This window comes from Dendrobates tinctorius, unplaced genomic scaffold (assembly GCF_039654945.1).
Source record: "Dendrobates tinctorius isolate UK_male_01 unplaced genomic scaffold, ASM3965494v1 ptg000120l, whole genome shotgun sequence".
NCBI lineage: Eukaryota > Metazoa > Chordata > Amphibia > Anura > Dendrobatidae > Dendrobates > Dendrobates tinctorius.
The window spans coordinates 9,976,018-10,120,196 of record NW_027361788.1 but is presented as its reverse complement, the minus strand read 5'-3'; the positions used below and the strand labels follow the sequence as shown (position 1 = coordinate 10,120,196).

Below are 144,179 nucleotides of genomic sequence, written 5' to 3'. Positions count from 1 at the left end.
GGCCGCCGCTACACATGAGAGCAATCTAAGAATTGCTGCGCGCCGCCCCAGCCCCCGCTATGCCACTGACCGCCCCTGGCTCCCCTTGTGTCCGCGGACCGGCAAGGGCACTGCAGCGGCCCGGTGGTTGGGGACGCCTGGTGTAGAGGAACGTGGCAGGGTGATAGAAGTGAGTGTAGGGATGTGTTGATGAGGGCCAGGATTTGGGGATACATCGCCAGCAATGAGGAGTAGCAGACAGAGCATTAGAAGGTGGGAGCAGGATAGGACATAATGTGGCCATGTGTGTCTGGAGAAAAATGATTGTATGTGGAGGAAGAGTTGTGACAAAGAGGTGAGATGGCTAGGAAGGATGGAGGGGGAAATGACAAGTTCCTTACTGGGTGGAGGGATTGCAGGAGTTAGGGAGAAATAGAGTAGTATGGGGGTAATAGTAAAAAGAAGGCGAAACATTAATATGGTGTAGATCCACCTTTTGCGGCGTTTAGGCTGGTTTCACACTTGCGTTTTTTGCGCTGCTTTTTAGCACAAAAAACGCATGCGTTTTTCCCCTATACTTTAACATGGGTGCGCATATGTGCGCATACATATGCGCACGTACGCGTTTGTATGCGCATGCGTTTTTTTTGCAGTGTGCGCTCGGGCGCACAAAATGCATCCTGTTGCATTTTTTGTGCGTCCGACTTGCCCCCAAAAAACGCATGCGCATGCAATGCGTTTTTTTACAGCAAAACACCCATTAAAGTCTATGGGTGCGCATACGTGTGCATTGTAATGCGCACGTATGCGCAAAAAAAGCATGCGTTTTTTTAAAAAATTGCACCAAAACCCGCAAAAAAACGCACACAAACGCATGATGTGTTTTTTTCATGCGTTTGTGTGCGCAAAAAAAACGCGCAGCAAAACAACGCGCAGCAAAAAAACGCAAGTGTGAAAGTAGCCTTACAGCCTAAATTCTCTGAGGTATGGATTCATACACGGTGTGAATTGTTTCCAAAGAAATTTTAGCCCATTCTTCAGTTAAAACACCATCCAGTTCTTTAAGCGACGATGGCGGCGGAAATCGACGTCTAACTTGAATCTCTAAAATCGACCATAAATACTCAATAATGTTGAGGTCTGGGGATTGTGGGGGCCAGATGAGATGCTCAACTTCATTAGAATGTTCCTCGTGCCATGCTGTAACGATTCTAGCTGTATGAATTGGTGCATTATCATCCTGAAAGATGGCGTTCCCCTCCGGGAACAGTGCTTGAACCATAGGATGAACTTGGTCGCCCAAAATGCCTAAATAATCTCAGCTGTTAATTCTTCCATGAAGGGATATCATTGGCCCGGCGGATCTCCACGAAATAGCACCCCAGATCATCACAGAACCTCCGCCATGTTTTACGGTTGGGAGAAGGCAGTCTGGATGGAATGCTTCTTTCGGCTGTCTCCAAACGTACACTCGGCCGGAGGTCGGAAATAGGGTAAACGATGATTCGTCTGAGAATATCACGTTTCCACTGCTCGAGGGACCATTTCTGAAGGTTTCTACACCACTCTAAACGCTTGGAAACATTTGTCATTGAGAGCAGCGGTTTTCGAATTGCAGCTCTTCCGTGGAATCCAGATTTGTGCAGCTCCCGAAGAGCAGTTTTCGTGGAAACTGGGTTCTGTAGGTGTTCATTGAGCTCAGCAGTGATTTTCGGAGCCGTGGTCTTGCTATCCTCTCTCACAATTCGCTTTAGAGTCCGACAGTCTCTCTCAGTCAACTTTGACTTTCGGCCGGACCTGTGCTTTGCTGCAGACGTATTTCCTTCTCTTTCAAACGCAGTCATTACTTTGGAGACAGTACCTCTTGACACGCCAAGCATTCGGGCACTTTCTGTTACACTAGTGCCTGCCATATGAGCACCAACAATTTGGCCTCTTTGAAAATCCAAGAGGTCTGCTATTGGTATCAGGTTCTCATCAAAGTTCTTACAATTCTTACAAAACAAACAGTTAATTTGCATACACATATCACATAACACAAATAATCAACTACAAAACATTACCATATGTCACTGTTTGCATGTTTATAACATGTTCGAAGATTATGATACCAAAACGTTAGGTGTTTCCATTATTTTGTCCAACCCCTGTGTGTATGTATATATACAGTCATATGTAAAAGTTTGGGCACCCCTATTAATGTTAACCTTTTTTCTTTATAACAATTTTGGTTTTTGCAACAGGTATTTCAGTTTCATATATCTAATAACTGATGGACTCAGTTATATTTCTGGATTCAAATGAGGTTTATTGTACTAACAGAAAATGTGCAATCTGCATTTAAACAAAATTTGACTGGTGCAAAAGTATGGGTACCCTTATCATTTTCTTGATTTAAACACTCCTAACTACTTTTTACTGACTTCCTGAAGCACTAAATTGGTTTTGTAACCTCATTGAGCTTTGAACTTCATAGCCAGGTGTATCAAATCATGAGAAAAGGTATTTAAGGTGGCCACTTGCAAGTAGTTCTCCTATTTGATTCTCCTATGAAGAGTGGCATCATGGGCTCCTCAAAACATAGTAAGGAAATGGAAGAACATCGGTACAGTTCTTGTTAAGCCCAGAAGTGGCAGGCCAAGAAAAATATCATAGAGGCAGAGAAGAAGAATGGTGAGAACAGTCAAGGACAATCCACAGACCACCTCCAAAGACCTGCAGCATCATCTTGCTGCAGATGGTGTCACTGTGCATCGGTCAACAATACAGCGCACTTTGCACAAGGAGAAGCTGTGTGGGAGAGTGATGCGAAAGAAGCCGTTTCTGCAAGCACGCCACAAACAGAGTCGCCTGAGGTATGCAAAAGCACATTTGGACAAGCCAGTTACATTTTGGAAGAAGGTCCTGTGGACTGATGAAACAAAGATTGAGTTGTTTGGTCATACAAAAAGGCGTTATGCATGCGCTGTATTGTTGACCGATGCACAGTGACACCATCTGCAGCAAGATGATGCTGCAGGTCTTTGGAGGTGGTCTGTGGATTGTCCTTGACTGTTCTCACCATTCTTCTTCTCTGCCTTTCTGATAGTTTTCTTGGCCTGCCACTTCTGAGCTTAACAAGAACTGTACCTGTGTTCTTCCATTTCCTTACTATGTTCCTCACAGTGGAAACTGACAGGTTAAATCTCTGAGACAACGTTTTGTATCCTTCCCCTGAAAAGCTATGTTGAATAATCTTTGTTTTCAGATCATTTGAGGGTTGTTTTGAGGAGCCCATGATGCCACTCTTCATAGGAGAATCAAATAGGAGAACTACTTGCAAGTGGCCACTTTAAATACCTTTTCTCATGATTTGATACACCTGGCTATGAAGTTCAAAGCTCAATGAGGTTACAAAACCAATTTAGTGCTTCAGGAAGTCAGTAAAAAGTAGTTAGGAGTGTTCAAATCAAGAAAATGATAAGGGTGCCCATACTTTTGCACCGGTCAAATTTTGTTTAAATACAGATTGCACATTTTCTGTTAGTACAATAAACCTCATTTGAATCCAGAAATATAACTGAGTCCATCAGTTATTAGATATATGAAACTGAAATAGCTGTTGCAAAAACCAAAACTGTTATAAAGAAAAAAGGTTAACATTAATAGGGGTGCCCAAACTTTTACATATGACTGTATATATATATATTCTACTTCATTCATTGGTCCTCAATACGTTCTTCTCTGCAATTAAGTCTTAACCCTCTTTCTACCATGGAAACTGACACAAAGTATGAAATGAACCAACTTCTGAACTGCAAGCAAGTTGTGGGAATCTCCTACAACTGATTGTCTGGAACTATACGGTCCTGGAAAGAGTTGTTGGTCATTATCACACAGTGGGATGTGTGTGCTCCTCAGCTTTAGCACACATAAGCCATTTACTTGTTAAAAAAACATCTGTGCATGCTTGACCAGGGAGGGAGAACCCTGCTAGTGGATGAGCTATATAGCTGTGACGCAAAGTCACTTCTCACGGACAAGTTGTGAGTCGAAGTCAAGGAGTTTGAGATCAAGAGCCAAGAGGGTACATCATAAACAGAATGGAGAGACAAAGGTGTATAGTCAGATCACAATCCGGGGTTAGAATTCCAAGAAGGTACCAAATCAAGGCAAAGGGGCTAGGCAAACAGATGGTCAAAGGCAAATTGAAGGACAGCCAACAAAGATCAGAATATAAGAATTCACACACTACTTGAGCTAAGCTACAACTGGCAGTGTTTTAATCATTACCAGCCAGCGAAATAGCCAGGTAGTCACCCAGAATGGGTGACACCTGGAGGAAACTCTACAGGACCGGCCTGATTGGATAGCAGGGCTGTTATTCCCAATACTGACAGCTCAACATGCCCCTGATCCTATAAGGCATCTGTTTTGTTTTGTGATGGTTATTTTTAGTTAATGTCCTAAAGTTGTGATTTGAGAAAGTACTATCCCTGACATAAAATGGAAGCCTCAACCTTGTGACCTAATGCTATGCAAAGTACTCATACGTCCCTATTGTGTAACACATCACACTGACTATACTTCAGATTGGCTTTGCTTTTGTAATTCTCGGCAATGATTTTGCTTCCTGCTGCACAAGCACCACCTGCTGGATGCCAACTTATAGCATAGTGTAATAAGAGAAAGAAACCTCTGCTTATGATTGGCGGTTTCCGCACCACTGTCACTCTGATTGGAAAGGAAAACTATTTTTTTTTTTCCCGATAGTTGAAAGTAAACTTCTGCCACTTGATTTCATTTATCATCCCGTCAATGCTGGATTCACAGTGCATTTTGTGCATTTTATAAATCTCCACACTTTACATGGCATTTTTAAAGGGTGATTTTATTTAGCGTTTATTGGTGCAGTTCTATGTTACTATGAATTCTATAGCGTTATGGTCTGTGTACTTTTATTGAATTGTTTTTTTATGTGACATACTCCGTGTATGGCATTTTGCTTTGTGTGTGTTTTTTTTAATTCTTTAGGATTCTTTATGGGACTTGGAAAAACATTGATATAAACGCTATTAAATTTTTTTACAAGCATTTTAAAACTCTAAAAAAGAGTGTGAAGGACACCCGCAGACCCGTTCACATGACTGTACATTGTATATGGACTATTTCATTATTTTTGTATACTTACGTGACGCTTCGTGCTGCTCTGCAGACTCCATGCATGTGTCAATTCCTTAAATAAGTTTTTCAGGAATTAAAATACAGTAACTGTACACGCTTTAATTGTAAATGAACAAAAAAAAACTTTATATACACCCTTGACAAACAGTACAGAAACTAGAGTATTTAATGTTGAGGGTTTGTCCAGGTGTGGGAAACAACTCTACAGTTACTCTATGTGACTGCAAACTTGTGGCTCCTCACAGTGAGCAGTGTGCATGCTGTCGGGATTCTCCAGTGTCAATGCCGGGAGCATACTTACGATTCGACTAGACCTGTTGGGCCTCACTCAATTTGCTCGTATTAAGCGAGGTCGCGCACATCTAGTCTGCATGCAATGGTATGTATACAAATCACAAACAAAAAGTGACCGCAGACTTTGTACCACAGTCCTGGACAACCCCTATTAAGTTTAGGATTTTAGGCTTTTTTTATTTTATCCACCATGTTTTGATGTTTTTATTACTGGCTATCACTGCAAAACGCATTTGACTATGCTATTCCAAACAATGGTATCCAGTAAAAAAAAACGCTTACATTAGGCTATTGTATAATGTTTCACAACTATAAACATCATCTTGGTATTATTTTTTAAATTCCAATCAACAAAAATAATAGAGCCACCTGCTTAATATTATGTAGGTCCCTTGTGCCACCAAAACAGATCTGAATATTCGATCCATAGACTCCACAAGACCTGTAAAGATTTCCTAGGGTATCTGGCACCAAAATCGTTGGCAGCATATCTTATAAGCCCTTTAAGTGTCATGCTGTGACGGTCTTCTGAAGGGGGCCTCAAACTGTCCCTGGAACTTGAACCCTAACTATCCCTGTCCCAGGGTACGCTATTTTCTTTGGCGGATCCGTTTTTTTTTCCCATTGAGTTGCATTACCGGCGGATCTTGACAGACAGCCATCTGTTGGATCCGTTTTTTTGCGGATCCGCCAAAATTTTGCCGTCCGCCGACATGCCCGAACGGAACATGTAACGTTTTTTTCGGGCGGCAGGATCCGCACTTCACACTGCGCATGCCCGAAAGACTTCACTCAGCCTGAAATTTACCCCTAAAGTCTGTTCTGGTGCCTGAAAAAAAAAAAAATCTCTCTCTCCTACGGTTCCTTTAAAATTCTTCATTCATCGGATCCGTCAAAAAAACAGTCCGGTGGCATCTGTTAGCAACGGATCCGCTTTCCGCCATTTTGGCGGATTTTAACTGACACAAAAAAACTGAAGTGTGAAACAGGCCTAAGGCCGGTTTCACATTAGCGCTTTTTCAGCGCGCGCAATCAAACTTTTCGGATTTTGGCGCGCACGGCGCACCGTCAAAAGTGCGCAGCGCAGGTCAAAGCGCAACTAGCGCACGGCCTGCGCACGATCGGCGCACCCTATGCTAAAGATAGGGTGCGCCGATCGCAGGCGCCGCTGTCCGCTAGGAGGCGGCGCTACAAGGAAGGGGCGGGCACGCCGGGCAGAGAGCCGGCTCGGGGGCGGAGCTACCCCCGGCCGTGCGCGCGCTGAAAAAGCGCTAATGTGAAACCGGCCTAAGCTGTCCTTTTCTCCTCCCACAGGAGGCCTGGGACAGATATGTTAGTGTATATACACTTAAGACAAACGGATAGCAAAACTGATAACCTAAAGCAACTTGCATACAAAAACACTCACCATGGGTAGAGAGGAATAAAGAGAAAGGATAGAAAGGTATAAACCAAAATTTGAATAGTATAATGGAGAAACCATACACCCAAAAACAGCAGACAACACTTTTCAGCAGCAACTACGAACTCCAACTTCAGCACACCAACTCCAGCAAGCCAGAAAGCAAAACTTTCACAGGCAGGGATGAAAAGGTCTGGCCAGGTTTTATAGAGAGAGAAAACCAACAGGTCAGGAGCAGCTGTGAGATGGAGCTGCATGTCTCTAACCAGCATACAAAGAGTCGTTAACCTCTTCAACGCCAAAGGAACTGAAGTCCATTTAAAGGAAATCTGTTACCAGTTTTTTTGCCTATCAACTAAAAATATCATCTAATAGAGTGTGAGCTACTGTATACATTCCGCAACTACTTGTGAAACCCCTGAGTCCCCATGAATTCCCCATAAAAACCTTTTATGTTGCCCCCGCGCGGTATGGTAATATCTTCGGTCTGGTCCGATGGGCGTTGGTTCTGGTCCCTCTCTTCACTCCAAATTGGCACGCTGTATGCATTTCATTCTGTGAATAGCGTTGTTACCCACAGGTCCCGTTCGTGCGCATTCAAATTGCCTCCCGCGCGTACGCAGTGTGTTTTGCCCAACTGCGGGCAAAGCCGAAAAGCATTACTGCTCATACGCCGGTGAACTATGTCTCGGAAGTATTTCGCTGTGATAGTCCAAAAAACTGGTGAAAGATTCCCTTTAATATGAGGAACAAAACACACAGGCTAGATGTGAGACCCGAGATTCACAATACGTAATGATCACCTAACCCCTGATCTCCAAGGAGGACGTGACAATCTCGTGACATTAAGTTGCTCAGTGTGGCCTCCATGGTCCTGTGCCCCCAAATGAATGAGGTAGTAGTGCATGTGTGACAACTAGTGTTGAGCATTCCGATACTGCAAATATCGGGTATCGGCCGATATTCGCTGTATCGGAATTCCGATACCGAGTACCGATATTTTTTCAATATCAGATACCGGAATCAGAAGTCCCCATAATGCAATGAGCCACTGTTGTGGCTGTGATTGGCTGCTGAAATGATGTCATCATGATGCGCGGTCTGTGCGCATCATGATGCGCGGTCTGTGCCGACAGCCGGGGGTCTGTACGCGCCTGCCGGGGGCCTGTGCCGGCTGCCGGGGGTCTGTGTGGGCCTGCCGGGGGCTTGTGCCGGCTGCCGGGGCTCTGCACGGGCCTGCCGGGGGCTTGTGCCGGCTGCCGGGGGTCTGTACGGGCCTGTCGGGGGCCTGTGCCGGCTGCCGGGGGGTCTGTACGGACCTGCCGGGGGCTTGTGCCGGCTGCCAGGGGTCTGTACAGGCCTGCCGGGGGCTTGCGCCGGCTGCCGGGGGTCTGTACGGGCCTGCCGGGGGCTTGCGCCAGCTGCCGGGGGTGTGTACGTGCCTGCCGGGGGGCTTGCGCCGGCTGCCGGGGATGTGTACGTGCCTGCCGGGGGGCTTGCGCCGGCTGCCGGGGGTCTGTACGGGCCTGCCGGGGGCTTGCGCCGGCTGCCAGGGGTCTGTACGGGCCTGCCGGGGGCTTGCGCCAGCTGCCGGGGGTGTGTACGGGCCTGCCCGGGGCTTGCGTCGGCTGCCGGGGGTCTGTACGGGCCTCCTGGGGGCCTGTGCCGGCTGTCGGGGGTATGTACGGGCCTGCCGGGGGCTTGTGCCGGCTGCCGGGGGTCTGTACGGGCCTGCCGGGGGTCTCTGCGGGCCTTCTGGGGGTCTTGAGTGTGTGCAGGCATCGTCCGATGGGACTACAAGTCCCATCGGGCGATGCCTGCTACAATGACAGTGATTGACACATTAGCCAATGATGGGACAGTAGTAGTCCCATCATCCGGCTAATGTGTTGAATGTAAAAAAATATAAAAGATATATACATACTACATACATACAACATTCATACATACTACAAACATACTACATATATACAACATTCATACAACATACATACATACTACATTCATACAACATACATACATACTACATACATACATATATACTACATTCATACATACTACATACATACTACATATATACAACATTCATACAACATACATACATACATGCTACATACATACTTCATATGTGCTACATTCATACAACATACATACATACTACATATATACTACATTCATACAGCATACTACATACATACTACATACATACTACATATATACTACATTCATACAGCATACATACATACATACATACTACATACTACATACATACTACATATATACAAAATTCATACAACATACATACATACTACATACATACTTCATATATACTACATTCATACAACATACATACATACTACATATATACTACATTCATACAACATACATACATGCTACATATATACTACATTCATACAACATACATACTATATATATATTGTGATAAAACACTCCGGGATCGCCTTTGCTGGGGTCAAAGGTCACGTGCGTTCAGCATGAAACTCAGGCGCAGAGCTGGGATTCGTGTATAACTGACCCTGGGTCAGGTTTATTAACGGTGAAAGCAATACAAAAGGAAATAAAACATAAAACAAATCCTTGCCTGTCCGGCACTAACTAAACAATGGACAACCTAACTACCAACTGGCGGGCTTCTCCCGTCCAGCCAAACCACAGTTGCAGTGGGCACTGCTTCCACTCACGTGTGTCTCTCACACAGACAGGCTCTCTGTGTTCCCAGGCTGAGACACTCACACAACCACCTTGCATCCTTTTATATCCACCTCCCATTATTCATTAGCAAGCAGGTGCGATACTGACCAGACTAGGCCACATAGGAAAGGAATCTGGGCGAGATATACCTGCCCTCATCCACTATTCCCACATGATTCTCACATATCTCCCCCTTCTGCTCAGACCACTCCGGTCGAGCAATGACACCCGCCAAACAGTGCACTCGGGACAGGGCATCAGCATTTCCCATCTGTACCCCTGGGCGGTGCTCCACCGTAAAAGTGTAGGCCTGCAGGGCAAGGAACCACCGGGTCACCCGGCTATTCCGTTCCTTGTTCAAGCGCATCCACTTGAGAGGGGCATGGTCAGTGATCAGCCTGAACTTTCGGCCCACCAGGTAATATTTTAGGGCCTCTAGAGCCCACTTAATGGCGAGGCACTCTTTTTCTACGACTGCATACCTTTGCTCGTGTTTATTCAGCTTCCTGCTGAGATAGAGGACTGGGTGTTCCACTCCGTCCCTCACTTGTGAGAGTACAGCCCCGATACCGGTATCAGAGGCATCCGTTTGTACCACAAACTCACTGCGGAAGTCCGGAGTCACCAGTACGGGCTGAGAGCAAAGTGCCCGTTTTAGGCTATGGAAGGCTTCTTCAGCCGCTAAACTCCATTTAATCATGACGGAGTCTTTCCCTTTTGTAAGATCCGTCAGGGGGGTAGCGATGGCTGCAAAATTGGTTATGAACCGGCGATAATAACCGGCGATCCCCAGGAAGGCTTGCACCTGCTTCTTGTTGACAGGTTGTGGCCAGTCCTGAACCGCCTGAATCTTATCAACCTGGGGTTTAACAACACCCCTCCCAATTACATACCCCAAATACCGGGCTTCTTCTAGCCCGATGTGACATTTCTTGGGGTTCGCGGTTAGACCTGCCTCCCACAGGTCGTCAATCACAGCTTGTACTTTTTGGAGATGAGTCTCCCAGTCCAAGCTGTAAATGACAATGTTGTCCAAATAGGCCGAAGCGTACTGCCTATGTGGCCTCAGGACTCGATCCATCAGTCTCTGGAAGGTCGCCGGTGCCCCGTGCAGTCCAAACGGCATATACACATACTGAAATAGACCTTCCGGCGTAGCAAATGCCATCTTTTCTCTGGCAGCCTCCGCCAGAGGGATCTGCCAATACCCCTTTGTTAGGTCTAGGGTCGTAATATACCGGGCTTTTCCTAACCGATCTATTAACTCGTCGACCCGGGGCATGGGGTAGGCATCAAATTTTGAGACCGCATTCAGTTTCCTGAAGTCATTGCAGAACCGGATGGTGCCGTCCGGTTTAGGAATTAGCACAATCGGGCTGGACCACACACTGTGCGATTCCTCAATGACTCCTAACTCTAACATTGCCTTCACTTCTCGGGAAATGGCTTCACGGCGCGCTTCCAGGATTCGGTAGGGCTTTACGTGAACTGTGACACCAGGTTCCATTACGATGTCATGTTTCATTAGCATAGTCTGCCCGGGTTTTTCTGAGAAAAACTTTTGGTTGTGAAGTAGAAACTGCCTGACTTCCGTCTTTTGCCGCTCCGAGAGAGTCTCTGCAACCCGTACCTCCGGTACGGTATGCGAGCAGACAGGACGGGCCAGCTCCGCTGACAAGGCAGACCGATCCTTCCAGGGCTTTATCAGATTTACATGATAAATCTGTTCAGGTTTCCGTTTACCTGCCTGGTATACTTTGTAGTTTACTTTACCAACTCTTTCCTTGATCTCAAAGGGGCCCTGCCACTTTGCCAGGAACTTACTGTCCACCGTGGGGACCAGGATCAACACCCTATCTTGGGGTGCAAACGTACGGATCTTGGCGCCCCTATCATAGATTCTTTTTTGGGCTCCTTGAGCCTGCATCATGTGTTCTTTGACGATAGGCATAACAGCCGCAATACGGCCCTGCATCTGTGTGACGTGGTCTATCACCGTTTTAAACGGAGTGACCTGACCCTCCCAGGTTTCTTTTGCAATGTCTAACAGTCCGCGAGGACGTCGGGCGTACAATAACTCAAAAGGCGAGAATCCCGTGGAAGACTGGGGTACTCCCCTGATGGCAAAAAACAAATACGGAAGTAAATAGTCCCAGTTCTTCCCATCCTTGTCTATCACCTTTCTCAGCATCTGCTTCAGAGTTTTATTGAACCGTTCGACCAACCCGTCTGTTTGAGGGTGATACACGGATGTGCGTAACGGTTCGATTTGTAACAATCGGCAGAGCTCCTTCATTACCCTGGACATAAAGGGGGTCCCCTGGTCGGTATCTGTTTTGGTATACCGACCCGACTAAACACATGCACCAGTTCCTTGGCAATCGTCTTGGTGGCCGTGTTACGCAAAGGGATGGCCTCCGGGTAACGAGTGGCATAATCCAAGATGACCAGGATATGTTGGTGTCCACGTGCAGACCGTGGAAGGGGCCCAACTAAATCCATCCCAATCCTCTCAAACGGGACTTCAATAATAGGTAGGGGTACCAAAGGGCTACAGAACCGGGGCTTAGGTGCAGAGGCTTGGCAGTCAGGACAAGACTCGCAATATACACGAATATCGTGATGCATGCCTGGCCAACCAAAACAGTGTAATATCCTTTCGGTGGTTTTCTGGACTCCCAGGTGACCTCCCATCACATGTCCGTGGGCCAGGTCCAGCACCTGCCGCCGGTAGGGTTTTGGCACGACTAATAGTTGCACCGTATCTTCGCCCTTTTTCTTTATCTGATAGAGTAAATCATTCTCCAGAACCATGTAAGGATATGCCAGCCTAGAGCCAGGTTCTACGGGTACCCCATTTATCACTTTTACATTTGTCCTAGCCTGAGAAAGGGTAGGATCCTTTATTTGCTCGCTTTGGAAGTCATCTTTCTGAACTTCTAAATCCGGCAAACGGGGAGGTGGACGGCTGTCGGCCTCCTCCTCTTCCCCGGTCTCCTCATTATCACCCGCCATGACTGAAAACGGGAACTGCAGGTCATTTCCCGCAGACTCTTCCCCCGAGTCTTTCGGGGAAACCTCTTCCAGGGGTTCGGGACCCACACGCTCCCTGGGAGAAGAATCATGTACACTATTACCCGAGGGCATCAACTGATTCTCCCACAATTGCCAGAAGTGGGGAAAATCCCGGCCCAGGATAACATCATGCAATAACGCCGGGACGAGTCCCACTTTATGTTGCACAGACCCATAGGAAGTAGTAATGCATATGACCGTGGTGAGGTACGAACAGGTGTCTCCATGCACACACGTTACAGAAAATTTGTCTGATGGTCCAGTCGGGGCTGACACCAGACTGGCCTTCACCAGAGTCACCACACTTCCCGAGTCTAACAATGCCACCACATTTTTGCCATCAACAGTTAAATCACACAAGTGTTTTTCCACATCCTTTTGATCGGCATTCACACTCACTACCCGTGCAACCATAGACATGCGGTTTTTAGAGTCTGTGACGTCGCACTGCATGGGTTCAGTAGTGACCGGACAGTTCGCAGCAATATGTCCCATCTCTTGGCAGCGGAAACCCCTAACGGGCCCCTTGCTTAGACCATAGTTCGTTACTCTCGGCCTCGCAGTGCGGGCAGTCCCGTTTTCCTCCCCCACTGTCTTAGGGATTTTTCCATCTCCCCTACTCCCTGGAACAGTCTTACCGGTTCCACGTGGAGACGATGAAGAACGAGGTGGGGTAGCGTCGTCTCGGAGTCCTTCCGCCACGGAGTAACGTTCAACCAGATCCACCAGTTGATCTGCCGTCGTAGGATTTCCATGGCTTACCCACTTCCTTCAGGGCTGGAGGTAGAGCTCTCAGGTACTTGTCCATGACGACTCTCTGGATTATCCCTGGCGCTGTCAACACCTCGGGTTGTAGCCACTTCTTCTTCACGTGGATCAGGTCGAACATCTGTGACCGCGGTGGTTTATCCGGCTGATAAGTCCATTGATGCACTCTCTGTGCACGGTCAGCGGTCGTCACTCCCAGCCGGGCCAAGATCTCGGCTTTCAATTTGTCAAAGTCCTGCGCTGCTTCAGGCTCTAAGTCATAATATGCCTTTTGTGCCTCACCGGAAAGAAACGGGGCAATCAGGCCGGCCCATCGTGCCTTCAGCCATTTTTCTCGCACCGCCGTCCGTTCAAACGTGGTCAGGTATGCCTCGACGTCATCTTCGGTCGTCATTTTCTGCCAGTACCGACTCACGTGAATCACTCTCGACTCGGCTTCCAGGTTAAGCTCAGGTAAGCTTGCCAAGCGCTGCGCCACCTGCTGGAGAAGCGAACGATCGGTAACTGTCATGTCCACCAACTCCTTCAGCTGGGCCATCATCACCCGATTAGCTTCTTGCTGGACGGCGGTGGACTGTACCAGCGCTTTCACCACGTCCTCCATGCTCATGCTTGCAACGTGATGCCCGCGTTCTCCACCACAATGTGATAAAACACTCCGGGATCGCCTTTGCTGGGGTCAAAGGTCACGTGCGTTCAGCATGAAACTCAGGCGCAGAGCTGGGATTCGTGTATAACTGACCCTGGGTCAGGTTTATTAACGGTGAAAGCAATGCAAAAGGAAATAAAACAAAACAAATCCTTGCCTGTCCGGCACTAACTAAACAATGGACAAGCTAACTACCAACTGGCGGGCTTCTCCCGTCCAGCCAAACCACAGTTGCAGTGGGCACTGCTTCCACTCACGTGTGTCTCTCACACAGACAGGCTCTCTGTGTTCCCAGGCTGAGACACTCACACAACCACCTTGCATCCTTTTATATCCACCTCCCATTATTCATTAGCAAGCAGGTGAGATACTGACCAGACTAGGCCACATAGGAAAGGAATCTGGGCGAGATATACCTGCCCTCATCCACTATTCCCACATGATTCTCACAATATATACTACATTCATACAACATACATACATACTTCATACTACATACATACCCTTATTATTATTACTACCTTTATGCATTATTTGCAGTATATTTTTTACTTTTTAGTTCAGGATATTTGTGTTTTTTGCTTTTTGTTTTCTCTGGTTAATGGTCATGTGTTAATATGCACTTACATTGTGCATACACATTAACTTACTTTCTCAGTTTATATTTGTTTTTTATACATACTTCATATATACTACAGTCATACAACATACATATATACTACATATATACTACATTCATTCAACATACATACATACTACATACATATATACTACATTCATACAACATACATACATACTTCATACTACATACATACTTCATATATACTACATTCATACAACATACATACATACTACATATATACTACATTCATACAACATACATACATATATACTACATACATACTACATACATACAACATATATACATGCTACAGACATACAACATACATACTACATACATACTACATACAACATACATACTACATACAATACATTCATACAATACATACGTACTACATATATGCTACATTCATACAACATACATACATAGTACATACTACATACGTACTACATACATACAACATGCTACAGACATACAACATACATACATACTACATACAATACATTCATACATTTATACAATACATACATATAGACATACAGTACATATAACACAGAGTACATACTCACCATCACGTGTCACTTTGATCCCCGAAGCCAGTGTCATCTGTGGAAAAATATGAAAATAACAAACAACCTATATACTCCCTGATCCGCAGAAATCCACGAATGTCCCACGCCAATCTCCCGTCGAGAACAGCAGCATCAGCTGATGCGACCGCTCTCTACGGGGCTCCAGGAATACAGGTAGGTATCCTTCCGCACTGTTTTCCTCCCCCACTGTAAAAAAAGTCCCTGGTCTCACTTTATGGCAAAAGCTGCGTGGGAACTTTCTCACACAGCAATGCCAAAAGTGAGACTAGGGACTATTTTTTTTACAGTGGCGGAGGAATACAGTGCGGAAGGATACCTACCTCCCGTCATGGTATTCCTGGAGCCCCGTAGAGAGCGGTCGCATCAGCTGATGCTGCTGTTCTCCACGGGAGAGCGGCCTGGGATACTCGTGGATTTCTGCGGATCAGGGAGTATATAGGTTGTTTGTTATTTTCATATTTTTCCATAGATGACACTGGCTTCGGGGATCAAAGTGACAAGTATTTGTGAGTATGTACTCTGTTATATGTACTGTATGTCTATATGTATGTATTGTATGAATGTATTGTATCTAGTATGTATGTTGTATGTCTGTTGTATGTCTGTAGCATGTTGTATGTTGTATGTATGTAGTAAGTATGTAGTATGTATGTATGTTGTATGAATGAAGTATATATGTATGTATGTATGTATGTTGTATGAATGTAGTATATATGTAGTATGTATGTATGTTGTATGAATGTAGTATATATGAAGTATGTATGTAGTATGTATGTTGTATGAATTTTGTATATATGTAGTGTGTATGTAGCATGTAGTATGTATGTATGTATGCTGTATGAATGTATATATGTAGTATGTATGTAGTATGTATGTATGTATGCTGTATGAATGAAGTATGTATGTAGTATGTATGTATGTTGTATGAATGTTGTATATATGTAGTATATATGTAGTATGTATGTAGTATGTATGAATGTTGTATATATGTAGTATATATGTATGTAGTATGTATGTTTTTTTTTTACATTCAACACATTAGCCGGATGATAGGACTACTACTGTCCCATCATTGGCTAATGTGTCAATCACTGTCAGTATAGCAGGCATCGCGCGATGGGACTTGTAGTTCCATCGCACGATGCCTGCATACACAAGACCCCCAGCCGGCCCGCACAGACCCCCGGCAGCCGTCACAAGCCCCCGGCAGGCCCGTACAGACCCCGGCAGCCGGCACAAGCCCCCGGCAGGCCCGTACAGACCCCCGGCAGCCGGCACAAGCCCCCGGCAGGCCCATATAGACCCCCAGCAGCCGGCACAAGCCCCCGGCAGGCCCGTACAGACCTCGGGCAGCCGGCACAAGCCCCTGGCAGGCCCGTACAGACCCCCGGCAGCCAGCACAAGCCCCCGACAGGCCCGTACAGACCCCCGGCAGCCGGCACAAGCCCCCGCAGGCCCGTACAGACCCCCGGCAGGCCCGCACAGATCTCGCCCGCACACACAGACACGCACAGTGTCCGCCTACGCACCGCTCACACTCTTCCCCCCTCTCGAACTGGATGTGCAAGTAAAGAAAGGTTTTTTTTTTAATTCCCATATTTATCGGTCGTCCATGACAGCACCACCTGAGAGAGGGGATCCGCCCTTCAGGAACAGGAAACCTACAGATACAAAAGGGCGGCACCTCTCCCACGCATCAGTTGGTTTCCTGTTCCTATAGGACGGGACTTCCTACAGATGGTCCATCATGGAGTCGTCGAGGGATTCCCAGGCCGGCTGACCGACCCAGGTAGCGGGGGGGTCTCCTACCTCGGTCAAGCTCGGGTCCCTGGATGCGCCACGGTGGGGCCGGGTAGGTCTCCACGACGGTGGTTGGAGCAGGCGGAGCAGAGGGTCCGGTGGACAACCGTCTCCATAGGGCCGGCACGAGGTATGTATGACCCCTGGAACCCCTCCTGTTGCATCCACCCGGTCTCCGCTTGGTCCTCTCTCTCTCTCTCTCTCCGGGGGCTGGCGGTCGCGCCTGTGCTGCGGGCGCGGGTCGGCGCATGGGGGGCGGCGGGCATTCCGGAGCCGGGGGCGCCGTGCCGGCTCCTTTCCGCGCGCTCCCGCGCTCTTGATCGCGCTGCGGAAGTGACGCAGCGGAAGGGGCGGGGCCGGGAACGCCGAAACCGGAAGTCGGATGCCGGCCGGCTTTCCAGGTGGCGCCGCCGCTGCTCGGCGGTCTGGGGCGGCGCGCGGTACCCGGGGAGGGGGGGGGAGGAACGGAGCATGTGGGGGGGGGAGTCGCGGGGGGGGAGGACCCGGGGGGGAGGTGCCGCGCCACAGCCCTGCTAATCCGGACACTGATGGGAGGCATTAAAAGACAGGAGGTGACGCTGCTGGGGTGCTTCTGAAGGCCCAGCAATGGATTCGACAGAAGCCCCCACAGAGCAGCAGGACGAGGCGCAGGAGCGCCCAGAGAAACAGGCCACTGTGATTTCACAGGCGAGTGGCCAGCAGAAGAAGAGACGGACGGGCGAACAGAGCCACAGAAGTTCCTCCAGGCTAAAGGACCCTCCTGCCTCCCTCCGTGACCCGGTACCTGCCTCATCTGCATGGGTAAGAGATCTCCGTGAATGTACCCTGATGCAGTGTTTTATTTTTGTTCCTTCGCAGGCAAGGAAAGCTACGGGGAAGCAGAAGCACAGGGAATGTGCCCTCTGTAATTGCCCTTTGCCAGACGGCCACCCTAAAAAGTTGTGTCAGCCATGCGTGCGACAAACGGTAGGGGTTGGATAGGGGTACCCTAGGGGTAGATTGACAGGCCCTTACACTCTTCCCCGTCCATACAGGTGGCGGAAGAAACACCGGACTTCACCACAAGCCTGAGGGAGATAATCAGGACAGAAATGAAGGCCCTATCTAAAAAAGACTCCTCTAAGGGAAGAGATGTTAACCTCTCTGGTTCAGAGTCCTCGGCCGCACCTGGAATCAATATCTCCTCAGATTCCCCGGCCTCCACTTCATCATCTTCAGAGGAAGACTCGAGCCGTTTCTGCTTTCCCTTAGACCAGATGGATAAGTTAGTTAAAGCAGTAAGGTCTACTATGGGGGTAGCAGACACAAAACCGGAACTTTCAGTACAGGATGTGATGTTCGGAGGCCTAGATCCCAGAAAGCGTAGATCCTTCCCGTTGAATGATAAAGTCCAGAACCTAATAAATAGAGAATGGAAAAAGCCTGAAAAAAGAGGTTCTTTGCCACCTGCCTTCAAACGAAGGTACCCGTTTGATGACCCAGTGGTAACCAAATGGGACAAGGCCCCTAAGCTGGACGCGGCAGTGGCCAAAGCCTCCAAAAAATCCTCCATACCTTTCGATGATATGGCCTCCTTAAAAGACCCGCTAGACAAAAAAGCGGATTCTTTTCTGAAAGGAACATGGGAGACGTCAGCGGGTGCATTGAGACCAGCGGTAGCGGCCACATGTACGGCCAGATCCTTGATGGTCTGGCTGGATCAGCTGGATTCCCAGTTGAAGGATGGAACTTCAAGAGCATACATTCGAAAAGCCTTACCAGTTATCCAAAGTGCTGCTGCTTTTCTGGCTGATGCGTCAGCAGATTCTGCGAGGATGGCGGCTAGAACCGCAGGTTTATCCAACGCAGCTCGAAGGGCTCTCTGGTTAAAATGCTGGCCAGGAGACATCCAGGCCAGATCTCGACTCTGTTCCATTCCTTGTGAGGGCGAATACCTGTTTGGGCCCGTCCTGGATGAACTTTTAGAGAAGGCCGGGGACGATAAAAAGAAGTTCCCCAGTCTGCCGAACCCCTCTTTTAGACGCCCCTTTACTAGGAAAGGATATTTCCGTAGGAGGCCGTCCAGGGATCAGGGCAGATGGGACGACAAAAGAAGGAGAGGTACTGGATTCATGTTCGGAGGAGGGGGGCGCCAGGAAGGTCCAGCACGGGACACTAAAAAGCCGCCCCAATGACTAGTTGCTCCGGTAGGGGGGAGACTAGCTGCCTTCTACCCGGCCTGGGCATTAATCTCTAATAGCAACTGGATACTGGGGGTGGTAACTGCGGGCCTACGACTAGAATTCTCCCGGGTTCCCCAAGATCGTTTTAAGGTCACTCCTCTTAGGTCATCCTCATCAGAACAGTCTGCCCTGGAAGCTGAAGTTCGGGATCTTTGCCGTAAAAAGGTCCTAACTACAGTTCCAGTTGAAGAAAGGGGGAAAGGTTTCTACTCCCCTTTGTTCCTGGTCCGCAAGCCAGACAGTTCCTTTAGGACCATAATAAATCTTAAATCCCTTAATGATTTCCTGGTCACACGTCCATTTAAGATGGAAACAATTAATTCAACAATAAAATTACTGTTTCAAAACTGCTTCATGGTGGTGTTAGATTTGAAAGATGCTTACTACCATATACCCATTCATGCAGATCATCAGAGTTTTCTCAGAGTGGCAGTGCAGTTAGATGGGTCAGTTCAACATTTCCAGTATGCGGCCCTCCCCTTTGGGGTAGCAGTCGCTCCCCGTGTGTTTACGAAAGTAGTAGCGGAAGTTATGGCCCATCTACGTGAATCAGACATTTTAGTAGTCCCCTACTTAGATGACTTCTTGATTGTAGGGAAAACGGCTAACCATTGTTTGGAACAGCTACAAAGGGCAATGTCTGCCCTAGAACGGTTAGGATGGCTGCTTAACATTAAAAAATCTCGATTACAGCCGATGAGAATCCAACAATTCTTGGGCCTCATCCTAGATTCCGTAAAACAGGAATGCCGTCTGCCCCCGGAGAAGCTAGTTCGCCTACACTGTCAGGTCCTGAACGCTTCCAAAAACCCAACCATGTCCCTCAGGAAAGCCATGTCCCTTCTAGGTTCACTTTCCTCCTGTATCCCGGCGGTCCAGTGGGTCCAGTTTCATTCAAGAACTCTACAGGGCGAGGTCTTAAGGCATCAAAAAATCCTTGGGGGTTACTTAGAGGGCCAGCTAACCTTGTCCCGAAACACAAGGGAGTCCCTAGAATGGTGGCTAGATGAGAATAATTTATCCAGAGGGGTTCCCTGGGAATATGACATATCCCGCATAATCACCACGGATGCTAGCCCTTCCGGTTGGGGGGCTCATATGGGGGAATTTCTGGTCCAGGGCCTATGGGAGCATCATCAGATAGAGATGTCATCCAACTTGAAAGAATTGACAGCAGTAGAGCTGGCGGCTAAAGAACTGCTTGTGTATCTACAGGGCCATCATGTGCGAGTGTTTTCCGACAATCTGGTCACCGTAGCGTATATCAACCACCAAGGCGGGACCCGTTCCAAATCCCTGATGAATGTAGCAGAACGGCTGTTCCAGCTAGCAGAGCAGCATTTCCTATCATTAACAGCTCTACATATAAAGGGGAAAGACAACACCACGGCAGATTTCCTGAGCCGCAATCTCTTAAGGCAAGGAGAATGGTCCCTAAAAAACTCTATCTTCGACCTGATTGTTCAGAGGTGGGGACTGCCAGAGATAGATCTCTTCGCCACCAGAGAAAACAAGAAAGTAAGACAATTTTGCTCACTAAATCCCAGAGAAGACCCCCTGGCGGTAGACTCCTTGCTGATAAAGTGGGATTTCGGGCTAGCCTACGCCTTCCCTCCCCTATCGCTATTACCTCTAGTGGTGAGGAAAATCAGGAGAGACAGAGCGAAAGTTATAGTGATCGCTCCGTTTTGGCCCAGGAGGGCTTGGTTCTCATGCCTCAGGACCATGTCAGTGTCCGATCCTTGGGTCCTCCCGGAGATCCCGGATCTCCTATCCCAGGGCCCAGTCTTTCATCCTCAGGTGGCTGGCCTACATCTGACGGCGTGGAGTTTGAACGGACACTGCTGAAAGATAAAGGCTTCTCCCCAGACCTGGTTGACACTCTACTTAAAAGTAGAAAGATCACTACTACCAAGATCTATGTCAGAATTTGGAAGAGATTCCTAAAGAACTCTAGAGTAGTCGCTGGGGGTTCGGCTCCTATAAATCAAATCTTAGAATTTCTTCAGAAAGGTCTAGAAATGGGGCTCTCCACTAGTACCCTCAAAGTACAAGCTTCAGCCTTGGGGGCCCTCTTTAGCTGCAACATCGCGGGTAATTACTGGGTCAGTAGATTCATCAAAGCAGCAGGTAGATCCAGGCCAGTGGTGAAGGATAGATTCATGCCTTGGGACTTGAACCTAGTCCTTACGGCCATGACAGAAGCTCCATTCGAACCCATCTCATCAGCCTCTATAAAAAACCTGTCCCTCAAGGTAGCCTTCCTGGTAGCTCTAACCTCAGCTCGTAGAGTAAGCGACATCCAGGCATTATCTAGGCGTCCTCCTTATTTACAGTTTATGGACGATAGGGTAATACTCAGACCTGACCCGGCGTACTTACCGAAGGTAGTTTCTAGCTTTCATAGAACACAGGAAATAGTCCTTCCATCCTTCCTCCCTAATCCAGCTAATGAGAAGGAAGAAAAATTACACACCTTAGATGTTAGAGAATGCCTTAAAGAATATCTGGCGGTTACTGACCCCTGGAAAAAGGAAAATGCCCTATTTATCTCCCATCAGGGTCCCAGGAAAGGCTGTAGAGTGTCAAAAAATACTCTAGCTAGGTGGATTAGAGAGGCTATTTCAATTGCATACACCTCAAAGGGCAGACCGGCACCTGCAAACCTGAGGGCGCATTCCACCAGAGCCATGGCGTCCTCGTGGGCCGAGAGATCAGAAGTCTCCATTGACCAGATATGTAAGGCGGCTACTTGGTCCTCTCCGAGCACCTTTTATAATCATTATAGGCTAGACTTGGGTGCTTCCACAGACCTCTCTTTTGGTATAAGGGTACTGCAGGCTGTAGTCCCTCCCTAAATAGTTATTACTCTCTGTAATTCTCTCAGGTGGTGCTGTCATGGACGACCGATAAAGTCTTAGTTACTCACCGGTTAACGGTGTTTTTCGGAGTCCATGACAGCACCCGTATATTCCCTCCCTTTTTGTAGTTTAATTTTGGATATGCACTTCTTTCTCTTATATGTACACTAGTAAGGAATAGTTGTATAAAAAACACTGTGTATAAATTTTGCTATTAACCATTGTGGTCCTCTTGTGCTCTGTAATCCAACTGATGCGTGGGAGAGGTGCCGCCCTTTTGTATCTGTAGGTTTCCTGTTCCTGAAGGGCGGATCCCCTCTCTCAGGTGGTGCTGTCATGGACTCCGAAAAACACCGTTAACCGGTGAGTAACTAAGACTTTCTGTCCCATTGACTTGAATGGGACTTCCGGTATCGGAATCGGCGATACCCGATACTTTTTTAGGTATTGGGCCGATCCGATCTGATATTTTTCAATATCGGATGGTATCGCTCAACACTAGTGACAACCCATCAGCCTATGGCAATTTTAATCACAGCAGGATCCTGTACCTACCCATATAAATGTAGGCTATCAGTCCAGGAGAGGATTAACATTAGGCTAGGTTCCCAGCAAAGAGGATCACCTTGTCGTTGGCTGCCGGGTATATATGAATTGGCCAATTTATGCGGCAAGTATCTGTTTTTTTCCTATTTTCTAGATAAGTAATGAAATTCCAATTTCGTATTGTTCATGTTTGCATGTTATAGCGTTACAGAGTGCAACTTGATTTGTTAGTTACATTCGGAGATGGCTATTCTTAGTATGCACCTGTTGACATCTTTTCTCTGTTTGGAAGAGACGGTCAGTCTTTGATATTTGTGGTAGAGGTAATGCATATTTGTGACCACCGCTTCCATAGACAGTGAATTAGAGCGGTGATCACAGTTACTAACGTCGCTACATTTTTATTGAAGACTTGGGGACCCCTATTGTCATGATTTCAGTGCAGGTTTTGACCTGCACATCAGGGGTTAATATCTTGAGCTCAGTGCAGGCTTGACCTGCACGCCTGGGGTTAATTATTGTAGCCTCTCTTTGGCTCAAGGAGAGCTTCTTATAGCCCTGGGAGATACCTATCCCTGTCAGTTATACTTTTGCCTTTGGCCGAGTGTGGTGACCCCTGTGTGCCTGTGCCTTCTGATTGTCTTCTAGCTTGCTTATATGGTTCTGACCCGGTTCTGTCCCCTGTTGTGAGTTTGTCTCTTGATTCTGTACTGTTTATCTGCTTCTCTGGTTTCTGACGCATTGCCTATGTCCTGACTAGTCTCTGATTGCCCCTCTTGTACTGTACTGCTATCTCCGTGTATGACTCATTGCTTACGTTCTGACTACTCTCTGCTTGTCCCTCTGGTACCACGCTGCCTTCTCTGTGTATGACCCCCGTTTGTCTGATTTGAGGATCCCTGTAGTAGAATCCTGCATTTATCTCCAGCACCAGGACGCTAAGCCCCGCCCCCTGCAGTCACATGATCGTAGGTCCTTCACTGCTTTCTACCTTCAGTGACACAGGTCCTGAGTCTGGAGAACGCATCGTCACCACTGCTGCCCCGCTCCACAGGTATCTTTGGGCACAGGTTTGTACCCACGACATGGGCACCGTGAACTTTTTTTCTCTCACTTGTGCAGCATGGACCCAATGCATGCTTTATCTGAGCAGGTGAAATGCTTGACTCAGTCGCTGCAGAAGCTAAGTTTAGAACACCAAACTCTGACCCAGTCCCAATGGCAGGTTGCGGACTCGGTTCAGGGGATGCTTACCGCTGGGTTTCAGCAGGTGGGGACTAGAGATGTCATTTTAGTCTCACCCGAATCTCCGGTTAAGTTACCAGATACGTTTGCTGGTAACAAAAATGAATTTAGAGCTTTTAAGGAGGGTTGTAAGCACTTTTTCTCCTTGAGATCCCGCTCCTCTGGGGATGAGAAACAGAGGGTGGGGGTGATTATTTCCCTGCTTAGAGGGGCCCCGCAAGCCTGGGCATTTTCTCTTTCCTCTTCTGCCCCAGAGAGAATGACTGTGGATGCGTTTTTTGAGGCCTTAGGGCTTATTTACGATGAGCCCAATAGAGTGCGTTTGGCTGAGGGCAAGGTGATGAATGTCTGTCAGGGGAAGCACTCGGCCGAATGGTTTTGTTGTGAATTTAGACGTTGGGCAGCTGAGATTTCTTAGAGAGATGCCGCCCTTCGGGGGTTGTTCCGTAGAGGCCTGTGTGAACGTCTGAAGGATGCCCTGGCACTTCATCCCGCACCTGACTCCCTGGAGGAGGCCATGACCCAAGCAGTTCGTATTGATCGCAGACTGCGGGCAAGAGGGGTGATGCAATTCAAAATCTCTTTATTCTCCAGTGGAGGTGAGACCCGAACTCCTCCTGAGGCTATGGAGGTGAGCGCTGTCACCTGTGAGGACAAGGAAAGAAGACGCCACCGGGAGAAGCAGTTGTGCTTTTATTGTGGGGAATCTGGACATTGGAAGAAGGACTGCCCCTCCTGTCTGTCATCTTCCAAGGTGGCAGGAAAACGACTAGGTCCTGTTCAGACTACCGCCTTTGTTGACTGTGGCTCTGCTGTTAACCTGATTGATGCCCGGATTATAGCTCTTTATAAGATAGGGACAGTCAGGCTTCAGGACCCTGTTAAACTTGTGGCAATTAACTCGTCCTCTCTTACCCGGGACGGTATCTGTTTCAGGTCTGAACTTTTTCCTCTGTAAGTGGGTCCCACTCATGTGGAAAAATTAACTTGTCTTGTGTTTGATAACTTGCCTGCAGGACTGGTACTGGGGATGCCTTGGCTACAACGCCATAATCCTACCATTGATTGGGTGACAGGGGAGATCACTCAATGGGGATGCAAAGATAAATGTTGTAACCTGGGGCCTCTTGTTAACTCTGTTAAAACCGTATCTGTGTCGTCTCTCGGTCTGGAAGGTATTCCAGAGTACCTGAAGGATTTCGACGACGTATTTTACGAAAGCGAGGCTGAGGCGCTGCCACCACATAGACCCTACGATTGTGCCATTGATTTAGTACCCGGAGCCAAGTTACCTAAGGCTCGATTGTTCAATTTGTCCGGGCCTGAGCGCCAAGCCATGAAGGAGTACATAGCTGAGAGTCTCCGCAAAGGGCATATCAGGCCTTCTGTGTCACCCGTGGCAGCAGGATTCTTCTTTGTGAAGAAGAAAGATGGTGGTTTGCGGCCGTGCCTCCACTTTAGGGAACTTAACATGATAACGGTTAGGAACACTTATCCACTTCCTGGTCAATTATGGGTTTAATCCTCATTTTGGGGAGTTTTCACAGGTGGATTACAGTTGTCCAGGGGCGGAGGGATCCATTCAACGGTTAAAAAACCTCTGGGCTGAAGTTCGGCGTAATATCTCTCGGGTGTCATGATCTCAGTGCGGGTTTGACTCGCACACGTGGGGTTAATGTTTGGAACCAGTGCTGATGACTGGCATTTCTGGGGTTAAAGGTTGTGATCCCGATGCAGGCTTACCTGCACACCTGGGGCTATGATTGTGGCCTCTCCCTGGTTCTGGGGGAGGCTTCTTATAGCCTCAGGACCCTCCCATCCCTGTCAGTTATACTCTTGCCCTTGGCATTGTGTGGTGACCCCTGAGTGTGTTAGTGCTGTGTTCTGGTTGCTTGATTCTCTGTGTATGACTCGGTCTGTTCCCTGGATATCGCTTTGGATTCTGCCTGGTACCTCCTATGTCTGTTTGGTTTTGATCTCTGCTTGGCCCTGATTATCCGCTCTGTCTCCTCCCTGGTACTGTACTGATATCTTGTGTATGACCTTTTGCTTTGTCTGACCTCCCGTCTGTTTATCCCTCCTGTACCTCGCTTGTCTGTACCGTGCATGACTTCTGCTTTGCCATAATCTGAGTTCTCAGGCTTCTCTGACACTATTAGTTGAAGCACGCTTTGTCACCTCTGCTGCCCTGCTCCCCAGGTAACTCTTAGCACTGCTTCTGTACTCAGGACACGTGCACTGGCTCTATGAGCAAGTGTAGTGCGGTGTCTCTGACATTATAACTGACCCTTTCAGGGTTTTTTTTTTTCTGAAGAAAAAAAAAAAAAAGTGTGTGTTATCCTCATGGATCCCATACAAGCCTTGGCTGATCAGGTCAAGCACCTGACCCAAATGTTCCATAAGCTCAATGTGGAACAACGCACGATGGCCCAGACCTAGCAACAGTTGGTGGTTACTGTGCAGGGGGCTGTCGATGCAGGGGCTTCTGGTTCTGGGGGTAGGGATGTGTCATTAGCGTCCCCCGAATCTCCGGTCAAATTACCAGACCTTTTCTCAGGGGATAAAAAGGAGTTCCGGTCTTTCAGAGAAGGATGCAAGCTTTTTTTTTCTCTAAGGCCCCGCTCCTCCGGGGATGAGTTCCAGAGGGTGGGGGTCATTATTTCCCTACTTCAGGGGGCTCCGCAAGCATGGGCTTTCTCACTGTCTTCCTCTGCTCCTGAACGTATGTCAGTGAACGCATTCTTTGAGGCCCTCGGGCACATTTATGATGAACCTGACCGAGTGCGATTGGCAGAGGACATGGTGACGAGTGTCTGTTAGGGGAAACACTCAGCTGAGTGGTTTTGTTCTGAGTTCCGCCGCTGGGCGGCAGAGGTCTCTTGGAGCGACGCCGCACTCCAAGGACTCTTTCGCAGAGGCTTGTCCGAGCGGCTGCAGGATGCCTTGGCGTTACATCCCCCACCTAACTCTCTCGAGGACGCCATGACCCAGGCCGTCCGGATGGACCGCAGGCTGCGGGCCAGAGGGGTGATGCAGGTGGATACTCCATTATTCCCCAGTGGAAAAGAGACTGCCCCTGAGCCCATGGATGTAGGCGCCCTCTCCCTGAAGGATACGGAGAGGAAACGCCGGAAAGACAAGCAGTTATGCTTTTACTGCGGTAAAACGGGACATTGGAAAAGGGAGTGCCCGAATTGCCCGTCTTCAAACCCGGTCGGCGGGAAACGACTAGGTCTGGGTAGTCAACGGGGAGGCTACTCAGACCCTCAGGTACCATTTTCCTCGTTTTCTAAAGTAGTACTGCCTGTGGAACTGTTTGTGGATGGTAGTTCTTTTTCCTCTACAGCCTTCGTGGACTGCGGATCATCTATTAATCTTATTGACTCCCAAATGGTCACACACTGCAAGATAGGGACAGTTAGGCTCAAGGTTCCGATCAAGGTGATGGCCATTGACTCATCTCCCCTCACTAAGGAGGGAATTCGCTTTATGTCTGATGTGTTTTCGCTCAGAGTGGGCGCTACTCATGTGGAATACATAAGTTGTTTTGTGCTGGACAATCTACCTGCAGGGTTGGTGTTGGGCATGCCCTGGTTACAACACCATAACCCAGTTATTAACTGGAAAACGGGGGAGATTGTACAATGGGGGTTTAATGATTTTGAGTTATATGATAAATCCGCACTGCTGGTTGAACCTGTTAAATCTGTGTCTGTATCATCTGTCGAGCTGGAAGGTATTCCGGAATGCCTGAAGGACTTCGAAGATGTATTCTCCGAAAGCGAGGCCGAGACGTTACCGCCACATAGACCCTTTGACTGCGCTATTGAGCTGGTCCCGGGGGCTAAATTACCCAAAGCCCGTCTGTTTAATTTGTCTGGTCCTGAGCGCTTGGCTATGAAGGAGTACATTACTGAAAGTCTGCGCAAAGGACACATACGTCCTTCAGTCTCACCTGTGGCAGCAGGTTTCTTTTTTGTAAAGAAAAAAGATGGCGGGTTACGTCCCTGTCTCGACTTCCGGGAGCTTAATCAAATTACTGTACGGAATACGTACCCCCTTCCGTTGATTCCCGATTTATGTAACCAACTATCAGGGGCAAAGTGGTTTTCTAAACTGGACCTTCGGGGGGCATATAATTTGATAAGGGTCCGAGAGGGGGACCGAGGGACTATTTGAAAATTTAGTCATGCCGTTTGGTCTTACCAACGCCCCTGCCATATTTCAGAATTTCATCAACGTGGTATTCTCGGATCTCATTAGTCGTTTTGTCGTTATCTACTTAGATGATATTTTGATATATTCCCCCGACAAGTATTCTCATTTGGAACATGTACGAACTGTGCTCCAAAGGCTGAGAGAAAATCATTTGTATGCCAAATTGGAAAAATGTGTATTCTGTGTCCAAGAGTTGTCCTTTTTGGGGTTAATTGTATCCGGTGAGGGTTTTCGCATGGACCCCAAGAAGGTGCAGGCCATTGCGGATTGGGTGCAACCCCGAGATCTTAAGGGTCTTCAGCGCTTCTTGGGGTTCGCCAATTATTACCGCAAATTTACCCGGGGGTTTTCGCAAGTGGTCAAACCTCTCACGGATCTAACATGCAAAGGTGCGGATGTGAGAAATTGGTCCTCGCTCGCAAAAGAGGCCTTTGCGACGCTGAAAAAATGTTTTATGTCTGCTCCTGTGCTAGTGCAGCCAGATCCGTCCAAACCATTCGTCGTGGAAGTGGACGCCTCTGAGGTGGGGGTGGGGGCGGTGTTGTCCCAAGGGCCTGCCACTCTAACCAACCTCAGGCCATGTGCTTTCTTTTCCAAGAAGTTCTCTGCTGCGGAAAGAAATTACGACGTAGGCAATAGAGAGCTTCTTGCGGTCAAATTGGCGTTTGAAGAATGGAGGCACTTTTTGGAGGGGGCCAGTCACCCGGTTACGGTGATCACGGATCACAAAAATTTGTTGTACATTGAGTCTGCTAAAAGACTAACGCCCAGACAAGCCCGTTGGTCACTTTTTTTTTCCCGTTTTCAGTTTACAATTACATTTCGTCCAGGGTCTAAGAATGTCAAGGCTGACGCCTTATCACGCAGTTTTCAGCCGGTGTCGCCCCCTGAGCCACCGTCCTCCATTCTTCACCCTGGGGTTGTGATAGCAGAGGTCTCATCTGAATTGGAAAGGGAGATTCAGGGGGCCCAGTCGCAGGCCTCGGCGGCCAAGCCGGAGGAGAAGTTGTTTGTCCCAGAGCAACTTCGCCTGAAACTCTTGCAGGAGTTCCATGAATCCAAGCTGAGTGCTCACCCTGGTATTTCAGCCACATGTCTGGCGGTGGCTAGGATCTTTTGGTGGCCTACCCTTGGTTCGGACATAAAAAAATTCATTGCTGATTGTGGGGTCTGCGCTCGTTCTAAAAGCTCTCATAGCCGGCCGGCAGGGGAGCTGATACCCTTGGCAGTGCCCGAAAGGCCATGGACTCACTTATCCATGGATTTTGTTACCAATCTCCCTCCATCTAAGGGTAATACAGTGGTATGGGTAGTGGTGGACAGGTTTTCTAAGCAGGCTCATTTCGTACCCCTGTCCGCACTACCGTCAGCTGAGACGTTGTCCAGGTTGTTTGTGCAGCATGTGATCCGGTTGCATGGGGTACCCCTGAATGTGGTGTCTGATCGTGGTGTGCAGTTTGTGGCTAAGTTTTGGCGTGCTTTCTGCAAAAAATTAGGTATGTCTCTGTCCTTTTCGTCTGCATACCATCCTGAGAGCAATGGGCAGACGGAACGCACTAACCAGTCCCTGGAACAGATCCTCAGGTGTCTAACCTCTGCTAGACAGAGTGACTGGTGCGATGCACTGCCGTAGGCTGAATTTGCCTTCAATAGTCGGGTGAGTCAATCCACTGGTAGGTCCCCTTTCTTGATTAACTATGGGTTCAGTCCTCATTTTGGTGAGTTTTCTCGTCTGGATTCGGGGTGCCCCGGGGCTGAGGACTCTGTTCAGCGGTTAAAAGATACATGGGCAGAAGTCCAGCGGCGTATATCCAGGTCTCAAGGCAGGTATAAGTTTTTCGCGGACAGGAAACGAACACCTGGTCCCATGTTCCCGGTGGGAGAGAAAGTTTGGCTCTCCACGCGAAACATTAAGTTAAAGATTCCGTCAGCCAAGTTAGGACCCAAATTCATTGGCCCGTACAAGATTGTGGAAAAAATCAATCCAGTGGCGTATAGGCTGTGCCTTCCACCCTCTTTCAAGATCCCTAACGTCTTCCACAAATCTCTACTGAAACCTTTTGAAGCAGTCCGGGGAGACTCCGAGTCTGCTGCTTCTCCTGTTTTGGTCGAGGGGCAGGTGGAGTACGAGGTTGGTCATATCGTAGATTCCAGGTTGGTACGGCGGTCGGTACAGTACCTGGTTCATTGGAAGGGGTATGGACCGGAGGACAGGTCCTGGGTACCGGCCCGGTTGATGCATGCTGATCGCCTGGTACGGGCTTTCCATGCTAAGTACCCGGGCAAGCCTGGGGGTCCGGAGGCCCCCCGTTGAGAGGGGGGTACTGTCATGATCTCAGTGCGGGTTTGACTCGCACACGTGGGGTTAATGTTTGGAACCAGTGCTGATGACTGGCATTTCTGGGGTTAAAGGTTGTGATCCCGATGCAGGCTTACCTGCACACCTGGGGCTATGATTGTGGCCTCTCCCTGGTTCTGGGGGAGGCTTCTTATAGCCTCAGGACGCTCCCATCCCTGTCAGTTATACTCTTGCCCTTGGCATTGTGTGGTGACCCCTGAGTGTGTTAGTGCTGTGTTCTGGTTGCTTGATTCTCTGTGTATGACTCGGTCTGTTCCCTGGATATCGCTTTGGATTCTGCCTGGTACCTCCTATGTCTGTTTGGTTTTGATCTCTGCTTGGCCCTGATTATCCGCTCTGTCTCCTCCCTGGTACTGTACTGATATCTTGTGTATGACCTTTTGCTTTGTCTAACCTCCCGTCTGTTTATCCCTCCTGTACCTCGCTTGTCTGTACCGTGCATGACTTCTGCTTTGCCATAATCTGAGTTCTCTGGCTTCTCTGACACTATTAGTTGAAGCACGCTTTGTCACCTCTGCTGCCCTGCTCCCCAGGTAACTCTTAGCACTGCTTCTGTACTCAGGACACATGCACTGGCTCTATGAGTAAGTGTAGTGCGGTGTCTCTGACATTGGGCCCAGGGGAGGTATAAATATTATGCTGACAAAAAGAGAGCCCCGGGACACGTTTCAGGTGGGGGAGAAGGTTTGGCTTTCCACACGTAGCATCAACTTGAAGGTACCATCAGCTAAATTGGGACCAAAGTTCATTGGTCCGTATGAGATTGTGGAGATAGTCAACCCAGTGGCATATAGGCTGCATCTACCCGCCTCCTTAAAAATATCCAATGTGTTCCATAAATCGCTGTTGAAACCCGTGGGGTCTGTCAAGGAGGACTCCGAGCTTGTTGTTCCTCCAGTGTTGGTGGAGAGTCACTTGAGTATGAGGTCAGACATATTGTGGACTCTCGGCGGGTGCGCCGCTCCTGCAGGACCTGGTCCACTGGAAGGGATATGGACCGGAGGATCGCTCGTGGATTCCTGCTCACTCTGTACATGCAGATCGTCTGGTTCGGGCTTTCCATGCCAAATACCCGGGGAAGCCTGGGGGTCCAGAGAACCCCCGTTGTGAGGCGGGTACTGTCATGATCCCAGTGCAGGTTTTGACCTGCACGTCAGGAGTTAATGTCTTGAGCTCAGTGCAGGCTTGACCTGCACGCCTGGGGTTAATTATTGTAGCCTCTCTTTGGCTCAAGGAGAGCTTCTTATAGCTCTGGGAGACTCCTATCCCTGTCAGTTATTTTGCCTTTGGCCGAGTGTGGTGACCCCTGTGTGCCTGTGCCTTCTGATTGTCTTCTAGCTTGCTTATATGGTTCTGACCCGGTTCTGTCCCCTGTTGTGAGTTTGTCTCTTGATTATGTAGTTTATCTGCTTCTCTGGTTTCTGACTTATTGCCTTTGTCCTGACTAGTCTCTGATTGCCCCTCTTGTACTGTACAGCTATCTCCATGTATGACTCATTGCTTACGTTCTGACTACTCTGCTTGTCCCTCTGGTACCGTGCTGCCCTCTCTGTGTATGACCCCCATTTGTCTGATTTGAGGATCCCTGTAGTAGAATCCTGCATTTATCTCCAGCAGCAGGATGCCAAGCCCCGCCCCCTGCAGTCACATGATCGTAGGTCCTTCACTGCTTTCTACCTTCAGTGACACAGGTCCTGTGAGCCTGGAGAACGCATCGTCACCACTGCTGCCCGCTCCACAGGTATCTTTGGGCACAGGTTTGTACTCAGGACATGCGCACTGGCTCAGTGAGCAAGTGCAGTGCGTTGTTCCTGACACCTATTTTCTGGACTGCTGTGGAGTGGATATGTGGCAGTGGCATATCACCACTTGTGGCAAGCAATACAACCCTTACTGGTGCTGTGTAAGGTTGCACTGGATTTGGCACCAGCTATCCTCTCTACATATGTCCGGCATCCTTATTACTGTGTCCTCAGGATGAAGATACCACCAAATACAGTGGTGGAGAAGCTCACTGTTCCATTATTCAGCCCATGTGCCTGAGTCTCAGCACCGCAGGCTTTTTGACATCCCTAGATCGCGCCTGCTGCACGGAGCCACACACAGCACAGACCATGACAGCTCATTCTGGAAGTGAGGCACTACGTTTTTTTTTGTCAGTGCACTATTTTGCATGGTGAGGTATGGCACTGTACTGTATGAGGGGCATTGCACTCTGTGAGGGGCATTGTGGGTGCATCATACCGTGTGAATGGCACTGTGGGCGGCATCATACTGTGCAGAGGGGCATTGTGTAGACCTCATGCTATGTGAGGGGCACTGTGGTGACACTGTAATGTGTGGGGGCATCATACATTGTGTGGGGCATCATACTGGGTAGACTAGAGGCTACCTGTGGGGACATAAAACTGTGTGAGGGGCACTGTGGTGACATCTTACTATGTGCCGGGCACTGTGGTGACATCATACTGTGTGAGGGGTGCTGTAAGGGCATCATACGGTGTAATGGGCATTGCGGGGGAATCATACTGTGTGATGAGGCGTGCTGTGGGGGCATAATACTGTGTAGACTAGAGGGTACCTGTGGGGACATAAAACTGTGAGGGGCACTGTGGTGACATCTTACTGTATGCCGGGCACTGTGGTGACATCATACTGTGTGAGGGGTGCTGTAAGGGCATCATACGGTGTAATGGGCATTGCGGGGGAATCATACTGTGTGATGGAGCGTGCTTTGGGGGCATCATACTGCGTGAGTGGACACTGGTGACATTCGTAATGTGTGGGGGTAGCATATTGTGTGAGGGGCATTGTACTGTGTGAGGGCCATTGTGGTGACATCATACTGTCTGACGGGCGCTCTGGGAATCATACAACTGATATCTGTTCAGATAGTCAGCGTAGGGAAATGGTAATTTATTTACAGACTGCCTATTGCAAATAATCCCTAACTAAAGACTTCTATAAAAGATCAATTTTATGTAAACTCGTTAAAAGGAATTATTGTGCAAATCTAAAAACACACCTGTTAGGTAGTAACGTACTTCTGGTATATAAAAGTAGAAATATGTGGGGTACTGGCAGGCCATATTAGATTACACCATCAGAATATAATTTCCCTGCACCACATGCAGGTATTGTGTTACCGACTATAATATAATGTCTTCTGGAGTGAACTTATTATTGGAGTACAATACTCACACTCCTCAGTCCAGTCACACACACAGAACTTAATAACTCCGGTTAGCACTAATACTGTTTAATAGTCTCTTGCTCATAGTGCAGCCACAGACAAGTACCATATTTTGACACTATGTTTTTTCCCCCAAATTTGGGGGGAGGGGAAGTGGGGGTGCGTCTTATAATTCAAATGTAGCTTAACGGCTGCGGTGGAGCGGGGTCCCAGGGTCGCTGCTGCAGGAAGCTTCTGGCAGGGGCCCCAGAAGTGGGGCGATGCTGCGGGCCCCAGGATGGTAGGAGGTGGTGTTTGGCGGTGCGGGGGCTCTGCCTACATTGTATGACTGCTCGCAACCCCCACTTTTTCCATGCTTTTTAATGCAGTGGACTCAGGGAAAATGGCTGCTGGAGGCGGCTTATCACCTGAGATCTCAATTGCGCATGATGATTGCTGTGGGGACATCATACTGTGAGAGAGATGCTGTGCGGGGAGCATGCAGTGTGGGGGCATCATACAGTGTGAGGGCATCATACAGTGTGAGGGGCACTGTGTGGGAATCGTACAGTGTGAGGGGCACTGTGGGGGAATCATACAGTGTGAGGGGCACTGTGGGGGAATCATACAGTGTGAGGGGCACTGTGTGGGAATCATACAGTGTGAGGGGCACTGTGGGGGAATCGTACAGTGTGAGGGGCACTATGGGGGCATCATACTTTATGAAGGTGAATCATAGTGTGAGGGGCACTGTGGGGGCATCATACTTTGTGAAGGGGCATCATACAGTGTGAGGGGCACTGTGGGGGAATCATACAGTGTGAGGGGCACTATGGGGGCATCATACAGTGTGAGGGGCACTGTGGGGGAATCATACAGTGTGAGGGGCACTATGGGGGCATCATACAGTGTGAGGGGCACTGTGGGGGCATCATACTTTGTGAAGGGGAATCATACAGTGTGAGGGGCACTATGGGGGCATCATACAGTGTGAGGGGCATCATACTTTGTGAAGGGGCATCATACAGTGTGAGGGGCACTGTGGGGGAATCATACAGTGTGAGGGGCACTGTGGGGGCATCATACAGTGTGAGGGGCACTGTGGGGGAATCATACAGTGTGAGGGGCACTGTGGGGGCATCATACTTTGTGAAGGGGCATCATACAGTGTGAGGGGCACTGTGGGGGAATCATACAGTGTGAGGGGCACTATGGGGGCATCATACAGTGTGAGGGGCACTGTGGGGGAATCATACAGTGTGAGGGGCACTATGGGGGCATCATACAGTGTGAGGGGCACTGTGGGGGCATCATACTTTGTGATGGGGAATCATACAGTGTGAGGGGCACTATGGGGGCATCATACTTTGTGAAGGGGCATCATACAGTGTGAGGGGCACTGTGGGGGAATCATACAGTGTGAGGGGCACTGTGGGGGCATCATACAGTGTGAGGGGCACTGTGGGGGAATCATACAGTGTGAGGGGCACTGTGGGGGCATCATACAGTGTGAGGGGCACTGTGGGGGAATCATACAGTGTGAGGGGCACTGTGGGGGCATCATACAGTGTGAGGGGCACTGTGGGGGAATCATACAGTGTGAGGGGCACTGTGGGGGAATCATACAGTGTGAGGGGCACTGTGGGGGCATCATACTTTGTGAAGGGGAATCATACAGTGTGAGGGGCACTATGGGGGCATCATACAGTGTGAGGGGCATCATACTTTGTGAAGGGGCATCATACAGTGTGAGGGGCAGTGTAGGGGCCATCATACTGTCTGAGGGGCGCTGTGATGGTATCATACTGTATATTGGCCATGGTATTGGGTGATGACAGTAAGGGGCTGCAGTAGGTGCGCTATTTCTCAGCATCCGCAGCCATACATGTCAGGTTTGCTCCTGTCTGCGCCATGTCTCTTCCTGACTCCACCGATTACCTGTCATTTTGGGGGTCTTTTCATGGAGAGCTAATGCCTATTGGAAGCCCGGTAGGTGGTAGAAGTTGCCGGAGGGTTAACCCCTTCAGGTAATTCCAGTCACTGTACAGTAGGAACGAATGGGCACGGTGTGCAGAGATGACAGTCCGTTACACGGGGGTCTATGTGCCGCCCATGCACAGCTCACACCCCGGCGCCCCTCACAATTACACCCGTGTTGCGTGCACCCGCGGGCCGCAATCTGACGACATTCTGACGAAACTGACACAGACAGGGAGGTGGGGGAGAGACGACGGACTCTTCCAGAAACCAGTAGCACCCGCGACTGACAATCCCCCCAGCCAATCGCAGCCGCTCAAGCTGCCACTACGAGCCTTCTGATTGGCTGAATCACTACAGACCCAGGCGGGGCTGTTAGTCAGAGTGGAGGCGTGACGTCATCAGAACGTGTGCGAATCCGGTGCCGACAGCTTACGATGAGCAGGCCAATCAGAAAAGTCCAACGCGTGGCGCTCGAACCAATCACGGCGTTCCACGACTTTGGCCGGCCGGGAAGGTATAAAAGACGGGAAGAGGCGCATGGTACGTCAGTCTGACAGCAACCGGCAAACACAGAACGTAGAGAAAGTGACAGAACTGGGAGCGGCCTGCGATCGGTATGTCCTGGTATGGCTGCAGGGGGATTCTGGGCCTTGGCAGTGACTATAAAGCTGTTTTTCTATGGGGAGTGTGCATGCTGATGACCGCTGGTGGCAGTATGGTGGGTACTAGAGGTGACTGACTGCACATTGGCATCTCATTCGCTGGCACCATATCCGCTGGTTTTATTCGGATTCTTTGTGTTGTAGCATGGGGCGGTATACCGTCTGGCATGTGTATGGGGCATCGGTTGTGAATAATGATCGTTCTGCATCTGTCACTTGCTACTTACCTTTGTCGTATCGCTTTGATCTTTGACACATAGCTGTGCTGTTGTTTTAGGTTATTAGAGATTATTTATTGTTGTATTACATGGCGTCTAGGCTCTTCCTCTTGCCCTTTTGCTGACTGTACCTCTCTCATCCTGCCCTCTCCCATGGGATCCTCCAGTGTTTTAGTGCACTCTTCATTTTTGGGGGGTGATCTCCTAGTCAACGTGGACATGATGCTCTGGGTCTCACCCTTCCTTGTAAAGGAAGAATGGGTACCGTGCTGTCTCTCTAGAAGCTTCTCTCCCTCCTTCCTGCCGCCCATGATTCCACCAGCTTGCGTCCCCATTGGTTGGTGGAGGCGGGCTGTCGGCGCGGCACCACCCTGCTCTATCCCCGTTGTCCGGCGGAGGTTCCCTGCTGCATCTATACAGGGCTCTGTATAGGATCGATGTGCTGGAAATATTTGGCATCGCTTATGTTGTATTTGTAACGTTTCCTTCTCTCTTCAGGGCGATACTATTGTACAGAGTGGTATTTTCTCAGTTGGGTTTAGAAGACGTCATCTGATGGTCAGGATGAAGCTATTAGCAGTCGTAATGCTGGTCGTGGCCAGCGCTTATGCTGACGATGAGGACAAGAGGGAAGATGTTGGCACCGTGGTCGGAATCGATCTGGGAACGACTTACTCATGGTAAGTGACTATCTGTGATCAATGACACATGTATTGCTTGCACATACATGTGGTAATGCGCTCATCAGACAGGATCTAGGCAGCAGGAAGGCTTGTTTTACCATGGATAAGACCGCCGTGTAGAATTTGGATACATGGGGCCTGTAGATCTAGTATTCAGATCAGACCTTCCCTTTAAGGCCATGTGCACATGGTCAGTATTTGTAATCCAGGAGTGGGTGATAAATACATAAGTGGTGATGGGTTTCTATTATACTTTTTCCTCTGCTTTGTTTCTCTCGTGGCTTTGTGTTACAAATACTGACCAAATATTGATTGTGGCCTCTAACTTTTTTTTTTTTTTTTTTTTTTTTTTTTTTTTTTTTTATATTTTAGCATTATATATGGCTTCTCTCAAGGTGGAGGCACTATTGTATTGTGGTTATGATTAGCAACAGCGCCACTTAAGTTAATTGGCGGAGTTTGGTATTGCAGCTCACCTCTATTCAAGAGTGGAGTCTCTTTTGGCAGAGAATACTACTTTTCAATTCCTATTTCCATGCAAACTATATTCATTGGGGCAGGTTTTCTAATCCTGCCTAATGTTTAGATAGCAGAAACTTTCCTAGACAAATGTGCCATACAGGATTAGACAACCTACCCCATCGAATAGTTTGCATGGGAATTTAAAGACATTCTCTGCCAAGAAGAGGCCACTCTTGAATAGAGCCAAGCTGCAGTACTTACCGTAGCGGCTCATGTAAGGATGGTGTTCTGCAGATGCATTTTTGTCTTGCATTACTCCACTTATTGGGCCAGGCAGGGTCGGACATTTCATTGGTGCGGCCTCACAGGGCCTAAGATGTAAGTGGGTCTATTTATACCTCCCAAAGCAGGTGTAATTCTGCATTTGTAGGAGTTCTTGCACAGGGGCCCTTTTCTTCTGTCTGTGGACACAAGGAAGAGCAGGCCCCTGTGCAAGAACAGTAAATGGGTCATTTGCAGTCCAGTAGCTTCTCACAATGCAGCACTGTAACACATGATGCTTTGGAGGTGGAAGTGGGTCGCCTTACCTTCCGTGGGCCCTTGGGTGGCTGCACAGTTTTCACCATTGGCACATCCACTCCTGGGGATGGGCAGATTTAAGCACCAAAGGTTTAGCTCATTTTTTTTTTTTTTTTTCATATTTTCAGTTATACACCCTTTCACCACACCCCAGTTAATGTACACTTTTGAAAAGCTTCGGGCAGATTGGGGGAAACAAAAATAAAAAAGTTTGTACCTAATTCGTGGTATCAATTTTGCCACAAAAAAAGCGACCCATCTACATTCGTAAACCTGCACCCATGTATCCATTTAATATTTTGCACACTACTTTGACAATCCCTTCTCAAATCCAGTAGTGTCCCATAGAAAACCAAAAACTGATACTCTCCCTCCATGTTGGCGCTTGGTCTGCTTAAGATTGTGTGATGTTAGGCCGCGTGAGTTCTGCAACTAGAGTTGGTGTGACTCAATTCGCCATCAGCTGAGCCTGTAATCTGTGGCTGCTGGATGGGACCCATAAGAACAGTGTCCTACTTGACTGCATCTCTGGCTTCTGTTTCTTGATTTGCTGGCCTGGTGAGCACATTTGACATTGTACCAGGCTAGCTAGTCAAAGGAAGAGCTGTGGATATTGTAAGGTACAGGCATTTTTTTTTTTAGGCTCCCATTCAGTGCCCTTGGACTACTGATCAGTTCTTGAGAATAGATTTACACCAAATCTAGCGGCTGCTGATGGTCTGCAGCGGTCACATTGCATAACACTGTCACTTAAGCACCTGTGGACTAAGTGCCTACATCGCTGGAACAGCACTGATACTGGAGGTGAGAATAAGTGCCTATTTATCTTCTATGGGGCGCTATTGCGTTTAAGAAGTTGTCAAAGTAGTGGACAACCCTATATGTTCCCTAGGCCTTCTTTAACCCCACTCCCAAAATACTATGGGCAAAACTAATTTCTGTAGAACACCTTTACTTCTCTTGCAAATTTGACTACTTTTTTGATAACTTTTGTTCTTGTTTTCCAGTGTCGGAGTGTTCAAGAACGGGCGTGTAGAGATCATTGCCAACGACCAGGGTAACAGAATAACCCCATCCTATGTGGCCTTCACTCCAGAAGGTGAACGATTGATCGGCGATGCTGCCAAGAATCAGCTGACGTCCAACCCCGAGAACACTGTGTTTGATGCCAAGCGTCTTATTGGTCGCATATGGAATGATCCATCCGTTCAACAGGACATAAAATATCTGCCATTTAAAGTAAGTGTTGTAAAATATTACCCTACATATCACAAGATGGTCTAAGGCTTCTCGTACAACTAGTCACTTACTGATATTGACCTAAAGCAGGACATTCAGATCTGGGCCTTGGATACTGAAAATCATTTAAAGGGGGTTTCCTTATGGAAAGCCTTCATGGCATAATGATTGTGTATAGACCTAGAAGTGCTTGATCACTTTTCGAACCCTCTCCAATAATGAAAACATGAGTGCCTTGGTAGATAATTGGCACACCATCTTATCGTTAAAGCCTTTGGAAGAAACTGGAGTAGCACATGAGCTTCTGCCTTTTTCTTAATCTCATATAAACTATAATATTCAATATATATGTTTTTATCCCGATTAGGTTGCAGAAAAGAAGACTAAGCCCTACATTGACGTGGATGTAGGAGATCAGAGAAAGACCTTTGCCCCAGAAGAAATCTCTGCCATGGTTCTGACCAAAATGAAGGAGACAGCTGAACAATATCTTGGCAAAAAGGTACATAAACTTTAAATTTGGAGTGTGGGGTTTCTACAAGCTTGTGTGGGTGGGTTTGTCTCATTTCAACTGTCCCTAACTTTTTTTTTTTTTTTTTTTTTTTCTTCTAGGTTACTCATGCTGTTGTCACTGTGCCTGCCTATTTCAATGATGCCCAACGTCAAGCCACAAAAGACGCCGGTACCATTGCAGGGTTGAATGTAATGAGGATCATCAATGAGCCGTAAGTCTCCTTTTTACTTGTTTCTTGATGGTCTTCATGTTGGGTTAATTACTGCTGCCTCCCTACTCTTGTGTGCTAAAATGGATGTTTTGGTTTTCAGAACTGCAGCTGCCATCGCTTATGGTCTGGACAAGAAGGAAGGAGAGAAGAATATCCTTGTGTTTGATCTGGGTGGTGGTACCTTTGATGTGTCCCTGCTCACCATCGACAACGGTGTCTTTGAAGTAGTCGCTACCAACGGAGATACCCATCTGGGAGGAGAAGACTTCGACCAGCGTGTCATGGAGCATTTCATCAAGCTTTACAAGAAGAAAACTGGCAAAGATGTTCGCAAGGACAACAGGGCAGTGCAGAAGCTGCGTCGTGAAGTAGAGAAAGCGAAGAGGGCCCTTTCTTCTCAACATCAGACAAGAATTGAGATTGAATCTTTCTTTGAGGGAGAAGACTTCTCTGAAACTTTAACCCGTGCCAAGTTTGAGGAGCTCAACATGGTAAGAAAAGTTTTCAGTCAAAAAATACAACTGTATGTGGAAAGTTGTAGGACCACTCTAAATTACTACTTTCTCCTTGTAGGACCTCTTCCGTTCCACAATGAAACCAGTCCAGAAGGTTCTGGAGGATGCTGACCTAAAGAAGTCTGACATTGATGAAATCGTGTTGGTTGGAGGATCCACTCGTATTCCCAAAATCCAGCAACTGGTGAAGGAATTCTTTAATGGCAAGGAACCATCCCGTGGCATCAACCCTGATGAGGCCGTGGCTTATGGTGCTGCCGTACAAGCTGGAGTACTCTCTGGAGACCAAGACACTGGTAAGAAAATTCAAGATGCTTTTTCCTTTTTGCAGTCCAGGATAGATCACTGAACTATATAATCTGTTTTCAGGTGACTTGGTCTTGCTTGATGTGTGCCCTCTAACTCTTGGCATTGAAACCGTTGGTGGAGTCATGACTAAGCTGATCCCCAGAAATACTGTTGTACCTACAAAGAAATCCCAGATTTTCTCTACAGCATCTGATAACCAGCCTACTGTCACCATCAAGGTTTATGAAGGTAAACTATTTTGACACCTAAATGGACAATCTAATTCTCCAGCCTTCAACATAAGTTCATGCTAAATATTTACAACCAGTAATATCCATATGAAGGCTTTTGAAGGTGCTAGGTCACATGTTAAAGGTTGACTTGACTTTGGAAAACTTTTTCATAGAAACTTTGGAAAAGTTGATGTCTGGTTCCTAAGATACCTCCTCTGAAACAAAAGGGCAGAGCCACAGTGACTGTTTGCTTTGATGGTCATTTGAGTTTTCACTTTTTCAATAATGGTTGTGGATTCCAGGCCCACAAGCCTTTTTGACAGGTCAATAAAGACTGTTCTTTTGTCTTTGCAGGTGAGCGTCCACTGACAAAAGACAACCATCTCCTTGGCACATTCGACCTTACCGGCATTCCTCCAGCTCCTCGTGGTGTCCCTCAGATTGAAGTTACATTTGAAATCGATGTAAACGGTATCCTTAGAGTTACAGCGGAAGACAAAGGCACTGGCAACAAAAATAAGATCACAATTACAAATGACCAAAACCGGCTAACGCCAGAGGAAATCGAGAGGATGGTAAACGATGCTGAGAAATTCGCCGAAGATGACAAGAAATTGAAGGAACGAATCGACTCTCGGAATGAGCTCGAGAGCTATGCCTATTCCCTGAAAAACCAGATAGGTGATAAGGAGAAACTTGGTGGCAAGTTGTCTTCTGAAGATAAAGAAACCATTGAGAAAGCGGTAGAAGAAAAGATTGAATGGTTGGAAAGCCACCAAGATGCAGACATTGAAGATTTCAAAACTAAAAAGAAGGAATTAGAAGATATTGTACAACCGATTGTTGGCAAACTATATGGTGGAGCAGGAGGACCTCCTCCTGAAGGAGAGGAGACTGAGAAGGATGAGTTATAGGCATGGGAGTTATCTGGCTGCTAAAATTCTGTAAATACTGGACTCAAGAACTTTGAGAATATTGGAACACAGAAAACGCTAATGTTCTTGTGGATTCTTCACTTCCTGGTGGAGACAATAAGCCATTATGGCTGTTTACTGCTTTTCATTAGCAGTTGTTCACTTGGATCATTTATTTTTGTTCGGTTTCTTCCCCCGGGGGGTGGGCTCTGGAATTTTTTTTTTTTTTTTTTATTATTTTTTTTTTGGGAGGAGGGGAGGGTATGGTGCAGTTTAAAAGTTGCTCAGATGTTTTATTTATTTGAAGAAAACATAAAAAAAAAAAACTGGTCATGTGCATTCTATGTAGAACTTTTTTCTACCATCATTGACCACAATAAATGTTTGATAAATAACCTACTTTTCATGTATCTGATTCCTTTCAATCACTTGCTGTAGCGGATCGTGATCTTGTGAGTAATCCATATTTAACAGGTACTCTCATGTAACAAATCTCCCAAGTTTTAATTGAGGAGGTTCTGTGATCAAGGAAAAAAGAGCCAATGCTTAACATGACTAGAAAAAGATGCGCTGGTATTCCCCCAACCGGTCTTTGTTTACTCTGTTGCAGTGGTGATGTCATATCTAAACATGACATTGCAGGGTGCCTTGCTGCTGTGGTCATGTGCATATGGAATTACATCACTTGGGATTTAAAGGGAACCTGACACCACGGGCAACATGTGTCAGACATTGGCTGTGTGACTTTAGACTGCTGTGGCATTTCGGAGGAAAACATACTTTAGAAGCCCCATGGCTCAAAAAAGGATGTTCCCAGGAGTCTTCAGTGACTGCAGACTTATCGATTAAGACCAGACAATCCTTTTAAGCAGTTTCTGGTGATTTGCCCTATATAATCCAAAAGGGATTTATGCTTAAAATCCTTGACGCTACAATAGAGGCACATGTCTTCGATAAAGAATAAGGTGTGGCTGTGTTTGTGATGAGGTTTCTTGGACCGCAGCAAATTATCCTGTGAACAGCACCATCGGCCATAGAGTGTGAATGAAACTTAAGGCTAGAAATCATAATAATCGCAGACGTCTGAGTGATAATAGGAGGGAAAGGGATGTGCAAAATGCGTATTTGAGCATGCAGGTCTTTGAAATGTACCTCCATAGGAGATCTAAAGATATGGATCTATTGCTGCCTTCCTGACCAACTAGCATTTCAATGCAATTGTGGTATTAAGTGCTGTGGGCGTGGAAGAGCACTTCCTGAGCTACTGTCTCCCCACCCAGAACATCCTCTCTAGCTTTGTGAGCAAACAAGCTGGGGAAGCAGTGGCTCAGAGTACCCCGTCACACCCAGAGCATGTGACGCCTCACTTGCATTTCAATTTAAATGCTTACCCAGGAATGCAGCAGCAGCTAGAAGATACAAAGGTGTTAAGGGATTCATATTTCCGAGCCCTGCATGTCCATTTGTAAGGATGGGGGGGGGGGGGTGTTAGCATCATCTGACAATGTAATATATATTAACGCCTCCCTCTCACTCCTTATAATCCATTCACAAGCTCTGCAATGGCGGCCCAGCACTTGAAGACATTGTATGGCCAAGAATTTGGAGGAATAATTCTCCATTGTCACAGCAATCATAAGTTGGCACATCCTAATGTATTTTTTTTTTTTTTTTTTTTTTTCTTCTCACCCTTTGCAGTTCGTGGGATCATACTCTATATAGGTGAATGTGGTTGTGTGTGTGTGTATATATAAATATACACATCACGCTGCTCAAAAAAAATAAAGGGAACACTTAAACAACAGAATATAGCTCCAAGTAAATCAAACTTCTGTGAGATCAAACTGTCCACTTAGGAGGCAACAATGACTGACAATCAATTTAACATGCTGTTGTGCAAATGGAATAGACAACAGATGGAAATTATTGGCAATTATCAAGACACCCTCAATAAAGGAGTGGTTCTGCAGGTGGGGACCACAGACCACATCTCAGTACCAATGCTTTCTGGTTGATGTTTTGGATGTTGGTTGTGCTTTCACACTCGTGGTAGCGTGAGACGGACTCGACAACCCACACAAGTGGCTCAGGTAGTGCAGCTCATCTAGGATGGCACATCAATTTGAGCTGTGGCAAGAAGGTTTGCTGTGTCAGTGTAGTGTCCAGAGGCTGGAGGCGCTACCAGGAGACAAGCCAGTACATCAGGAGATGTGAAGGGGGCCGTAGGAGGGCAACAACCCAGCAGTAGGACCGTTACCTCCGCCATTGTGCAAGGAAAAACAGGAGGAAAATTGCCGGAGCCCTGCAAAATGACCTCCAGCAGGCCACAAATGTGCACGTGTCTGCCCAAACGGTTAGAAACCGACTCCATGAGGATGATCTGAATGCCCAACGTCCACAGATGTGGGTTGTGCTCACAGCCCAACACCAAGCAGGACGCTTGGCATTTGACACAGAACACCAGGATTGGCAAATTTGCCACTGGCGCCCTGTGCTCTTCACAGATGAAAGCAGGTTCACACTGAGCACATGGGACAGAGTCTGGAGATGCTGTGGAAAGCGATCTGCCTGCAACATCCTTCAGCATGATCGGTTTGGCAGTGGTTCAGTAATGGTGTGGGGTGGCATTTCTTTGGAGGGCCGCATAGCCCTCCATGTGCTTGCCAGAGGTAGCCTGACTGCCATTAGCTACCGAGATGAGATCCTCAGACCCCTTGTGAGACCATATGCTGGTGCGGTTGGCCCTGGGTTTCTCCTAATGCAGGACAATGCCAGACCTCATGTGGCTGGAATGTCAGCAGTTACTGCAAGATGAAGGCTTTGAAGCTATGGACTGGCCCACCCATTCCCCAGACCTGAATCCGATTGAGCACATCTGGGTCATCATGTCTCGCTCCATCCACCAATGTCACGTTGCACCACAGACTGTCCAGGAGTTGGTGGATGCTTTACTCCAGGTCTGGGAGGAGAGCCTTCAAGAGACCATCCGCCACCTCATCAGGAACATGCCCAGGCATTGTAGGGAGGTCATACAGGCACGTGGAGGCCACACACAATACTGAGCCTCATTTTGACTTGTTATAAAAGACATTAGATTCCACTTTAGTTTTGTGCGTGACTCCAAATCCAGGTCTCCATTGGTTAATAAATTTGGTTTCCATTGATGATTTTTGTGTGATTTTGTTGTCGGCACATTCCACTTTGCACAGAACAAAGTAATCAATGAGAATATTTCAATCATTCAGATCTAGGATGTGTTATTTGAGTGTTCCCTTTATTTTTTTTTGAGCAGTGTGTATAAATACCGTATATATATCTTTTCAAGCAAAGGAAAAATCGAACTGCACCAGTGGAATACCTATTACACCTGGAGCTGATTGATCCTTTTATTTCTGGAATACAGCGTTATAATCAACTGGCATGCGGTGCTCAGCAGGAAAAAAAATCACGTGTATTAAATGTCCAAAAAGAATATGCGGCACTCACCTTGTTGAATCTGGTTTTACAAAGTCCTTTATTTCACTATATGTGGCATGATGGACAGTGAATTGGACGTGCAGGTCAAAGAACCATGTGGAGAGAGAAGAGACGGACTATGGCCGTTTCGCATATGATCGCTTCAACAGATTATATATATTAAAATGTAATGAAAAATATATAGGTTGCCGCACTCAATAGCAAATTGCAGCGTCGCTTCTGCAAGTGAAACAATCTGTCTAAATACCCAGAAGCCAGTCAATACATGTGGAGTGCTGTGCTGTGTGTCAAATTGCAGCGTTAGCTGTGGGCAATAAGTGAACCTTCCCAAAAGTTCCTGGTGAAGGCACTTACGTTGGCAGGATGGAGACCGCAGAATAAAGTCCTTCCTAAATGATCAAACGTCGGTGGAGTTACTTAGCATGAAGTCCAGTGCAGAGTCTGCTGCTAGGGAGCATCCTCCTGTTGATGCAAAACCCCCATGGCAACGCTGAGGCACAGCAGTTAGCCTCGGCCGACGGCGCCGCTGTGGAATAGCGTGATGAGCGGGGGGCGTGGCTGAGCGGTGACGTCACCTGTCTGTGAATGACTGACGTGTGTAAGAGCCAATCCAGACGTGCTTCGAGGGAATCGTCCCTCTTCCTCAAGGTTATATTATATATATTAGAATCTGCTAAAAAAAATAACTAAAAGGGAACGCTATAGTACTACATCCTAGATATCACTGAATGAAATATTCCAGTTTCAAATTTGTATTCATTACTTAGTGGAATGTGTTTAGAACAATAAAACATAAAAGTGATCAATGCAAATCAAAATTAATATCCTATGGAGGTCTGGATTTGGAATGATGCTCAAAATCAAAGTGAAAAATAAAATTACAGACCGATCCAACTTCAGTGGAAATGCCTCAAGACATTGAAATGATGATGCTCAGTAGTATGTGTGGCCTCCATGTGCCTGTATGACCTCTCTGCAACGCCTGGGCATGGCCCTGATGAGGTGGCAGATGTTTTCCTGAGGGATCTTCTCCCAGACCTGGATTAAAGCAACAGTCAACTCCTGGACAGTCTGTGGTGCAAAGTAGAGTTGGTGGATGGAATGAGAAATGATGTCCCAGATGTGCTTAATTAGATTCAGGTCTGGGGAACTGGCAGGCCAGTCTAATCATCAATGCCTTCATCATGCAGGAACTGCTGACACACTTCCGCCACATAAGGCCTGGCATTGCCATGCATCAGAAAAATTCCAGGGCCCAGTGCTCCTGCATATTGCCTTACAATTAGTGATTGTAAGCGAGTATACTCTTTACTTGGGTTTCCCCGAGCATGCTCGGGTGTCCTCCAAGTATTTTGTAGTGCTCGGAGATTTAGTTTTCGTCGACTCAGCTACATGATTTGTGGCTGCTAGACAGGCTGAATATATGAGAGGATTGCCTAAGAAACAGGCATTCCTCACATGTATTCAGACTGTCCAACAGCCGGCGACGAAAACGAAATCTCCGAGCACGCCAAAATACTCGGAGGACACCCGAGCAAAGAGTATACTCACTCATCACTACTTACAATGGGTCTTTGGATCTCATCCCAGTACCTAATGGTAGTCAGGGTACATCTGGCTAGCACATGGAAGGCTGTGTGGCCCTCAAAATAAATGCCTCCCTACACTAATACTGGCCCACTGCTTAACCGATCATTCTGAAAGATGTTGCAGGCAGCAGAACTTTCTCTACGCCGTCTCCAGATATTGTCATGTCTGTCGTGCTCAGTGTGAACCTACTCTCAACCATGAGCACAGGTCACCAATGTCGAATTTGCAAATCTTGGTGTTCTCTGGCAAATGCCAATCGCTCTGCATGGTGTTGGGTTGTTTACACAACACCCACTTGTGGACATCGGACCCTCATGGAGTCCGTTTCTGAGAGTTTGAGCAGACACATGGATGTTAGTGGCCTACTGGAGGTCATATTGCAGGCTCTGGCACTGCTCATGGCACAAAGGAAGAGGTAGCAGTCCTGTTGCTGAGTTGTTGCCCTCCTACAGCCTTCTCCATGTCTCCTGCTGTACTGGCCTGTCTCCTGGTACCTGCTCCATGTTCTGGACACTGTGCTGAGACACACAGCTACCCTTCTAGCCACAGCTCGCATTGATGTGCCATCCTGGATGAGCTGCACTATATGAGCAACTTCTGTTGGTTGTAGACACTGCCTCATGCACTGTACCTCTAAGGGGTGAGAGCAATGACAAAATGCAAAAGTGACCAAAACAAGTCAAAAAGGATGAGAACAGAGAAATTGTCTGTGGTCACCCCCTGTAGAACCACTCCTTTTTACGGGTTGTCTTGTCTTGCTAATTGCCTATAATTACTACCTGTTGTCTATTCCATTTGCTCAACAGCAGGAGAAACTGATTCACAATCAGTGTTGCTTCATAACTGGACAGGTTGATGTTACAGAAGTGTGACTGACTTGGAGTTACATTGTGTTTTTTAGGTATTCCCTTTATTTTTTGAACCGTGTATATAAATATACAGTAGTGTTCAAGAAATAGCAGTCCAATATGACTACCCAGATTAATCACTGTTTTTGGTATAAATTACATTACCACTTGTCAAACAATTTACCAGTTGAGGCAGTAGATTCTAAGAAAACCAGCAGACTCGCATTTATGATCTGCAGGTTTTTGAGTCGGCATATTAGAATAATTAATTGAAAGGGGAAAGGGGGTGTTCAAAATAATATCAGTGTGGAGATGAGATCAATTAGTGAGGTCAATCATTCTGTGAAGAAACAGTTGTGAATCAGGTGGCCCTTATTTAAGGGTGAAGTCAGGACATGTTGTACATGCATTTCTCCTTGAAAGCATGAGACATATGGGTCGTTCGAGACATTATTCAGAACAGCATTCTTTGTTTAAAAAGTTGATTGGAGAGGGTAAAACTTATAAATAAGTGCAGACAAAGATAGACTGTTCAACTAAAATGCCCTCCAATGCTTTAACCCCTTAATGATCAGAGGTATTTTTGGGTTTTGCATTTTCATTTTTTTGCTCCCTTTCTTCCCAGAGCCATAATTTTTTTTATTTTTTGGTCAATATGGCCATGTGAGGGCTTGTCTTTTTGTGGGACAAGTTGTACTTTTGAACGACTCCATTGGGTTTAACATATAGTGTACTGGAAACCGGGAAAAAAATCCAAGTGTGGTGAAATTGAAAAAAAAGTGCAACAGAGTTTGTTAAAAAAAAAAAATGGCACCATTTTCCAATACCCATAGGGTCTCCATTTTTCGTGATCTGGAGCCGGGTGAGGGATTATTTTTTTGCGTGCCGAGCTGACGTTTTTAGTGATTCCATTTTGGTGCAGATACATTCTTTTGCTCTCCAGTTATTGAATTTTAATGCAATGTCGTAGTGACCGAAAAAAATGCAATTCTGGCATTTTGACTTTTTTCTCATTGCGCAGTTTAGCGATCAGGTTAATTCCTTTTTTTATTGATAGATTGGGCGATTCTGAACGCGGCGATCCCAAATATGTATGTTAGATTTTTTTACTGTTTTATTTTGATTGGGGCGAAAGGGTGCTGATTTGAACATTTATGTTTTTTTTAAATTTTTTTAAACCATATTTCTTTTTGACTCTTGGCATACTTCAATAGGTTCAATAGTATATATACTGTATATATATATATAGGCTGTGTGTGGGATCACAACGTAAATATGGGGCTATGTGTGGACTCACAGTTTATAGGGGGCTGTATGTGGGCTCTTACTGTATACAGGGGGCTGTATGTGGGCTCTTACTGTATACAGGGGGCTGTATGTGGGCTCTTACTGTATACAGGGGGCTGTATGTGGGCTCTTACTGTGTATAGGAGCCTGTATGTGGGCCCTTACTGTATGTGGGGGGCTGTATGTGGGCTCTTACTGTATGTGGGGGGCTGTATGTGGGCCCTTACTGTATGTGGGGGGCTATATGTGGGCTCTTACTGTGTATAGGGGGCTGTATGTGGGCCCTTACTGTATGTGGGGGGCTGTATGTGGGCTCTTACTGTATGTAGGGGGCTGTATGTGGGCTCTTACTATATACAGGGGGCTGTATGTGGGCTCTTACTGTATGTAGGGGGCTGTATGTGGGCTCTTACTGTATGTAGGGGGCTGTATGTGGGCTCTTACTGTATACAAGGGGCTGTATGTGGGCCCTTACTGTATGTAGGGGGCTGTATGTGGGCTCTTACTGTATACAGGGGGCTGTATGTGGGCTCTTACTGTATACAGGGGGCTGTATGTGGGCTCTTACTGTATACAAGGGGCTGTATGTGGGCCCTTACTGTATGTAGGGGGCTGTATGTGGGCTCTTACTGTATACAGGGGGCTGTATGTGGGCTCTTACTGTATACAGGGGGCTGTATGTGGGCTCTTACTGTATACAGGGGGCTGTATGTGGGCTCTTACTGTATACAGGGGGCTGTATGTGGGCTCTTACTGTATGTGGGGGGCTGTATGTGGGCTCTTACTGTATACAGGGGGCTGTATGTGGGCTCTTACTGTGTATAGGGGGCTGTATGTGGGCCCTTACTGTATGTGGGGGGCTGTATGTGGGCTCTTACTGTATACAGGGGGCTGTATGTGGGCTCTTACTGTATACAGGGGACTGTATGTGGGCTCTTACTGTATACAGGGGGCTGTATGTGGGCCCTTACTGTATGTAGGGGGCTGTATGTGGGCTCTTACTGTATACAGGGGGCTGTATGTGGGCCCTTACTGTATGTAGGGGGCTGTATGTGGGCCCTTACTGTATGTAGGGGGCTGTATGTGGGCCCTTACTGTATACAGGGGGCTGTATGTGGGCCCTTACTGTATACAGGGGGCTGTATGTGGGCCCTTACTGTATGTAGGGGGCTGTATGTGGGCTCTTACTGTAAACAGGGGGCTGTATGTGGGCTCTTACTGTAAACAGGGGGCTGTATGTGGGCCCTTACTGTATACAGGGGGCTGTATGTGGGCTCTTACTGTATACAGGGGGCTGTATGTGGGCCCTTACTGTATGTAGGGGGCTGTATGTGGGCCCTTACTGTATGTAGGGGGCTGTATGTGGGCTCTTACTGTATACAGGGGGCTGTATGTGGGCCCTTACTGTATGTAGGGGGCTGTATGTGGGCCCTTACTGTATACAGGGGGCTGTATGTGGGCCCTTACTGTATGTAGGGGGCTGTATGTGGGCCCTTACTGTATGTAGGGAGATGTATGTGGGCTCTTACTGTGTATAGGAGCCTGTATGTGGGCTTACTCTACATAGGAGGATTTATGTGGGATCATACTGCCACATTGTAGGGCTGTATGTGGGCCCTTACTGTATGTAGGGGCCTGTATGTGGGCCCTTACTGTATGTAGGGGCCTGTATGTGGGCCCTTACTCTATATAGGGGGATTTGTGTGGGACCATACTCCATTTAGGAGGGCTGTATGTGGGATCTTGCTGTATATAGGGGGAGCTTTGTGCGGCATCATACTGTATATAGGAGGGCTGTGAGTAGGATCATACTGTATATTAGAGCTTTCAGCATACTTAGTCCTCATCAATATTAAGTGAGACAATTAATATAAAATAATTAGAATAAGTTAATATTGATCAGAATTCATTTCAGCCTATTGGTTCAGCCCTCTGCAACAGTCCCAGTTTCTCATGTGGCCCTATCAGGAAAATTAATTGCCCACCTGTGACCTAGATATATTCCAGCTTTCCTCCTCTATCTTCATGTAGTTAATGTGACTTAGGCTACTTTTACACTTACCGCTTTTTTTGCGGCCCGTATTGCCGCAATTTTTACGGTCTACCACTGTAACGGGCTGCAAAAAAGCTTGCAAATGACCGTTTTTCATTTTTCCAATACTATGGAAGAAAAAAGGCATTACGCAAAACCAGAAGTCACGGTGCGTCGCAAAAACAAAAGCTCGATCTTAGAATCATAGAATCGTAGAGTTGGAAGGGACCTCCTGGGCCATCTGGTCCAGCCCCCTGCTCAAAGCAGGATTCGCTAAATCATCCCAGTCAGATGTATGTCCAGCCTCTGTTTGAAGACTTCCATTGAAGGAGAACTCACCACTTCTCGTGGCAGCTTGTTCCACTCATTGATCACTCTGTCAAAAAGTTTTTTCTAATATCTAATCTGTGTCTCCTCCCATTCAGTTTCATCCCATTGCTTCTAGTCTAGTTGATCCTTCTACAATGTGACAGCCCTTTAGATATTTGTAGACAGCTAATAAGTCTCCTCTCAGTCTTCTCTTTTGCAATCTAAACATTCCCAAATCCTGCAACCTTTCCTCATCTTTTATGACAGCTGCAAATACAGCCCTATGGCACAAGGCACACCGTGGAATTTTTACGGGCCGATTTTGCGGCCCCATAGAAATTTGTTGGGGCCGCAAAATCGGACCGCAAAGACATGGTAAGTGTAAAAGCAGCCTTAGGTAAATAGCTAAGCTTCCAGCTCTTGTAATTAGTGCAATTTTCTCAGATATTACAACATTTTCTAACCTGAACTACGAGTTTCACATTTATATTATTTTAAACTATGGCATTAAAACAAAATAACAAAAAAATTAATACGTCAACATCCATGTTAAATAAATTTGATTCGACATGTAAACCAACTTGGATAGCTTGTGCCTCTCATCCTACACAGAGTGGCGGCCTTCTTTGTTTTACCATTAGGGCTGTGGAGTCGGAGCCCATTTTGGTGGAGTCGGTGTCATGGAAATTGAGGAGTCGGAGTCAGAGGCTTGACTTACCAACTGCATAGCCCTGGTTACCATCACAGAGCTTCTCACTTTCTGATAATAGTTGACTGGTACATAAACAAAAATCAAGGAACTGGACATTTAGGCTGTGTACCCACGTAAGCGTTCTTTTCGTTTTTTAAGCGTTTTTACCGGCAAAAACGCTTACAAGAAGCATCCCATTCATTTTAATGAATTCCGTACTTTTTGTGCATATTGATGCATTTTTTTCCACGAAAAAACGCATTGCGGTAAAAAACGCAGCATGCTCATTAATTTCGCAGAAAAATCCGCATTTCTAACTTTATTCTATGAGCAGGAGGATGCCCCTGTAAAAAACGCATAAAAACCGCACAAAAAAAACACGTGTTTTTCCTGGGAAGGAATACGTTTTTTGCTGCATTCGTGGGTACATAGCCTTACACTGACGGAGCCATTCCCTGTAATGATGCAGACGGAGTCACACTGTGTTCTCACTGGCATCTTTTTCCAGGGTATATGCCTATTCGAGGTGGGCTCCAAGACGCAAATGCCTGAATACCATTTTCTGACCTCTCTTATGTCTCCTTTATTTCTGACTATTTTATGTCCAGCATAGGTTTTTATTTGAAATTGAGCATATGTATTTTTTTGCCTGAGGAAGATTCCAGAGTTTGGAAAAGAAACACCTTGTACTTTTATCCCAATAAGGCAACAGGTTCTACAGACTCATCTTTCTCATGATGGTTTTATCCTCTGGACGAACACCACGCTCAAGACGTCCTTTGCAGTTGGTGTTGGTTGCACATTTCTCTTCCTAAACTTCACGATGTGTGACTGGGCAGCAGTGACGAGTGGATGTGGAGATACAAAATTGTAACAAATCTATAATGGTGTTGTTCCCACAGAGCAAGTCCAAAAACTGAGAGGACAGCCTCAGTTATTTTTTTCTTATCAGTTACAGTATTACAATAGGGAGCACTTGTCTCCCTGTTTTCTCTGCCATAGAGGTAGCAGTGCTATTAATGCTTAACTCAGTATAATCTCACTCACCCCCGATCAACAGCTTCCTGTGTACACTGTGCATAGGCAGAAAGCTGTCAATCAGTGGTGAGGGCATCATTACATAGATTATCTGGACTGACTGGCACATAACACCTAGTCCTGCAATGATAAGCTCCTGCTGATAAAACAATTATTGTATTGAAACTACAGCAAACAGCTTAATAAGTGACACATCCCTGGAATCAGGCTCTCAGCCCTAACATTATGCTGCTTGCAGATTAAATAGCAAAAATCTGCTGACAGATGGCATTTAACAAGTTCAGGACATAAAACACCGGTATAGTGGTCCATAATCTGTACATTTCCACCAGTGCTAGACTACAAATCCCAGCATGCTGTACTGCATGAGTTCAACTACTTGCAGAGCTAGGACTTAACCTTAGCCTACCTGGTATTGCTACATACCCTCCCCCTATGCCCAAAGTAGAGGCCTGGGCACCATCTGCCATGGGGCCAATTTACCAAAACTGATTTTGTAAGGCGGCGTAGCAAGATTTGCATTGCCTCCTCCGAGACTGCCTCCCAGTGGGCTTCAGGAATTCTACAGGGCTTTAGACTGACTGTGGAGTGGGAGGCTCATGTTAGATGGCACACTTGAGACCTGGTAATTCCAAGACCCTGCCCATATTTTGGGGTACCAATTTCTAGCCGTATTGTCTTTGGGAAAGTGACAAATTTCCTGCTTTGACATCCGGAATGTTGGCTTGTACGTTGGCTAACAATGATCCTGGGAAATTGGGCGCTGCTCTTAGGTGATCTTGGATTTCCCTGACAGATGAACTAAGACTTTCTTGACAACTCAGGGAGTTCTCCACAGCCAAATATCTCTCCACCAGGTCATCTGCATTCTGGGGATCTCCCTGGGCAACCCAGTTTTGCAGCGGCTTTGGGAGTGAATGGATAAACCAGTCCATCCCCACCATCTGTGATGAGGAACAGGTCTTGGGCTGCAGCCATTTTTGCGCCAGGTGTAACAGGTCGAACATTTGGGACCAGGGAGGCTTGTCCCTTTGGTTGTGGCTAGAAGTGCACCCGTTGTGTGTGGACAGCCAGGGCGACACCCAAATGTGCCATATTCTCGGTACTCCTTGGCATCCTGGAGATCAAGGTCATAGTGCACTTTTGTGTGGTTCTCCTGTAAGATATAAAGCTAGGACCTCTGCCCATTGCACTGGAAGCAGTTTCTCTCTTTCTGCCACCCTCTCAAATACAGACAGGAAAGCCTCGACATCATCCTGCAGAGCCATCTTCTGTAAGACCTCCCTGTGATGAAGGAGCAGCCGCCATCTTGGATATGGGGCCTAATGCTTGCCTCATGTCTGAGCTTGGCCTGTCCATTTTGGTCTGAGTTCGCAAGAATTACAGGGAGGGGTGATGAAGGAGTTAACTGCTCCTACCCCCCCAGGGCCTGTACGCATATTGAAGAAAGCAGGATTTAGTGCCCAATGTTGAATAGCAAGGTCTTTTAGTATGATGAGATAAGGCCCAAAACAGAACTTCAAAGCTTGCATAGGAGCCACGCCAGCATGGGGCAGGAAGGGGCCTGGGGGCTTCAATTAGAATATACCTGTCAGCTAGACACAGAAATATGCATCCATTGTCTCTCCCAGCCGCCCCGACTCCATCCTAGGATCATGGATTATGAGCACATCTTTCGAGTTATGGACTTATGAAAAATATCCGAGTGACCCTGAGGAAATCGTGCATCTGGCAATGCGACTCCTGAGTCGATGAGGGTTCTGGGGCCTGAGATACATAGATTGGCCCCCCACAGCAACCCAATGGGGCCATGTTTGCTCTCCACACGACAGGCAAAACAAACCGCATTCACTGGTACCTCTCATGTCCTGATCCGATCATGCTGTTGAAAGTTACCCCCTTTCTTAGATATTGCGAATAAGTTCTGCAGGGAGCTAAAGGGTGGAGATTATTAGCCCACCCTCTGACACAGGGGAGCGACCTAGCGTGCTTAAGAACTAGCAGCCCATGGGAGAGAGTCACACTCACAGAGGAACCAGACAATGATGATCTAAGAAGGAACTGGGGACAGATCTGCCAAGGGGAGCAGCGCCCGCGCTTTGGGGTCTGTCTGGCAACTGAGATTCTTGTACCTGTGAACTGCAGAGCTCCCGGCACCCACATGCAACCTACAATCTGGTAAATTGACCTCCAGCTTAATATCTCTAAGTCTTGTACCCTTATTGCTATATTTTACTCTGACGACAATTCCATTGTAATTCCATTGTATAGCTTACTGTATATTTCTGTAATTATCTAGTGCGCCCTTAAGGCAATTAAACCATAAAATTAATCTTGGGCTGATGCTTTTACTCTGATTACGAATCTTAGAATACCCAGCGGGTAACAGGACATCCTCCCCGGCGGCCATTTGCTCTAGGTGCAGTTCCCTTACTGACCTGAGACCAAAGGGGGCGCCGGAGAGCTGTGCCTGTGTAGTTACGTCACATTGGTGACGTGGGAGGAACGGGTCCTGTGTCCTCCACACTCCCATACCGTTCACCTCACCCGGATATGTTCACTTTGGCTAGCAGGTGATGCCATCTCCCTAATCCGGACAGTTTCTAATAGTAAAGCCATCTTCTGCTTTATCTCCTGGAGCTGCTGATATACTGCTGGATCAGGAGTTTGGTGGTTTCCTGCTGGGCCTGCTGCTGCAGGTGAACTAATTGCTTAACAAGCTCCTCTATGCTTTCAGACTGTGTTCGTAATGTGTTTACAAAGGACATTTAACCCCTTAACGACCGCCGATATGCCTTTTAACGGCGGTAATTAAGGGTACTTAAACCACAGCGCCGTTAATTCACGGCGTTGTGGAGTAAGTAAATAGCGCCCCCCAGTGTCGGATTTTCTCCGGGGTCTCGGCTGCCGGGGGTAGCCGAGACCCCAGAGAACATGAATCGGGTCGGTTTTTACCGACCCCGCTTTTGCGATCGCCGTTATTAACCCTATAACGGCGACCACAAAAAAAAAAGCAGCGATTTTGCATTTAATTTCTCTTTCCTCTGATGTGAGAGAAATAAGGTCCCCGATCCCCCCCCCCTGTACCTCCCGGTGGTCCTCTGTCCCCTCCCGGTTGTCCTGGGTCCCTGCGGCTTCCTCCGGTGGGCGCCGACATCTTGGATCCGGAGAAAATGGCGGGCGCATGCGCAGTGCGCCCGCCGAGAATCTGCAGGCTCCGGCAGGCAGGTTCCATTCATTCATTTTGATCACTATGATAAACTATCATAGTGATCAAAATAAAAAAAAATAGTAAATAGCCCCCCAGTTTATCACCCCCTTAGATAGGCAAACATAATGAAATAAAGAAAATATTTTTTTTTCATTTTTCCATTAGGGCTAGGGTTAGAATTAGGGTTAGGATTGGAATTAGGGTTAGGGCCAGAATTAGGGCTAGGGTTAGAATTAGGGTTAGGGCAAATTAGGATTAGAATTAGGAATTAGGATTGGGATTAGGGTTAGCGTTGGGATTAGGGTTAGAGGTGTGTTGGGGTTAGGGTTGGAGCAAGAATTGAGGGGTTTCCACTATTTACCAACTTTGGGGGTCTAATTTCTCCTGTTACCCTTGGGAAAATAAAAAAAATTGGGGGCTAAAAAAATCACTTTTGTGGAAAAAAAAGACTTTATTTTCACGGCTCTGCGTTATAAACTTCTGTGAAGCACTTGGGGGTTCAAAGTGCTCACCACACATCTAGATCAGCTCCTTGGGGGGTCTAGTTTCCAAAATGTCACTTGTGGGGGGTTTATACTGTTTAGGCACATCAGGGGCTCCGCAAACGCAACATGACGCCCACAGAACATTCCAAAGTCTGCATTCCAAAATGGCGCTCCTTCCCTTTCGAGCTCTCCCATGCGCCCAAACAGTGGTCCCCCCCCACATATGTGGTATCATCGTACTCAGGACAAATTGCACAACAAATTTTGTGGTCCAATTCCTCCTGTTACCCTTGATAAAATAAAACATAGCGGGCTAAAAAATCATTTTTGAGGAAAAAAAGTGATTATTTATTTTCACTGCGTTATAAACTTCTGTGAAGCACTTGGGGGTTCAAAGTACTCACCACATATCTAGATAAGCTCCTTCAGGGGTCTAGTTTCCAAAATGGTATCACTTGTGGAGTTTTTCAGTTTAGGCACATCAGGGGCTCTCCAAAAGCGACATGGCGTCCAATCTCAATTCCAGCCAATTCTGCATTGAAAAAGTCAAACGGTACTCCTTCCCTTCTGAGCTCTGCCGTGCGCCCAAACAGTGGTTTACCCCCATATATGGGCGTACGCGGGACAAATTGCACAACAACCTTGGGGGTCTAATTTCTCCTGTTACCCTTGTAAAAATAAAAATTTTGGGGCGAAAAGATCATATTTGTGAAAAAAAATTTTTTTTTATTTTCACGGCTCTACGTTATAAACTTCTGTGAAGCACTTGAAGGTTCAAAGTGCTCACCACACATCTAGATAAGTTCCTTAGGGGGTCTAGTTTCCAAAATGGAGTTACTTGTTGGGGGTTTCCACTGTTTAGAAACATTAGGGGCTCTCCGAACGCAACATGGCATCCGATCTCAATTGCAGCCAATTCTGCGTTGAAAAAGTCAAACGGCGCTCCTTCCCTTGCGAGCTCAGCCGTGCGCTGAAAAAGTGGCTTACCCCCACATATGGGGTATTGGCGTATTCAGGAGAAATTGCACAACAAGTTTTGTGGTTTATTTTCTCTTTTACCACTTGTGAAAATAAAAAACATTGGTTCTGAAGTAAATTTTTTGCAAAAAAAGTTAAATGTTAATTTTTTCCTTCCACATTGCTTTAGTTCCTGTGAAGCACGTAAAGGGTTAATAAACTTCTTGAATGTGGTTTTGAGCACCTTGAGGGGTCTAGTTTTTAGAATGGTGTCACTTTTGGGTATTTTCTATCATGTACACCCCTCAAAATGACTTTAAATATGATGTGGTCCCTAAAAAAAATGGTTTTGTAAATTTTGTTGTAAAAATGAGAAATCGCTTGTTAACTTTTAACCCTTATAACTTCCTAACAAAAAAAAATTTTGTTTCCAAAATTGCGCTGATGTAAAGTAGACATGTGGGAAATGTTATTTAAGAAATTTATGTGACACATCTCTCTGATTTAAGGGCATAAAAATTTAAAGTTTTGAAATTGCAAAATTTTCAATATTTTCGCCATATTTCCATTTTTTTCATAAACACATGACATATCGAAGAAATTTTACCACTAACATGAAGTACAATATGTCATGAAAAAACAATCTCAGAATCAGCGGGATCTGTTAAAGCTTTCCAGGGTTATAACCTCATAAAGTGACAGTGGTCAGAATTGTAAAAATTGGCCTGGTCAGTTAGCTGTAAAATGGCTCTGTCACTAAGGGGTTAATCTTTACACTGCAATCACCTGTGCTCTCTGGGACTTCATACCCGCATTCTCCTCCAATTGTAGAGACTCATTCTCTCTGGTAGGCCTTAGGTAGCATTCACAAAGGTTATGCAGTTTTGGTATTAACACGTGCAGTTTTTACTGCTTTCCATAGGTTGCACAGCATCAATACTAAATGTTAAACATACAGTGCCTACAAGTAGTATTCAACCCCCTGCAGATTTAGCAGGTTTGATAAGATGCAAATAAGTTAGAGCCTTCAAACTTCACACAAGAGCAGGATTTATTAACAGATGCATAAATCTTACAAACCAAAAAGTTATGTTGCTCAGTTAAATTTTAATAAATTTTAAACATACAAGTGTGGGTCAATTATTATTCAACCCCTAGGTTTAATATTTTGTGGAATAACCCTTGTTTGCAATTACAGCTAATAATCGTCTTTTATAAGACCTGATCAGGCCGGCACAGGTCTCTGGAGTTATCTTGGCCCACTCCTCCATGCAGATCTTCTCCAAGTTATCTAGGTTCTTTGGGTGTCTCATGTGGACTTTAATCTTGAGCTCCTTCCACAAGTTTTCAATTGGGTTAAGGTCAGGAGACTGACTAGGCCACTCCAACACCTTGATTTTTTTGCCTCTTGAACCAGGCCTTGGTTTTCTTGGCTGTGTGCTTTGGGTCGTTGTCTTGTTGGAACATGAAATGACGACCCATCTTAAGATCCTTGATGGAGGAGCGGAGGTTCTTGGCCAAAATCTCCAGGTAGGCCGTGCTATCCATCTTTCCATGGATGCGGACCAGATGGCCAGGCCCCTTGGCTGAGAAACAGCCCCACAGCATGATGCTGCCACCACCATGCTTGACTGTAGGGATGGTATTCTTGGGGTCGTATGCAGTGCCATCCAGTCTCCAAACGTCACGTGTGTGGTTGGCACCAAAGATCTCGATCTTGGTCTCATCAGACCAGAGAACCTTGAACCAGTCTGTCTCAGAGTCCTCCAAGTGATCATGAGCAAACTGTAGACGAGCCTTGACATGACGCTTTGAAAGTAAAGGTACCTTACGGGCTCGGGCTCGTCTGGAACGAAGACCATTGCGGTGGAGTATGTTACTTATGGTATTGACTGAAACCAATGTCCCCACTGCCATGAGATCTTCCCGGAGCTCCTTCCTTGTTGTCCTTGGGTTAGCCTTGACTCTTCGGACAAGCCTGGCCTCGGCACGGGAGGAAACTTTCAAAGGCTGTCCAGGCCGTGGAAGGCTAACAGTAGTTCCATAAGCCTTCCACTTCCGGATGATGCTCCCAACAGTGGAGACAGGTAGGCCCAACTCATTGGAAAGGGTTTTGTACCCCTTGCCAGCCTTGTGACCCTCCACGATCTTGTCTCTGATGGCCTTGGAATGCTCCTTTGTCTTTCCCATGTTGAACATGTATGAGTGCTGTTCACAAGTTTGGGGAGGGTCTTAAATAGTCAGAAAAGGCTGGAAAAAGAGATAATTAATCCAAACATGTGAAGCTCATTGTTCTTTGTGCCTGAAATACTTCTTAATACTTTAGGGGAACCAAACAGAATTCTGGTGGTTTGAGGGGTTGAATAATAAATGACCCTCTGAATAAACTTTTCACAATTTAAAAAAAAAATTAAACAAAGAAATAACATTCGTTTTTGCTGCAGTGCATTTCACACTTCCAGGCTGATCTACAGTCCAAATGTCACAATGCCAAGTTAATTCCGAATGTGTAAACCTGCTAAATCTGCAGGGGGTTGAATACTACTTGTAGGCACTGTAAATCCCTACCCATGTCCAGATGCTAACTAAACAGTATAGACCCTGACTACCTCAGGCAACACTGAGCTAGCCCCTGCTCAGTCAAACAAAACTGCTACCGTCCAAAGCAACCAATGATACTCGCAGTTTGGTGCACACGGCCTGTGCAGACTAAGCTCAAAGAGATTATGGCTCGTTTCTTTCCGCAACTTTAAGACAGATCCAGTCTGCTCAGTCTCCCCAGCAGACTGATGTAGAGGAACACCTAGCCTGGTTATATGCTGGGATAGCCAGGTGCACTAATCAAAGCCTGCAGACCTAGGATTTAACCCTATCCAACCTGGCATTGCTACAATGAATACAAATTTATGTTCCCCAATTTAGAAAAATCAGAGACAACTGGGTAACTGTGACGCTAATCACTTCTCACGGTCAAGCCGTGAGTCAGTAGTCAAGGAGTCCAAGGTCAGAAGCCAGGAGGGTACAACATAAACAGAAGAAATCGACAAAAGCGTAGTCCGGTAACGTTCCTAGGTCAGAGTACCGGGAGGATAACAGATCAGAGCTGAAGGGGTTAAACAGGCAGACGGTCAGAACTAAGTACAAGGTCAGGCAACAGATCAACCATACAGCACTCAAGGCACAGGAAAGCACAAACCTCAGATGCTTAATGTACGTCTGGCATTGGTCTGGGAGAAGCTGCTCAGTTAAGAAGCATGGCAGTTAACTAGAATAGTGAACACATGGAGACAGCCGATGCCTCACAGTCTCAGATTGATGGACAGCTCGGCTAGCCAACACATGGACCGCTCAGCATGCCCCGGTACCAGTCTGCTGTCTGTAACTGCATCCCAGACACCCTGAGGGGTGGAACCGTGACAGTAAATTTTAATTAACTCATTCATCGCTTAAGTTTTGGTCTTTTTTGTAAAAATATTAGCTTCAACATAAAATAATTTGCACATCAGCTAATAAAAAAAAATAAACAAAAAACATTTATTACAGAAGCACACATTTATACATACACAGTGGATCCTTATGTAATGGTCTACAATATTCACCGGAAATTGCTATGGATATTTAAACTGTGCTCCAAATTATTATGCAAAAAGAGTTTAGGAGTGATAAGGTTAGAATTTTTTTGTTTGTCATTTAAACTCATTGATGGTGATGTGTGTCAGGGCTCTTTATATCACTGAAAGCAATTGCAGATACCTGTGCAAATTAGTTTGGCAGGTGTGTCCAAATAAAGGCAAGACTACTTAAGAAGGCTGTTCCACATTATTAAGCAGCCTACATTTTTTGCGAAAATGGGAAAGAAAAAGGATGTGTCGGCTGCTGAGAAGCAACAAATTGTGGAGAATTTAGGTCAAGGCATGACTACAATCAACATTGCCACGACACTTCATCGTGATCATCGCACAATCAAGAAGTATGTAGCTGATTCCCAGCACACACGTGTGCGTGCTGATAAGGAAAAATTGAGGACTCTTTCCAACAGGCAATTGCATCAGGTTAAAAGAGCAGCTGCAAAAATGCCTTGTCATAGCAGCAGACAAGTTTTTGAAGCTGCTGGTGCCTCCAACGTCCCCCGAACAAGATGCAGGTTCCTTCAGAGGTTTACAGCTGTGCGTAAGCCATCCTGTCGACCGCCTCTATCCACTGCACACAAGCAGAAACGGCTCCAGTGGGCCAAACCATACATGAAGACTGACTTCCAAACTGTTTTGTTCATCGATGAGTGCCGTGCAACGCTCGATGGTCCAGATGGATGGAGTGGAGGATGGCTGGCTGATGGACACCCCATGAAAACACAGCTAAGGTGCCAACAAGGAGGAGGTGGAGTAATGTTTTGGGCTGGAATCATGGGGAGAGAGATTGTCGGCCCCTTTAGGATCCCTGAAGGGGTAAAGATTAACTCCATAATCTATGTGGAGTTTCTAAAACAGCACTTCCTGCCATGGTTCAAGAGGAAGAACCGTGCTTTCCGCAGCAAGATCATTTTCATGCATGATAATGCACCGTCTCATGCTGCAAATAACACATCTGCATGTCTGGCTGCTTTGGGCATAAAAGAGGACAAACTTATGGTGTGGCCACCATCTTCCCCTGACCTCAACCCCATTGAGAACCTCTGGAGCATCATCAAAAGAGTGTCTATGATGGCGGGAGGCAGTTCACATCTAAGTAACAGCTCTGGGAGGGTATTCTGTCCACATGCAAAACAATTGAAGCACAAACCATCCAAAAACTGACAAATTCAATGGACGAGAGAGTTCAGAAGCTTCTTTCGAACAAGGGGTCCTATGTGCAAATGTAACATCACCTAGAATAAAGTTTTGACTTGAAAACTCTTTGATTTCATTTTGTAATAAGCTGATAATGCTTATAATTTCACAATTGACCATTTTTTGTTCAAAATAAAAATAAAAAGGTTGAAAACTCTGCTGTGCATAATAATTTGGAACATGCATTTTGAGTGTTTCTTATTTTGAAAAATATACTGTTTTCATAGGCAGTTTGTTCAAAAACATTGCAATTATACTAGAATATTAGATGACTGGAAAATAACAATGACTGAAATTCATATAGGCAATTTAGAGAAAATATGAGGAAATATTTTTTGCATAATAATTTGGAACACAGTGTAGATGATTTGAATTTTGAAAAACTGATCAATCTGCTATTGCTTATGCTTCTATTAGTGCAGTTACATAGCAGTCATTGTACAGCTCTCCAGCAGTGTCCATGCCACCGAAAATAAGGCAGATTGGCATGGACTTCTCCAACATATGGTCCTCAGCAGAAGTGTCTATCCTTATTTTCCAAGGAACAAGACACATGGAATGATCTAGCCGTGATGAGGGACTAGGGGAGTCGAACTTCATCTGTGTCCAAAAGTTTTCTTCTATTGAAAAAGAAAAACAATGTCAATTTATACTGGAGAATTTTTACTGTAGATTTATCCCATTGAAATGCAGCAGGTGAAACCTGGGAAAAATACAATCCACTCAGCTCAAACATCTCCCTCTCGTATCCACAGAATATCCATGTGTAGGATGCTCTCATACCCACACTTGTATTTTTTTTTTCTAACCAAGGAATGACTAAAAAGAAAAAGAAAGCAGATGTATGCCAGTTTGAATATTTGCTATGAACTTGGTTCTGGTGCTGTATATTTATTATGAACTAGCTGAAAAGCCCGGCGCTGCCCGGGCATAGTAACTAACTGTGGTTAGTTATAGCAAATTATAATTATCCTCCATCCCATAGTCCCGTGCCCATATACCCATCATACATATCCTCCATCTCATAGTCCCGTGCCCATATACCCATCATACATATCCTCCATCCCATAGTCCCGTGCCCATATACCCATCATACATATCCACCATCCCATAGGCCCGTGCCCATATACCCATCATACATATCCACGATCCCATAGTCCCGTGCCCATATACCCATCATACATATCCGCTATCCCATAGTCCCGTGCCCATATACCCATCACACATCCTCCATCTCATAGTCCAATACCCATCATACATATCCTCCATCCCATAGTCCCGTGCCAATATACCCATCATACATATTCTCCATCCCATAGTCCCGTGCCCATATACCCAACATACATATCCTCCATCCCATAGTCCCGTGCCCATATACCCATCATACATATCCTCCATCCCATAGTCCCATGCCCATATACCCATCACACATCCTCCATCCCATAGTCCCATGCCCATATACCCATCATACATATTCGCCATCCCATAGTCGAGTGCCCATATACCCATCACACATCCTTCATCTCATGGTCCCATGCCCATATACCCATCATACATATCCTCCATCCCATAGTCCCGTGCCCATATACCCATCATACATATTCTCCATCCCATAGTCCCATGCCCATATACCCAACATACATATCCTCCATCCCATAGTCCCGTGCCCATATACCCATCATACATATTCGCCATCCCATAGTCCCATGCCCATATACCCATCACACATCCTCCATCCCATAGTCCCATGCCCATATACCCATCATACATATTCGCCATCCCATAGTCGAGTGCCCATATACCCATCACACATCCTTCATCTCATGGTCCCATGCCCATATACCCATCATACATATCCTCCATCCCATAGTCCCATGCCCATATACCCATCATACATATCCGCCATCCCATAGTCCCGTGCCCATATACCCGTCATACATATCCTCCATCCCACAGTCCAGTGCCCATATACCCATCATACATCCTCCATCCCATAGTCCCGTGCCCATATACCCGTCATACATATCCTCCATCCCATAGTCCAGTGCCCATATACCCATCACACATCCTCCATCCCATAGTCAACCATTATGACATCATAATGAGCGGCGGGGCTTGCAACCTATGATGACATCAGTGTCGCCATGGCAACCATTTTGACATCATAATGAGGGGCGAGGCTTGATACGCACACACTTTTTATTTTGTGGCTGTAGCTGCGACGGTGCGGATGCCAATCCCGGACATACATATACACACACATACATACACACATTGATCTTTATATATTAGATGAGCTTGGTTTTGGTGTTGTATATGTGCTGTGAGAATGGTTCTGGTACTGTATATGTGTTCTGATGTTGGCTCTGTTGCTATATATGTGTTCTGATCTTGGATCTGTAGCTTATTTGATTGGTACTGGTGCTGTATATGTGTTCTGGTTTTGGTTCTGTATATGTGTTATGTATATGTGCTGTGTATATGTGTTAAGTGCTTGGTACTGTATATGTGTTCTGTGCATAGTACAGGTGCTGTATATGTGTTCTGATATTGGTTCTGTTGCTGTATATGTGTTATGAACTTAGTTCTAGTGCTGTGTTTGTGCTATGAACTTGGCACTGGAGTTGTATATGTGTTATGAGCCTGATTCTATTATAATTGGTGGAATTTTGTAATTATTCTACTTGGCTATTAAAACGAAATAATTTTCTGCAATATACAACACCATGAGCACCCACATACATATCTTTCTCCTTTGTAGTCCAAGTTGCGAACATGTTAAAAATCATACTCCTGTTCGCGGGTGGTCCTGCAGTCAGATTATTTATTGAATCTTATAGGTCCTGAAAGTGCGAGAGGATTTATTACTTTAATGTATAGGGGCCTGTTGGACACCTTTTTACTGAGACACCCATTAATGTTGAAGGAAAAATGGTTGGCAGACTTGGGTTCCTTTTCAGAATCTCAATGGGAGTCCATATTACAATATATTCCTAAGGTCTCTTTGAGTGAGGCTAAGAGGGTGTCGCAGTTATATTTGGTGCATAGAGTATACAGGACACCGTTATGGATGATGAAGGCGGGACTGAGAAGAGACTCAAAATGTCCGAGGTGTTCTGAGGAAGGAGGTCGTGTTCTCGCCTGCAGCCCTTTTGGGTTAAGGTGCTGTAAGGTAGCGCTGTCATTCAAGGTTGGGGACACTCGGTTGGCAGCCAAATAATCATGTCCGGCACGGATTTCCATAAAACAATAACAATCCATGCGGTTTATTCAGGCATCATAAACCCACAGCAGCAACATAAAGTTCATATAAACAGCATAGCTTCCATGACAGAGCTTCCCTCTGTTATTCCTGTGGTCACACAGGTTACGCAATGTCCAGTACTCAGGCTCTTCAGGCTCACAGATATCTCACCCCGTCAGGGTTACCTCATGGCTGCTTCAGCTCACTGCAGACGTTCATTCCCTCTCCCTGGGAACTGTCAGACGCTTGCAGCCATTACTTACAGCATTCACGTGCTGTCAGGCAGGAAGCCCTATCTCCCAGTGGGACCTTCCACAACGGACCAACCGGGTCCAAGCATTCACTTATGTGACCTACCCTGACCACCTTATATGATCTGTAGCCATGCCCACCGGGTCACATGGCTATGACCTCACCACAGGTCCTTCACACTCACATAGTCTTTTACTACCAGCGTTTTCAGACACACCCCTGACACACTGGAACGAAAGATCAGCTCTGCTGATCAGCACATAAGCAAGCCTTCATCTCAAGGCCACACACCTTGAGATACATTACGATCATTCAGCATCCTACTCCTATCAGGACACTGGAAATGCTTATACGTCTGTCCAGCGCTCCCTAGGGGACACAGTGGTCACTACACCCCAGTGCTTAACTTGATTCTAGAAGTGATGAGGGAAAATATTGTGTGTAGCCCGCTGACTTGCCTCTTGGGATGTGTGGATGATATTGCTGGGGAGGAATGTGAGAAATTGGCTATTGCAAGATTGTTGTATGCTGCCAGGAAGATTATCGCGATGCATTGGTTGGATGAAAGACCACCAGTCAAAAAATAATTCGTCAATAAAGTTAATTTTATTGTTCTCATGGAAAGGAATATATATTAAGAGAGGGCAACATACAAAGTTTGAAAATGTTTGGGGCAGATGGATGGACTATCCAGGTGTGGCGTCTGTGGAGTTATTGCAGGCTAGGCTGGGTCCAGTTTGATTGATTAGGAGAGAAATTCATATTTATAAATTTGTGCATCTGAAAAGCTATGTTTCAGTTTACTAAGAGGTGATGTATTAGCTGAAGTATAAAGGATATTGGGATGGGATTGGTGGGAAGGGAGGGGGTAGGGGGGGTGTTATTGAGTTAAGGGGCTAGTTATGTTAAAAAAGGAAAATGTATTAATCTGCTTTTTACATTATATTTTGTACCTGTCTGGAGTTTGTATCAGACTGTATTACATGGTTATCTGTTGTAATAAAAAATATTTGATTAAAAAAAAAAAAAAAATCATACTCCTGTACCAGAACCTTTCCTCCTCAGCCTCCACATTTTATTAGAAATAGAGGCGCATAGGCTAATCTGGCTGTCATGTTGAACTAGATTAAATCTGAATCTGCTGGCTTATGGAAGGGTTGAAGCAGCAGGTAGCTCAAGGCCTCCTCCAAGTAAAACTTTGAGAGGTCAACAGTGTTAACAATACTTTAGGGCATTGACTAATACAATTTGTTTGGCTTACAACAGTTAAATGTGCAAAGTAAATGCAATTTCTATCTCAGTCAACTCTACAGATATGTGTGGAGCAGCAGCGGTCATGTGCAACCATGCTCCAGTCAATCCTGACCAGTTAGAATAACCAGATAATCAGTACACCTGTTCTCGTGAAAAATGGGGATCCTTACGGTCAATTCCAATTGGACATACAGTACATTTAATCCCTTATCTGAGTAGGTGTGATAACGGTCTTTCATACTGAAAACCCTTCAAAGCGATTTTCCAGTAAAAACCAAGTTATACCTATCCGTAGGAAAAGTGATAACTTACTACTTAGTGGGTGTCTGACTGCTGGGATATGCACCGATCTGCAGATTGGGGAATTTTATCACGGATGGAGAACTTTTATCCCTATTACAAAATGAAACGACTGATCGTCACTGCATTCATTTTCTATGGGGCTGCCGGAAAAAGCCGAGTGCAGCTTTCAGCTGCCTCAAAAGGAATGAATGGAAGAGGGGTCTAGCATCCACATTACCGAACTATTGGGGATAAAAGTACCCCGTTCTGACGAATGCTGTGAACCCCCATCCATCAACATGTTAATGCGTGATAACTTCTTTTCACCAGACTGCCCCTTTATGGATTCCCATACAATTCTGATTGCTGTCCAACAAAAGCTGATCTTCCCCCTCCATACCTGTGTACAATCAGTGCTCTTATGCAATCATTGTGGAGAAGGGAAAAAGTCGCTGACAGAAACAAAATGATTCTGCATCAATAAATCCACTAATCCCTTCATTGATCCAAATGTGGTGCTGGCAGTGAATTGGTTGAATGTTAGATGAGCCAAGTGCATGACCACCTTTACATCAATTGGAATTTTTACTTCTCATACCTGTGTCAAACCTGTACATTGTGCTTATAGGCCCGGCCTGAGTCATCCCGCCAAAGACATAAATATAATTTTTCCAGGACGCTGCAGAATGAGCGGCACAAGCCGGAGGTGGCTCTCCTTGTGTCTTCAGCTGCTCCCACTTCATAGTATCTAACGAATAAAATATTTTATATACTCTGATCTGATATAAAGCAGTTTATCATTTTTTTAATATTGAATATTAAAGAAAACCTGACACTTGATTCTTGCTGGCGATTTGCATAAATCAGAGCCTGGGTGCACGATTGCATAACTGTTAAACATTTAGGCATTTCAGAGAGAACATGGCTTGAAAAACTTGAGAATAGGAAGAGACTTGGCTGGTCTGAATTCTCCCCACCCCACTCCACTTTAACAGGTCTCTCCTATATACACACATAGGAGAGACATATCTAATAGAGATGTGCAGACAGAAGCCGGCAACGGGCAGCAACGGACTCCTTATGTCTCTCCCTTTGGTCTCTAGACGGCTTTTCAAACCATGTTTCTCTGATAGTCGCAGCGTTTCAGAGTAATATATACCAGCCTGCAATCGCATAGCCAGACTCTGATTTATGTTGCCCATGGTTAGAGGATTTGTCTGGTCTTAAGGTACAAGTCTGCAGAACTGTCAATCCTCACATAGCACATACTGCGGATTCTCTGGTGCCGGGTGGTCATGTAACCGCAAGTAAGCTATCTGCATACTTCCAGACTAGACTGTATCCGGCCTTGCTCAATATTCTTGCAATGAACAATGTTGCGTCAATGTAATCGACAATCCCTTTCTACCCTATTTATTCTGGTATGGCAGATACATTGACGACATCTTCTTCATTCGGCGGGGTAGAGATGTATCTGTCTTACCAGAATTCATCCAGTATCTCAACAATAATCATAGTAATCTTTCATTTAAGCATTCTGCACATTCTTTTGTTATTTCTTTTCTGGATTTACAATTAAGGGTTGTTCAGGATGATGTCATTCATTCCCCCACCTATTCTGAACCTTTGTCAGGTAATACCATCCACCATGCCTGCAGTAGTCATCCCAAACACAGTTAAAATCTATTCCAGTGGGAGAATATACACGTATTAAGAGAAAATACAGTGACAACAGTAAATTAGCCACAGAACCTAATCAAGCACTGACTAAACTAAGAAAGAGGCTACTTTAACGGATTACAATTAGTGATAAGCAAATGTGCTCAGATAGGCCTCTTTCACACTTCAGTTTTTTACAATCAGTCACAATCCGCCAGGTTTTAAAAAAAACGGATCCTCAATTTTCTTTTGAGGATCCGTTTTTTTTCTCCATTGACTTTCATTAATGGCGGATTGTGACGGATTGCTGTCCGCTGCATCCGTTTTTTCTTTTGAGGATCCGTCAAAAGTTGCTGTCCGTCACCATCCTCAAAGATTTCAAAACGGAGCTTGCAACGTTTTTTTCTCTGGCGGATCCTCCAGACACTCATTTAACCCGAAATTATTTCTTTCTCTCTCTCTATCTCTCTCTCTCTCATTTTGCGGATCCGTCAAAAAAATGGATGGGTGGCATCCGTTGTCATCAGTTCTAAAACGGATCCAGCATCCGTCCTTTTGGCGGATTTTGACTGATGCAAAAAACTGAAGTGTGAAAGAGGCCATAAGGTGTTAGCGAGCATGCTCGTGTGCTGAGTGTCTTCGACATGTTTGAAATATATGTCCATGGGGCGGGGCCTAGCTCTTGATGTGAGAAGTCGGGTGGCTGTGCTTCTCTGCCACCATTAGCCTCAATTATACTGCACAGAGCCCGAACTAGCTAATTCCTTTACCAGGATCAGATGTCTGAAGGTCCCAGGCGTCAGGGGCGAGCTTCTGCCAGTCTCAGAGAGACAGACATGGGCCGCAAAAGGCAGAAAGATGCCGGAGCCTGCAGCAGTGCCTCAGTCCAAGATGGCGCTGAGAGAGAGGAGGAGGCGGGAAGAAGAAACACAGCCTACAGTCATGGACAAAAGTATTGACACCCCTGCAATTCTGTCAGATAATACTCAGTTTCTTCCTGAAAATGATTGCAAACACAAATTCTTTGGTATTATTATCTTCATTTAATTTGTCTTAAATGAAAAAACACAAAAAGAATTGTCCTAAAGCCAAATTGGATATAATTCCACACCAAACATAACAAAGAGGGTGGACAAAAGTATTGGCACTGTTCGAAAAATCATGTGATGCTTCTCTAATATGTGTAATTAACAGCACCTATAACTTACCTGTGGCACCTAACAGGTGTTGGCAATAACTAAATCACACTTGCAGCCAGTTGACATGGATTAAAGTTGACTCAACCTCTGTCCTGTGTCCTTGTGTGTACTACATTGAGCATGGAGAAAAGAAAGAAGACCAAAGAACTGTCTGAGGACTTGAGAAACCAAATTGTGAGGAAGCATGAGCAATCTCAAGGCTACAAGTCCATCTCCAAAGACCTGAATGTTCCTGTGTCTACCGTGCGCAGTGTCATCAAGAAGTTTAAAGCCCATGGCACTGTGGCTAACCTCCCTATATGTGGCCGGAAAAGAAAAATTGACAAGAGATTTCAACGCAAGATTGTGCGGATGTTGGATAAAGAAACTCCACTAACATCCAAACAAGTTCAAGCTGCCCTGCAGTCCGAGGGTACAACGGTGTCAACCCGTACTATCCGTCGGCATCTGAATGAAAAGGGACTGTATGGTAGGAGACCCAGGAAGACTCCACTTCTTACCCCGAGACATAAAAAAGCCAGGCTGGAGTTTGCCAAAACTTACCTGAAAAAGCCTAAAACATTTTGGAAGAATGTTCTTTGGTCAGATGAGACAAAAGTAGGGCAAAAGCATCAACATAGAGTTTACAGGAGAAAAAAGAGGCATTCAAAGAAAAGTACATGGTCCCTACAGTCAAACATGGCGGAGGTTCCCTGATGTTTTGGGGTTGCTTTGCTGCCTCTGGCACTGGACTGCTTGACCGTGTGCATGGCATTATGAAGTCAGAAGACTACCAACAAATTTTGCAGCATAATTTAGGGCCCAGTGTGAGAAAGCTGGGTCTACCTCAGAGGTCATGGGTCTTCCAGCAGGACAATAACCCAAAACACACTTCAAAAAGCACTAGAAAATGGTTTGAGAGAAAGCACTGGAGACTTCTAAGGTGGCCAGCAATGAGTCCAGACCTGAATCCCATAGAACACCTGTGGAGAGATCTAAAAATGGCAGTTTGGAGAAGGCACCCTTCAAATATCAGGGACCTGGAGTAGTTTGCCAAAGAAGAATGGACTAAAATTCCAGCAGAGCATTGTAAGAAACTCATTGATGGTTACCGGAAGCGGTTGGTCGCAGTTATTTTGGCTAAAGGTTGTGCAACCAAGTATTAGGCTGAGGGTGCCAATACTTTTGTCCGGCCCATTTTTGGAGTTTTGTGTGAAATGATCAATGTTTTGCGTTTTGCTTCATTCTCTTTTGCGTTTTTTCATTTAAGATAAATTAAATGAAGATAATAATACCAAAGAATTTGTGTTTGCAATCATTTTCAGGAAGAAACTGAATATTATCTGACAGAATTGCAGGGGTGTCAATACTTTTGGCCATGACTGTATGCACAGAAGCTGGAAGTCTCAGCCCGGCTGAACAGGTATGTGAGGGGCATGGAGACAGATGAAGAAGGAAATGGAGGGAGTGAGAAGCACAGAGATGAGGAGGAAGACGATGAGGAGATGCCTGTGCTGAATGCAGAGCTGGAGCAGCAGGAAGAGGGGGATGGTGACACTGTACAGGCAGCTGAAAGTGCAGATGTAGCAGAGCCCACCCTGTGGGGTGTATTCCAAGCTGTCTTATACTGCAAGACTGCCTTAACTGCTATGACAAAGCAGGTGAATTGCCTGAAAGAGGAAATGGGAGGCATAAAAACATCTATGCAGAAAGTTACAGCCAGATTAACTGAGGTGGAGGAAAGAGTTGGTGTAACAGAAGATCACTTAACCTCAGTGCAAAAGACACAACAACAGCACACTCAGAGGATCACGGTAGTAGCCAATAAAAATGATGACCTGGAAAACCGGTCACGTAGGAACAATTTGCGCATTGTGGGCATCCCAGAGAGAGCTGAGGGTGCTGACCCCACAGCCTTTATTGAAACCTGGCTGCTGGACAAGTTTGGTGCTGATAACTTGTCGAGAGTGTTTGTGGTGGAGCGTGCCCATCGCGTACCCATGAGACCCCCAGTGCCGGGAGATGGACCTTGCACGATGCTAGCCAGAATCCTGAATTGCAGAGACAGGGACACTATCTTACGAAAGGCTGGAAAGTTGACAGATCTTAACCTGGAGGGCAAACGAATCGAAATATACCCGGATTACTCAGCCGAGGTGCAAAAGTTACGACTGCGGTATGGCGAAGTGAAGAAACAGCTCCGCTCTTTGCATTTGAAATACTCTACAATTTATCCTGCTAAATTAAGAGTGGAAGCTTTTGGAAAGGTCATTTTTTTCCCGTCACCGGTTGAGGCTGCTTCGTGGTTGGAGCGCAACCGGAGCAAATTGAGAGAAGATAATGGCAATATGACCACATGACCCTGCTAGACTGATCACTGGACAGGGTTATGGCACTGCTTTACTCTGCGAAATAGGAGCGCAGAGGAGGGGGAGAACTCCCCACTGGGATCTACGTATTATGGTTAATTGTTTGACTAATGGTTTGGGACTAAGCATACTGTTGACAATATGGCAGAGAGGCGGCCAATAATGGAGGAGGACACGACGCATGTTGAAGTGCGGAATACTGAGACGTTGCTCAGGTTCTTTGAGTTCCCACTCTCACGTTGGGGAGAGAATGACAACTGCAAAATGGGAAGGGTGGGGGGAGGGGAAGCGGAGAGGGATGGGGGGAGGTGGGTGGGGCGGATTTGTAGGGAGATGGGGGTTTTCATGCTGTTTGACCGGGTATGATTGGGACCACAATGTAATGATGTTACTTGATGATGATGATGGATTGTTCTTTCTAATGCACAATGAGTAACCGTACTGTTCGGATGTTAAGTTGGAATGTACATGGTATATCTCATAAGGTTAAGAGGGCGGCTGTTCTGAATCATCAAATCCTGTGAACCTATGATCGCGTGCTTGCAGGAGACACATCTCACTAGAGACACTATGCACTGGTTGTCAAGAGCCTGGATGCTAAAGACATATCATTCTACTTATTCCTCGTACTCCAGGGGGGTGTCAGTCCTAATACACAAAAACACACATTATGAAGAGCTGGAAGTGCATGTAGACAGTGAAGGGCAGTATGTATGGATTGCTTGCAGATTGTTCGGACACAAAATGATTTTAGTGGCTTTATATATCCCTCCACCTTACTCTAAAAAGAATCTACAAGCAGTACTGGAACTGACGGGCAGATGGGGGGGGGGGGAGACTATATTGTTGATTATGGGAGATGTTAACAACACTATGAATGATTATTGGGATAAAGTACGACCGGCAGGTACGGAAGCTGGACAGGACAGGATGACTGCCTTTGGCACGTATGTAGAGGAACTTGGGCTGGTAGATCTGTGGAGAGTACGAAATGAGGGTAAGAGGACTTTTTCATGTCATTCGGCAACACAGGGAACACTGTCGAGGATAGACCTGGCTTTGGGGGATACCGCTATAGACGGGATGGTGGGGGAGGTGGAATACCTACAGAGGACTCTCTCGGATCATGGTCCTGTGGTGGTCACGCTTCTGGTGAGATCTGCTTAGGGTCAGAGGGGAGGTTGGCGTCTTCACCCGACGTGGCTTAAAGTGGTGGATATGGGTGGCATAACCAAAGAGCTAGAGCACTTCTTCCAATTGAACGAAGGGAGAACTGAGGCCACAACGGTATGGGATGCCATGAAGGCGTTTACGAGGGGACTTTTTATAAGTGAGATTGCGAGGTGTAAGACCAAAACTAAATTGGCAGATCAACAAATAAAGGATGACCTGACAAGAGCGGAGGCAGACATGGTTTTGGTGCCAACGAGTGAAGCTCACAATAGACTAAAATTGGCTCAGGAGGCAGTTGATAAACTGCACATGATGCAAGCTGAGAGGAAAAGGGCATTTCAGCAAGCCCAATTCTTTGAAGAAGGAGAGAGAGTGGGTTACTTGTTGGCGGTGATATCTGTGGCACAGAGGGAGTCTTCCAGGGTGTACAACTGAGAGATCAAACAGGGGCGACTCTGACAGACACAAAGGACATACTGGAGGTCTTCAAGGCATATTACATGGCACTGTACACTTCGAGAGCACGGGACACAGAGGGGGATGTGGAGAATTTTTTGGAAGGCATTTCACTACCTAAATTGTCTGAGGAAGATAGGTTGAGGTTGGAAGAACCTGTGAGTGTGAAGGAGGTGGAATGTGCAATACTGTCTATGCCCAATAACAAATCACCGGGAGCTGATGGTCTACCTGGGGAGGAGTACAGGGAGTTAGTGGAACTGCTGGCTCTGAAATTGAAATCTGTGTTTGATGAGGCTTTAGTGACGGGGGCACTGCCGAGATCAATGGAGGAAGCGGTAATAGTAGTTCTGCCGAAGGAGGGAAAAGATCCCATGGATGCGGAGTCGTACAGGCCCATTTAGTTGTTGACAACGGATATCAAAATACTCGCTAAGATCCTGGCCACCCGGCTCACCGGGGTTGCGCATACCATTATACACGAGGACCAGTCGGGCTTTATGCCTAACCGCTCAACGGCTGTTAACTTAAGAAGATTATTTCTTAATATGCAACTGCCTGCTGATAATGGTGGCAGGAGAATAGTGATGTCATTGGACGCTAGAAAAGCATTTGATTGTGTGGAATGGCAATACTTATGGAAAATCATGGAACTGATGGGATTCGGCCCCGCGTTCATGGCCTGGGTGAAGTTATTGTACTCATCCCCAAAGGCGGTAGTTAAGGTGAATGGAGAACAGTCCGGGATGTTTGACTTGCATAGGGGCACAAGGCAGGGGTGTCCGCTGTCCCCGCTATTGTTCGCGGTGGCAATGGAGCCCCTGGCGGCCAAGATCAGAGCTGAGAGGGGAGTGGTCGGATTTAAATTTGGGAAGCTGGAAGAAAAAATATCATTGTATGCCGACGACATCCTGTTGTTTTTGGAAAGTGCAGGAGAGACACTGGAGTGCACGATGGATGTAATTAAACAATTTGGAAGCATTTCGGGACTGGAGATAAATTGGCACAAGTCTTACGTCATGGCTGTGGATAGAGCAATAGAAGCGGAGGAGACAGATGAGAGGGGGAAACAACTCCAGCTAGTTTCACAGTTTAGATACCTAGGGATATGGGTAGCTCTTCCACTGTCCCGATTCACGGATCTGAATTTGGTTCCTCTGCTAGAGAAATTTAAAGGGAAAATAGGTGCATGGTGCAAATTGGCTTTAACGGTAACGGGTAGAACTAACCTGATTAAGATGGTCCCTATGCCACAACTAATGTAAGTTTTGCACAGTTCGCCGATATGGCTACCAAAAAAACGGTTTCGGGGCATTGATTCTATCTTCAGATCCTTGATATGGGGCAAGAGGCAGGCACGGATTAAATTTGGAACTCTGCAAAAAGGGAAGGAAGAGGGAGGACTGGCCGCCCCAAGTCCATGGGTCTATTTCTTGGCAGTACAGGGCCAGCATGTGAGGGGATGGAGAGAGCTCGATTGTGGAGGAGCAGCTCACCGGGTGCTGGTACATGTGACGGGGAGACGCCCACTTATCCAGGGTCTAGAGGATGGTACCTTTAAGAAACTGGGAGCACCATATCCTACCATAGGCATGATTCAGAAGGTATGGGACACCATTAAAAGGATCAGAGGGGTGGATGAGCTGACTAGGTACTCACCGGTGTGGGACAATGAGCATCTGCCGGAACTTAATAAGCTGCGTCAAATGGGCAATTGGAAGGCGAAAGGAGTGAGATATGTGTGCCAGCTGCAGAGTGGAACGGACCTGAAGACCTTTGAGACATTGAGAGAGGAATTTGATTTGCCTTCGGTATGGGGGTTTCAATACCATATGCTTCGACATGCTTGGAGGGCACAGTGTAGATTGGGAGCCATGACGGTTCAGGGCGACATTGTACTAGACTTTGTGTGTATGAAGGGAGGGACGAGGGGAGTTATATCGAGCATATATCATGATCTACTACACTCTTATCTGGGGGACAATCACCTCACTGCAAAGAGTAAATGGGAAAGGGAGGTGGGTACCCTCACAACAGAAAAATGGGAGGCTATTCCTGAATATGTCCCGAAGATCTCTCTAAGTGAGCAGGCACGGCTCTCCCAATTATATGTAATACATAGAACATACAAAACACCGCTGGTCCTATTCAAGGCGGGCTTGAGGGGAGACTCTAGCTGCCCTAGATGTGGCACAGACCAGGCCGGACCGTTACATATGCTATGGTCGTGTCCGCGGCTGGTGGCATACTGGCTGGTCGTTATCAACAAAATTGAGAGAGCTTATGCATGTATGCTCGACAGGAATCCAGTGCTGTGTGTTTTGGGGGAGGTGGATGGGTTACCTGTCTCAGAACATTACAAGGTGGCAATAGCGAGGTTGCTGTATGTGGCACGCAAACTAATAGCACGAAAATGGAAGGATTCGGAACCCCACACTAGGAGGGAATTTATTGCTCAGACACGTATGGTAATGCATTTAGAGGAAAGCATTTACAGGCGAAGGCATGGTGAAAGAACTTTCGAAAAAATATGGTCCGCCTGGATGGCGGTGATATGATTGCTAAGACTCTCAAGTATACCCGGCATAAGGAGTATTGGGGGAGGGGGGATGGCTTTGATTGTATTATTACAAGATATGTGAATTGCTACATGTATATTGATATCCACTGTTTATTGTTTAAAATCTTTTGAAACCTAAATAAAAATATATGTCCCTGCGGCTGCATGTCTCGCAGCTGTTACACAGCCTCAGCACGGCAGGGATTGCCTAACAAACGGGCAATCCCTGCATGTGTTGTGGCTGTCGAACAACCGCGAGACATGCAGCCGCGAGAGATGCAGCCATGGGGACTCAAACATATTTTTCAAGCAGTCAGTAGACACTCGGTTAGTACCCGAGTGTAGTGAAATATGTATTTGCATGGATGTATGACCAGCAGTAACTTAGCATCTGTTCTAGGCTGCAACTCTTCACAAATGTTATCCTCAGAAAAAGATAGTTTTCCTGGTCTCAACCCCAGGGGGCTTAACTGAGATCACACAAAGTGGAAACATTTCACACCTTATGGTGCCTCTGCAGTGACCTGACAATTTCATTTACTATGAGAAAGAAAGGTCATACAAAGAGCGTGTAGGGAAAAAATAATGTATTCATTGGTAGAGTAGCCATAGTCCGGTCACAAACCAGGAATTAGAATATTAACATGAGAGGCTGGTCTAGAAATCTGCTCTCCAGGTTAAATCTAAAAATTAGACCTATAAACAAAGAAAGATGTTCACAGACTGAGGGACAACCAAGCTGGTGTTAGCCGTTCCATATGTCACCCCCCTCAGGGAGAAAATGCCAGAGTGCAAAGTTTAGACATTTCTGTAAGTTTTTCATCTTTATTTTACCACTGTTTTTGCATATTTGTACGTCACTTTTTATTTCCATATTTTTATATCCTTTTATTGTAAGCATTGTACCTTTTCTATTAAAGCTTAAAACTTTAATAAGTTTGAACCTTATATGCTCTAAAGAATCAATAGCCTTAGTGTGTGATCCTGGTGATTGGCAGATAGTATGTTAAACCAGAGAGCACAACAGGGAAAAAAACCCTAAAATATAACTTTTAATTCAATATTAAAAGATACCACACATATGTAAAATTACACACAATGCCAGGGGGTCACAGAGAGAGAAAAGTTTTGTATATAAATTTCCAAGTATGATTAAATCACAGAAGGGGCAGAAAAAACTATAATAAGGCCCTAACTATCCGCGGAGGTTGGCACCCTAGTTGTTGACGACATGGCGCCCCCGCTGAACGTCAGCATCCCTAATAACGCCCTAGACCACCCTACGTATACAAAAGGGGACACAAAAAAAAAAAACCACACACATACAACACAATACCGAAAAAGCTAATATAAAATGCTAAAGTGCTGTAAACTTATCTCGTAGTAAGCACGCTCTCAAAAAAGTAATATCTTATCTCGGAGTAATATCAGAAAAAATGAGAGCAAAAGCAGCTAATCGACACTTATCTCTTAATAAAAGTAATGTTAAATGCTGCTACAGGGCAGACGTGTGATCTAATATGCCTCAGAAAAACGTCTACAGCAAAAGATATAGCAATAAAGCACTCAATGAAATCACAGGACAAGCCTGTATAATGAAACACACTGTGAGAGACAGAGAATAACAGAATGACCCACATAAAAAAATCAGGGTATGTCCCGATAATGAATTTTAGGGACAGGGGTACCAATGACCCTATGTAGCAAGAGGTTGGATCCAGATCAACAGATAATATTTCGAAGTGGACTATCTATACGCACTTTCCACATGGGCATAGCAAATGCTTATACAAGCCGTCTCATACGGTTATTCCATTAACCTCCATAGTGCTACCATGTATAATAACACAGTCTGCCAATTCAATAATATTGAATTAAACGTTATATTTTAGGGTTTTTTTTTTCCCTGTTGTGCTCTCTGGTTTAACATTTTGATTCTGGAACCCCTTGGCTATTCTTTTTTGAGGTTTTTCACTCTGATTGACAGATAGTAGTAGTAGTAGTTCTTCCGGGACTCATCGCCCGTGTGTTTGGTGAGTGGTGGCAGCCTGTATGAAGTGGGGTGTGTGGTCTGTGTTGGGGTGTAATTTATGCTCCCACTTCTGCATAGAACAGAGGTTGAATGCTGGACTGAGTGAGAGGAGATAGATTAACCCTTGTAGGCGCAACCTCAAGTCACGTGCTGAGAAGTGGGTAGGTGACACCGAGCATGCTCGGATAACACTTTAAAGGGAATCTGTCACCCCTTTTTTAAGATATCATATAATGATATCATTCAATTGTGTGTCACATAAGGATTCTCTTAGTACTTTTGCTTCCCCCTGACCCCGCACCTTTCATGCATAAATACCTTTTTTATATCAGTTCAGATGTATGTAAACTGCCCCTGTCCGGTCCGATGGGCGGGGCTTATTCAACTGCTCCCCCCTCCCTGTCTACACAAGAAGAAATGCATAGAGCAAGATAGGGAGGGGGGAGCAGTTGAATAAGCCCCGCCCATCGGACCGGACAGCGGCAGTTTACATACATCTGAACCGATATAAATAAGGTATTTATGCATGAAAGGTGCAGGGTCAGGGGGAAGCAGAAGTACTAAGAGAATCCTTATGTGACACACAGTTGAATGATATCATTATATGATATCTCAAAAAAGGGGTGACAGATTCCCTTTAACTGAGCACGTCAGCTCATCACCAATTACAATATTAAAATTGGAGGCTTTATTAATCACAATTCCCGTAATGTTGTCTATATCTTAATTTGTAGCAATTGCAATAAAATATAAGTAGGCTTCACTACTAGAAAGTTGAATATCTGAACATTTTAACCAACACTTTTTGCTCCACCAGTTCACATCGTGTGACCTCACATGCGTCTAAGCATTTTGTTACTCACCATGGCACTGCTTTTTCAGAGTATATGATATTGAAACTGTAACCAACTAATTGAGGGAAGGAGACTTCAGGAGAACGTCTCTTCACACAAGAGGCATTTTGGATAACCTTGGTACCTGTTATCCTGTTAAAGTATATTGCATGCTTTTTCTTGAGTATTTATTCCTTTTTTCATGCTTTTTCTGTTCATTTATATCTATGCTGTTATTGGGCTCCTTCAGCCAATCTGCAAGTTTTTAGAATGTGACCCTCATAGAAGACTCTATTGCTCACTTCTCTGTATATAGGACTTCTGGTGTCCACTTTCATGTAGCTCAGACAAAGAACGCCTGCGAGAGTTCGAAACATGTTGAGCTTCACTTGTGTGGATTCATGCTTTAAATTTTGCACATAAATTTGGGGAATTTTATGAGCTGGAACCTTCTTTCTTTTTTCCTGCAAGTACACACAGTTTACTTGCTCCTGCCTTCCTAGGACTGATAAGGTGGCCTGGTTTCAAAAACCTCTTTTCTCAGTACGAATATAGTAACAAGTTCAATTTATCATTATCCATAGGCATTGATTTTACCTGTGTCAATGCAGAACATGTCATTAAAAAATGAGCTGCCTGCCATCCCACCATGGATGAACAGCTTGGTTCCTACAGTAGTAATAATGTGGCCATGACGTGGCTTAGGGGGATCACCAGATGTTGTCGGCTGCGTCCATGTCAGGCTGGCTATGAAAAAAGGATTGTGCAATAAGTAAATGAATTTCATTCATCTTAGGATCAAATTAATATTTGAGATGTACCTCTGGTTATGCAGGAAAATGATTATTTTTCAGTAGCTCATACTGTAATTGCTTTTTTCTTCAGTGTCTTGTATTACTGATTATGTTCTCAATAGCAGAACAAACCAGAAATAGTCCATATTGTATCCTAGGCTTTTTATCTCCACCCTATTGGATGTAATGTGAGTTTCCACTGCTGCAGGTGGATACCTAAAGGATGGCGCTGACCGGTAGGTGCTGTTATTTAGAGCAAAATTACTAATACAAGAGGATTAAACAAATGATTATATTATAGGATCTTGCGTTTCTGTCATCTTTCTGCATACCTGTAGGTTATTATTATTATTATTATTATTTATTGTTATAGCGCCATTTATTCCATGGCGCTTTACATGTGAGGAGGGGTATACATAAAAACAAGTACAATAATCTTAAACAATACAAGTCATAACTGGTACAGGAGGAGAGAGGACCCTGCCCGCGAGGGCTCACAATCTTCAAGGGATTTGTGATAATACAGTAGGCGAGGGTAGAGCTGGTCGTGCAGCGGTTTGGTCGATCGGTGGTTACTGCAGGTTATAGGCTTGTCGGAAGAGGTGGGTCTTCAGGCTCTTTTTGAAGGTTTCGATGGTAGGTGAGAGTCTGATATGTTGTGGTAGAGAGTTCCAGAGTAGGGGTGATGCGCGAGAGAAATCTTGTATGCGATTGTGGGAAGAGGAGATAAGAGGGGAGTAGAGAAGGAGATCTTGTGAGGATCGGAGGTTGCGTGCAGGAAAGTACCGGGAGACGAGGTCACAGATGTATGGAGGAGACAAGTTGTGGATGGCTTTGTATGTCATGGTTAGGGTTTTGTAATGGAGTCTCTGGGCAATTGGGAGCCAGTGAAGGGATTGACAGAGGGGAGAAGCTGGGGAATAGCGGGGGGACAGGTGGATTAGTCGGGCAGCAGAGTTTAGAATAGATTGGAGGGGTGCGAGAGTGTTTGAGGGGAGGCCACAGAGCATGAGGTTGCAGTAGTCAAGGCGAGAGATGATGAGGGCATGGACTAGGGTTTGTGCAGATTCTTGGGTGAGGAATGAACGGATGCGTGAAATATTTTTGAGGTTCACGTTTAATCCCATAAAAGTAATATTACATCTTACTTGTATCAAACACATGGAGTTTGTTATCTGCGACAGGATCTGCACCTTTCTCTCCTCCTCCAAAAACAAAGAATTTATCCCCAATGGCAGAAGATGAGGTATGAAATGTCCTTGGGGAAGGGCAAGGTCCTTCTACTTCTGGGGTTTTCCATGAGCAGTTTTCTGAAAAATAGAGAAGATAATAATCATGATCACTTAGGCCTGTTTCACACATCCATTTTCCTGGTCAGTCTAAATCTGCCAAAATAGCGGAAAACGGATCCGCAGGCGAACTGACAGGAACGTGTGTCATCGGATCGGCGGATGGATGAATCCGGCAAAGGTGAAAATTTAAAGGAACCGCGCCTGGGAAAAAAGAAAAAAAATACCGGCGATGTAGTGTTCTTCGGGAGCGGGCATGCTGACGATGGGAGCTTTCATCGGGATGTCGCAGGTACGGCGGGAACTCGCGGGAGCAGGAGTGATGTCGCGGGAGGGATCTCGCGGGAGCAGCTGTCATGTCGCGGGCGGGATCTCGCGGGAGCAGCTGTCATGTCGCGGGCGGGATCTCGCGGGAGCAGCTGTCATGTCGCGGGCGGGATCTCGCGGGAGCAGCTGTCATGTCGCGGGCGGGATCTCGCGGGAGCAGCTGTCATGTCGCGGGCGGGATCTCGCGGGAGCAGCTGTCATGTCGCGGGCGGGATCTCGCGGGAGCAGCTGTCATGTCGCGGGCGGGATCTCGCGGGAGCAGCTGTCATGTCGCGGGCGGGATCTCGCGGGAGCAGCTGTCATGTCGCGGGCGGGATCTCGCGGGAGCAGCTGTCATGTCGCGGGCGGGATCTCGCGGGAGCAGCTGTCATGTCGCGGGCGGGATCTCGCGGGAGCAGCTGTCATGTCGCGGGCGGGATCTCGCGGGAGCAGCTGTCATGTCGCGGGCGGGATCTCGCGGGAGCAGCTGTCATGTCGCGGGCGGGATCTCGCGGGAGCAGCTGTCATGTCGCGGGCGGGATCTCGCGGGAGCAGCTGTCATGTCGCGGGGCGGGATCTCGCGGGAGCAGCTGTCATGTCGCGGGGCGGGATCTCGCGGGAGCAGCTGTCATGTCGCGGGCGGGATCTCGCGGGAGCAGCTGTCATGTCGCGGGCGGGATCTCGCGGGAGCAGCTGTCATGTCGCGGGCGGGATCTCCCGGGAGCGGTAAGGAGAGGGAGAGAGAGAGAGAGAATTTTCATCCAGTAGCGACACTTGATTCAGGGTTAAAAGGGGAAAATGCGGATCCGGACAGCAAAAAAACGTTGCATGGTTCGTTCGGTGATCTCAGCGGACGCCACAATTTTCGCGGATCTGCACAAATACGGACGCAACGGACGATCATCAGTCAAAATCCGCCGATAATGAAAGTCAATGGGGAAAAAAACGGATCCGCAAATAAAAATGGCGGATCCGTTTTTTTGGAAATCGGCGGATCTTGACTGATTGTGAAAAACTGAAGTGTGAAACAGGCCTAAACAAATATCATTTTTTTCTGTTTATAGCAAGTGCTGGTTGGGGGGGGGTCATCAGCAAAGTATCGCTCTGCTCCATGCAATCGAAAAACACATCTGATTGAAGTCAACCATCTATGTCATGTGTACAGGGCCTATAGATTTTCCCCTTCCCAGTTGTCGTAACTCCAAAATTACGGAAACAGAGTCGCTCACACAACACTATTTATGCAACTCTCATCCACTGCTTCGTTTTCAGCAATCCTGGCCACCATTGGCTGCTGCATATATACAGTTATTCCCATCTCAGTCCTGAACAGCTGAGATGGGTATACACCTTTAACTACTTCCACCCCTAAGATTTTAAACACCCAGCCAGTCCACTCTTAAACCTACACTGACGCTCTAAAATGTCAAAGCAATCTAAGCAGCTTTCATAAGATTGTGAAGCTGTGGTGAAGAAATGCCTGCTGTCAGACACGGCCAGACTCCCCACAGAGAAGTTATATTATACTTTATTACTACATTTACCTCCTTTATCTCTGTATACACAGCGTTGAACTAATGTTGTGTATATGGATTAGGAAGCACTCACCCTGCTTCCTCCTCCTTACCCAGTAAACAGGTGATCACCGGTTGATGGGAAAGATTAGGAGAAGCTAGGTTCCAGTAAAACCCTAATTATAGTGGAAAAATCAGCAAAAAAAAGTATGTATATTTTACAATGCATGATGCATAAAATAATAAAATAAATAAGTGAAAATAGTGAAGAGTAAAAAGAATAAAGAGCATAAACTAAAAAAAAGAAGGTAAAGATATTTTAAAATGAACATCCGCTCCCCCATAACAAAAAGGTCTTTTTAACACCTTGTGGGATGCACAATCAATAAAACAAATAAAAATGGCAAAGCATAAAACATATAAATTAAAAAAAACTAAAAAAAAAAAGGCACTGCCAGTCTAAATTGTCTGCCAGTCTAACTTTAACCCTATCCCCATCAAATAATATGTAAAATATAGAACGAAAATTTCCACAAAAAGGGAGCGCAATTTAAAATGTTTCAAGCAGTCCTTTAAGGTCAGAATAAAAAAAACCCAAAATATAAAAAATAAGACACGTAGATGGTATTTTTCTTTCCATTGGCCCGATTTGGAGGCAGGTTAAGGCATGACACTTCTGTATGAGATACATACCGGGGATTATTACTTGAGTGCTGTTTCTGTTCTCTGCCTGTTCAGCTCCACCAAACACCCAGATTCTATTGGGATCACTGGTACATGTGAAGCACGCGTGTTCATAGCGTGGTAACAGGTCCTTCCAGTCTGCGTTATCCCATTCATAAGTGTCTAAAGAAAAAAAAAGAAAGGGAAATAGTGTTCGACTGATACCGGAAGCACGTGCATACTGTATTTTTTGGACTATAAGACACAATTTTTTCCTCCCAAAACGTGGAGGAAAATGGGCGGTGCATTTTATAGTCCGGTTGTACCGGCTCTGTCTGTGGTGGCTAGGTGGGGGAGCGGTTTCGGCGGAGCAGCGGGTCACAGAGGCAGGAGCCGACGGCTCCGGCTAACTCCTAAAGGGCAATGAATATGCACTGCATTCCACGCCCATGGGCATGGAGGGCAATGAATATTCATTTATTTTTGGCATCCTAGTATGATTGGTCCCATCCCGTTCCTGGTATGCATGGCCCCATTGGAAAAGATTAAAAAAACAAACCATTACACTTACCTTCCTCTGCTCCCTAACAGTGTCCTGCTTCAAAATACTCACGGGAACTGTTTATCGCAGAGTGCAGAGAGCATTCATTGCTCTTCAGTAGCGCGCAGTGTCAGCCACTGGCTTCCTGCTGCTGCTGAATGAATGGAGCAACAGTGAACATGATCGACCAATGCTCTATTAATGCAGGGCTCCTGAGATCGCTTGGGTTCCCAGCAGTCAGACCCCCGGCGATTGGGAAATCTTCAAGTGTAAAACATGATAAAAACTGAATTATATGTCAGTGACTAACCAGCAGCCGTTACTTTACCTAGATTTATAATGTGAGCATCAGAGTAGCAGCAATCGGGATCTGCCCCTCCAATAATGACGACTTTTCCCTTCCCTCGGACATCAGGGGCAGGTACATAAAGACATGTGTGACCGACACGAGGGCTCGGTGCTTCTCCGTTAGGAGCGAAAGCGTACCTGTGGAGAATAAACCAATAACGAGGAATTTTGAGACATCAAGTAAACATACTGCACAAATAGATCTGCTGTCATTACTAAGCACTATCTTACATCAGACACATATTAAAAAGGTTCTAAGGGAAAATAAGTTACAGGAAGACAGCCAGGGGGGGCAAAGGACAGAGCTCACCTGTACCCCACATATTCCACCACATGTATGGGAAGGATATAACAAGGACAGATCTGCTATCTTATTAGCCAACAACATATTGTGCCTTTTGTCTAAATGATCTAATATGTCCCCATTATAATGTTGCTGTTACATAGGGCAGAATACGTAAAGGGAATCTGTCAGCAGGTTTTTGCTATGTAATCTGAGCGCACCATAATATAAAGCAATAGAGCTCGATTCCTGTGATGTGTCCCTTATTAGGCTGTGTGTGCTTTAGTTTCAGTACAATCAGTGTTTCATCAGCAGAAGATTATCACTGCCTGACTCGGTGTCTTGTGCAAAGCAGTCCAGCTAATGTGTAACCCTGCCCCCACCACTGATTGGCAGACTGCTGACACTATACACAGGAATCTACCAATCAGAGGTGTGGACAGGGTTATACATCACTCAGCATTCTGAGCACTACTACATCTACAGCAGAGAAAAAAATGATTTTATCAAAATAACCCGTAACTTTATATTTTCGTTCATGGAGCTGTGCCAGTTCTACTTTTTATTTTTTTTGATACGTTGACCTGTTCTTTTTATCAATACCATTTTGGGGTACATGTGAGATTGTGATGGGTTTTTACTGTATTTTTTTCAGGTGACATGTGGAGGTCGCGCAATTCTAGTATTTTGATTCTTCTATTTTTCTTTCCAGTTTTTTTATGTACGGTTACAACAATTTTATATTTTGAGAAAACCAAAAACAAATATCCTAAAATAAAAAAGTAAAAAATATGCTTTTACTAGTGGTTCAGTCCCTTGGTCCTCGTTCACATTTACGTCACTTGACAAGTGGAAAGGTTTTAAATACAAGAGTTAGGACTGTCCCGCAAGGGTTGCCTTGACGTGGCGGGATGGCTTGTACATTATTTTGATCTAAATTATGCTTACTAAATACCCCTAGTATTATTACTACCTTCATGCAATTTTTGCAATTTATTTTTTACTTTTTTATTTTAGGATATTTGTTTTTGGTTTTCTCTGTGTAAAGGTCATGTGTTTATATGCATTTACATTTTACATACACATTGATTTACTTTTTCAGCTCAGACCTAGTTTCTCATTTTATAATTTGGTAGATTGGACTTTTTGAGACACGACGATTTTATTTTTTAAAATTGTACATTAGGGGAAAAATGGAGGCGGTTAGGGGGATTTAAATTTTTACATTTTTAGTTTTTTTTCTTCACACTTTATTTTAGTGCCCTTGGTCATTCAATTGCATGCACTACATACAGCAATACTTGTATAAAGTACTGTATTGTACTATATACGGTACTGGGACATTGCAGTTTTCCTATGGAGCTCTGCCTGCAGCTGAGCTTCATTGACAGGCACAGGGGCTTTCGTCAGACCCCCGCATGCCATGATAACCCATCGGTTCTGTACAATACTGTGATTTAGTTGCCACTAACACCCAAAACCATGGATAGACCCACATCCATATCTGTAAGCAATCACTGCAGCTCTCCAGCATCATCTCCCGTCCAAGGGAAAATGAAATCTGTGATGAAATCGGCACATACCCTAAAAGTGCTCGGGGCAGATACTCACCACATGGATTCTTTAGGTTCATCTTCTGGTTCTAAAACACCCAAAATTTCCATAGTCGTCAATCACAGCCTAGTAGTGAAACATAAATTAGAGGGTTACGATTCATTGCCTGTAATAGACGATGCAAATGCGTGTTCTATAAGGCTCTGTTCACATTTCCGTTTGGGAGTAACACATGTGTGCTCCAATGTAGTAACAGATCATGGAATTCAAGTCCAAAACGGGCCCCATTGCTACTAATCCAAACGGAATATGCAACACATAGGACAATACCACAATAAACTAACATTCAGGTCGTAATATTGTATATAGATTATCTCAGCAAATGCAGGACTAAAGTAGGAGAAAGCCGACCAAAACATGTATAACAAGTATTGGTAAAAAATGTGCTTTACTTAAAGTTCTAAATAATGGTGGAAGGTGGGTATACAAAAGAAGTAAGAAGGCGGCACACCGAATAATATAAACAGTATCAAAGGGTAATCTTCCGCCCAACCGTGGCGCATGTGGGTTTGTGGACCCGAAGGAGCGTAGCTAAGCGGCTACCAGATGCTCACTGGAGCTCCTGATGGTGGAGACAGACTGGGCTGCATGCAGCCGCAAGGTACCACTCCTGGGCAGGGACCGGTACTGCAGCTGCTCAGGTGCGCCAATAATGATTTAGGGCTTAGTTCACACACACTGAGCCAGGATACTGGATCAGGGATTGCCCACTCATGGACTGGGGAATAATGTTCATGCATTGGCTGCATCGGGACCAGGGTACTTTGGGAACAGGACTGGCTGCACTGGGACAAGGCTACTTTGGGTACAGGACTGGCCACACCAGGACCAGGGGCACAATATTCAGGCACTGGCCACGGGACGAGGTTTAGGCTCTGGCCACCAGGGAGCCTGGCAACTCATTATTAGTGCACCTTACTGACTAATAACTCATACAAGATGGCTTCCAGCTATTGACAGGGAGCCACCCCGCAGATGCACTACTGTTGTGAGTTCATTCTCCCCTTCGTCACTGAGGTCTGGTGAACTCCCTATGCTGGTAAAGGAAGGTAATGAGCCTGATTATCAGGCACCTGAGCCTGATGAGGATGACTGGCTGAGTGGAGTCACGGACTGGATATAGGGCTGCCGACGCCCTTCTGCCCTGCGGGTGATTTCTCTGTGGACTTCTAGGAGACCAGTCTGATTCCTGCTCCTCTAAAGCTAAGTTTTCTGCGTTGCCTGTTAGCATTTGTGTTTTGTTTTTGTTTTCCTTGCTTTTCTGGATTCTGCCATTCCCTGTTGGGGGTGAGCTGAATCTCCTTTTGTCGGTTGCTCTGTCTTCAGAATATTCCTTAATACTGACATAGCTTTTTTGAAGCCTAGCGTCTTCAGGGCCTTTTTCACTGTCAGTCTGTTGGCTCTTATTTTAATAGGGTTTTTCACGGATTGCAGACAGCAGCCTTCCTGTCCTTTCCTATCTAGTTAGCCTGGCCCCGTCTTTGCTCAGTCTATCTTTCTGTCTGTGTTTGTGTTTTCATCTTGCTTCACCGTCATTATATGTTGGGGGCTGCCTATTGCTTTGGGGTCTGCTCTGGGGCAGTTTAGATTTCCCCTTTCTTTCTTTAGGCCTATTTAATTCTCCGGCTGTGATCGAGGGGTCTAGGGCATCATAGGAACCCCCCACGGCTACTGCTAGTTGTGTTGATAGGTTCAGGGGTCTGCAATCCGATAGCTGCCAACCTCTCTGGTTTTCTGGACTTAGCTAGCATTTCTGTTTTTGCCTCCTACGGTGACTCAATCATAACAGAATCACCCGCCATACCGCAGATCCTAGGGTACTCAATAGCAGGAAAGAATTGTGTTTAAAAAAAAAAGAAAAAAGTGTGTGTATATTCTTTCCTCTATATCTCTGAGGCCGTAGGGGGAATTTTTTTTTTCTCTCAATGGAGATAAAGCAATTGTCTGATCGTGTGGAGCAGCTCGCTGCGGAAGTGCAGGGAATTTCCGCCTACCTTGCTCGTTCGCATGCTGTTGAACCAAAGATCCCTACACCTGAGGTATTTTTTGGGGATCGATCTAAATTTTTGAGTTTCAAAAATAATTGTAAATTATTTTTTGCCTTGAAGCCTAACTCGTCAGGGAGCTCCGCGCAGCAGGATAAAATTGTCATCTCTTTGCTGCGTGGCGATCCCCAGGATTGGGCGTTTTCTTTGAAACCAGATGATCCTATTCTGACTAATGTGAACGCATTCTTTCAAGCTTTGGGGTTGTTGTATGACGAACCTAATGCTATTGATCAGGCTGAAAAGACCCTGTTGACATTGAACCAGGGTCGAGATTCTGCAGAGTTGTACTGTCAAAAGTTCCGAAAGTGGGCGGTCCTTACTACCTGGAATGATAGTGCCTTGGCTGCTCTCTTTCGGAAGGGTTTGTCAGCAGCCGTAAAAGATACTATGGTGGGATTTCCTGTTCCCTCTGGTCTGGACGATTCTATGTCATTAGCCATTCAGGTTGATCGGCGTTTACGTGAACGCAGGATTGCACGAGAGGTGTTGCCACCGGTTGAACAGACGTCTGAACCTATGCAATGTGATAGAGTTTTGTCTAAGGTGCAACGTCAGGAGTTCAGAAGGCGTAATAAGCTGTGTTTTTTCTGTGGAGATGCCTCGCATATTATTTCTGTTTGTCCTAAATGAGAGAAACGCTTTGCACACACGTTTTCTGTTGGTGGTGTTCAACCTAAGTTTCTTCTGGCAATTACTCTGATCTGCTCCCTGTCCACATTTTCCGCCAAGGCTTTTGTGGATTCGGGAGCAGCGCTAAACCTAATGGACTTGGATTTTGCTAAACGTTGTGGATTTCCTATGACACCTCTGCAGACGCCTATCCCTTTGAGGGGGATTGATGCTACTCCTTTGGCTAAAAATAAACCTCAGTTTTGGACCCAGGTGGTCATGCGGGTCGCCCCACACCATCAAGAAAATTGCAGATTTTTGGTGTTGCATGGTCTGCATGATGCCGTTGTTCTGGGGTTTCCCTGGTTGCAAATTCATAATCCAGTTTTGGATTGGAAATCTGTGTCTGTGGTGAGTTGGGGTTGTCGGTGTGCCTGTAGTGAGGCTCCGGTTTTTTCCACCTCTCCTCAGTCGCATGATGTTCCTGACTATTTGGCGGACTTTTATGATGTATTTAGTGAGAATGAGTCTGCGTCCTTGCCTCCTCATAGGAGTTATGACTGTGCAATTGAACTGAGCCCGGGGTGTAAATTTCCCAAGGGTCGGCTCTTCAATTTATCTGTACCCGAGCACGAGGCTATGCGATCCTATATTAAGGAGGCGTTGGAGAAGGGTCATATTAGACCATCCTCTTCACCCTTAGGTGCCGTTTTTTTTTTTTGTGGCCAAAAAGGATGGTTCTTTAAGGCCTTGTATTGATTATCGTGCCCTCAATAAAATTACTATTAAATATCAGTATCCGTTACCCCTGATTTCGGATCTATTCTCTAGAGTTAGAGGTGCTTGCTGGTTTACCAAGCTTGATCTCAGGGGGGCGTATAATCTTATCCGCATTAAGCATGGGGATGAATGAAAGACGGCGTTTAATACTCCGGAGGGACATTTTGAGTACCTGGTGATGCCTTTTGGGCTCACTAATGCCCCTTCTGTCTTCCAGGGCTTCATGAACGATATTTTCCGAGACTTTGTCCATAAATTTTTGATTATCTATCTGGATGATATTTTGATCTTCTCCAAGGATTGGGATTCTCATGTGGAACATATTCGGACTGTGTTCCGGATCTTGAGGGAGAATTCCCTGTATGTCAAAGGATCGAAATGCCTTTTTGGAGTACAGAGGATTTCATTTTTGGGATTTATTTTGTCTCCGTCAACTATTGAAATGGACCCGGCCAAGGTACAGGCCATTTATGATTGGGTTCAGCCCACTTCTTTGAAGGCCCTCCAGAAGTTTTTGGGTTTTGCTAATTTTTATCGGAAATTTATAGCAAAATTTCCTAGTATTGCCAAGCCATTGACTGATCTGACTAAGAAGGGTGCTGATGTGTTGAATTGGTCTCCGGAGGCTGTTGCTTCCTTTCAGGAGCTGAAGCGAAGATTTACCTCCGCCCCGGTTTTGCGGCAACCTGATGTCTCACTCCCGTTCCAGGTAGAGGTGGATGCTTCTGAGATTGGTGCAGGAGCTGTTTTGTCCCAAAAGGATCCTGCAACATCTAAAATGAATCCCTGTGCTTTCTTTTCCCGAAAGTTCTCTCCATCTGAACGTAACTATGATGTGGGGAATCGGGAACTGTTGGCCATGAAATGGGCATTTGAGGAGTGGAGACATTGGTTGGAGGGAGCTAAACATCAGGTTGTGGTCCTCACTGACCACAAGAATTTGATTTACCTAGAGTCGGCTAAACGCTTGAACCCTAGACAGGCTAGGTGGGCCTTGTTTTTTACACGTTTTGATTTTATGGTCTCTTTTCTTCCTGGAACTAAGAATGTCAAGGCAGACGCCCTCTCTAGGAGTTTCTTTGCTGATTCTCCTGTGGTGACCAAGCCTGCTACCATCTTAGGCGAAGGGGTAGTTCTTTCTGCCATCTCGCCCGATTTGAGACTTGCTCTGCAAGAGTTCCAGGAGGACAAACCTGAGCGTTGTCCCAGTGGAAAGTTGTATGTTCCTGACCAGTGGAAGAAGAGAGTGATGTCTGAAGTTCATTGCTCTGCATTGGCTGGTCATCCAGGTATTTTTGGTACTAGAGATCTGGTGAGTCGCTCTTTTTGGTGGCCCACCTTGTCTCATGATGTCAGGAATTTTGTGCAGTCCTGTGGGACTTGCTCCCGGTCTAAATCTTGTTCTCGCTCTAGTGGGTTGTTGATGCCTTTGCCTGTCCCCAGGAGGCCATGGACCCATATTTCAATGGATTTCATCTCTGATATGCCGGTCTCTCAAAGAATGACTGTTATTTGGGTGATTTGTGATAGGTTCTCTAAGATGGTTCATCTTGTACCACTCCCTAAGTTGCCATCTTCCTCTGAGTTGGTGCCCCTGTTTTTGCAACAGGTGGTTCGCTTACACGGGATTCCTGAGAACATTGTATCTGACAGAGGAGTTCAGTTTGTGTCTAGATTTTGGAGGACTTTCTGTTACAAGCTGGGAATTCAGTTGTCCTTCTCCTCTGCTTTTCACCCTCAGACCAGTGGGCAGACAGAGAGAACAAACCAGACCTTGGAGTCGTATTTGAGATGTTTTATTTCCGCTGATCAGGATGATGGGGTTTCATTTTTGCCCTTGGCCGAATTTGCTTTAAATAATAGAGCTAGTTCTGCCACTTTGATGTCACCTTTTTTTTGTAACTTTGGGTTTCATCCTCGATTTTCTTCAGGGCAGGCGGAGCCTTCTGCCTGCCCAGGTGTTGACACTGTGGTGGAGAGAATGCACCAGATCTGGGACCAAGTGGTGGATAAGTTATCTCTCTCCCAGGAAAAGGCCCAGCGGTTTTCCAATCGACATTGGACCATTGGTCCCCAGTTTAAGATTGGTGATATGGTGTGGTTATCATCAAAAAATATTGCTATGAAGGTGGCTTCTCCTAAGTTTAAGCCTAGATTTATTGGACCTTACAAGATTTTGGAGATTATTAATCCGGTCTCTTTTCGTTTGGCTCTTCCTGTCACATTTAAAATCCATAATGTGTTCCATAAGTCCTTGTTGAAGAGGTTTGTTGAACCAGTTGTTCCTGGGGTGGCACCTCCAGACCCCGTATTGGTTGAAGGTAACATGGAATATGAGGTAGAGAAAATACTGGATTCCCGTCTGGCTAGACGGAGACTCCAGTATTTGGTTAAGTGGAAGGGTTATGGTCAGGAGGATAATTCCTGGGTCTCTGCCTCTGATATTCATGCCAAAAGATTGGTGCGTGCCTTTCATCGGGCTCACCCTGATCGCCCTGGTGGCGTGGTTGAGGGTTCGGTGACCCCTCCTCAAGGGGGAGGTACTGTTGTGAGTTCATTCTCCCCTTCGTCACTGAGGTCTGGTGAACTCCCTATTCTGGTAAAGGAAGGTAATGAGCCTGATTATCAGGCACCTGAGCCTAATGAGGATGACTGGCTGAGTGGAGTCACGGACTGGATATAAGGCTGCCGACGCCCTTCTGCCCTGCGGGTGATTTCTCTGTGGACTTCTAGGACACCAGTCTGATTCCTGCTCCTCTAAAGCTAAGTTTTCTGCGTTGCCTGTTAGCATTTGTGTTTTGTTTTTGTTTTCCTTGCTTTTCTGGATTCTGCCATTCCCTGCTGGGGTGAGCTGAATCTGCTTTTGTCGGTTGCTCTGTCTTCAGAATATTCCTGAGTACAGACATAGCTTTTTTGAAGCCTAGCGTCTTCAGGGCCTTTTTCACTGTCAGTCTGTTGGCTCTTATTTTCATAGGGTTTTTCACGGATTGCAGACAGCAGCCTTCCTGTCCTTTCCTATCTAGTTAGCCTGGCCCCGTCTTTGCTCAGACTATCTTTCTGTCTGTGTTTGTGTTTTCATCTTGCTTCACCGTCATTATATGTTGGGGGCTGCCTATTGCTTTGGGGTCTGCTCTGGGGCAGTTTAGATTTCCCCTTTCTTTCTTTAGGCCTATTTAATTCTCCGGCTGTGATCGAGGGGTCTAGGGCATCGTAGGAACCCCCCACGGCTACTGCTAGTTGTGTTGATAGGTTCAGGGGTCTGCAATCCGATACCTGCCAACTTCTCTGGTTTTATGGACTTAGCTAGCATTTCTGTTTTTGCCTCCTACGGTGACTCAATCATAACACACTACAATATAGTAAATGCTTCTCAGCTTATAGTATATAAATGCGCACGCTGCCCTTTTAAGAACAGGGGAGCGTGTGTACTCGGTGCGATGCTGGGTATTGCGGCGCATATACCAAGAAACAGGAAGGACATGCTGGGAGACAACGTCGCAGGTCCGGGGCGCTGAGTAAGCCAGCGTCCGTGCATGGAGGGGGAAGGAGACACCATGCAGGGGCCCCCGGTAGTAACGCTACAGATAATATTAAATCAGGGGGGAGAAAAACTATGAAATCCTTGCAGATAATCCAAAAGTAGAATAACCATATAAAAAATATATAAATAGGGTATAAGTAGTCACAATAAGTGAGATGACCTCAATGATAATTGTATATCGACACAAGGATCCCAAAAAGGTTACCATAGATCTTCATCTGTAAATACATTAGGAAACAATTGCCATCATCCCTAATAGAGGCAGAATAAACTAAACATGTAGTTGCCAGGTTATAGACAGGGATGAACACTTAACCCATTTTAGAAAGACATTTATAAACCTACGCTACCGCCGCCCCTCCATTGATGATCAGATCCCAAATTTATCTAAAATGATCAGCAAAAAAAAAAAAGAAAACAAGTGATCGCATAAAACAGACTTTAAAAAAGTACAAATTTTTAAAAAAAGAATAAGGTGAAAATGAAAATGTAATTGTAAAAATACATAATACATAAAATGTAAACTGATGATAATTACGGTGATAATAATCTGTACAAGTTTTCACAGCTTCAAAAGAAAAAATTCACAGATGCAGCAATGTTATTTTTCAGGGTAAAAATGTGTCAGATTTTTACAGAGTGTCTGGAAATTTCTGGATGGTGGGCGAGCCTATCAAGTAAAAAAAAAAAAAAAAAATTTAAAAAAAAAAGGGTAAAAATGAATTTAAAAAATTGGCTGGATAATCACATAGGATATCAGAGAGCCCATAAAAATTCAAAAGAATATAAACATTATTTATCCATCACATAGAGAGCCTTTTAGAGAAAAAAAAAGGATAAAACCTTCACACATACCCCAAAATGGAACCGATAAAGATTACTAATCCCCAAACCCCCAAAAAACAAATAACATTTGTAAAACATAACAAATCTATAATAAATACAGTATTGACGTAATCATCCTGAGCCGCAGGTTGTGTTTTTATGTGTTTTACGTCTGAAAAAATAAGTGTGTGAATAAAGAACCAGAAAAAAACTAAAAAAAAAAAAAAGGCCATTGATGAAGCGTGATATATGTTGTTTTTTCCACTCGTTCCTGCCCCTACCCAGGCGGCCACCTACCTCCAGGCCCTCCACACACCAGGCCCTTCTCACCGTGAGGCCCCATCACCATGGAAACCGCGTCCCTTCCCGAAATAAGCCACCAAAACCAACTATGAGCCCCGCCACATTCCTTCACCTCCGCCCCCTCCCGTGTAACAACACCCTGCAGGGGGCCATTGTAGAACCGGACAAGAACTATTCGGGATATTACCGCGGAGCTAGTGTCTGCTCGGAGGACATTCAATAAAGTTTGTTGAAGAAAGCAAAAAAAAAAAAAGTTATCATTTCCGTCCTCTTTTCACACAGGGAAGTGAGTGAGCAAGGGGTTCGGGGCCGGAAGTGACGTTCTCTTGGTTGCCTCTGCCTCCCGCCCTGACAGTTACAACCTTATCCAAAATGGCGCCCCTGGATCTGGATAAGTACGTGGAAATCGCCCGGCAGTGCAAGTACTTACCTGAGAATGACCTGAAGGTGAGGCGTGGTGGAGGGAGCAATGTGTGTGGTGCAGACATGGCGGAGAGGCCTCCTGTGCTGGGTTATAGATGTTGACTAGAGATTACAGTCTTCTCGCCATTTGCTCCAGGTTTCTGCTTTCACCGAATAGAGCTCCAGTGTGTCTCTCCTTCTGATCTCTGCTGCGGCTCTGCGCCCCCCTGATCTCTGCTGTTGCTCTGCGCCCCTGATCTCTGCTGTTGCTCTGCGCCCCTGATCTCTGCTGCGGCTCTGCGCCCCCCTGATCTCTGCTGTTGCTCTGCGCCCCTGATCTCTGCTGTTGCTCTGCGCCCCTGATCTCTGCTGTTGCTCTGCGCTCCTGATCTCTGCTGTTGCTCTGCGCTCCTGATCTCTGCTGCTGCTCTGCGCCCCTGATCTCTGCTGCTGCTCTGCGCCCCTGATCTCTGCTGCTGCTCTGCGCCCCTGATCTCTGCTGCTGCTCTGCGCCCCTGATCGCTGCTGGTTAAGTTAATAAAATTATTGGCTTGTCTTAAAGGGCATCTGTTGGTAAAATCAACCCTCCTATGCCATTTATATAATCATGGAAATCATAGGAAGCTGAAAAAAATGACATATTGGTATCTGCGATCCTATGTTTTATTCCAGAGAAATCCTAATTTTTCTTAATATGTAAATGAGATGTTAAGATCTATAGGCCGGACATAGATCTCCCTAAAATTCTGCTTCCAGGGATTATTGTAAAAGATGTGGTGTTACCAGTGTGAGACATGTAATAACTGACAGTCTGCTCTCCTGAGCTACATGACTCACACGGTTAACACCACTTTTCATTTAAAAGTAGGCAGATTCTCAGGGAGATCTATGTCCCACCCATAGATCTTAACAGCTCATTAACATATTAAAAAAATATTGATTTAAATGGTGAATGTTATCCGCTAGTTCTTGGCTGTAATATCAGCCATTGCTTGGTGATAGTTTTAGTGCTGTTTTCTAATACTGGACAACTCTATTAAGGCTGGATTCACACACAACGTTAAAAAAATTGGTCCGATTTTGAGGGACCACAATCGCACAAATGTTTCATGAACAGTGATCTGTCTGTCATCCGATTTTCATGCGAGGATGCGAATTTCTCGCATCTGAGCGTCCGTTTGACATCCATCTGATATCCGTCTGCCGAGATTTTGTCGGCGGCTTGCAAAATGGACAAATAATGGAGTCCAATGACAGGTTAAAACACAATAGAAAGAATAGAGATATACATACATCTGAACCAATATAAACACGGTATTTATGCATCAAAGGTGTAGGGTCAGGGGGAAGCAAAAGTACTAAGAGAATCCTTATGTGACACACAATTGAATGATATCATTATATGATATCTCAAAAAAGGGGTGACAGATTCCCTTTAAGCCAGATTAATAATGGAAAGGTGTCAATTAGACACCGATCCATTATTAACCCTAGACTAATAAAAGGTTAAAAAAAGCACACACAGACATTAAAAATTCTTTTAAGGAAATAAAGACACCAAGTTTTTGATAAGATTTATTCCTCCGCTAATCCATAAATAAACCATCAACCTGTAAAAAAAAAAAAAAAAAAAAAAAAAAGCAACAATATATTTACCTCTTCGATGGTCAGTCAGGTCCCCCAGTCACAAGGGCTTAAGTGTTTTAGAACGGGATCGGTGCTAATGCAACCAGCCCACTTTAAACCACTGCCGGAATGAATTAGTTCATCTCTGCGCAGCCTCCCTGGCTGACCGGATATGAACTAATGAGCGTGGGAAAGTTTCTGCATTTTTTTCCCACGCTCATCAGTTCACCTACGGTCAGCCAGGGGACTCCGCGCAGCCTCAATGGCTGACCTGAGATGAACTGATGAACGTAGGGAAAGGGCCCCGTCAGACATAGCGACTGACCAGCGATCCCGACAACGATATGAACTTGTCATGATCGCTGGTGTGTCGCTACATGATCGCTGGTGAGCTGCCAAACAGGCAGCTTCACCAGCGATCAGCACCAGCGATGCCGAGCGGGCGCGTCGATGTGTACGTTAGTTACCAGAGCGCTGATGCAGGAAGCTGGTAACCAAGGTAAACATCGGGTTTGTAAGCACCGCGCGACGCTTAGAAACCCGACGTTTACCTTGGTTACCAGCTAACTGATCGCTGGTCGTTGCTCTCCCGCCTGCCACAGGCAGCGATGCGTGCTGGCCAGCGGGAGACCAACGACCCCCAAAAAATCCTGACCTTTCATAAACGATCAGCGATACCCGGCAGGGGGGCCGGTCGCTGATAGGTGTCACACACAGCGATCTCTGTTGCGTCACAAAACTTGTGACTCAGCAGCGATCTCGCTAGCGAGATCGCTGTGTGTGATGGGGGCTTAAGAGAGGAAACTGGCAGGGGTCTCTGCCGGCGGGATATCGGGGGGGGGGGGGTGGGGGATGACAGATGGGTGTGTGCCATTTATTATGTTTTAGTAAGAAGAGGATGTTGGATGGTGCAGACAGTAACTGCAAAATAAGTCCGGAGCTGCTTTGTAGCCCACTACCATGGAGGTATAATAGTTTGAATACAAATGGTGACATAAAGGCCTATAAGTTACTTTGTGGTGTTAAAATAGAAACGCTGACCTAATGGTCGATTGCCATTGAAACAGTCTATCCCATATCTGCAGTATAGGCGATAGCTTGCTATTCAGTGGTTGTCTGACTCCAGAGACCCGCACCGATGGGCAGATTGGAGAACTTCTATACCCATGCCATAGAGAATAAATCGAGTAGCAGTCAAGTATACGCACTTCGTAGCATTCTAATAGGGTAATGTTGCCCTTTTCTCCTGATCGCTGAGGCCCCCCATATGCACTGCACATTGTTCTAATGGGATAATAGTGACCTTCTGCTGATCCTTGAGACCCCCACATGCACTGCACATTGTTGTAATAGGATAATAGTAATCCTCTATTGATCTCTGGGACCCCCATATGCACTGCACATTGTTGTAATAGGATAATAGTAATCCTCTATTGATCTCTGGGACCCCCATATGCACTGCACATTGTTGTAATAGGATAATAGTAATCCTCTTGATCTCTGGGACCCCCATATGCACTGCACATTGTTGTAATAGGATAATAGTAACCCTCTGTTGATCGCTGAGACCCCCATATGCACTGCACATTGTTGTAATAGGATAATAGTAATCCTCTGTTGATCTCTGGGACTCCCACATGCACTGTACATTGTTGTATTAGGATAATAGTAATCCTCTGTTGATCTCCGGGACCCCCATATGCACTGTACATTGTTGTATTAGGATAATAGTAATCCTCTGTTGATTTCTGGGACCCCCATATGCACTGCACATTGTTGTAATAGGATAATAGTAATCCTCTTGATCTCTGGGACCCCCATATGCACTGCACATTGTTGTAATGGGATAATAGTGACCCTCTGTTGATCGCTGAGACCCCCATATGCACTGGACATTGTTGTAATAGGATAATAGTAATCCTCTGTTGATCTCTGGGACTCCCACATGCACTGTACATTGTTGTATTAGGATAATAGTAATCCTCTGTTGATCTCTGGGACCCCCATATGCACTGCACATTGTTGTAATAGGATAATAGTAATCCTCTTGATCTCTGGGACCCCCATATGCACTGCACATTGTTGTAATGGGATAATAGTGACCCTCTGTTGATCGCTGAGACCCCCATATGCACTGCACATTGTTGTAATAGGATAATAGTAATCCTCTGTTGATCTCTGGGACTCCCACATGCACTGTACATTGTTGTATTAGGATAATAGTAATCCTCTGTTGATCTCTGGGACTCCCACATGCACTGTACATTGTTGTATTAGGATAATAGTAATCCTCTGTTGATCTCCGGGACCCCCACATGCACTGTACATTGTTGTATTAGGATAATAGTAATCCTCTGTTGATCTCTGGGACCCCCATATGCACTGCACATTGTTGTAATAGGATAATAGTAATCCTCTTGATCTCTGGGACCCCATATGCACTGCACATTGTTGTAATGGGATAATAGTGACCCTCTGTTGATCGCTGAGACCCCCATATGCACTGTACATTGTTGTAATAGGATAATAGTAATCCTCTGTTGATCTCTGGGACTCCCACATGCACTGTACATTGTTGTAATAGGATAATAGTAATCCTCTGTTGATCTCCGGGACCCCCATATGCACTGTACATTGTTGTATTAGGATAATAGTAATCCTCTGTTGATTTCTGGGACCCCCATATGCACTGCACATTGTTGTAATAGGATAATAGTAATCCTCTTGATCTCTGGGACCCCCATATGCACTGCACATTGTTGTAATGGGATAATAGTGACCCTCTGTTGATCGCTGAGACCCCCATATGCACTGGACATTGTTGTAATAGGATAATAGTAATCCTCTGTTGATCTCTGGGACTCCCACATGCACTGTACATTGTTGTATTAGGATAATAGTAATCCTCTGTTGATCTCTGGGACCCCCATATGCACTGCACATTGTTGTAATAGGATAATAGTAATCCTCTTGATCTCTGGGACCCCCATATGCACTGCACATTGTTGTAATGGGATAATAGTGACCCTCTGTTGATCGCTGAGACCCCCATATGCACTGCACATTGTTGTAATAGGATAATAGTAATCCTCTGTTGATCTCTGGGACTCCCACATGCACTGTACATTGTTGTATTAGGATAATAGTAATCCTCTGTTGATCTCTGGGACTCCCACATGCACTGTACATTGTTGTATTAGGATAATAGTAATCCTCTGTTGATCTCCGGGACCCCCACATGCACTGTACATTGTTGTATTAGGATAATAGTAATCCTCTGTTGATCTCTGGGACCCCCATATGCACTGCACATTGTTGTAATAGGATAATAGTAATCCTCTTGATCTCTGGGACCCCATATGCACTGCACATTGTTGTAATGGGATAATAGTGACCCTCTGTTGATCGCTGAGACCCCCATATGCACTGTACATTGTTGTAATAGGATAATAGTAATCCTCTGTTGATCTCTGGGACTCCCACATGCACTGTACATTGTTGTATTAGGATAATAGTAATCCTCTGTTGATCTCTGGGACTCCCACATGCACTGTACATTGTTGTATTAGGATAATAGTAATCCTCTGTTGATCTCCGGGACCCTCATATGCACTGCACATTGTTGTAATGGGATAATAGTGACCCTCTGCTGATCGTTGAGACCCCTACATGCACTGCACATTGTTGTAATAGGATAATAGTAATCCTCTATTGATCTCTGGGACCCCCATATGCACTGCACATTGTTTATTCGGATAATAGTAACCCTCTTCTGATTGCTGAGACCCCCATATGCACTGCACATTATCCTAATGGGACGATAGTAACCCTCTGCTGATCGCTGGGACCCCTATATTAATGGCTGCTCCATTCTAATAATAAGTGACCCATTCCACTGATTGCTGAGACCCCCATATGTATGGCTGTTCCAGTCTAATAAAGATAATAGTAATCCTCTACTGATCTCTGGGACCCCCATATGCACTGCTGCTCCATTCTAAGGATAATAGTGACCCATTCTGGTGATTGCTGGGGCCCCGATATGCACTGCTGCTCCATTCTAATAAGGATAACAGTGACCCATTCTGGTGATTGCTGGGGCCCCGATATGCACTGCTGCTCCATTCTAATAAGGATAATAGTGACACATTCTCTGCCTGTTGTTGAGACCACCGCATGGGATTTGGCTTCAGATGACCCTTCCAGAGTGACGACTCCTGGAACATTCTGTGATTGGGTCAGTATAACAGTAATTATAATGGATGTAACATTTTCTTTGTGGATTTGGTCTTTACGTGTATATCCTTGCATGCATTAATATAATCTGCTTTTTTCTTTTTCTCCCTGCAGCGTTTATGTGATTATGTGTGTGATCTGCTACTGGAAGAGTCCAACGTTCAGCCCGTATCTACTCCAGTGACAGTGTGCGGAGATATCCATGGACAGGTAAAATGAGCAGCCTTAGTGTTGGAGGTCACAACTGTCGCTTATGATGTAGGTGTCCGACAGTGGCCACAGAATGGTTAAAAATGCTCTATAAAGAAGTGAGTGCAGTAGGGCCTCATTCAGATATCCATGAAACGCATCCCATGTGTGGATTGACCACTGGTATCCCGACCTGAACTTGAAAGTCTCCTGTGTACCCCCGAGGCTGCCCAGTTCGGGTCAGGAGACTCGCCACCAATTCCATATATCACAGCCCATACTGGGGGCATGTCTCACCGATGTCTGACGCCTGGGAATGTGTTGTAGATAAGTGTGTAATGACAATTTATGGGCTGTACCATAAATACAAATTATCAATCCACAGGTTAGGTGATCACTTGCTGATTGCCTGGGATCCCAAAATCGGACAGCCCCATTTTTGGAATTGGTTGGGGTCCAAGCTGTGGCACGTCTAGTAATCTGCATGTTCATTAAGCACACCTATGCCACATGTGATATGGGTTTTGCAAGAGGTTCCTTTGCAGAAATCCAAGGGTGACACGGATTTCTGTTGCAGGTGGTTCCGAAACTTGTGGTTGCTGGACAGGACGCCTAAGTACACACTCTTATCTGTCGGCATCCCCGGATCTTTTGAAGACATGATGTCACGTGTCACACAGCAATGATGTCACATCAGGCCGGTGAATCAAAAGAACAGCAGCAGATGCCGCGAGATAAGAGGCGACCAAAAATTGTTGACGTGGCTAATGCACCGGGTCCTGCAATAATACCCAATAAAAACAAATGTGCCACAGCGTGGTTAATGCACATATTTCCAAATAAACAGTTGTGTGTTTTATATTTTTTTACTTTTTCTTTGATGAATAAGTGCAAGTCCTGTATAGAAGAGCTCCCCAAGCTTTGGAAGAAAGAAATCTAAACCGCTAAAATCGTTAATAAAAAAAAATATTCTATAATTACTCTGGTCCGGAAGGGTAAATTTGTTTGAAAAGTAAGAGCTGATTTTTATACACTTTCGATCACTGAAAAATAGCAAAAAAAAAATCTTATTTTACTCTTCGCCACGACAGCACCCACTGGAGGTATCGGATCCGCCCATTTGGAACAGGAAACCCTACAGGAAAGATAAAAGGGGCGGTCCGCCTTTCCTCCTCAGTTTTGGTTTCCTGTTCCAAATGGAGCAGGATCCTGCAGGATCTTACCCGGGCCATGCATCCGCCTGTGCGGTCTCCTCGGGAACGGCAGGGGCTGCGGTCCGAAAGCAGCGTCGGGGGAGATTCCGTTTGACGGCTCCCCCCTCGTCTGGTGGCATAGTGGTAATGACCGGGTCCGGGGAGGGCCGCCCGGTCTTACCAGGGAGCAGGCCGGGCCGGTCCGGCATCCGGGGGATCCCCCCCAATCGGTGGGGATATAGCGTGGAGGTGAGGCCATGAGCGCGCGAGCCGCACGTGTGAGTAGCGGTGGCGCGGAAGCCGGCCGGCACCCGACGCTCCTATACCCCGGAAGTAATGGTTGAACTTCCGGGGTAGGATGGCGATGACGCGGCGCATGCGCCCTGTGACAGGGCGACTTCCGGGGGCACGACAAGAAGAAAGATAAAACAGCGCTGCATCGTTGGAACCATGTCGTCCCCCGCAGAGTCGCAAACCCCAGCAGGGGATTCAGCTGGGGGCAACTCCACCAGGGACCGCAGCGCCAGGACAGAGACTGCCCGCAGGAGCGAGGCAGCAGAAACCCGATCCAGACCGTCTCAGCCATCCGACCCGGTATTAAGCTTCACTGGGTGAGTGTGCAAAGTATATACTCTACCTATTAAGCTAACCTCCTCCCTCCCCCCCCCCCCCCTCTCTCTTTACCTTTGACCTCTCACTTCAGTCAAAGAAAAAAGAAAAAACTAAACATAAAGAATGCGCATTATGTTCAGATCCTCTCCCTGACTCCTACCCCAAAAAACTCTGCAAACAATGCACGAAAGAGACCAGGCAGGGGTCGACGATATCTTCCAAAGAGATCCGAGCCATAATTAGGGAGGAAATACAAGCCATCAACCGCGCCAGCACTCCCGCAGAGTCCAGTCATAAGAAACAGGTCATTGTTAGTTCAGACTCAGAGGAAGAACAGGAGTTAAACTCAGGCTCCGCATCCACGTCCTCATCGTCATCCTCGGAGATGGAAGGACGCGCATGTTTTCCACTGGACAGCGTAGATAACCTTGTAAAAGCGGTTAGAAATACTATGGGATGTGAAGAAGAAAGGGGAGCCCAAACCGCGCAGGACATTATGTTTGCGGGATTGGCAGAGAAAAAGAGGAGATCATTTCCGGTGATACCGGCAATTAAGGACCTCATCAAAAGAGAGTGGGAGAAACACGACCAGAGGGGTTTTCTCCCATCAGCTTCAAAACGGAAATACCCGTTCACTGATGAAGATCTATTAAAATGGACTAAAGTACCAAAGGTGGATGCCGTCATATCCTCCACTTCCAAACAGACCTCGATCCCGGTCGAGGACGCAGGATTGTTAGCAGACCCATTAGACCGAAAGGCTGAATCTTCGCTCAAAAGGTCCTGGGAATCCACCACCGGGGTATTCAAACCCGCAATAGCCAGCACATGTACTGCTAGATCAATGCTGGTATGGCTAGATCAATTAGACCAGCAGATTGAGCAAAGAGTGTCAAGGGAGAAACTGCGTGCAGCCATCCCGTTGATAAGAGGTGCAGCTGCCTTTATGGCAGACGCTTCAGCGGACACCCTAAGACTGGCAGCGAGGTCGGCAGCCCTGGTGAATAACGCCAGACGCGCGCTGTGGATAAAGAGCTGGAAAGGGGATGCACAATCAAAATCCAAAATTAGTGCAACCCCAAGCGAGGGTGAGTTCCTCTTTGGAAAAGCCTTAGACGAAATTCTCGACAAGGCAAAAGAAAGGAAAAAGGCCTTCAAGTGATTCTCCCATTCCGTTTTATAGGAAAACCTTTAAAAGACGGCCATTCGGGAGAAGAAGGCAATCGGACAGAACGAACAGATGGGCCACGAAAGACGAAAAGCAGAAGGGTACCATCTTCAGAGGGCCAACATATAGGAGAGATAAAAATTAAGAGTTTAGACCCACCAGTTGGGGGTAGATTAAAAATTTTTTTTACCAAGTGGGAACAAATTACGTTAAACCCATGGATTTTGAACATAATCAAGGAAGGAATAAAAATTGAATTCCTTCGGATCCCCTATGAGTTCTTTGTTATAACTCGCCTTAATTCCTCACTTCAGCAAAAGGCTCTCGAAGACGAGATTCGAGTCCTACTAGCTAAAAAAGTTTTAGTTGACGTCCCTGAGGAACAACAGGGTAGAGGCTTTTACTCTCCCCTGTTTTTGATGCCTAAACCAGACGGTACGTTTAGAACCATTATTAATTTAAAGAAGCTAAATTCATTTATAAAAAATTATAATTTCAAAATGGAATCAATTAGATCCACTATAAAGCTTCTTTTCCCAAATTGCGTAATGGCAGGGATTGATTTAAAAGATGCTTATTATCATCTCCCTATACACAACAGATTCCAGAAATACCTAAGAGTCGCAGTGGAAGTCGAGGGAAGGATTCGTCATTTCCAATACGCGGCAATGCCCTTCGGGCTTTCCACGGCACCAAGAATATTTACCAAGGTGATGGCAGAAGTGATGGCCTACCTTCGCCAAAAAGACACACTAATTGTGCCATATCTAGACGACTTCCTAATAATTGGGAATTCAGTCAATGTACTGAACGCGTAACTGACGCAATCTCCCCTTTTCAGAGCCTTGGCTGGATCATCAATATCCAAAAGTCCAGACTCGATCCGCAATCTCTCCAGACATTTCTGGGATTTCATCTAGATTCCTTGACCCAGAGATGTCTACTACCTCAGGGAAAAAATCACCCTCACAAAACAAAAAATACAAGCAGCTATAGATAAACCACGTGTATCCTTGAGAGAAGCAATGTCACTATTAGGATCACTAAATTCTTGCACCCCGGCAGTCCGGTGGGCCCAGTACCATGTCCGTACGCTACAACACCACCAGATCCTCCAAGAGGATAAGCGACATAGTGGTCATTTGCAGAGCAAAATAACCCTGTCACAAGAAGTCTTGACTTCCCTAGAGTGGTGGTTAGACGATAACCATTTATGTTCAGGAGTTCCATGGGTTATAGTTCCATCCTGTATCGTAACCACCGATGCCAGTCCCCAGGGCTGGGGAGCCCACATGGAGAATGGGTTTCATCAGGGAAGGTGGAGTAGAGAGGAATGCGATTACTCATCTAATTTAAAAGAACTGACTGCAGTGTTCTATGCTCTATACAACTTCCTTCCGCAGCTCCAACAGAAGCATGTAAGGATCCTGTCTGACAACACCACCACAGTGGCATATATAAACAGACAAGGAGGAACTCGATCAGAGACTCTGATGTCTTCAGCGTCAAGAATTTTAAACTTAGCAGAAAACTATTTTTTGTCCCTCTCGGCCCTTCATATCAGAGGCGAGAGCAATCAAAAGGCAGACTTCCTAAGCCGACACACTCTACGACAAGGAGAGTGGTGCCTCAATCGGAAGGTCTTCAGGGACATAGTAGCCTCATGGGGACAACCCGAGGTGGACCTTTTCGCCACGAAGGAGAACAGGCAGATAAAAACATTTGCCTCCCTATCTCCGTCAGATCACCCAGACATACTGGACGCCTTTCTGACTCCATGGAATTTCAACCTGGCGTATGCGTTCCCTCCATTGATCCTCCTACCTCAAGTAATTCGGAAGATCAGAGACGACAAAGCAAGAATAATCTTAATAGCACCGTTCTGGCCAAAAAGACCGTGGTTTTCGTGGCTGCAGATTATGTCAATAACAGATCTTTGGATCCTTCCGACTGCCAATCTACTCTCCCAAGGCCCCTTTTTCCACCCTCAAGTGCTCAGCTTGCACTTGACGGCGTGGAATTTGAGAGGCAGTTATTGAGGACAAGAGGATTCTCGGAGTCCTTAATTACTACACTACTACAAAGTAGAAAACAGTCCACAACCCAAATTTACACTAGAATATGGAAAAAATTTCTTCAATTCCATACAGTACCTCATACAGCAGAAGTTCCGATAATCCCAATCTTGGAATTTCTGCAGAAGGGGAAAGACTTAGGCTTAGCAGTAAATACACTGAGAGTACAAATATCGGCATTAGGAGCACTATATGGCCATAATATAGCAAGCAACAAGTGGATAACTCGTTTCATTACAGCATGTGAACGAATAGCTCCAATCCACATACCCTCCGTCCCTACATGGGATCTAAATCTGGTCTTAGACGCCCTAACGGTAGACCCCTTTGAGCCGATCGACACAATACCCTTCAAATACTTAGCACTTAAAATGGCCCTCTTAGTATCACTGACCTCAGCTAGAAGAGTGGGTGATATCCAGGCCTTGTCAATAGATCCACCTTTTTTCCAAGAATACCAAGACAGATTGGTTTTAAAACCAGACCCTGCCTACCTGCCAAAAGTGGCAACAAAATACCATAGATCTCAGGAGATACTCCTCCCAACCTTCTATAAAAATCCCTCTACTCCGGAAGAGCAGAAGTTCCATACTCTGGACGTCAAAAGAACTGTCCTGAAATGTATTGAGAGGTCCAACAGTTGGAGGCAGAGTAGGGCCCTATTTGTTTCATTTCAGGGCTGTAAGAAGGGGTATGGAGTCACGAAGAGCACCATTTCCCGGTGGATCAGAGAGGCCATTCGTTTAGCCTACTCCGCAAAAAACGAAGATCCTCCAGGGAACATCAGGGCGCATTCCACCAGGGCAATGGCAACCTCTTGGGCGGAAAAGGGAGATGTTCCGATTGAAACTATATGTAAGGCGGCAGTTTGGTCATCCCCTTCTACCTTCTATAACCACTACAGACTTGATCTTTCATCAACCTCTGACTTAAGCTTTGGCAGGACTATCCTTGGCACGGTGGTCCCACCCAGGTGATGGTCTCTGGAATCTCTCCAGTGGGTGCTGTCGTGGCGAAGAGTAAAAAGCCGGATTACTTACCGGTAATTCTCTTTTAATGAGTCCACGACAGCACCCGTTCACTTCCCCCCCTAAGGATATCAATAGTTAAAGTATATTAACCAAATAATGGATAAGAAAGATGTTAAAATAAGAGAACATTGCCTAATCCTTGGCGGTCCCTCTGGTACTCTGAAACGAAAAACTGAGGAGGAAAGGCGGACCGCCCCTTTTATCTTTCCTGTAGGGTTTCCTGTTCCAAATGGGCGGATCCGATACCTCCAGTGGGTGCTGTCGTGGACTCATTAAAAGAGCATTACCGGTAAGTAATCCGGCTTTTTTTTCCACAAACTCTGACTCCATCAGTTGATTGTTTGCTATGGGGAACAAAGGCGGATTTTCTTTGAGTTCATAAGAGTGTAGCGGCACTGCTTACCAAAATTCCTTTCAGTATTTACTATAGTGGTTATGGTGCATTAAGCTTTGGTTTCTAACATGAGCTAAATGGCTACAAGGGGGTGTCGTAATTCACCCAGCAATTTTGGCCACATTTGCGATTGTTTTGTAGTGAAGAAACAATGAAGGAACATTACAGACTTGGTTAGAAAAATGTTATACGTACTTCGGTGTAAAACTAGGTGGTAAGGACAGGTGGTGGGCTCCACTTGTAGTGTTTTCTGTCTATGTAGAAGAACTACAACCGTGGTCTAAAGGGAAGAAAAAAAGCTTTTATTTTGGCATGCCTATGATCTGGAGGGATGCGTAAAATCATAGTGATGACTGCTACTTTTGAACTTGCAACACGGAAGGATTCAACCTTAAAAATAAGGAAAGGAAATGATATACCCGGACATACCATTACAATTTATACTGGTTCCGGAATACCTGACCCTTCACCACCAGAGAAACGTGAAGATACACTTTATTCGGAACATGAAGAGCAGGATTGTGACCAGAACTTTCACGCTAGTCCTAATGAGCCACAGGTTTTTTCACAGCACGCATTAAATGATTGTCAGGGACTTGGACCTCTTCCTAAAGGTTCTTCAGAACTTTTAGGCTTTAGACTGAAGGCAAAGAACCTGCTGGCTCCTGGTACCTGTTTTTCATGGTATGGAAGGCAGCAGAGAAAAGGAATTTCTTTCATACTTTTCTCAAGAAGGTGCTTTAGTGCATTGTAGAGATGTTCCTGGGCTGATGGAAAAATGTAACATTGAGTAAAAAAAGAAAAAAGAAAAAAAGTCTGAAAGCTGTGCTACTGCACAATGGCAGCAAATATGCTTCAGTGCCTGTAGGGCATTCTATGCACTTGAAGGAAAGCTATGAAAATTTAGACTTTATTCTTAAGAGACTTAAAGGGAACCTGCCAGGGCGTTTTTCAGTTAGAGCCACCTTCAGCAGCACTACACTGTGTGCAGAATTATTAGGCAAATCAGTATTTTGATCACATCATCCTTTTCATACATGTTGTCCTACTCCAAGTTGTATAGGCTTGAAAGCCAACTGCCAATTATGTAAATCAGGTGATTTCCATCTCTGTAATGAGGAGGGGTGTGGTCTAATGACATCAACACCCTATATTAGGTGTGCTTAATTATTAGGCAACTTCCTTTCCTTTGGCAAAATGGGTCAGAAGAAAGATTTGACCGACTTTGAAAAGTCAAAAATTGTGAGATGTCTTGCAGAGGGATGCAGCAGTCTTGAAATTGCCAAACTTTTGAAGCGTGGTCACTGAACAATCAAGCATTTCATGGCAAATATCCAACAGGGTCGCAAGAAGCGTGTTGATAAAAAAAAAAAAAAAAAAGCGCAAAATAACTGCCCATGAATTGAGGAAAATCAAGCGTGAAGCTGCCAAGATGCCATTTGCCACCAGTTTTGCCATATTTCACAGCTGCAACGTTACTGGAGTATCAAAAAGCACAAGGTGTGCCACACTCAGGGACATGGCCAAGGTAAGGAAGGCTTAAAAATTTCCACCTTTGAACAAGAAACATAAGATAAAACGTCAAGATTGGGCCAAGAAATATCTTAAGACTGATTTTTCTAAGGTTCTACAGTCGTGGGCAAAAGTATTGACACACCTGCAATTTTGTCAGATAATACTCAGTTTCTTCCTGAAAATGATTGCAAACACAAATTCTTTGGTATTATCTTCATTTAATTTGTCTTAAATTAAAAAAACACAAAGAATTGTCCTAAAGCCAAATTGGATATAATTCCACACCAAACATAAAGAGGGTGGGCAAAAGTATTGGCACTGTTCGAAAAATCATGTGATGCTTCTCTAATTTGTGTAATTAACAGCACCTGTAACTTACCTGTGGCACCTAACAGGTGTTGGCAATAACTAAATCACACTTGCAGCCAGTTGACATGGATTAAAGTTGATTCAACCTCTGTCCTTGTGTGTACCACACTGAGCATGGAGAAAGGAAAGAAGACCAAAGAACTGTCTGAGGACTTGAGAAACCAAATTGTGAGTAAGCATGAGCAATCTCAAGGCTACAAGTCCATCTCCAAAGACCTGAATGTTCTTGTGTCTACCGTGCGCAGTGTCATCAAGAAGTTTAAAGCCCATGGCACTGTGGCTAACCTCCCTAGATGTGGACAGAAAAGAAAAATTGACACGAGATTTCAACGCAAAATTGTGCGGATGTGGGATAAAGAACTTCGACTAACATCCAAACAAGTTCAAGCTGCCCTGCAGTCCGAGGGTACAACAGTGTCAACCCGTACTATCCATCGGCGTCTGAATGAAAAGGGACAGTATGGTAGGAGACCCAGGAAGACCCCACTTCTTACCCCGAGACATAAAAAAGCCAGGCTGGAGTTTGCCAAAACTTACCTGAAAAAGCCTAAAACGTTTTGGAAAAATGTTTTCTGGTCAGGTGAGACATAAGTAGAGCTTTTTGGGCAAAAGCATCAACATAGAGTTTACAGGAGAAAAAGAGGCATTCAAAGAAAAGAACACTGTCCCTCAGTCAAACATGGCAAAGGTTCCCTGATGTTTTGGGGTTGCTTTGCTGCCTCTGGCACTGGACTGCTTGCTCCAGGTCCTTCAAATATCAGGGACCTGGAGCAGTTTGGCAAAGAAGAATGGTCTAAAATTCCAGCAGAACGTTGTAAGAAACTCATTGATGGTTACCGGAAGCGGTTGGTCGCAGTTATTTTGGCTAAAGGTTGTGCAACCAAGTATTAGGCTGAGGGTGCCAATACTTTTGTCTGGCCCATTTTTGGAGTTTTGTGTCAAATGATCAATGTTTTGCTTTTTGCTTCATTCTCTTTTGTGTTTTTTCATTTAAGACAAATTAAATGAAGATAATAATACCAAAGAATTTGTGTTTGCAATCATTTTCAGGACGAAACTGAGTATTATCTGACAGAATTGCAGGGGTGTCAATACTTTTGGCCACAACTGTATGGACTGATGAAATGAGAGTGACTCTTGATGGGCCAGATGGATGGGCCCGAGGCTGGATCGGTAAAGGGCAGAGAGTTCCACTCCGGCTCAAACGCCAGCAAGGTGGAGGTGGGGTACTGGTATGGGCTGGTATCATCAAAGATGAACTTGTGGGACCTTTTCGGGTTGCGGATGGAGTGAAGCTCAACTCCCAGACCTACTGCCAGTTTCTGGAAGACACCTTCTTCAAGCAGTGGTACAGGAAGAAGTCGGTATTGTTCAAGAAAAACATGATTTTCATGCAGGACAATGCTCCATCACATGCATCCAAATACTCCACAGCGTGGCTGCCCAGTAAAGGTCTAAAAGAAGAAAAAATGACATGGCCCCCTTGTTCACCTGATCTGAACCACATGGTGAAAATAAACATGTGAGATGGGTATATATTTGGTTTTTATTAAGTTGCCTAATAATTCTGCACAGTAATAGTTACCTGAAAAAACAGATATCCTCCTAAGATAGCCAAATCTAAAAAAAAACCACTCCAACTTCCAAAAATATTACGCTTTGATATTTGTCTTTTGGGTTGATTGAGAACATAGTTGTTGTTCAATAAAGAATCAAATACAACTTGCCTAATAATTCTGCACGCAGTGTAAGGCTACATTCTGTGAAAGTGGCTCTTCTTTTTCTGACCCCTAGTAACGCTGAAAAATCGACTTTTATAAATAGCTCCTCATACCTGTAATCTGTCCCATAGGTATGGTGTGTCCCCCTGTATCAGCCGCCTACCATCCGTCCATCATGCCTGTCCTGTGTCTCGGCGCCGCCCACCATCCGTCCATCATGATGCCCCTGTGCGTCGCCGCTTCCTCTTGTTTTGAATGCCGGCGCCTGCGCTGTGACAAGAGTTCTCGGGCATGCGAAGTGCGTGCTGCCTGAGAACAGACATCAGGCTATTGCGCCTGCGTGTTGCGGAGGCCCCAGATCCTGCCCCGCAGTGTGTTATGATGTATTCACCAGGGCTGTGGAGTCGGTAAGCCAAACCTGGGACTCCGACTCCTCAATTTCCCTTACACCAACTCCGACTCCACGACTCTGACTCCCACATATTGCTTATATTTAAGTGAAAAATTCCAATAAATTTTTGTAGTACAATGTGAACATCAGATATTTAATCATTTTTATGATACAATAATCAAGATATTTAGAACATAATATATATTTATTGGAATACTACTTTAGAACACAAAAAACTGTAATAAATTGTAAATATGTAATATATACAGGGGTTGGACAAAATACTGGAAACACCTAACATTTTGGCATCATAATCTTCGAACATGTTATAAACATGCAAACCGTGACATATGGTAATGTTTTGTAGTTGATTATTTGTGTTATGTGATGTGTATGTAAATTAACGGTTTGTTTTGCAGAATTGTAAGAACATTGATGAGAACCTGATACCAATGGCAGACCTCTCAGATTTTCAAAGAGGCCAAATTGTTGGTGCTTGTATGGCAGGCGCTAGTGTAACAGAAAGTGCCCGAATGCTTGGCGTGTCAAGAGGTACTGTCTCCAAAGCAATGACTGCGTTTGAAAGAGAAGGAAAAACGTCCGCAGCAAAGCACAGGTCTGTCCGAAAGTCGAAGTTGCTTGAGAGAGACCTTCGGACTCTAAAGCGAATTGTGAGAGAGGATCGCAAGACCACGGCTCCGAAAATCACTGCTGAGCTCAATTGAACACCTACAGAACCCAGTTTCCACGAAAACTGTTTGTCGGGAGCTGCAAAAATCAGGATTCCACGGAAGAGCTGCAATTAGAAAACCGCTGCTCTCAATGACAAATGTTTCCAAGCGTTTAGAGTGGTGTAGAAACCTCCAGAAATGGTCCCTCGAGCTGTGGAAACGTGATATTCTCAGACGAATCATCGTTTACCCTATTTCTGACCTCCGGCCGAGTGTACGTTTGGAGACAGCCTAAAGAAGCATACCATCCAGACTGCCTTTTCCCAACCGTAAAACATGGCGGAGGTTCTGTGATGATCTGGGGTGCTATTTCGTGGAGGTCCGCTGGGCCAATGATATCCCTTCATGGAAGAATTAACAGCCACGATTATTTAGGCATTTTTGGCGACCAAGTGCATCCTATGGTTCAAGCACTGTTCCCGGAGGGGAACGCCATCTTTCAGGATGATAATGCACCAATTCATACAGCTAGAATCGTTACAGCATGGCACGAGGAACATTCTAATGAAGTTGAGCATCTCATCTGGCCCCCACAATCCCCAGACCTCAACATTATTGAGCATTTATGGTCGATTTTACAGATTCAAGTTAGACGTCGATTTCCGCCGCCATCGTCGCTCAAAGAACTGGAGGGTGTTTTAACTGAAGAATGGGCTACAATTCCTTTGGAAACAATTCACACCTTGTATGAATCCATACCTCAGAGAATTTAGGCTGTAATCGCCGCAAAAGGTGGACATACACCATATTAAACTAACTTTTGTTGTTTTCCAGGTGTTTCCATTATTTTGTCCAACCTCTGTATATATTTATAACACTATGTAAGTGGCAAAAAAAAAACCGTTTTCAACAAAAACCTACTAAATAACATTTGTCACTCCCAAATATGCCACACAGTGACAAAATACTATGCTCTTATAAAAAACAAAAACACTAGATCCCGCTATTATTTAAGCCAAGACCAATCACAGAGCTTTTCAATGGTGAAAAACCTTTTTACTGAATTCACGTATAAAAGGTAAAAAAGACTTTAATGTTTACAAAAATAGTGCAAGAAAAAAGTACACACGACTCTTTTTCGCATAATTATTGCTGCTTGGCTCTGGGCCCTGTGCCTGCCAATCAAGAACCGTATAAATCAAGACAAAACCAATTATACAAACAAGTGTGTGTTGGTGACCCAATAAATACTTATGGCCATTACTGCCAAATACATATGTAAGACGGGAACCTAAGGCTAGAGTCACACATAGCAACTTGCCAGCGATCCCGACAACGATATCAACATGTCAGGATCGCTGGTAAGTCGCTATGTGATCGCTAGTGAGCTGTTAAACAGACAGCTTCACCAGCGATTAGCACAGCGACGCCGAGCGCGCGGCATCGCTGTGTTCGTTAGCGCTGATGCCATATTCATGTCAAAAATAGAATTAAAATAAAAAATATTGTTGTTCTCACCTTCCGACGTCCCGCGCAGCATTCCCGTCTCTCTCCATGCTCCGGTCCCAGTAATCCTTTGCGAGAGTGACCGCGATGACGTCCGTTCTCGCGGGATCGCGAAGTCTCGCGGTCATTCTTGCAAAGGATTACTGGGACTGGGAGCGTGGAGAGAGGCGGGATGGCAGCGCGGGACGTCGGAAGGTGAAAATAACAATATTTTTTTATTTTTTTTTAATTATTTTTTACATCCTAGTACAGCTGATCGCTGGTCTCCCGCCTGTCACATGCAGTGATGCGTGCTGGCCAGCGGGAGATCAGCGACGAAAAAAATGTCCAGAGGTTTCTTGCAGCGATACCGGCAGGGGGGCCGATCGCTGTCACACACCGATCTCGCTGGTGAGATCGCTGTTGTGTCACAAAAGTTGTGACTCGGCAGCGATCTCGCTAGCGAGATTGCTATGTGTGACGAGGCCTTAACGCTATAATTGCTGGGTAGGTTGGGAGCACATGTCACATCATAGCAGCCAAAAGCAATTAGCCATAGTCCACCACAAAGGTCATGGAGGCTGCTTGTTTATGGAAACTGCTGTCATCCACCGCCCACACAAAATCAGAATCTAATAGTTAAAATTCATGATTGGACCCACAGGGGCCATTACCTGGATCCTAGCAGCATTCAATGTGTACACTGGGAGCCCCGTCCTGCCCCGACCCGCACGTTTCGCCCTGCTTCCTGCAAAAACCGCGCAGAAAAAAAACGTGCAGTTTCTGGCAAGGGAGTCAGGTTTTTCAGCAGAAATTTTCTGCTACTTGTGCACTTAGCCTTAAGGCTAGAGAACAACCTCTGTACATTAGCTTGGGTTGGAGGAAAAGCCATAACCACATGGGCAATATCTCTAACAATTTCCGGGTATAAAGGAATTGCCTCATGTCAGATTTGATGAACGGTTGAATTTTTCTATTTCTTTGAAAGCAAGTGAAACATTTTGACAATATTTCAGCAATCTGCTTGCTATAGGAGACGGAGTGAAATCTTTTTCCTTGCGGCAATGCTTTGCCTGCTCCCTGTCACCCAAATACTTGTCAAAGTCAAACTCCTCATCTGATGAGGATGAACATATGGCAGCAGTAGCACTGTCAGGACCCAAGTCCTCTTGCGCCTGGCAGTCCTGTAGGGCACTCATCCTAACTACTACCTCAGTCAGAGCTTCTTTTCCTTTAGTAAGCTGTTGATCATCAAGCAGTATACGATGACTTGGGTCCACATAAACAGCTGCCAGAAAAATTTTATTTTCCAATAGCTGTGTCTCTCTCCGTTTCATTGAAGCAGAAATGCCATCTGCAATTAAACCTCCTCTTTGGGACAGGCAAAATAGCAAGTTCTTCCACTCCTTTATGAAAATGCCAGGAGTTAAATCCTCAGCTTATAATTTTTTAGTCATGGTAAATGGGTGATTAAGCATTTCCTTCAATTCAGCCACATGTCCATTGACCTTCATTTAGGGTTACCTGAGGGTTCGCCGTATCTATAAGAAACGGTTTTAGTTCAAGCAATCGCTCAATCATTAAATAAGTGCTGCCCCACCGAGTGGCTTGATCGATAATTGCCCCTTTTCCAGCACGTCTCTTCAAGATGGAATCAATTTTAGGGGTTCTGGCGGCAATAACCAATTTCCTCACTTTTCCAATCAGATTTCCAGCATGTTATTATTATTATTATTATTATTATTATTATTATTATTATTATTATTATTATTATTATTATTATTATTTATTATTATTATTATTATTGCGACATTTATTCCATGGCGCTTTACATGTGAGGAGGGGTATACATAATACATACAAGTACAGTAATCTTAAACAATACAAGTCATGACTGGTACAGGATGAGAGGACCCTGCCCACGAGGGCTCACAATCTACAACGGGATGGGTGAGGATACAGTAGGCGAGAGTAGAGCTGGTCGTGCAGCGGTTTGGTGGATCGGTGGTTACTTCAAGTTGTAGGCTTGTCGGAAGAGGTAGGTCTTCAAGTTTTTTGAAGGTTTCCATGGTAGGCGAGAGTCTGATATGTTGTGGTAGAGAGTTCCAGAGTAGAGGGGATGCGCGGGAGAAATCTTGTATGCGATTGTGGGAAGAGGAGATAAGCGGGGAGTACAGAAGGAGATCTTGTGAAGATCGGAGGTTTCGTGCAGGTAAGTACCGGGAGACTAGGTCACAGATGTACAGAGGACTCAGGTTGTGGATGGCTTTGTATGTCATGGTTAGGGTTTTGAACTGGAGTCTTTGGGTAATGGGGAGCCAGTGCAGGGATTGACAGAGGGGAGAGGCCGGGCAATAGCGGGGGGACAGGTGGATTAGTCGGGCAGCAGAGTTAATAGATTGGAGGAGTGCGAGAGTGTTAGAGGGGAGGTTGCAGTAGTCAAGGCGAGAGATGAGGGTTTTTGCAGATTCTTGGTTGAGGAACGTACGGATCCGTGAAATATTTTTGAGTGGAAGTCGGCAGGAAGCGGAAAGGGCTTAGATATGTGGTTTGAAAGAGAGATCAGTGTCAAGGATAACACCGAGGCAGCGAGCTTGTGGGACTGGAGAGAGTTGGCAGCCGTTTACTTTAATGGATAGGTCTGTTGGGGGGGTCACGTGAGATGGGTGAAAGATGATTAATTCTGTTTTGTCCATATTAAGTTTTAGAAATCTAGCGGAGAAGGATGAAATAGCAGACAGACATTGAGGGATTCTGTTCAGTAGGGAGGTGATATCTGGTCCAGAGATGTAGATCTGTGTGTCATCAGCATAGAGATGATACTGAAAGCCATGAGATTCTATGAGCTGTCCGAGGCCGAAGGTGTAAACGGAGAAGAGCAGGGGCCCTAGGACTGAACCTTGCGGGACTCCGACGGATAGGGGGCGCGGTGAGGAGCTGGTGTGCGAATGGGAGACGCGAAATGTCTGGTCTGCTAGGTATGACGCAATCCAAGATAGGGCCAAGTCTGTGATACCAAGAGATGAGAGGGTCTGTAGTAATAGGGAATGGTCCACTGTGTCAAAGGCAGAGGACAGGTCCAGGACGAGGAGGACAGAGTAGTGTCGCTTGGCCTTGGTGGCTAGTAGGTCATTGGTGACCTTAGTTAGGGCAGTTTCAGTGGAGTGGTGTGGCCGGAAGCCGGATTGCAAGTGGTCAAGGAGGGAGCAAGAAGAGAGGTGGGAGGATAGTTCAAGATGGACGTGTTGTTCCAGTAGTTTTGAGGCATAGGGGAGAAGTGATATAGGGCGATAGCTAGATACAGAGGATGGGTCAAGAGAGGGCTTTTTGAGGATAGGTGTGATTGAGGCATGTTTAAAGCTTGAGGGGAAAACACCAGTTGTTAGTGATAGGTTGAAGAGATGGGTTAGGGTTGGGATGAAGACTGTGGTGAGGTTTGGGATGAAGTGGGATGGGATCGGGTCAAGTGCACAGGTAATGAGATGTGATCTTGAGAGTAGAGTGGAGAGTCGATCTTCTGTAATGGTGGAGAAGTTGGTTTTGGGGGAGGAGGGCAGGGCAGGTAGGAGGAAGGGCACTGGGGGTTGTTGACCAAAACTGTCTCTGATGTTATCAATCTTCTTGAAAATTGAGGCAAAGTCTTCAGCTGAGATGAGTGGAGAGGGAGGAGGTGCTGGGGGGTGGAGGAGAGAATTGAAGGTGTTGAATAACTGTTTATGGTTGTGAGACAGGGAGGATATTAGAGATGAGAAGTAGGTTTGTTTTGCTGCAGCTAGTGTGGCCTTGAAAAAGTAGTGAGGGACAGTTTGAATGTGATGAAGTCCTCATTGGAGTGGGATTTTTTCCATCTCCGCTCAGCAGCCCTGGAAGCCCGCCTCAGTTCTTTGGTCAGACTGGTGTGCCAGGGCTGTCTGTTGATTTTGCAAGTTTTGGTATGTTTGAGAGGGGTAACTGATTCCAAAGCTACAGCTATTGTGGTGTTATATAGAGCGGCATCCGCATTGTGTAGGGAACTTATGCCTGTAAGAGGGAGGAGGGATTCAGAAAGTGAGTGTAGATCGAGGTGTTGAAGATTTCTGCGAGGGTGTGCGAGTTTTTGAGGTGGGGATTGTGGACCTGAGGAGGAGAGGGAAGAGAATGTAAGTAGTTTGTGGTCAGAGAGAGGAAGAGGTGAGTTAGAGAGGCTAGATAGGGAGCAGAGGCGGGTGAAGATGAGGTCTAGTGTGTGGCCATCTTTGTGAGTGGCTGCAGAAGACCATTGAGTGAGGCCGAAGGAGGAAGTGAGAGATAGAAGTTTAGTGGCAGCTGAGAGGGAAGTGTCAATGGGGATGTTGAAGTCACCCAAGATGATAGTGGGGATATCAGTGGAAAGGAATGGAGTAGCCAGGTGGTGAAGTGGTCAAAGAAGGTGGTGGCTGACCCTGGAGGGCGGAATATGACAGCTTTTTGGTGGTTGGAGGGGGAGTAGATGCGCACAGAGTGCACCTCGAAGGAAGGGAGGGTAAGAGAGGGCGGCAGTGGGATTGGGGTGAAGGAGCAGTTATCTGACAGAAGAAAACTAACTCCACCATGCTTGCAGCTGGGGCGGGGGGTGTGGGAAAGGTGGAATCCACCTTTATGAGAGTGCAGCAGGAGAGGCTGTGTCAGAGGAGGTGAGCCAGGTTTCGGTGATGGCGAGGAAGGAAAGTTTGTTAGTAATAAATAGATCATGGATGAAAAAGTTTGTTGCAGACAGAGCGAGCGTTCCACAGAGCTCCTGTTAGTGGGACTGGGGAAGCTGGGGTTGGGCGAATGTGTATAAGGTTGGAGTGGTTACGGAAAGTTGTGATTGGGTGTGGATGGGAGGTAGAGATGACTGTGGAATTGTGGTGAGGAGGACCAGGATTTGGAGAGATATCGCCGGCAGTGAGGAGGAGCAGAGAGTGTTAGCAGGTGGGAGCAGGAGAGGGCATGAGGGGGCTGTCTGTGTTTGGAGACAGAGGATTGTATGTTGAGGAACAGATCTGAGGAAGAGGCGAGATGGATTGGAAGGATTGAAGAAGAGATGAACAGTTCCTTACTAGATGTAGGGATTAGTGGGGTTATCAGAAAGTGAAGGATTATAGGGGTTAGAGTGGAAACAAACAGAAACATTGTTTACATTAACTCTTTCCAGTTACCTTCTGTTCCAATTCTGGATTAATTCATATTTTCATATCATCTCACACTTTTAAGATACACACTTCTAGGATACACACTGCAGACTAAAGTCTTGGCAGACTTGTGCTATGCAATATATGTGCTACAAAGTGCATTCAGGTGTGAAGCTGAGAGGAGTGGTCTGTGCTCCTCTTGGTCAGATAATTAAGAGTGGACCAGATGCATATGATCAAGCCAAAGTAAACAAGGTCATAAATAATACTGGGGTAAAGCAGGGGGTTAGTTGAGAGACATACCAAGTGAATGCTATGTGCAGAGGTAAGAAGTCTTTGTGGAAAGCTGAGTGACGTACCAAGTGAATGCAGACTATCTCTTATTGCCAGCTGCAGCGTGTGCACAACTTTCGCCAGCTCCGGGCCCAGGAATCGGATCCTGTGCAGGGCAGGCACACCTCCTCTCTCTGGTGAAGACAGCAGAAGACGGGACAGAGGAGGGGAGATTGCCCCCTGCAGTCTGGAGCAGGTGCGGGACAGGAGCACTGCAGCATACAAGTGAGTTTTGATAGGTGCGTGCCCCTGCTTCTAGGGGGGGGGGGCAGCTGCCCCCTCTGCCCCTTGCTGGCTACGGCCATGATTCACACACAGCGTTTTTGCGGATCCATTTTTTGCAGTACAATGCAGTGACTCTGCATCCCAGCAAAGTCAATGGGTTTCAAGATATGACATTCAGACACATCGTTTTGTGAGGATCCGTTTTTGGGCTGAATGAGCATGTCAGTTTGTGTGGTGTTTTTCTAATCTGCTTTTGCTATTGAAAACATTATCTATGAGCTCAAAAACCTTTCAGGTGATGCGGTTTTTAAAAAGCTGATCTGCTTTTACAGCTGAAAAACGTATCCTCAAAAAACGCAGCAAAAACGCTGTGTGTGAATGTAGCCTTAGATCAGGAATAGAACAGCCATTTATATATTTTTAAACTTTCCCAAATTCCTATGAAAAAATATTCAGCACATTCTGCATTGAACTACTGTACCCAATTTATTATATATTTTAGGAGTCGGTCCATTTTATACCAACTCCACCAAAATGAGCACTGACTCCGACTCCACAGCCCTGGTATTCACACTGCGGGGCTGGGGCTTCCGCAACACGCAGGTGCAATAGCCTGATGGCGGTTCTCGGACAAGATGATGCGGCGACGCACAGGGGCATCATGATGGACAGATGGTGGGCGGCGCCGAGACACAGGACAGGCATGATGGACGGATGGTAGGTGGCTGATACAGGGGGACACACCATACCTATGGGACACATTACAGGTATGAGGAGCTATTTATAAAAGTCGATATTTAAGCGTTACTAGGGGTCAGAAACAGAAGAGCCACCTTCACAGAGTGCAGCCTTGGTGCTGCTGAAGGTGGCTCTTTAACTGAAAAAAGTCCTGGGAGGGTGACAGGTTCCCTTTAACTACAAGGATCAAGGCTGGTCACTAGTTGGTGATCTGAAAGATATCTTTGTTCCTTAAGGCCCCGTTACACGTAACAATGTCCCAGCGATCCCACCAACGATCCGACATGGATGGGATCGCTGGGACTTCGTTAGGCTGATCGCTGGTGAGCTGTCACATAGACAGACTCACCAGCGATCAGGACCAGCGAGCAAGCTGGTCTCTAATGTAAACAGCGGGTATTGAGGAGCCGCGGCCAGCGGAAGACCAGCGATCAAAAAATGGCCCAGGCCGATATAGAATGATCAGCGATACCGGGCAGGGGGGGCCGGTCGCTGATCCCCGTCACATACAGCGATCTCGACGGGGCCTTTAGGCAGCAAGTAGGATATATTAAGTACCAAAAGCAAGAGGAAAAGATCATGCCCATATATCAAGGGAACACCTCAATTGTATATAGGGTATAATTGTAACACTTTATTAGCAAATATCAAAAGTTACAAACAGGCAGAAAACACACAATTTGGGTTAAAAACATTTAAAAGACAAAAGGACCTATAAGTCATGCCTTTGTATAGATTCCATGACCTCCTACACAGAAAAATCCCCAAGACAAGAATATACAATAAGACCACTATCAAATGTGTTGCACATATACTAGGCTATAACAAATGCCATAGATAAATCCTATATGGCTATACTTATATATATATATATATATATATATATATATATATATACATACAGTACCATATGGGCCCAAGAAAACACACCAAAAATGGCATATGAGAGAGAGAGAATTTTAACCTGATAAATTCAGGCTCCTCATAATGTAGCCACAAATTCAGAGCTGATAAAGCACATAGACTGAAAAAGATAACAAACCCATTCCTAGGTTGTAGCACGCTCACACCAAGGTAAGTGTGGATCCTAAGATTTAAGCCAAGGCCATAAGAGCAAGGGAAAAAGAAAGTGTGGGTTCCCACGTTTATCGCCACAAATGTGGCTTCCTCGGGGTAAAAAGATAGCATGTTCTGCTTAACAATCATGGGGTGTACACACACACACGTATTGATAATACGATATGTGATTCACCTGTGAAAAGGGAGACGTGCGATGGAACACATGGGAAGACATGGATGCGGCCATCTTGTCTGTCCATATAAAGACATTGTAAATAAAATTGAATCAGAAATGCTCTGCGCATGCACGGAGAGCTGACAAAGGGCGCGTGCGCATCAGGAAAAATTCCACAGATACAGCGGGCACGCGTCGGACAGTGTGGCGGTGCAGGCGCAGTAGAAGTTTAGACCTGTAAGATACCAGCAGTCGCACACGCAATTCACTCACAGACTCATTGTTCCAGGGCATATATATATAGGCGCAAACGTAGTCATGTCGAATGCAAAAGATAAAGTGCGCATGTGCCGTTCTCTCAATATATGCACACGCGCAACAGACTCCTTATTCCAGAACATATATATCCGTGCAGACGTAATCATTTCAAGTGCCAGAGATGAAGTATACACGTGCCGTTCTCTCAACAAAAAGAAAATGTATTGTAAGATGTCCTTTTGTTGAGAGAACGGCGCGTGTGTCATTAATGGTGTCGTGAATTTAGATACACTGCTCTATACTGAGAGTAGATGCTACCATCACTCCGTACCTTTGGCAGAAATACACTTTTCCAACATGACATTGATCCAAAACACGTTACATTTCTGAAGAACAGGATGAAAGTGACACCGTGGCCAAGTGTCCCTTGATCTGAGCATAACCAGACACCTATAGGAAGATCTCAAGAGACAAGTTGAGCATCACTCTGTCTAGCATCCAGGCTCTAGTAGACATCATTCTTGAAGAATGGAAAAGATTAGTGCTGCGATATGTCGCTGACTTGGTGTTGCCCTAAAAAAAAAAAAAATCATGGAAGTCATATGAAATGCTAGATGTCCTTGTTTTTGATGTGGGAAGTGATCTTTTTTTTGCATCAATTAGTTTTAGGGTAACTGAAGATTTTGTAGTGAAAGTTATATTACTTCCTTTAAATTCAATCTTGTTAACACTTTGAAAATTGTTCTTGTTCTCAGTGAGATGTGAATAAAAATCTTGTGGTTCAAAGGGTGTGTACTCATGTTCTGAGCTCTGTGTTTATATATTTTATGTATTTGTGTGTGTATAATTTTCAATTTTTCTGGCTTCCAGTTTTATGATCTGTGTGAACTCTTCAGAACCGGAGGACAAGTCCCTGACACAAATTACATATTTATGGTAAGTCGTTATGTCCATTATGTAGGGTTACAGGGAGTCGTTTAACCCCTTCCCGACCCATGACGCCTACGTAGGCGGCATGAAAAGCTGTGCCAGTACGACCCATGAGGCCTATGTAGGCGTCATGATATAAATCATCCTCGTGCGGGTCGGGTGACCGGGGTCACTGAAAGGTCACCCAACCCGCGCGCACATAGGAGGCTTTGTGCTTCACCACAGGGGGTGTGGCTTAGCCCCCACGTAGCTACGATCGCTTGATTGGCTGTTAAAAGTGAAACAACCAATCAGCAACAGTAATATTTCATCTATGAAATTTGATGAAATATTACAATCCAGCCATGGCCGATGCTGCAGTAGCATCGGCCATGGCTGGAGACACTAAAATGACCCCCCCCCACCGGCTGGCTGGGGCGATTGGCCCCCGCAACGGACTGACGGCAGCAATTGGCCGCTGCCATCATGATCTGCTCCCCCTCCCCTTCCCTCCGCTCCCCACCCGTAGTCCGATTTCCCTCACCCCTCCCGGTACCTAGTATGTCCCGCTCTGGTTCCCGGTGGCCCTCCGTCCCGGATCATGGGTGCCGCCATCTTGGAAAATGACGGGCGCATGCGCAGTGCGCCTGCTCGAATCTGCAATGCTGCAGATTCATTCATTTATTTTGATCACTGTGATAAACTCTCACAGTGATCAAAATAAAAAAAAAAAAGTAAATCACCGCCCCCCCTTATCACCCCCATAGGCAGGTACAAATAATAAAATAAAGAAAATATTTTTTATTTTTCCATTAGGGTTGGAATTAGGGGTTAGGGTTGGAATTAGGGGTTGGGTTTGGAATTAGGGTTAGAAATAGGGTTAGGGTTGGAATTGGGGTTAGGGTTGGAATTGGGGTTAGGGTTAAAGTTGGGGTTAGGGTTGTGGTTAGGGTTGGGATTAGGGTTAGGGGTGTGTTGGGATTAGGGTTGGAGTTAGAATTGAGGGATTTCCACTGTTGAGGCACATCACGGGGTCTCCAAATGCGACATCTTGCCACCATTTATTCCCTCCAATTTTGCGTTCATAAAGTCAAACAGTGCTCCCTCCATTCCGAGCCCCGACGTGTGCCCAAACAGTGGTTTACCCCCACATATGGGGTATCAGCGTACTCAGGAAAAATTGCGCAACAACTTTGGGGGTCTAATTTCTCCTGTTACCCTTCGGAAAATAAAAAATTGGGGGCTAAAAAAATTATTTTTGTGGGAAAAAATGATTTTTTTTATTTTCACGGCTCTGCGTTCTAAACTGTGAAGCACTTGGGGTTCAAAGTGCTCACCACACATCTAGATAAGTTCCTTGGGAGGTCTAGTTTCCAAAATGGGGTCACTTGTGGGGGTTTCCACTGTTTAGGCACATCAGGGGCTCTGCAAACGTACTTGACGCCCACAGACCATTCCATCAAAGTCGGCATTTCAAAACGTCACTACTTCCCTTCCGAGCCTCGACGTGTGCCCAAACAGTGATTATCCCCCCACATATGGGGTACCAGCGTACTCAGAACAAACTGGACAACAACTTTAGGGGTCCAATTTCTCCTGTTACCATTATAAAAAATAAAAAATAGCGGGCTAAAAAAACATTTTTTGAGGTGAAAATTTTTTTTTTATTTTCACGGCTCTGCGTTATAAACTTCTGTGAAGCACCTGGTGTTTAAAAGTCCTTACTATGCATCTAGATAAGTTCCTTAGGGGGTCTATTTTCCAAAATGGTGTCATTTGTGGGGGAGCTCCAATGTTTAGGCACACAGGGGCTCTCCAAACACGACATGGTGTCCGCTAACGATTGGAGCTAATTTTCATTCAAATAGTCAAATGGCGCTCCTACCCTTCTGAGCCCTGCCGTGCACTCAAACAGTGGTTTATGACCACATATGAGGTATCGGTGTACTCAGGAGAAGTTGCCCAACAAATTTTAGGATCCATTTTATCCTGTTACACATGTGAAAATGAAAAAATTGATGCTAAAAGAATATTTTTGTTGAAAAAATTAAAATGTCCATTTTTTTCCTTCCACGTTGCTTTAGTTCCTGTGAAGCACCTGAAGGGTTAATAATCTTCTTGAATGTAGTTTTGAGTAGCTTGAGGGGGTGCAGTTTTTAGAATGGTGTCACTGTTGGGTATTTTCTGCCATGTGGACCCCTCAAAGTGACTTCAAATGTGAGGTGGTCCCTTAAAAAAAAAAAAAAAAATGGTTTTGTAAATTTTGTTGTAAAAATGAGAAATCGCTGGTCAACTTTTAACCCTTATAGCTTCCTAAAAAAAAAAAAAAAAAAATTGTTTCCAAAATTGTGCTGATGTAAAATAGACATGTGGGAAATGTTATTTCTTAACTATTTTGTGTCACATAACTCTCTGGTTTAACAGAATAAAAATTCAACATTTGAAAATTGCGAAATTTTCGCCAAATTTCTGTTTTTTTTCCACAAATAAACGCAAAAATTATCGACCTAAATTTACCACTAACGTGAAACTCAATATGTCACGAAGAAACATTCGCAGAATCGCTAAGATGGGTTGAAGCGTTCCTGAGTTAATACCTCATAAAGAGACACTGCTCAGAATTGCAAAAAATGGCCATGTCATTAAGGTCAAAATAGGCTGGGTCATGAAGGGGTTAATGGGAACCTGTCACCAGGTTTTTCCCATATAACCTAAGGTCCAACATCACCACTGTGTCCCCCTTTGCACTCCTGCGTAAGTGCACTACCATCAACGTTTTTACGTGTTAATATATTGCAATCATCATATTATATAGCACTGTGTACTTACAATTGCTCATTTTGCCTTTCTACCCAAATAATTCTCCTCTTTTCCATTAGGTCTATGATATCATGTGATTAATAACTGACGAGCTGAATCCTTCTAAGCTCTATGTAGAAACAGGTGGTCAATTTTCTTTGTGTGACTCATCACTGCAAAAGTCCTTGGCAGGGGACTTGACGGGGAGGAGGGAGCACCGAGGTCAGGAATTGAAGAGGGGGATGATAAATGCAGGGACAAGAGACTTCCTGTTCCTACACAGAGCAGATAAAAAGTGAAGAAGTAACTGGGTAGAAAGGCAAAATGAGCAATTGTAAATTCACAGTGCTATATAATATGATGACTGCAATATATTTCAGGGAAGGTACCGCGTTTGTAGATCTTAAAGTAATGTGGCATATCATGCTGTTATAACCAAGTTTTGATTGCATTTGAAATATATTTTGTGTGTTATAGGAGTTTAACCCCTACTGCCATTGGACGAAATAGTACGTCCAATGCAGTACCCCTGCTTTGATGAGGGCACAGGTGGTGAGCCCGCATCAAAGCCGGGACATATCAGCTGTTTTGAACAGCTGACATGTGCGCGCAATAGGCACGGGTGGATTTGCGATCCATTATCTAATTAAATGCCGCTGTCAAACGCTGAGAGCGGCATTTAACATGCTCTTCCAGCCATCAGGCTGGAAATACGCGCACCGCTGTTCCCCGTCACGTGATTGAGACCTCTATGGTTGTTGATGCCGGATTGCTATGAGTGCTACCCTGTGGTCAGAGTTCATAGCAATGCAGTAATTCTACTACATACAGGCGACCTGAGCATCGCCTGTATGTAGCAGAGGCGATCAAGCTATGGCAGCTTCTAGCCTCCTATGGAGGCTATTGAGCATGCCAAAAGTTAAACAAAAATGTTTTTAAAAATATGGAAAAAAAATGTTTAAATCATCCTCTTTTCGCCCCATTCAAAATATAAAAATAAAAAACAATCACATTCACATATTGGGTAACACTGCGTTCAGAATCGCCCGTTTTTTTTGTTTGTTTTTTTTGTCGCCTCGATATTGCATTTAAATGCAATAACGGGTGATCAAAAGAATGTGTCTGCACCAAAATGGTATCATTAAAAAGATCAGCTCGGCATGCAAAAAATAAGCCCTCAGCCAACGCGAGAGCACGAAAAATGGAGACGCTACGGGTCTCGGAAAATGGTGCAACTTTTTATTTATTTTTCACCACTTAGATAAAAAAAAACCTAGACCTATTTGGTGTCTATGAACTTGTAATGACCTGGAGAATCATAATGGCAGGTCAGTTTTAGCATTTAGTGAACCTAGCAAAAAAAGCCACACAAAAAGCAAGTATGGGATTGTACTTTTTTTTAGCAGTTTCACCGCACTTGGAATTTTTTTTCCCGTTTTAGAGTACACGACAAGCTAAAACCAATGATATTCAAAAGTACAACTCGTCCCGCAAAAAGTAAGCCCTCACATGGCCATATTGACGGAAAAGTAAAAAAAAAATTATGGCTCTGGAAAGAAGGGGAGTGAGAAACGAAAACGCAAAACCGAAAAAAGATCTGGGGTTAAGGCGTTAAAGAAGGCACTGGGGGCTGACCTCTTCCACAGTAGCAGCACAACACTTTCAGTGTCATAGTACGGCACCCCATGGTCATAGGGTGACCAGTCTGTTATCTCCTATCTGTTATAATGGAGCTGTCACTGCTGTGAACTGGGCACGCCTCTGTGGGTTGCACAATTCACAGTAGTGGGAGTGTTCTGCTGCCATTTTCATGGAGCCCTCGGCATACCACAGATGGTCTCCCTCTCTCCCCCTCTCTCCCTTCAGTCTCCATGTCTCTCTCAGCCAGACAAGATGTATCTCACCCCCTTTCACAATGTGGCCATTCACTGCAGCTCCTTATCTTACTGAGGGATGAATCATAGCTCCTTCTGACAGCCCTGTTTCATAATGCTGCTCCATACACACCAGATGTCTTCACTCTTCCTCCTTTCCACAATGCTGCCGAGTCCACTATCTTCTGCTCCTCTAAACAAGCTGTGCTGTCCCACGCAGTAACTGCTGGTGACAATAGATCACAGGGCAGTCACCCACAAAATGGCGCTGCGCTTTATTCTGCCCCAGGAGTACTAGAACACCCAAAAGGGGAGGGAAATGGGGATGTCAGCAGTTACTGCCCCAATTTTCCAGCTAACTCTAAGGCTGGTAAATCTTACTATAGATGCTTGAGGTCTAAAATGGAAAATGCTCCCCCTAGTGGTAATTATATGTATTTGTAAAGAAAATATAATATTTTTCTTCTAGAAATGATTGCAAACATTGCATTAATACAATTTAACTACTATTTCATGCTTAGTTTCGCGACAAAGCAAACTACAAGAAAACTGGTGGCACCTTCCCTTTAAGAGGATAAACGCTTTGATGGGAGGAGGATTGCTTCTTTAAACAGTGGCTAATCATGTGCTACATGCATTGGTTATGCACATAAAAAAGACAATGACTGTAGTGACAGATTGAAGAAGTTAAATATACTATCAATGGGAATCTAAAATTATTCATGACGATTACAATATTTAAAAGCTTTTCATTTACCAGCTTGCTTTTTAGATTTCCCTTTTTGACTTGTAAAGCTATGTTACACTGAGGTTTTTGTGAATCTTTTCAGCGGCTTCTTCAAAATTTGCATTAAAACGGACACACACACTCATTGAATAAGTTTGCTATTAATTCCAATGGAAAATACACTTATAATGCACGTGGTGTTTTTATTTTTCAATCTCCCCCAGCTCCCATAAAAATACATGTTAAAAAATAAACTCCTTATAATCATTCCCTTAAAAAGGAAGATGCCGCAATTTTTTTTATTTTTGTAATTGATTACTTTTAATACAAAGTTAAATGCACTGGTTAAACTGTTTATTTCTTTTTCTTTTTTTTTTTTTTTTTTCTTCATCCAGAGTGGGCTGCCATTTGCTGGTGTGAATGTCTGAACACAACACACACTTCAAATATGGCAGCCCCTGTACATAGAAGGCTACTGTCTGTGTCCGATCTCATGCATTGTGGCTTGCCTTTAGCTGTGACCTGGGCTATCCACACCATAGCTGTGTAAGAGAACAGCGTCATTTTGTTGTAGCCCACAGCTGTGCTCTGAACTCCAGTTTTCCCTTGTCACCGCTCACGTGCTCAGTGCTAGCGGTGACATGAGATGCCTGGATACGAAGGTCAGCTTGCTGACCGCCGCAATGTTGAGAGAGCAGTGGAGTAATCATCTCGCTCCTGTGCTCTGATCACTGACTATGCAGGAGGCTTACATTGAGATAATTGACCATGTATCTAATGCCATCATGTGTGATACATCCCAGACGTGTATCTAATGCCATCATACGTAATACCCCCACAGGCGTGTATCACTCATTACTAGTGTTGAGCATTCCGATACCGCAAGTATCGGGTATCGGCCGATACTTGCTGTATCGGAATTCCGATACCGACTTCCGATATTTTTTCAATATCGGAATTCGGCATCGGAATCGGAAGTTCAGTTGATTGACGGCCTGACGTCATCATGATGCGCGGTGTGTGCGCATCATGATGCGCCGTCATTTCGGGCCTTCCGGGGGTCTCTGCCGGCCTGCCGGGGGGCTGTGTGGACTGCCCGGGGTCTGTACCGGCCTGCCGGGGGGCTGTGCCGGCCTGCCGGTGGTCTGTGCACCCTGTGGGGGTCTGTACCGGCCTGCCGGGGGGCTGTGCCGGCCTGCCGGGGGGCTGTGCTGATGTCCGGGGGTCTGTGCAAGCATCGTCCGATGGGACTACAAGTCCCATCGGGCGATGCCTGCTACCATGACAGTGATTGACACATTAGCCAATGATGGGACAGTAGTAGTCCCATCATCCGGCTAATGTGTTAAATGTAAAAAAAAAAAAAAAAAAAATACTACATACATACTACATGCATGCTACATACATGCTACATACATACTACATATATACTACATACATACTACATACATGCTACATACATACTACATGCATGCTACATACATGCTACATGCATGCTACATACATACTACATACATGCTACATACATGCTACATACATACTACATACATACTACATACATACTACATGCATGCTACATACATACTACATGCATGCTACATACATACTACATATATACTACATGCATGCTACATACATACTACATGCTACATACATACTACATATATACTACATACATACTACATACATGCTACATACATGCTACATACATACTGCATGCTACATACATACTACATACATACTACATACATACTACATGCATGCTACATGCATGCTACATGCATACTACATGCATGCTACATGCATGCTACATACATACTACATGCCACATACATACCACATACATACTACATACATACTACATACTACATATATACTACATGCATGCTACATACATACTACATGCCACATACATACCACATACATACTACATACATACTACATGCTACATACATACTACATATATACTACATGCATGCTACATACATACTACATGCTACATACTACATACATACTACATGCTACATACATACTACATATATACTACATGCATGCTACATACATACTACATGCTACATACATACCACATACATACTACATACATGCTACATATATACTACATGCATGCTACATACATACTACATATATACTACATGCATGCTACATACATACTACATGCTACATGCATGCTACATACATACTACATACATACTACATGCTACATACATACCACATATATACTACATACATACAATACATTCATACAATACATACATAGACATACAGTACATATAACATAGAGTAACATACTTACCAATACTTGTCACATTGTTCCCCGAAGCCATTGTCTTTTCCGGAATAAATATTAACATAACAAACCACAAAAATACTCACCCACGATCCGAAGCAGTCCACGAGTGTGTCCCACGACGATCTTGGGTAGAGAACTGCAGCATCAGATGATGCTGCCGTTCTCTACGGGCTGCAGGAATCCAATGACGGAAGGTAGGTATCCTTCCGCACTGTATTCCTCCGCCACTTAAAAAAAAAAAAAAAAGTCCCTAGTCTCACTTTATGCCATTGCTGCGTGGGAATTTCCCACACAGCAATGGCATAAAGTGAGACTAGGGACTTTTTTTTTTTTTTAAGTGGCGGAGGAATACAGTGCGGAAGGATACCTACCTTCCGTCATTGGATTCCTGCAGCCCGTAGAGAACGGCAGCATCATCTGATGCTGCAGTTCTCTACCCAAGATCGTCGTGGGACACACTCGTGGACTGCTTCGGATCGTGGGTGAGTATTTTTGTGGTTTGTTATGTTAATATTTATTCCGGAAAAGACAATGGCTTCGGGGAACAATGTGACAAGTATTGGTAAGTATGTTACTCTATGTTATATGTACTGTATGTCTATGTATGTATTGTATGAATGTATTGTATGTATGTAGTATATATATGGTATGTATGTAGTATATATGTAGTATGTATGTGGTATGTATGTAGTATGTGGTATGTATGTAGCATGTAGTATGTATGTAGCATGCATGTAGTATGTATGTAGCATGCATGTAGTATATATGTAGTATGTATGTAGCATGTAGTATATATGTAGTATGTATGTAGCATGTAGTATGTATGTAGCATGCATGTAGTATGTATGTAGCATGCATGTAGTATGTATATGGTATGTATGTAGCATGTAGTATGTATGTAGCATGCATGTAGTATATATGTGTTATGTATGTGGTATGTATGTAGCATGCATGTAGTATGTATGTAGTATGTATGTAGTATGTATGTAGCATGCATGTAGCATGCAGTATGTATGTAGCATGCATGTAGTATATATGTAGTATGTATGTAGCATGTAGTATGTAGCATGCATGTAGTATATATGTAGCATGTAGTATGTAGCATGTAGTATGTATGTAGCATGCATGTAGTATATATGTGTTATGTATGTAGCATGCATGTAGCATGCATGTAGTATGTATGTAGTATGTATGTAGCATGCAGTATGTATGTAGCATGCATGTAGTATGTATGTTGCATGTAGTATGAATGTAGTATGTATGTAGTATGTAGTATGAATGTAGCATGTATGTAGTATGCATGTTGTATGTATGTAGCATGTAATTTTTTTTTTTTTTTTTACATTTAACACATTAGCCGGATGATGGGACTACTACTGTCCCATCATTGGCTAATGTGTCAATCACTGTCATGGTAGCAGGCATCGCCCGATGGGACTTGTAGTCCCATCGGACGATGCCTGCACAGACCCCCGGAGCCTGCACAGCCCCCCGGCAGGCCGGCACAGCCCCCCGGCAGGCCGGCACAGCCCCCCGGCAGGCCGGCACAGCCCCCCGGAGCCTGCACAGCCCCTCGGCAGGCCGGCACAGCCCCCCGGCAGGCCGGCACAGCCCCCCGGAGCCTGCACAGACCACCGGCAGGCCGGCACAGCCCCCCGGCAGGCCGGCACAGCCCCCCGGCAGGCCGGCACAGCCCCCCGGCAGGCCGGCACAGCCCCCCGGAGCCTGCACAGCCCCTCGGCAGGCCGGCACAGCCCCCCGGCAGGCCGGCACAGCCCCCCGGAGCCTGCACAGACCACCGGCAGGCCGGCACAGCCCCCCGGCAGGCCGGCACAGCCCCCCGGCAGGCCGGCACAGCCCCCCGGCAGGCCGGCACAGCCCCCCGGCAGGCCGGCACAGCCCCCCGGCAGGCCGGCACAGCCCCCCGGCAGGCCGGCACAGCCCCCCGGCAGGCCGGCACAGCCCCCCGGCAGGCCGGCACAGCCCCCCGGCAGGCCGGCACAGCCCCCCGGCAGGCCGGCACAGCCCCCCGGAGCCTGCACAGACCCCCTGGCAGGCCGGCACAGCCCCCCCGAAAGGCCCGTACAGACCCCAGAGAGGCTGTACAAGGGCAGGAAAGGGTTTTTCTTATTCCGATACCGGAAGTCCCATAGACTTGAATGGGACTTCCGGTATCGGAATCGGCGATACCGATACTTTTTTTAAAGATCGGCCGATACCATCCGATACGATACTTTGAAGTATCGGACGGTATCGCTCAACTCTACTCATTACACCACTGCTGCTACAGAAGTGGGTGGAACGGGGTTATATAACAGATTCTGAACTGCCGGTTGTCCTCGGTGACACTGTCCACATCTCGGTATAATTTTGCAGCCGCCCATAAAATGGCTCCACATTGTAAACCTAAACTTCATCCTCCCTTATCCTTGTGCAACCAGCCAGAAGGGGAGGAGAGGAGTGATGTCACACACAGACCCCGCCCACATTTACTGCACTCGTAATGCGAGCTAGTTGTACACTAGCTTTTCATGGCGAATTTCAGCAGCCGCTCCCCCTAGTATTTTGAAAGTGGAAAATATCACATTTTTAAAAATTATTTTTCATATGCAATTAAAAACAAATGATATTTTTTGGATGGCACCTTCCCCTTAAGCTTGATAACTTATGAAGGTTCAACTAGTTTTTTTGTTTGGTCGAAGCAACAAGTTTGTGATGAGCCTGTTTTCCACCATCTTGTATCCACACCACGCTATATACTGTATCTGAAGTTTCATGTGCAATTTGCAGCTAACTACAAACCTTGGTGCATTCTCAGGGAGACTTTGTAGACAGAGGGTATTACAGCCTGGAAACCTTCACCTACCTTCTTGCACTGAAAGCCAAGTGGCCCGACCGCATTACACTGCTGCGAGGGAATCACGAAAGTCGGCAAATCACACAAGTATATGGATTCTATGGTAAGCCATGAGTTGGAGGTAGATCCGGTTGAGGGGGGAATTTACGCTTTTCCTTTAAATCTAGAAAATGTTTTAAGCTTCCCAAATATAAACATTTAAAAGGGTTGTCCCTTTTCAAAGATTATTGCCCCAAATGGTGCAGTCAGTTGGCCATATAAGTCAGAATGAGATCAGAACGGACTGACGGGTGGCTCTCCCGACCCGAGCGTGACGACTTCCTTTATTTTTATGCAGCTGTCGCACTCGAGCCAGGAGGGCTGCCGGCCAGTCCATGCACTGCATTCTGATCTTGATCTGATTTATATGGTCATCTTACTGCACCAATAGGCTCAAAGATCAAGGAAAAATTTTAAAAAAAAAAGGCACAAAATTGAGCTTTTTACTCACACTGTCCCCATTTCTTTGACTGGCCGTGTCAGTGGAATTGCATCTACAGTGCTGAAGCAAAGCACTGAGCTTAGAGGCACACATCCTCTACCTCAGTTGTGCCGCTGACCTTGGTGAATAGCTGCAGCGCTCTCATTCCACTGCAGGCCACCAGCAAGACTGAAGCAGCAGTGGAGAGGATGAGTAAGAGCTTAGGCTTGGACTGCAGGGTAGCGGGTAACCTATGCAATGAACTGTACACTATGAAATTAAAAATCCCTCTGTTCTTGTGGAAAAGAGAGGAATTAAATGGCAAAATTGCTTGTTCTTATAATAACAGTGCAATTTTACCCATTTATGAATTTGAGACAAACCCTTTAAACCTGTATTCTATGCCTTCTGCTTGTAAATGTTATCAGGGAGAAACCCATCTCGAACAGGAGGCAGCCTGCGACCATGTTTGTTTGTTTTTTTATTTTTATTCGTTTATTAACCAAGAAAAAAAAGAGAAACAACATGTGCACATATACATACACCAAAATAATACAAGTGTATTTTGTCAAAATAATTATGGGAAAATAGCAATTCGCACATTAAATTGTTAATACAATTTAGTTTCACAGGTCTGAGTTATTGCTTAGATAGTGAATTATTAAACAGGTGAACAGAAGCATAGTCAAGCTCTATATCTTTGAAAGTACATATCACAAAGGCACTACCAATCTAATTAAACCTGCGCCCATGTTTCTTATCTATTATTAGCTATCTTTTCACAGACCAGGGAAATGTGATGAAATTCTGCTCTTTCTGCTAAGCCAGAGGCATCTTGGTAAATGTAGTCTGCAGCAGGGGAACTAGAACAGCTGGGAAACAAGCTGGCAGACAATCCATAATGCATCAACTAAAACCGGTGTACATGAGTAGATGTTGTGCAAACAGATTCACAGGACCCAGTGTGTCAGCCTTGTCACTGATCTTTGCCCCAATAACCACCTCATACCTCCTAGTATCATTGGCTCTTCTTTTGGTTAGTCGGTCTGGTGTGACGTCACGTGGTTTACTCTGCAACGATGTTGTTGTGTCAGGTCAGCTAATCAAAAGAGGAGAAAGGGATGCTGTCAAGTAAGAGGTGGTACTTCAGGCTCTTGTCAGGTGGCCACAGGTGGATGCTGTGGCTGATGGACGGGGCCGTGCAAATGGCCTGCAATGTTGAAATTGTTTTCTGGCTATTTAGCCTTTGCAAAGTTTCCATAGTCCTTGATCCAGGACTTGCTATGATTGTGGCATCATAACACGTAGAGAGCCACAGTTTGCTAACCAACAGATCATTTTATGTGTGGTTGTAATTGGTAATACATGTGTTTTGTGTTTTTTGTATTTTTTTTTTCTGCCAGATGAGTGCCAAACAAAATATGGTAATGCCAATGCATGGCGGTACTGTACCAAGGTGTTCGATATGCTGACCGTAGCAGCCGTAAGTACCCCCTTTGTTTTATTTAAACAAATTTTTTATACACTTCATTTTTCCCCATTTTATAAAAGCTATTTTTTTATATATACACTTTTGATTGAAAGTCTCCCAACAACCTCTAGCTGATCCATGGTGGAGCGTGTAAAACTCTAGTCCCGATTTTGAATACTGGCCTGGACCAATGAGGGAATACATCTGTGGTGGCGCAAGTGATATTTTGATTATTAGGTTACTGCATTGTTTTTTCTTTTGTTTCTAGTTGATAGATGAACAGATCCTTTGCGTACATGGTGGGTTGTCCCCAGACATAAAGACCTTGGATCAGATCCGGACTATAGAACGGAATCAAGAAATCCCTCACAAAGGAGCCTTCTGCGACCTGGTATGGTCAGATCCTGAGGATGTGGACACTTGGGCTATCAGCCCCAGAGGGGCAGGTTGGCTGTTCGGAGCAAAAGTCACCAATGAGGTAAATTGTTGTGCTGTTAGAATTTTCGGGGATTGGAAGCTTTGGAATTTTTTTTTTGTGTGTTTTGGGAAAAGTTAAAATAATAGGTTGTGATTGTCTGTGGTCTCCGTAACTCGTGCTGGAGTGATAACCTCCCAACACTCAAATCTCCAGCCCTAGTGGCGACCCCCTACAACCAGGGACTGCAACGGTCACATCTGCAGTGGCAAATACAGAGACCCAGGAGACCAGGAAGCTAAAATCCGACCTGATTATAACCATGAAACGAGATTTTGTTTGACTTTTGTAGTCGTTACCAACCATATTTCCTTATTTAGCGTACTTATTAATCCAATCACACACCCTGCCGTACCTGTACAGAGTACGCGAGTATTGGGCGTATTCAGGAGTTGTGCCCGCTCCATACACAGCAGATGCCGGCTGTAATGCATACCCGCCATCTGCCCGTAACAGCAGCATATCGCTGCTTAACCATTTACATGCCTCTGTCAATCACGGACAGTGGGATTTCAATAGTTTGATCGCCAGTGCATGCGCTCACTGCCCCTAGCAATATAATTGTGGAGGATCTGAAGGCCCCCTGTTGCCACCATGTTCATACTCCTCTGAAGGTCAGACACATGCTGAACTTCAAAGACCGCAATTTATATTGTATACTACACACACACGCACAGTTTTATAAAAATCAGCTTCTCTACATGTCTGACAGCCATTCCATTCCAGTGTCAGTTGCATTTCAACCAGAGTACACCTCATTCTACTTAATGTGCTTCTGATTAGGTGATCACTTGAACCAAATCTTATTTAACGAAGGAAAGTATAAAAACCCTGCTGTGGTGTTCACAATCCTCATGCAATAGGACAAGCTGGATGGCAAAACAATTGCTAGTAATATCCCAAAAGTAATAGGAATGAAAAAATAACTTAACCGTGCCAAAGGAATTGAAAAGAAAAGTCTTGAATGAGGAAAAGAAGGGCTCAATTCTGGCTTTACTAGCAGAGGGATACAGTGAGCGTCATGTTGCAGCCATCCTTAAAATTTCTAAGATGATAGTCCATTACAGCAAGGTCAAGCAGCAGACATTGGGGACAACAAAGCTACAGACGGGCAGAGGGCAAAAATGATTCTCCACTGACTGAGGTGACCGTCATCTTATTCGAATATCACTCAGCAACCGCAGGATAAGATCAAGTGACCTACAAAAGGAATGGCAAATGGCAGCTGGGGTGAAGTGCATGGCAAGAACAGTTTGTAACAGGCTCCTAGAGGCAGGGCTCAAGTCATGTAAAGGTAGAAAAAAGCCTTTCATCAATGAGAAGCAAAGGAGAGCCAGGCTGAAGTTTGCTGAAGACCATAAGGATTGGACAATAGAGGTTTGGAGAAAGTTAATCTTCTCTGAGTCTAATTTTCAGCTTTGCCCAACACCTGGTCGTCTAATGTTTAGACATAGACTTGGAGTGTCTTGCACCCACTGTGAAATTTGGTGGGGGATCAGTGATGATCTGGGGATGCTTCAGCAAGGCTGGAATTGGGCAGGTTAATCTTTGCAAAGGATGTATGAATCAATCCGCATACAAGGTTATCCTGGAAAAATAGTTGATTCCTTCTGCTCAGGCAATGTTCCCCAACTCTGAGGACTAGTTTTTCCAGCAGGACAATGTGCCATGCCACACAGCTAGGTCAATCAATGTGTAGTGAAGGACCACCACATAAAATCCCTGTCATGGCCAGCCCAATCTCCAGACCTGAATCCCATTGAAAACCTCTGGAATGTAATCAAGAGAAAGATGGATAGTCACAAGCCATCAAAAAAATAAAAACTGCTTTCATTTTTGTACCAGGAGTGGCATAAGGTCACCCAAAAGCAGTGTGAAAAACTGGTGGAAAGCATGCCAAGACGCATGAAAGCTGTGATTAAAAATCATGGTTATTACATAAAATATTGATTTCTGAACTCTTCCTGAGTTAAAACATTAGTATCGCTGTTTCTAAATGATTATGAACTTGTTTTCTCAGCATTATTTGAGGTCTGCAAGGACTGCATATTTTGTTATTTTGCCCATTTCTCATTTTCTGAAAAGAAATCCAAAATTTAGTTCTTGGAAATTTGGAGACATGCTGTCAGAAGTTTATAGAAAAAGAGGAATTTCCATTTTACTCAAATATACCTATAAAGAGAAAAATCAGACAAATTGAAATTTTTGTAGTGGTCTCTTAATTTTTGCCAGAGCTGTATACATAGAACCAAAAAAATAAGCTTTTATATTATTTTAAATCGTCTCACTTTTACCAGTTTTGAAATAAAGAAATAAAGTAAATTGAGTGAGGGGCCTGCAGCACTGAGGCGAAGCAGGGTGCTGCTGGAAAATGTACCTTTATCAGCTATGAAAAGGGCTGTCCTCCAGCTCTATGAAGCTGGATGCTCAGAGAGGTATAAAAAGATGAAAAAGACACAAAGGTAGATGAAAGAAACTTTGTTGGACTTGATCTGTATATTAAAAATAGTTATGTTGATTCTGTGTTTTGTGAAAAATGTGATTGTGGGAATAAAATTTATGTAAACTGGACATTTAAGTAAACATTTGTTTGTTCCTCTTCCTTTTGCCTTTTTAGTTTGTGCACATAAATAACCTGAAACTCATCTGTCGAGCGCATCAGCTAGTGCACGAGGGCTACAAGTTCATGTTTGACGAGAAGCTGGTAACAGTCTGGTCCGCCCCAAACTACTGCTACCGCTGCGGCAACATCGCTTCCATTATGGTTTTTAAAGATGTGAACACTCGAGAACCCAAATTATTTCGTGCTGTCCCAGATTCTGAACGGGTCATTCCACCCAGAACCACCACACCGTATTTCCTCTGAAGCCTCCCCACCTGTCCTTCTGTGCTGGATCAGTTTTTTTTTTTTTTTTCTTGTTTTGTTCATTTTAAGCACTTTGCTGCTGAAATGCTGCATCTTGCCTTTCTTTTAAATTATCAAACATGTAATGTTAATATTTCTATATTTTTTTTTTTTCCACTGAGCGGCTTATGAAAGTTTTGCCGCTAATCGAGCACCAAAAGGTGTCAGTAAAGTTCTTGTTTTCTTCCCTTCCATTATCAGTTTATCCTTTTTGAGGTTAGAACCTAAGCTTAAGAAAGATAAATATCAATATGAAAAACCCGATACTGCGGCTTATAACTTCAGAATCCATAAATGATTAATACGTTGTGCCAAATGGTTAGCCATTAATGGCCATTTACAAGATGAACATTTATTAAAGTCTATGGCACTTAAGGTCCATGGGTTTTCCTTTTTTTTTTTCTTTTGCTGCTGATATTCTTCCATTCACTAATATCGTGGAGACCTCTTCATGAATCTCGGATGAAATGACATATTGGTTAAAAGGGGTAGTCCTGGTCTTTAACATTGATGGCTTATTCTTAGGATGGGTCATCCGTGTCTAATCGGTGATGATGCGACACATCTGTGTAGGTCTGAGCTATTGGACCCCCATGATCAGTAAGTTATCACTTAGCCTGAGGATAGGTGATAACTTGTTTTCACTGGTCATCCCCTTTAATCACATCTTATACAGGCAAAAAATCTTAAACCTCTACTTGATTTTGTTCCAGTAACGTAAGGCCAGGCTCACAAGTATTATATGAGAGCAAAAATGATCTGCCCTGGCCTGATCATGGGTTTGGCAGCATAAGCTCTGAAAATGGTTATACTTTTCCACTATCCATTTGCGCTATTTTGCAGATCATTCTGATGGCGAAAGCTACACTGTATATGAACGAAGTCTTCACACCTTAAAGGGTTTATCTTCTTGAGTTAACACCTAGAAATATAAACCACATGCTAATATACTCTGCATTAAAGGGAATCTGTCAGTAGGATAATGCCTCTTAACCCGTCTACATGGGCATGTAGATCATGGGAAGCTGAATAAAATACCTTGATAGCTGCGTTCTGATGTTTTATTCGCGAGATATACACGTTTTTCTTAATATGCAATTGGCTGTTAAGCTCTATGGGCCGGACATTGATCTCCCCGAGAATCTGTCTCCAGAGCTTATTGTAAATGACAGGTTGTTACCACTGTGAGACATGTAGATCAGGACAGCGGACTGTCAGTCATTACATGTCTCATACTTTGATTTACAATAAGCTCTGGGGGCAGATTCTCGGGGAGATCTATGCCCGGCCCATAGATCTTAGCTCATTTAAATGTTAAAGTGTATATTTCTCTGGAATAAAATATCAGATCTTGGATATCAAGGTCTCATTTTATTCATCTTCCTAAGCCCATATAGATGATTTAGGAGTGATGATCCTACTGATAGATTCTTTTCAATAAATATTCCTTGATTTTTCAGATATCCACTCTGATTTTGTGTCTTGGCAGCTTTGGTACTTCTGGTTTGGGTTTAACAGAGAGGAAACTTCTGTTTCTGCAGATGATCAGTGCTGTGTATGAGGGGTCTGCCCGACTGCTCAGCCCACCTTTTCAGTGTGGTTCGTTTCAGTGCATAATCCAGCCCCCATCGCTGCTGATTCAATCAGCTAGCTCCCCATTCACATAGACCACTTGTCTGTGTGAACACAAACCACAAGTGGAGCACCTGAGTACCAGCTCTGATCGCTTCAGATCATGGACAACCCCTTTGAAGAAAGCTAAAATTATAAATGATAAATTCTGTTTTAGTCCCTGCTCCTTAAACATCCTAAATTATTGCTCCCTTGAGATGAATTGATTTGACTGTGGATGTCATATTGCAGGGCACTGATTAATATTTCTCCGTCTGTGTAACCAGGGTGTACGCCAAGAGGTCTTTAATGCATGCTCAGCCTATAGAAATTTGAGCACAGTCTCCATATTTAAAGAGGTTGTCCACTACTTTCAGTAGTGCTTTTGGATAGGTCATCAATGACTGGTCCGTCAGGGTCCAACACCCGACACCCCCGCCGATCATCTGTCATCGGTGGCTGTAGCCGTAAATACTTACGAGCTGCTCCTTCTTATAGTGGCCGAGACTTGGTACTGCACATCAGACTCCTATTAAAATCCATAGGAGGCGGATGTGTAGTACCCCGCAGCGGCCACTACCAGAAGATGAAGCAGCTCCGCAAGTGAGTATTTGCGGCCACTGACAACAGCTGATTGACGGAGGTGCTGGGTGTCGGACCCTGACGGATCAGACATTGATGACCTATCTCAAGGACAGGGCATCAATGCTAAAGTAGTAGACAATCTTTTTAAAAGGAATCTGTCACCCATATTTAGTGATATCATGTAAAGATATCACCCAATTGTGCGTCCCATAAGGATTATATTAGAATTTTTTATTCCCCCTGACCCCGCACCTTTGAGGCATAAATACCTTTTTTATCTTGTTGGAGATGTATGCAAATCGCCGCGGTCCGGTCCAATGGTCGTGGCTTAGTTGCCTTACCCCCCCCCCCCCCCCCCCTCCTCGGCTTTCTGAATGTAATCTTCATCTGTGAATATCACAGATAACGATGGTTTCCGCGCTTGCGCATTGTAAAGGCCTCCGGTACTTGCGCAGTATGCTTTGCCCAACTGTGGGCGAAGCATATAATCGCTACTGCGCATGCGCCGGTATTTTTCAGCGCGGTCTATGCCCCGGAAGTGTGTCCTGCATGTGAAGACTTCCGGGGCATAGGCCGCGCTGAAAAATACCGGCGCATACGCAGTAGCGATTATATGCTTCGCCCACAGTTGGGCAAAGCATACTGCGCAGGCACCGGAGGCCTTTACAATGCGCAAGCGCGTAAACGTTATCTCTGATATTCACAGATGACGATTACGTTCAGCAAGCCGAGGAGGGGGGGGGAGAAGGCAACTAAGCCACGCCCATCGGACCGGACTGCGGCGATTTGCATACATCTTCAACAAGATAAAAAAGGTATTTATGCCTCAAAGGTGCGGGTTCAGGGGGAATAAAAAATCCTAATAGAATCCTTATGGGGCTCACAATTGGATGATATCTTTACATGATATCACTAAATATGGGTGACAGATTCCCTTTAAGGACAACATTTTACAACTACATGTCCATAGTGCCCTTTGGCTAATAGGGACGCAGCAGGAATACACCAACATATCTCATATGGGCTGTTTGTATCGGACACTGGCTCCATCATTTCAGACAGGTATGTTTTACTCTGAAACACTGCAACATTTTAGAGAAAACATACATTTAAAGGCTGACAGGAAACCATGCACCTTGGGTGACTAGTCCAAGAGTCAGGTACCTGACAGCTTCTCCCTGCCCCATTCTCCTTAAGTGACAGGTCTCTTGATAAGGGCTCCTCTACCCGTCATAGGTTCGAAGGCTATCCGTGAAAATCACAGATGGCGCTGACTTGTGAACGAGCCCTAAGTGTGTGTGTATAGGGGTAAACCTGTCTATCTAAGTTGGCTTTTAAATGTATATTTTCTGGAAATACATCAATCAGCGGTCAGTACCATGGAGAAGTGCAGGGCTGTTTCATGAAAACTGTTGTGATACTTGTTGGGTTGCTACAGTTATTGTACATCGTTACCGAAAGTTATAAACCCCTTCCAACCAGCCGATGACTACCCCTTTACCATTACTCTTGCATGATGTGTAATTATCTATACTTCCTGTTTAGGGAACAACACGCAATTACAATGTGTTTTTTTTTGTTTTTTTCCCCCCCCTCCCTGCAACCTCATATTTGATCCTATTGTAGAACCAAAAGTTTCAGCAGCATGTCTCATTGTAAATGCCTTGTGTTGTGTGTGTGCAAAAAAAAAATGTAATTCTCCCTTTTATCAAGTATATTTTAAAGCACATATATAAATGATAAAACAGAGCGTTGCCAAGGGCTGCAATTCGTATTTTATTTATTTTTTTTTTTTAAAGAATTTAATGAATTTTACTGCAGCTTTTGGGGTTGTACATTTAAATAATTGTACCGATCTTCGTTATTTTCCCTTCCAGATATCTTGTATTTTAATAAAGTAATCATAAAAAAGACACATAGAGGTTAAATATCAGAAATAAAGTATGTTCATCTGTAAACTTGTTTCAGTGTTTTTCAGCTTACCAGTCTCGTTTGGATATGAAATAAAGGGATTGTCCAGATTATATAGGACAAGGCTTTGTGTCATTGCTGCCGACACTTATTCAGATGGATAGGGCAGGACTGCAATACCAGGCTTCGTGCATAAACTGGCATGGCGCAGCCTCTGGGGTTAAATAATATACTTTATATTCTACAATTCCCAGCAACTTTTCCAGGACGTCCCATCCTGACAGCACGATGGGGGTTGTTCTTTCATCCTTATAGGAACAAGAAATGCACGAGAGGTTAAAGTTCCCCTCCCACACCCACACTCCAGTGTTTTTCCTGTCCCTGTAAGGACAGGCACGAGAGCGCCGCGGTGGAAGATAGCCGCGGCATCCAGGAAGGAGAGCCGGCTTACCGAGTTCCAGGAGGATCGGGGTCCCAAACGCCAACTCCTCCCGTCATATGGTCCAGGGCGGCACCCCCCTAAGGGGGGTTCCCCGCCAGGTGTCCCGTGGACGTGGAGCGCTGCTCCGGGACTTGGAGCCGCTTCCCCCCAGCGGGGCTCTCGGCT

At 45.4% G+C, this 144,179-nt stretch overlaps 3 protein-coding genes across 6 annotated transcripts; 2 read left to right on the top strand and 1 right to left on the bottom strand.

The window, feature by feature from the left end:
* Positions 1-36,116: 36,116 nt before the first annotated feature.
* On the top strand, positions 36,117-42,577 carry HSPA5 (heat shock protein family A (Hsp70) member 5). Of its 2 annotated transcripts, none has more exons than XM_073590748.1 (9): positions 36,117-36,274; positions 37,039-37,220; positions 39,272-39,503; positions 39,871-40,005; positions 40,116-40,228; positions 40,329-40,719; positions 40,802-41,039; positions 41,113-41,280; positions 41,619-42,577. In XM_073590748.1, the coding sequence occupies exons 2-9, from the start codon at positions 37,096-37,098 to the stop codon at positions 42,176-42,178; spliced, it is 1,962 nt and encodes a 653-aa protein (XP_073446849.1). In that variant the 5' UTR covers positions 36,117-36,274; positions 37,039-37,095; the 3' UTR covers positions 42,179-42,577. The 2 variants fall into 2 exon arrangements, with proteins under 2 accessions (XP_073446849.1, XP_073446848.1); XM_073590747.1 differs by having other exon boundaries at positions 36,183-36,284.
* Positions 42,578-61,610: 19,033 nt separating this feature from the next.
* Positions 61,611-96,003, bottom strand: RABEPK (Rab9 effector protein with kelch motifs). Of its 2 annotated transcripts, none has more exons than XM_073590734.1 (8): positions 95,867-96,003; positions 87,571-87,639; positions 85,657-85,814; positions 84,818-84,970; positions 82,164-82,325; positions 80,819-80,968; positions 68,560-68,709; positions 61,611-63,549 (listed from the first exon to the last, which is right to left on the bottom strand). In XM_073590734.1, the coding sequence occupies exons 2-8, from the start codon at positions 87,621-87,623 to the stop codon at positions 63,332-63,334; spliced, it is 1,044 nt and encodes a 347-aa protein (XP_073446835.1). In that variant the 5' UTR covers positions 87,624-87,639; positions 95,867-96,003; the 3' UTR covers positions 61,611-63,331. The 2 variants fall into 2 exon arrangements, with proteins under 2 accessions (XP_073446835.1, XP_073446836.1); XM_073590735.1 differs by lacking the exon at positions 95,867-96,003 and adding an exon at positions 95,674-95,860.
* On the top strand, positions 95,930-139,840 carry PPP6C (protein phosphatase 6 catalytic subunit). 2 transcript variants are annotated; one of them, XM_073590736.1, is made up of 7 exons: positions 95,930-96,126; positions 102,058-102,153; positions 123,548-123,613; positions 134,116-134,257; positions 136,018-136,097; positions 136,354-136,563; positions 139,178-139,840. In XM_073590736.1, exons 1-7 carry the CDS (start codon positions 96,052-96,054, stop codon positions 139,424-139,426), a joined length of 918 nt encoding a protein of 305 aa, XP_073446837.1. In that variant the 5' UTR covers positions 95,930-96,051; the 3' UTR covers positions 139,427-139,840. The 2 variants fall into 2 exon arrangements, with proteins under 2 accessions (XP_073446837.1, XP_073446838.1); XM_073590737.1 differs by lacking the exon at positions 102,058-102,153 and having other exon boundaries at positions 95,994-96,126.
* Positions 139,841-144,179: the final 4,339 nt, after the last annotated feature.

Excerpts from the sequence above, each read along its gene's own strand:
- HSPA5 (XM_073590747.1), top strand. The coding sequence starts at position 36,198 with ATGGTACGTCAGTCTGACAGCAACCGGCAAACACAGAACGTAGAGAAA. Across the intron at positions 39,504-39,870 it reads TAAAATATCTGCCATTTAAA|GTTGCAGAAAAGAAGACTAA; the intron begins GTAAGTGTTGTA and ends TATCCCGATTAG. Across the intron at positions 40,006-40,115 it reads AACAATATCTTGGCAAAAAG|GTTACTCATGCTGTTGTCAC; the intron begins GTACATAAACTT and ends TTTTTCTTCTAG.
- RABEPK (XM_073590734.1), bottom strand. The coding sequence starts at position 87,623 with ATGGAAATTTTGGGTGTTTTAGAACCAGAAGATGAACCTAAAGAATCC. Across the intron at positions 84,971-85,656 it reads TGCTCACATTATAAATCTAG|ACACTTATGAATGGGATAAC; the intron begins GTAAAGTAACGG and ends TTTTTTCTTTAG. Across the intron at positions 80,969-82,163 it reads ACTCCATGTGTTTGATACAA|CCAGCCTGACATGGACGCAG; the intron begins GTAAGATGTAAT and ends CTTTTTTCATAG.
- PPP6C (XM_073590736.1), top strand. The coding sequence starts at position 96,052 with ATGGCGCCCCTGGATCTGGATAAGTACGTGGAAATCGCCCGGCAGTGC. Across the intron at positions 96,127-102,057 it reads TACCTGAGAATGACCTGAAG|CGTTTATGTGATTATGTGTG; the intron begins GTGAGGCGTGGT and ends TTCTCCCTGCAG. Across the intron at positions 136,098-136,353 it reads ATATGCTGACCGTAGCAGCC|TTGATAGATGAACAGATCCT; the intron begins GTAAGTACCCCC and ends TTTTGTTTCTAG.